Below are 141,733 nucleotides of genomic sequence, written 5' to 3'. Positions count from 1 at the left end.
CTCTTAAGCATTTTGGTGAAGGCTTATGCATGTAGCTGACCCAGCCTAGTGGGAAAAGGCTAGATTTGTAATGATAATGATTTTGTTAATGGGCTGAATAAATTACATAGTTAAGAGGGAACTAATAGAGATAGTTGTGGAGTAAAATGAATTGCAAATATTTGAAATTTTAACCATCTTACTTTTTCAAGCTAGGTTATGGAAGGACTACAAATTTTTAATGGTCTAGAGTGTGAGATAGCTTGCAGTTCTTCAAAGGTATTAAATGTCAATTGTTACTTCTACATATTTTGTCAATATATGTCTTTATTCAGTTTAACTGAGTAATTCTTCTTGTTAAGAGCCAAAGTTATCAGTTAGATATAGATTATTTAGAATGTATGGGTTTGACCTCTAGCAGGGCATCCCATTTTAGTATCTCAATCTCTCTCTCATATCTCTATGTCCTTTACTTTTTTTTTCCATCTTTGTTGTTATTTTGCAGATCTTGCTGATTATGCATTTCATTAAAGTAATTATGTTGGATTGTGTTCTTGAACTGCCAGTTCTTACATGTACTTAACAGCACCTTTTGCATGTTGTTAGGTGTCATATGTTTTAGATACCGACGATGTCTTATATCGAACGAGAAGTAAAAGAAAGGTAGCAAAGTCTTCGAATATTAGTCCAAGCAGAGCTCCACGGTTCCATGGTTCATAATAATATGTAAATAGACGTAATTAGTGGGGTAGAGAACATTTTTTCTATTCATTTTTGTAACTAGTGTATTATTTTTCATTTCCTTTAACTGCTACATTGTTGAGGTTACTTTTTATGAAATTTGGTGGCTGCAATTAGTCTCAGTTAGTTACTTTTTATGAAATTTGTTTGCTGCAATATGTGACATCTATTGCCACGGTTACGTAACCGTGGGAATATGTGGCATCTATTGCCACGGTTAAGTACGTAACCATGGCAATATGGGGCATCTATGGCCACGGTTAAGTACGTAATCGTGGCAATATGTGGCCCCTATTGCCACGGTTAAGTACATAACCGTGGCAATATCTGGCCTCTATTGCCACGGTTACCAGTTACGTCCCGTGGTTACAGCGAAGCAATTGCCACGGGTCACCCTTGAACCGTGGCAATTGAGCAATTGCCACGCTAGCTATCGCCACGGTTAAACCGTGGCAAAAGGGCGTGCGGAACCGTGGCAAAAAGCCTTTTCTGTAGTATCAAACTTTACATGGATGTGATAAAGATTTTAGTAAAGAGTTGGCCCTCGTGCGTATGACATTGAGCTTCGTTGGCTTATTGTAGTCCCTGTGCGCACGATATATATGGGCCTTAATTACTAGTTTGTAGAGACATATATATGCTTAAAATGAACAACCTGATTCTCTGAATGCTACTAATTAACGAACGACAATGATGAAAGTCAGAGACAACAATAGTACCCACTACCCTCTCTTTATAGTCTGTATAGAATATGTAAAAACATTTGTCGAAAACCAACATCCTAAGACACAAGCAAACCATACCGAATAGCCAACAAATCAGCGCGGAGGATTTTAGAAACACCAATATTGTCACTGAAGCCCTTCACCCACCTAAGACCTCTAAATAATCGGTAATGTTTCATCCACACCTCTTTTTTGAGGTGGAGAGGTGGAATGATAAGAGAGATAGGAAGAAAAGAAAAAGTAAGAGAGAGAAAATATGAGATGTGATAGATGATAAGATAAGAGAGATAGAAATAAAAAGAGGTGGAAATTGAGTGTTTAAAAAATGAGGTGTGTATATATCATTACTCATTTTTAATTATTAATTACACATGTAAAAAAAAGATTACATATGTATCATTTAAATTTAAATTTAAAATGAAGTACGTGCATAATGTCACATAAGGTTTTACCAGACACGTAGGCTCATCCACCTCTGATAAGGACTATAATTAAGCAATTAAGATTGAGGGTCCCAAATGCAACTTTACCCTGATGAGGAGCTAAATTTGGCTTACGATATAGTTTGAGGAGTAAAAAATATTTAACCCAAAAATAACTTAACTGATTGCCTCTTTTACTAACTTAAAATGCATTTCTATTTAATTACTGAGAATTAATTTAATCCTTAAGATATATATGATACAAATTTAAACACATCTTTTATGCTTTGCTTGATTTAAGAGAGAAAAAGAAAACATAGAAGATGAGTAGAGATCGAAAAAGATGTGAGAAACATATCAGTAGATTTGATAGACTATTTGTATAATAAAAAGAGAAAGAAAAAGAAAAGAAAGAATGATATGGATAAAAAAAAAATAGCACAGCTTAGCATAAGGGCACAAAGGAATAAAAAATATAGACCAACAGCATCAAATTGAAGACATGAGAAAAAGTTGATGAACCCACATCTATAGGATCGCTCTTCTTTTCAGATGGTTGAACCAAATAAGATTGGTTCTTACTCTTCCCAATCTGCATCTTCACTTTCTCTCTGTTTGCAAAGTTCCTCCTACGAAACGAAGTCTTAAATCAGTAAGATCTCTGAGAGTCTACAATATGGATGATTTAGGAAAATAATTAATCATGTGCATGTGAGGTGACATACACTATTAAAATTTAACAGAAATATTAATGAAATGACAATTTTACACGCTTTAAACACTACTAATGAGTTAAATACATCTTAAAGGCTAGAGACCAAGTTACTCATAAATTAAACTTTGGTACTTGCATTTTTCCCTCTAAAATACTCCCTCCGTTCCTGATCTTTTGTTGTTTTAACTTTTGGCCTAAATTCCAAAACTTTTGTTGTTTTACAAATCCAATGCATTTTTTAACAATTTATTCCATGTATACCCTTATTAATATTATATCTCTCACCTACCACCTCTTATTTTCACCAATCAAAATAATAACAAGTTTTTTAACCAATCACAATCACTCTCTTTCTTCACTTTATCTCAACATTAAATAGGGGTGTTTATGTCAACAAATATATCAATGATTGCACTCTTAAACAATATGCATAACCTTAAACAACAAAAGATTAGGAACGGAGGGAGTAATGTGAACGCAATCAGGGCTGTTGCTGTTCACTTGGTACCATTTAAAATGGAAAATGAATTCTCTTTAAAATGCCACAAGCTCTTAAAGTACCATTACTTTGCTGCACTTTTTATTAATTCAAGATAATTATTATGTTTGTTGTGCATGTTACCCCTAATTAATCTTGAGTTGATTGGCTTCATTAAGAATCATCATGAGCTTATGCTGTCCGAATTCTAAAAACAATCATCAAAATTCAAAATTCAACGCTCATATCAATTATCAGGGATAAATTTCAGTAGTACTTCATTCATCTACCCATCTCTCCCTTATTATAAATCACTTTTACTTACTCCTTCCGTTCCTTATTAACTGTCCACTTTGAAGAATTTTTTTTGTTCCTATATTATCCATTTAGAGTTTCGAGAGAGCATTAATTGATGTTTTTCCAAGAAATACCCTTACAAAAACAATAAACGAAGAAAGATAAAATACATTTTAAAGGGTGATATAGTAAAACAAATACTCCATCCGTTCCAAAATATAGGTTGTTTTAGGTTGTGCACATTGTTTAAGAGTTCATTAACTGATAAATATTTTGATTGAAATACCCCTATTTAAAGTTGTTTATATTAAGGAGAGACAAATGTTATTATTGGTTAAGTGAATAGTGAGAGTTGCGATAGGTGAAAATTGAAGGTGATAGTTAAGAGATATAATATAAAATGAGGGTATGTAAGGAAGAAAGAGAGAAAAAATGCATTGGTTTTGCAAAACAACTTATATTTTGGAATATAGTACAAATTCTAAAACAACTTACATTTTGGAACATACGGAGTAATACTTTTATGAAAATTAACATAATTAATTACTTTCCTTAATTTGTGTGAACCTTCTCTTCCTGGACAGATAAATAGGAACGGAAGAAGTCATCTTTTAGAATTAAGAAAAGTAGTTAAAATTAGATTGAAGCAATAAATTTGTAGCTCTTTTATATATTTTTCTCAAATTACCCTCATTTAAAGTTATCTCTCCTTATTAATATTCCACTATATGAAAATAAAACAAAATTTTAGAAAGTGAAAATATTTAAGTATTAACATAAGGGTAGGCATGAAAAAAATAATCAATGCTTCATAGATATTGTAAAGTGACTAATATTTTGGGATAAAAAAAACTAATAAAAAGTGACTTATAATAGGGAAGAGAAAACAGAAGGAGTAATATCTACAGAATTGGAGTGTACTCCCTCCCTCCCTCCTTAATATATAAAAACCATGTCACTACGTCACACTTCTTTATAAAAAAATTAGTTAATTTAATTAATTGGATGAAATTTGTTCTCAATTTATCTCATCTCATATCTCATACTATATACTATTTCCGAAACTAAAAAGTGGCAACTCCGACAAGTGTCACCCCCTCATTCTATGTCTTTCTTCATACTTTTTCTCTTTCATTTTTTTGATAGGCAAATGTTAGTTGTTAGAATTGTTAGTAAATTAATCCTTCCTCCGGATTCGAACCCGGGACCCTTCACCCTCTCACCCAACCCTTATGTCCCTAGCTCTTACCACTTGAGCTATCCTTCGGGGACTCTATTTTCTCTCTCTCATACTTAGAAATGATAGGAAAACCCACACCGGCAGGGCCCCGACCCAAACCCAACCCGAAATTTCGGGTGAAACCTGATTTCTTTGGGTTTAGGTTTCACCTGAATTTTATAACCTGTTTGGGTTCGGGTGTGAGATTGATTAAACCCGCACCCAAACCCAAACCCAGAGCCTTATGCATGTAATTACCAACCCTTATATATATTATTAAAGTTACTAAGTTGGGTTTTCTTTAACGTAAAAAAAAACTTTGTTCTCAGAAGTATATGCATAATTGGAAGAATATTGAAGAATAAAATTTAATTAAACATTTATAATTGGGATGTTTATAAATCCATGAATTATGTTGTTTATCAGTTTATGTTCATGAACTATATTTTTTTTCGTATTGGAAAGATGATGAGGTTTAATCAGCTTATGTTCATGTTGTTTCCGGGTAGGGTTTTGAGGTTTTTTACGGTTCAGTGCTCACATCGGATTTTGAGTTTGGGTAACCCGAATCTCAGGGGTTTGAGTTTAACTTTTGCACCCATATTGAGTTTGAGTTTGAGTTTGAGTTTAAGTTTGGGTGTTAAGTTCGGGTTTGGGTGTGGGAATGACCAAACCCGGAGCCACGGGGCCCGTTGCCAACCCTACTCGTACTACAATTAGTAGGTAGATGATATCATATTTATATTTTCTGATTTTTTTAGTAATTTAAATATTAAATAATTTCATATTTTAGAAAATAATTAATATATTAATATTGTATTTAATATTTATTAAAGACATTAGAATAACTAACAAAAGTCAATTGTGACTTTTTTTGAAAATAAAACTGTATTAATTTGACATTTAATGATTTTTAATGACATTAAAATAATTAATAAAAATCAATTGTGACTTTTATACCATTAAGATGTATGCTCACAAAGTTTTTTTTAATACTTATGTTCATTTTTTATATTAAAAAAATGGATGTAATATTTTATGTTTAAAATGATATCAAATATGACATAAAAATTGATATCAAATAGTTTTAAATGATTGATTTGAAAATTAACTCAAACAAAATTGTATTTTGTGTTTTCGTATATACATATGGAAAAATTAAAATAGTTTTGGTATGTTAATTTAAAGCATAATAAATCAGAAGAAAAGAAAAGGAATTAGAAGGTAACTAGGATTAGAAAAAAAAACATAAATAGGTGATATACGTATTTAAAAATACATAAGTAGAAGTTTTCTGTGATATTAGAAGTCTCATGGAATAGGAATGGACTATTCGTCTAGCTTGGATTCCAAGGGATGCTAACTGCCGAGCATATTTTCTTGCAAAGATTAGGGGGCTCTACTTTGGAGAATGGTTTGCAGACAGTGGAGAACCCCTCACCTGATCTTGGGCTCCTTCTGTTGAAGGATAGGCTTCAGTGCCGTAGTTTTCTTTTATTTGTTGTTTGATTTTCTATGTACAAAAAAAAAACGAGAGAAGAAATCTGAAAAATGTATGATGTATGCCGACATAGTACTCTTATTTCATCTGTGCATGACGTGAGATCAAACTAGTATCAACTGAAACTACTCATACCCTACTTTTGTTCATTTATATGCATCATTAATGCTTTGCAGAGTAAAAAGAGAGAAAAACTCACAAAAATATCCTTCTCCATTCTCTTTCTACCTCTTTTTCTTCCTTCTCCCCATCTTCAGTCTCCCAGGTTCAATGGGGGTTTTCAGTGCAATGGGGAACAACAACAATGGAGGCTTGCCGAACGACCTAGCTTCTTCTCACTGTGCAACCTCCATAACCACCAAAGCTCCAGCGTCACTTTATAATATTCGACCCAGAAACACCACAACAATAGGAAGAGAAACAACTTTTCTACGAGGAGCAGCTACTTCCACCTCACCTTGATCATTGTCGGTGGAGAAGACGTACACCAAAGGCATTAGGAGGAGATCTGGATCCGATTAGAAAAATGATCGGGGGGGCGACCAAGTTGCACAAGAAGTCGGGGGTAGGAAGTTGAGGAGGGGCACGATGACGTCGAGTTGTAGAAGAAGGTCCCGGGAGGGGCTCCTGCAAGGGACTCCGATGCCAAAATAAGAAGTTGAATAAGAGTGAGTGAGTAAAGAGATGAAGAGATGAGCTACCTTCTCAAGGGGGGAACCCCCCCCCTTATATACCCGTCTTGGTGCTAGGGTTGAGCCAGGCGACATCATGCATGGCCTGCGTCTTGACTCTTCCCAGCCGTAGGATCCTCTGCTATTCCTACGGCGCCAGAAGGATCTTACGGTCCAGGCTTCTCGTGACATGTGTCTAATCCCTAGTTCCCTAATGTGGTTGAGGGAAGTCAACCCTAGGCTGTGGGGCTCGCTATTGTCCTTTGGGTAAATGTGGGACCAATCCTAGCCACTTCACAAGTTCCTAGAACAGTAATCCCCCAACTCTGGTCCACAAGAATTGTCGAGCTTGAGCTAATAAAGTTGGAGTTCTGAGTCGGAAGTAATTACATGGTTGGTCGGTCGAGGTTGGTCGTCGGGTGAGGAGACAACATGATCGACCCGGGGAGTGACCGACTGGAGCGTTTCCCAAAACATGTACCTTAAGTTCTCCATGCCTTGGCTTTTATAGAGTTTGGTGTTGCGCGATTCGAGGTGGTCATGAGTGCCTAGTACATCTTCGAGCTCCGTGTCTTTGCCTTGGTTACTGGTCCATAATTACTCCGTTGGCCGGTCGGGGTTGATTGTCCCTATAATTGGTCGGGTGGGGAGTGAGCGATCTTACCGACTCCCAGAACAAAAAGCATTCACCAACATATATTCAAAAGAGAGAACAAAAAATTAGCGGCGGTTTCAACATCTAAACCCACTTGAACAACACAACCTACTTGAACAACCAAATCCAGCCACTCCAATCGCTCCCCTTCTATCTGCATTATGGTATTTTTATATCTCTCACTGTGTTTTGGTCCTAGATTTGGTGCTGGTTGTGTTTTTGTTGACCTTGCTTTAGAAATCTTCTTGGTGATGGGGCTCTTGTTGCGTGTTTTAATCCCAGATCTAGTGTGGTGGTGTTGTTGACCCTATTTCAAAAATCTTGCTGCTGAGGGTTCGGTGTGCTGATACGGAAAGAGAAAGGAGACAACGAGATGATGCTCTTGTTAATCGACTTTGCAGCCCCTCCCGATGACATTCTCTCCTACCGCCGATTGATTTTATCAGTGTTCCTCCGGCAACGACAAACGATAGCCATCCCACCCTCGAGCTCCTGCTATGATATGTCTTTGCTTATAAAACTAGAAAAATGGGGAAATGAATAGGGTTGTTGTGGGTGGTAGGGTTCCAACACAAAGGAGATGGGTTCCGGCATGAGTGCACGACAGTGGCATCGTCTCCTCTCTTTCCTCCCCACTGTCTAGGAGAGGTGATATATGGATCTCTCCTCCCACTATCGTCTTCCATGCCCCGGTTTGCGCGCCCATAAACTTGAGGGGATGGTCTTTTGTGTCATAACCAAAATAACATTAAAAAAAATTAAAAACCATTAAACAAGATGAGCTGATTTTATCTTCATCATCTCACCACCTTAATGTGATCCAACGGCCCTAACATGTCTAGCACGGGTGCATGACCTATCCGGCTAGTGCACCTTAGATATCACCCTAGTGATTGATGGTGTTAATGACAACATTAGATGCAAGAATATCATTATCGTCGAAGTGATTTAAGATTTTGTGCATTTCCTTTGTTGTGGTATTGTACTACTGCTAGTACTAGTAGACACAATAGTATTAAAATAGTAGTATTTGTTAGCCGACGAAATTATAAAGGTACGCAAAAAAGATGGGGGCATGATCAATTTCATCGTGTAAACACATTAATTAAAACATAGAAACGTATGATTATCATATCATGAGCGAGCACTTGTTCATGACCTTTTGTCAAAAATATTAAACAAGAGATAGAAAGTGGAAGAGTTAGAGAACTTATTAGAAGATCAATAGATCACTTATAATGATGGAATGGCGCATATGGTAAAGGCACACCTTGCTTGCTACAAATGATTTTCAAAGTTGCAGTTTTTGCTTGGACCAATGCCTGTCAAACTTGAATCTCTTAGCAGGCAAATCGCTTTTGATGCAAGAAAGTGACCAACTTTGCCCCATAAAAGAGCCATTTTTTGGTCAGCTTAAAACTAGTGCATAGTGACATATTAGCCCTATTTACAAAGAAAAGAAATAGACCATCCCTGTTTATTGCACTTTGCAACATTTATGAAGCCTTACCTGGCAACTCTTCCTTGATCCAAGACTCCAATTAGTTTAGTTTAATTTACTGGGGGTTTCTATTTCATAACTTCCATTCTGAGCAAAATATACTGGCATGCATCACTTATCATTCTAGATAGCTGCGTAATATAATACCTGTAATGCAAGCAAGATCTCAGTGGTGCTAGCTGTTTAATTTTGCGATTTTTTTTTTATAACACAAGTCTCGAATGTAAAATCTTACTTAAAAAAGTTAAATATGTACCATTTAAATAAGCTCACACTCTGATGGTATGAAATTTCTCTTGTATATGTACCTCCAAAATATAATATTATCAGTATAATATGACAATCCATTTAATTTGCTGCAAATTTAGAAAATACGCATTCTAGGTTTTAGATGTAAAATAAACTCTGTTTCAGATCTCTTCATTTTCTTTGTATAACTTCTTTATTACGTTTTTCAGCTCTCTCTCTCACACACATTTATATATACACACAAATGATATTATATATTTAAAATTCTTTCCTTATTGATAATTTATCTAGATCACATTTTTAACAAATTAAATCCGAATCTCTGAATCAAATAAACTTCAGCGGGTGATACGTAAACCATAGAAGGTGTCTGAACATCCACTTTTGTGGCGGTTTAAAACTGTCACAAAGTGGAAAACGTGAAGAAAGCGATTTGTGACAATTAGAAACCACCACAAAAATACGTGTTTGGGGTGTTTGCCACTGGAGAGTTGTCCACCAATCATAAAGTGGAGATTTGAAAGTCATATTACTTTTATTATTGGGACTTTGTTAAGTGTCTTTATAACATATGTTAAAGGAGAAAAAAATGAGAATATGAGTAAGTAAGCTAGATTCTCATAAGGGTGATGGCACAAGTTTAAACTCTAAGAAAATCATTTGTTCGAGGAAACAGTCACAGTTTCTCGAAAGAGTTTATACTAGTGAAAAAAGATAAAAGGAAAATAGTAGAAGAACATTTATTACTTCCTTAGTTTCAAAATAACTGTCAATTTTGAGAGAAAATATTTGTTTCATAATAACTGTCCATTTAGAATTTCAATGAAGCATTAATTAATGTTTTTATATATAATGCCCCACTATAAGAAGAATAAATAATGAGAGATAATAATATACTTTAAAAGGTAAAATAGGAAAACATATATACTAGTATGTTTTAAATAGTGAACAAAATTAATTATATTTCTTAATATGTGTGCATTTTCTCTAAGTGAATTCTTATATTGAAACGGATGTAGTATTTTAAAAATGTAGATACATTTAAAAATTAATTGTAAAATATTGTGTACTTATTATAAGGTTGACTAATGTGTTCCCTGAGGTATATAAAGATATAAAGATTAGTCTGGATAATATTAAAATAGAATAAATAATTTATGGCATTGAAAAAACATTTAACACTTTCATTAACATTGAATACTCTTTCCCATGTTTACATACTTTTTTGGAATACTTCCATAAAACCATTAATATTACATATTTACATCTTTCAGACCTTATTGACTTTGTAGCTACACATGCAAAGGATCTGCATTAACTCAGATGCACTGAATTCACATAGTGGAGTTTCACACACCAGAAATTAAGAGTGTTTTTTTTCCCTTATTTGGCACATGTAGAAGCATCCAAGTGCTGGAAAATTTCACCCTTCTGTGCTACACATGTATAAAATTGATGGATAAGAGTTTCACATCCCTGTGGGGCTCTCTCACAAAACAGGGTCCAAGCCTATATATATATTAGTAGGCACTTCTCATTTCTCAAGCTTTGAAATACAATTCAAACCACCACTTAGAGTTCTGTAGTACTAGCTAGTGTAGTGTGGTTATTATATAGTGAGGCTTTCACTTTGTTTTCTTTTGCTATTCCCTTCACTCCTAGAAAGTTGATTGTTTAGGAGGGAAGGAAGGGGCAATGGAGGGTGAGAAAGATAGACACCACTTTGGAGCTTCCAAAAGCTTCAAACTTATGCAGCATTGGTGTCTTTGCCTCTTCATCTTCACCTTGATCACTACTTCTACAAGCCAAATTGATTATGGTGATGCACTTTCAAAAAGCCTCCTTTACTTTGAAGCACAACGCTCTGGGAGGATCCCTTACAACCAGCGTGTGACATGGCGTCACCATTCTGGCCTCACTGATGGCCTAGAACAAGGGGTTAGTTCACAAATTCTGACTACCCACACGCCCAAACACATAAAAATCTTGTCTTTTGATTTCTGGGCATGAGAATTCTCATTCAAAATTGAAGCTTTTTGTGTGTGTGTGTGTTTTGTTTGCAGGTGGACCTGGTTGGAGGGTATTATGATGCAGGTGATCATGTGAAGTTTGGTTTGCCAATGGCATTCACTGTGACAATGCTCTCATGGGGTGCCATAGAGTATTGGAATGAAATTGCAGATACAGGTGAACTAGAACACACCATGGAGGCAATCAAATGGGGCACTGATTACTTCATCAAAGCCCACACTAGCCCCAATGTGCTTTGGGCAGAGGTACTTCAATCCATTTCACATATTCCACAACTTTATATTTGCTTTCACAGTTTGTACTTTGTACAGAATTCAAAGCATGTTTAGGTAGAAGCTAATAATGTGCTCGGATTAGCTTCTCTTTCATCAGAATCATTTTTGAAACACAGAAGTTTGTTTCTTCTCAGAATTGATTTGGCATAAGCTCGCTAAACATGCGTCTAGGTTAGGAAATTATTCCACAATCGATTCTGAAACCAGAATCAATTCTCGGGAGAAGCATCTTTGAGTAGTTTTTAGGTTCTAGAATTGATTGTGAATTTATGATGAAACACATGCTGATGCTTGCTGATGCTGATGCTGATGCAAACATGCACTAAGACTTGTAACTTCTAAGCAGAAGTGATTTTAGAGCACTTCAGTGTGGAACCAGACAGTTATTACTTGGAGACATTGATTTAATAGGTAAAATCCAAGAGAGTTTCTGGAATTAATTGAGTTTGTTTTCAGGTGGGGGATGGTGACACTGATCATTACTGCTGGCAACGCCCAGAAGACATGACTACTTCAAGGAGAGCATTTAAGATAGATGAGAACAACCCTGGTTCAGATCTGGCCGGAGAAACTGCAGCAGCTATGGCAGCTGCCTCCATTGTGTTCAGGAAGACAAACCCACACTACTCTCACTTACTTTTACACCATGCTCAGCAGGTAAAGTTAATGATATTGATGTTGATTGTGTTGTGTGCTTTTCTTATTAGTCTTGAGTCTTTGACTATGTACTACTATTAATCATTGCTATAGCAACTTTTGTTTGAAAATCTCAATTTAAAAGACTAATGATAAGATTGAGATATTTGCATGTGGAGAATGTAACAACATATTTCTCAATTGCCTTCTTTTTCACCAGAATTAATTCTGAAACTCAGAAATTATTCACTGTTCCAAAATTGGTTCTAACTTCCGAATCAATTGTATAATGATTTTAAGACATGTACTAAAAGTTGATTATATAATGATTGAGGTTCATTATTTGTGGTGTTTGTGTAGCTATTTGAGTTTGGGGACAAATATAGAGGAAAGTATGATGCTAGTGTGGGAGTGGTGAAGAACTACTATACGTCAGTGAGTGGATACATGGATGAGTTGTTGTGGGCCGCTACATGGCTGTACAAGGCCACCGACAAGGAAGAGTATTTGGAGTACATAATTTCCAAGGCTCATGCCTTTGGTGGTGCTGATTGGTCCATTTCAGAGTTCAGCTGGGATGTTAAATATGCTGGTCTTCAAGTCATTGCCTCTAAGGTAAAGTTAACTTTAGTTACTCTATTGTTCAAGGCCTTGAAAGAGCTTAGGCATATAATGGATAAACTTATTTTTTCTCGGAATTAATTCTAGCATTTAAAAGCTATATACATAAGATTTTCTCTATAAATGATTGATTATAGAATTAATGCATGTTTGGCTTTTGGTTGGGGAACCTCAGAATTAATTCTAATAGAGTATAATCAATTTTAGATGATAAAATAGATGATTGGAGGATTCATTTAAGTCCTAGAATCAATTCGGCTAGAAGCTAGGGAAAGACTTCTCGTTGAACATAATCAATTCTGAGATTTAAAACCTGTATTTCACAGCATTACACTTGTAAAAACCAATTTATTTTTGTCTAACATAAACAACTTCACTTTCAACTCACGTTTACTATATTCAATTTTGCCAAAGTTAATTTTATCTCAAATCATTTGTGACAATGTTGATCGAAATAAGTGTAAAAAGATTTCCAAACATACACATAGTAGATTTGTAATTGTTGTGCTCAGTTTATTCAAATTTCAGAACTTCTTTTTGCCATGTGGGTGGCTTATTTGTCTCCAACTTTATCTAGATTCTGCTTTTCTAACCTGAAAATGATTGGTTAAATCTCATAACTTTATCTTTAAAGGTCATCCATGGAGTATGCGAGAATTAAGGTATATTAATTAGCATATAATATGAGGTTATATTAAGAAATAAAATCTATGAAGTGCATCTAAGCACAAGGCCATGTGCTGGTGCTTTAGCTTTGCATCACAATGTAATTAAAATGGTATTCACCCACTTTCTCTTCCATCACATTATTAATGTTTGTAGGAATCAAGAAGTACAAACAAAAAGGCCAGATTCTTCACATGTCTTGCTAGTAATTGCAATCTAACTACAACTTTCATCTATTTGCAGTTGTTAAACAAAGCAAAACACAAGAGACATGGTGATATACTTGAACAATACAGAGCAAAAGCAGAGTACTACATATGCTCATGTCTCAACAAAAACATCAATGGCAGCAATTTGGAAAGAACCCCAGCTGGATTACTCTATGTGAGACAGTGGAACAACATGCAATATGTTTCAACAGCATCATTTTTACTCACAGTGTACTCTGATTTTCTTCAAGACACAAATCAAAAGCTCACATGCCATGGGGGCACAGTGGATCACAAAGAAATTCTCACTTTGGCTAAAGCCCAGGTTGATTACATTTTGGGCTCCAACCCAATGAACATGAGCTACTTGGTGGGCTATGGGCCTAGATACCCTGAAAATGTGCATCATAGAGGGGCATCCATTGTGTCATACAAGGAGAATAAAGGGTTCATTGGGTGTACACAAGGGTATGATATTTGGTACAATAACCAGGAATCTAATCCTAATGTTCTGGTTGGGGCTTTGGTTGGAGGGCCAGATTGGCAAGACAATTTCGAGGATAAAAGGAGCAATTATATGCAGACTGAGGCTTGCACATATAATACTGCCCCCTTGGTTGGTGTTTTTGCAAAGTTCTTGCATATAGAGAATCAAAAGTTGGTTCATGATTGTAATACAAATTTGGTTGCTTCCTTTAAATGATATAGTAAATTATAATATATGTTTCTCATAATATATAAGCTAAATTTACCATTTTTAGTTCTCAGTTTTTTTCCCTCTCATTAATGAGTGATTTGTGGTTTTACTTTCATCATAAAAGAATCTTTTCATCCATTACAGACTCATTTAATACATTTTCTCAAATGAGAGCTGCATTATTTGAGTGTTTGTAATTCTTTTGAGCTTGAGTGGGAGAAGGGGTTTCACCATTGCATGGCATTCAACAAATAAATGTGTCCAAGGTCTCCTCATAAAATTAAGACTGTTGAGTCAAACGCTTTCTTTTCTCTAAAGGGATAAATAAATATAGGAAAATATAAGAAGTGGATTGAAATGTGTTTATTTTAAAACTCTTTGAAATAGAAGCTTTGTAAAGCATACTGTATGAAAACTGAAGATACAAACAATGTCAAAAATATGAGTTATGACTTATGATTCATGAATATCAAAATAATACATACACACACATACATCACATTTTTCATCTATGTTTTGTTGACATCTCTCTTAAATTTTGAATATGAGTTGTCTCGGCAATTTCTCAAGAAGTGCTGTCTCTTGCCCGGAGTGAGGGACACGTCACTATGGTGAAGGATGGAGTTGAAGTCCATAAGGCAACGCCGGTGGTTCTAACTTCTCCTATTTCAAGTGGTACACTTGCCGGGGGTCGCTTTACAAGAGTAAAGAAGGCTTGGCTTCTCAGTAAAATGCTGGAGTTGAAATTTGAGGGCAGGGACTTTGAGGCGATTTGTGATCTTGATGAGGTATTGAGGGAGGTACATACTTCTTGAGCTTTGCAGTTGGGTATTGGTTTTGGTTTAGTTTGTGTTTATGCTTTGGAATATATGATTATGCAGTTCTATGAAATGGAAAGCTATAGCTAGGTGAAATTCTTAAAGTGTGCATCAGAACAAACTGATTTCAAGGATGTAATGGCTATTGGATCAAGAGAATGACAGGGAACAAGGCTTTTGGTTTTGGTGGTGCATGCGTTCCTCTCAAATATGCACAATGGGGCTCCAAGTTTTTTGGATTCAGTAGTGTGGGTGTATATTGAGGTCTATTGTGCTTCTACTAAACTGCTGCATATTGCATAATATGTGTTTTAGGTTGCACAACCTTTTTTCTTGCCCATGGCTCTTGTTTTTATCTAGGCTTTGTTTGCTTGTAGGTGTGGGGTGGATTTTGTGCTTGAATGTTTCTCTTTGAATTTGGGTGGGTGTTTTATTTTCACCTATATCTTGAGAAGGATGTTCTCATGTTAATTTCTTGATAATTTCATTCAATAAATTGTTTTGGTTTTATAAAATAAAGTGTGTATAAGCTTTTGATTGTGTGTGTATTCGTTGTTTGATAGTAATTTGGTTCAACTAATGTTTCTGCCCGCATTTTGATTCATAAATGTTAACAAGTAACTTACTATTCTTTCATGAAGCTTTTGTGGCGGTTAGTATAGGATTTAAGACTACCAGTAGTTGCTAGATAACAAAAAATGAAGTTTGCATTTTTTCGGCAGAAAACGCCGCAAGTTGTTTAGAAACCCCCGAAACTTGTTAAAAAAGACGCCGTAAATTTCTGTTTCTGTCGCAGCTAAATCACAGCCAAATTGGCAGCTAATTCGCCTATTCCACAGCGCAGTTTCGTAGCTAATTCTCGTAGTTAATCTCCCTGCAGTAATTTCATAGCTAACTTCGTAGCCAAATTGATAGCCAGCTCCACAGCTAACTCATAGCTAATTCCGCGCTAACTTAAGAGCTAATCCGCAGCCAGTTGACAGCTAAATTCACAGCAAATCTACGACAAATTTGGCAGCAAATTTACAACAAATTGCCAGCACGTTTGCAGCAAATTCAGAGGAAAGTCTCAGCAAATTGACAGTAATTCCGACATTTCCAAAAGCATACACTAGGAGTGTAAGGCACGCAACCCCTAAGCTATTCACTCCTCCGCCTCGGTGAATGTCACCGTGGAGAAAAATCTTGGAGCTGGTTTTGAAGAATGAGAGAAACCAAACCTCTGGTGGAGGTGGAAGTGAAACTGTTCCAGTCATTCCTATTGTTGGTTTAGGAGGGATTGGGAAAACCACTCTTGCTCAATTAGCTTACAATGATGAGAGGGTGACCATAGGTTTTGATTTGAAAATATGAGTTTCTGTAATGAGGATTTTTAATTATGTGAGGGACATCATAAGATCAATCATAGAATCTATGACCAAAAGGGGATGTGGAATTGTTGGAATGGATGTGCATCAGTGTCAACTCAGAGATTTGTTGCAGCTGAGAAGATATCTTCTTGTGCTGGATGATGTGCGGAGTGAAGATCATGATGAGTGGGATAAACTGAGAGTGCTGCTGAGTGGTTGTGCAGAAGGAAGCAAAATCATAGTAACCACCTGCAGTGAAAAGGTTGCTTCAATAATGAGTACAGTTTCTCCTTATCATTTAAAGAGCCTATCTGATGAGGATTGCTGGGAACTGTTCAAGCAAAGGGCTTTTATCTATGAGAAGTGTGGAGGTTTACCTCTGGCTGCAAAAACATTGGGGAGCCTTATGCGCTTGAAAAGAGATGAAAGGGAATGGTTGAGTGTTCAAGAGAGTGAACTGTGGAATGTGCTTAAAGGTGAGAATGGAATTTTGCCATCCTTAAGGTTAAGTTACGGTCATTTGCCATCTCATCTGCAAGGATGCCTCATGTACTGCTCAATATTTCCTAAAAATTATGTTATTGTGAAGAACAAGTTAATTCTATTGTGGATTGCACAAGGCTTGATTCAATCACCTGAAGGAGGAAAATCACTTGAAGACACTGAAGATGAATGTTTCAAGGAGTTAATGTGGATTTCTTTTCTTTGATGTTGTCAAAAGAAGGGCTGGTGATGTAGCAGAATGCAGACTGCACCATCTAGTTCATGACCTTCTGCAGCTGGTTGCTGGGTATGAATTCATGATAATAGAATCTTGTAGCCTGCCAAGATATCTTGCTCAAACCCTTGTGGTTTCTGACTTTGGGGAACATGCCATTCCAGAAAACTTGTATGAATCTAAGAAATTGAGGAGCCTTCATTTGCATTTTCCTAAGGTATCTAGATCTGTCATGCACACTCATTGGGACATTTCCAGAAACTCTTTGTTACCCTGACAGTAAGTTTCAAGTTTTAGACCTATCTGACTGCCGCGAGCTCATTGAACTTCTGACAGGGTTACATAAATTATGAGATTTAAGGTATTTGATGATAAATGGTTGTGATAGACTGTCTCACTACCAGTGTTTATTGCAGGAGCGAGAGACAGGTAAAAGCCTCACTCAGTTGCAGAGCCTACACCTGAAGGGTGAGTTACACATTAAACAAATGGAGCATATGAAACAGGCAAGTGAAGCCAAGATTTCAAACTTAAGAGTGAAACCACAGCTCCATTCATTAAGTTTGTCATGGAAAGATCACTGCGAGGATTTGACAATGAGAGATGAGTTTTGCGAGCTGAATCGCAAAGTTCTCCACAGCATTGAACCACATCAAAGCTTGAAAACTTTGCATATTCAAGGATATCCAGGCATTTGCTTTCCAAGATGGATTGGTCATTGGTAACGTTCAACTCCTGAATCAGACCAAAATGGCATTGGTTAATTGCAGAAGATGTGAATATCTCCCTGTCACGACCCAAAATCCTAAGCCGTGACCGGCGCACAGACTATCACCTTAGCCTGGCAAGCCTGTTTAACCAAAACCCACTTTCCAAAATGATTTCCCAAAGTTATACATGTTTACCAAAATTTGTAAAAAAGATACAAAAGAATCTTTCCTGTTATATCAATATCTCCAAAATAATAAAACCTATCAATTGATATTTATCATAACTCGAATTCCAAGAATACATAAATTCCAAATTCAGCACTAAAGTGCAAATTCTTAAATTTAAACAATAAATAACAACTCAAACTGATATCCCCCAAGACTCCCCTATAGCTGCAGAATAACAAAGACCAACAAAGATACCAATATGACCACCTGCTAAATGAGGCCTATAAACGAAATGAGCAGAATGATCTGAACCTGACAACAAACTGCTACTCAATTGCCCGAAAATCTGTGGAGGGAAAATAATGAATGGGGTAAGTCACAAAGACTTAGTGAGCAGTCAACAACCCCCATGAACAGGAAGGGGAAACAACTAGGCACGGGTTTTTCGCTCTCAGCTCAGTATAAACAATTTATATCATCAATAATACCAGTTTAAATCATTTCAACAATGAACTTGACAAAAATCATAAAGTTCATAAATAACCATTTCAAATAAATACAGTTAAATCATGTCCAGATATGAAAAACATAAAACCAGATATATAATTAATAGGGTCACACATGTAGAACCATGAGGCGGCTCCATCTCGCTGATAGCCCTCTCCTCCTATGGGATGGCCTCTCCGATAGGGGTGGCTCCATCTAGCGGATAGCCCTTTCCTTTCTCAAGTCACATCGTGTCATCGGGGGAAGCTACATCTCGTTGATAGCCCTTTCCTCTTAAGGATTATCTTACCCAAGAGGCGGCTCCATCTAACGGATAGCCCTCTCCACCCGGAATCATGTCATGTCTCATCAATCTCATCGGGGGAAGCTTCATCTCGTTGATAGCCCTTTCCGTGCACTGGCGGCTCCATCTAACGGATAGCCCTCTCCTCCCGGAATCAAACTAGCTAGGTGCACCTAGGCCGTTACCTCCGTTAACGGCTACGGGGTTCTATCAAGGATCCCCAAAACCGTTTTCTCAAACCAGTTCAAGTCTCGTCAAAAGTCTCATAATCAACTTTCCAAGTTCACAATCTCAGTTTCACATAATTTCCAAAATCAAAGCAATATAAATTACTTTCTCATGTCAGTTCATAATCAGAATCAAATAAACTTCATAAAATCAGCTTTCAGAGTTCAAGAATGATAGTCAAACATATAAAAACATGTTTCCCCAATTTAGATAAATAGACAATATAATAAAGTAATTAAATCAGTTATAAGACTGTTAAAAATATGTCATAGCAGTTGAAAACCGCTCACTGTTACGAAGAATCAACACGATTGCTCCCAACAACTTCAGGACTCACGAACGAACCACTAGCCGCGAATCTGAACTACCAAATAATAAATTTCAAACCTTCAGATGCTATTATCTGACGTTATACAACTCATGAGCAACTATGAAAACATCAATTTCGTGCTCAAAGTCCTAAAAATATATTTCTTCTTAATTCTAACATATGCTATAATACTATTTGTAAGCAGTGGGTAATCGGGTATACCTCAACGAAATAGGAAGAACAATTATGTAGGATTGGGTACTCTTCTCCTTCCTTAGAGCACAAACCCTAAGCCCCCAAAATTATCCCAAAAGCCTTTTCACTTGAATGCCATAATTTTCCTTTATGAGTGGGTATGTTAAATGGGGCTTGATGTGGATTTTCATTGGAAGTGGAAGATGAAATTGGTTAGAAGGGAAGGAATCAGAAGCTGCTGCGTGAAGGGAGAAGAAATTCTCATGGAAGAGAAAAGACAGAGCACGGTTTTTTTTTTCTGAAACAATTGGGAATGGGTATTGTGCAACGTGGGTTTGAGAGTGAGTAGGTCTAGTAAATCTGAATCTGTTTTTATTTTTATTTTTGTTATATATATATATATATATATTTTAAAACTGCAGAGGTGGGTAACGTGGTTCCTGTTTCTCTCCATTTTACTTTCTTTCCTTGCCTTATCATTTATATATAATAATGATGATAATAATCATAGTAACTATAATAATTAATACCATAACTCAGTTAAACGAGTCGTTTCACTCCCCACATTAGTGAAATTTCCATTTTTAGAGGCTATCCACCTGCAAGGAATGCATAGTGTGCGAGAAATTGGCAGAGTTCTATGGTGGGGGCTCAGGAAAAACATTCCATTTGTTGGAAGAGCTATCCATTGTAGACTTTCCCAACTTGGAATTTTGGTGGAGCATGAATGGTGAAGAAGAATATCCTTCCCTTGTTAAATTAACAGTTAAGAGATGTCCTAAGTTGAAAACATGCCATCTATTCCATCTCTCCAACATTTGGAATTGCACAACTGTGACGAGATGATACTCTTATCAGAAAGTAACATTTCCTCTCCCTGCACCCTTGTCATAGATCAATTTCCAGGGCAATTGGTTCCTTTAGAAAACTTGCTTCAAAACAATGCTTCTCTCACTTCTCTAACCATTAACTCCTGCAGAAACATTCTTTCCATTCCCTCAACCTGAGGATGTCTTACATCACATAGATCATTAATAATTTGCTGGTGCAAAGAGTTCCTTACCCTACCAGATGATTTGGAAGAGTTATCCTCATTGGAGTTCTTGGAGCTAAGCAAGTGCCATAGCCTTGTTGCTTGGCCTGAAGGTATTTAAGGTCTATACAAACTCAGGTCCTTATCTGTTGAAAATTGCAACGGCATAACATCTTTACCATCTGGGCTGCAACATCTCACTGCTCTTGAGCACTTGGCTGTGATGTATTGCCCAGTTTTGGATCATTTTCCTGATGAACTGAGCAACCTTTCCATCCTGAGGAGTTTGTACATCTTGAGCTGCCCAAAGCTGTCATTTCTTCCTGAAAGTATGAAGCATGTGACCTCACTACAAGTCTGCAAACTCTTGAAATACACAGTTGTCCAGGCTTGAAAGTTCTTCCGGGGTGGATCGATGATCTTGCGTTGTTCGATCTTTGATCGGATCAGATTGTCATAGGATAGAATCACTTCTAGAAGGGTTGAAGCACTTGAGCAACCTTCAGCATCTATCAATACGTGGATGTTCACCCTTGAGGATGGATGCAAAAAAGGTGTTGGTAGAGAATGGCCTAAGATAGCTCATATTCCACATGTCTATGTTGGGAATTTGGAGCTTGGGCGATGGTCCGCAGGGAGCAGCTCCTCCACTCATTAGAATACATGCTAGCTAACTCGTTTTAGCATTTCCGTTATCATGCAGAGACTTCAAGTTACATTGATATACGGTGGAAGATAAATTGACATTATTGTTTGAGTTTCTGGATGTTGTTTCAGGGTTATGATCTTGTCACTGGTTACCTCAAGAACACACTAAGATTGACTAGTTCTCTAAAGCAATTGAAATGAATTAGTGCTGGAATATCAGGTTGAAATTTTTTGACATCTTTCAGGGTCTTTGTCATATCAGATTCTCAGGGCATTGAAAGCATTAATTCTCCTCAATCTAACTATTCACACTCTAATCAAACTGGTATTAGTGCTGGAATTGATGGTGACAAAAAGGAACTTAGTAGTAGCAAGTTATGTTTTCTGAAGGATGCCTTTTCAACATGCGATGAATACTCTATCCATCTCTTTCAAATGGAAAGAGTTTGCTTCTTGATCAAAGGAAGCTGAATGGAAGTCACTTGTGATGTTATAGAATGGTAAATCTGCTTAGATGCCACTGCTTCCCCTTCTCAAGAAAACTGCAAAAGTACTAGCGTAAACACACGGTACTTTAATTGCATCCAAACCTCCCTGAAAGGAATTTTAACTAAGATCAGCAAGAAAACTTGCACCCTCAGACCTAAAGAGTTACAGTTCCTTATTATACATGCATGAGAAAGTCAAGAGTTCATATGACACGTAACGATATTTCTTTGAATTAATATGCAGATTGGCTACTTCACTACTCAACCCAAGCTAAACCATTCTCTGACCTTCATCTTAACTTTTGAGAATTTGCAACCATTTCTGGCTCAGAATGAATTTGAAACCCTTTTTGAAATAAGTCATACATAAACTTAGCCCAAAATCTTTGGACAAACATCCATTTTTTCTGCTAACCTGTATCTTAAAAATTAAAGAGGTTCCAACTCTTCCCAACAATTGTACTAGCAAGTGGAAATTGTACATCCACTTTTTCATGGATTTGCAAATTAGATTCCTATCTATTGGCAATTAAAATAAAATGATATGCTATGGAAGAAAATATGAACACTTACAGAACAAAATTAAATATCACAAAATATTTGTATTGAAGAAAAAAAGATACACTCAAAACAATTTAGCTTTTGTTAGTAGTTAGTTTAGAGTTTAGACACTCAAAATAACACTAAACTCTCTTTAACACTTACAAGCTCGCTGGTGCTTTTCTTAAGTTTTTCTCACTCTTTTCTTTTTAACTGAAAGTGCTTAACAATTGTTTAGAAGCTCCCCTAAATTAGATGCAGAAACTCTCATGAATTTCATTGATGCAGATGTACTAATGGACAGCCACTCTTTTTGACTTTTCAAAGTAATCACAATAGACTTGTACTACAACACGTTGCTAACTTTTGAACATTCATTGCAAGCTGGGTGACTTTGGTCTTTTCAGCCTTCATGATTGGAATCCAATGGCACTCGTTGCTTCCTTGAAGTTTCCTTGGATAAAGACTGCATTTAACTAGCTATTTGCAGAGTGCAGACTTTTGCTACCACTATCCACACTTTGCTTCAGATCTCATCCAAGCAAAACCAGTCCCCGATATTGTTTCCTTTTCAACTATTGCATTTCTGAAAATGGCTGAGGCTTTACTTGGAGCTGTGTTTGAGAAATTGCTCTCCCTAGCTCAGAATGAATTTGCAACCATGTCTGGAATCAAGGGAAAGGCTAAGAAGCTCTCAAACACTCTTGAACTGATCAAGGCTGTTGTTGAAGATGCTGAGGAGAAACAGACAACAAACAAACCTGTAAAGGTTTGGCTGCACCAGCTCAAAGATGCTGTGTACGTCCTAGATGATATCCTTGATGAATGTTCCATAAAATCACTTCGACTTAAGGGATTGTCCTCTTTAAAACTGAAGAGCATCAAGTTTCGCTATGAGATTGGCAACAAGCTGAAAGAGATTTCTAAGAGATTTGATGAGATTGCTGACCAGAAGAACAAGTATGTTCTGCAAGAGGGTGTCAGGGAAAGGTCAACTGATGTAGCTGAATGGCGCCAAACCAGCTCGATAATTCCCCAAGCTAAACTATATGGAAGAGAAGATGATAAGAGGAAGATTATGGAGTTTCTTCTCAGCCAAGCACGCGAGTCTGACTTCCTTTCCATCTATCCCATTGTCGGCTTAGGTGGCATGGGAAAAACAACACTTGCTCAAATGGTCTACAATGATGATCAGGTAACAAGCAATTTCAACATCAAAGTTTGGATTTGTGTTTCTGAAAATTTCTCTGTCCAGAGGATTTTGTGCTCCATCATAGAATCTATTACAGAAGAAAAATATGATTGCTTGAATTCAGATGTAACAGAAAGAAAGGTGCAAAAACTGTTGCAAAGTAAAAGGTATTTTCTGGTTTTGGATGACGTGTGGAGTAAAACTGAAGAAATGGAATTTGGTTTAACCCAAGACAAATGGAATAAGCTGAAATGCGTGTTGTCATGTGCATCCAAAGGAGCTTCTATTTTAGTATCCACTCGTGATATGAAGGTTGCAGCAATTATGGGAACGTGCCAAGCTCATCATTTGTGCGGTCTCTCAGAGGATGAATGTTGGATGCTCTTCAAACAATATGCATTTGGAACTGAAAAAGAAGAGCGTGCAGAGCTGGTACCTATTGGAAAAGAGATAGTAAAGAAGTGCAGAGGATCACCTCTTGCAGCACAAGCATTAGGAGGTCTCTTGTTCTCAAGGTCTGAGAAAAAGGAATGGCTTGAAGTTATGGAAAGTGGGCTTTGGAATTTAGAAGGTGAAAATTCTATTTTGGCTGCCTTGAAATTAAGCTACTTTCATTTAACACCAACATTAAAGCAGTGTTTTGCATTTTGTGCCATATTTCCCAAAGATACAGAAATCATGAAGGAAGATTTGATACATCTTTGGATGGCTAATGGGTTTATTTCATCTAGGGCAAACTTGGAGGTTGAAGATGTTGGCAATATGATTTGGAATGAATTGTATCAAAAATCATTCTTTCAAGATATGAGGTTGGTTGATTATTCAAGTCATATTTATTTCAAGATGCATGATCTTGTCCATGATCTTGCTCAATCAATAATGGAAAAAGAGTGCATGGTTTTGGGCAACGCGAACATCACAGATTTGCCAACAAGCACCCACCATGTCGGTTGTGGCTCTGGTTGGGATGTATTGTCGCTCCACAAGCGCGCCTTCGAGAAAGTTGAATCCTTGCGAACATTTTATGAGTTAAAAAACAACTCCAAACAAGAAGTTTCAGCCACTAGTCATTTCCCAACCCACCGCAGTCTTCGGGTATTACGCACAAGTTCTTTCGATTTATCATCACCCAAGAGTTTGATTCATTTGAGGTATTTGGAACTTTTCGACCTTGAGATGGAAACCTTGCCCGACTCAATTTATAGCTTGCGGAAATTGGAAATCTTGAAGTTGAATAATTTGAATAAACTTGTTTGTCTACCTAAAGGCTTGACTTGCTTACAGGATCTTAGACATCTTGTCATTGAAGGTTGTGATTCATTGTCTTGTATGTTCCCTAACATTGGAAAATTATCCCGTCTGAGAACGTTAAGTAAGTACATTGTCAGTTCAGAGATTGGGCATAGCCTGTCAGAATTACATGACTTAAAACTCAGAGGAAATTTGTGCATTGAAGGACTAGAAAATGTTGACAGTTTATCAGAAGCTCAAGAGGCCAACTTGATGGGTAAAAGAGACCTCTACAAATTAGAGTTGGTATGGAACCGGGAGACCCACTCAAAGCCATATGCTACTAATCCGGAGCTAGTACTTAATGCGCTTCAACCTCACTCAAATCTCAAGAATTTGAAAATTGTATACTATGCAGGATTACAATTCCCAACCTGGATGGAAATGCTCACCAATTTAGTTTCTCTTGATCTTTATGGATGCAAGATGTGTGTGCGGCTTCCCTCACTTGGTAAACTACCATATCTAAGAAGAATTTATATAAGGGAAATGGGTGATGTGCAGTACATGGATGATGACGAATCTGATGATGGTGTGGAGGTGAAAGCTTTCCCGTCTTTAGAAACACTCTCACTATCAGGATGCTCAAAGTTAGAGCGGTTGTTGAAAGTGGAAAGAGGAGAGAATTTCCCCTGTCTTTCTTATTTGATAATTAATAAATGCCCTAAACTTGAGTTGCCAAGCTGCTGCATTCCGTCACTCAAAAGCCTCAATCTATTTGATTATACGAATGAGTTACTGAGGTCCCTCTCAGGTTTCAATGGCCTTACCTCCCTTTGGCTTTCCCGTGGCGATGTAGACCTGACATCCTTCCCGGTGGGAACATTGACTTCTCTTCAGACTCTGGGGATATCTGGTTTCGAGGTATTGAAGGAATTACCAAATGAATTCTTCAAAAACCTCAACAAAATGGAGTATCTGAGCATCGGTAATTGTAGGAAGCTGGAGTCTTTACCAGAGCAAGGGTGGGAAGGTCTCCGCTCCCTTCGAACTCTGGATATTTGGGGATGTGGTGAATTGAAATCCTTGCCGGATGGTGTTCGACACCTCACTTCACTCCAGGTTTTGAGTATTGGTAACTGCCCAGCATTAGCCGAGAGGTGTAAAGAGGGAACAGGGGAGGATTGGGACAAGATAGCGCACGTTCCCAAAGTACAAATTTATTGATTCAGAATTAGTTTTTGGGATGTTTTAAATTGAAATCCTTGCCGGATGGTGTTCGACACCTCACTTCACTAGAGGTTTTGAAAATTTACGACTGCCCAGCATTAGCCGAGAGGTGTAAGGAGGGAACAGGGGAGGATTGGGACAAGATAGCGCACGTTCCCGAAGTAGAAATTTTCGAAGAGGACTCAGACTCAGACTGATTCTGAATTCGGTGAGCTCTCTTTTCCCGAACAACTCCCGCTTTTTCTGTTATTACTTTTCTCGTTGGGTAGTAATGTAATGTAAGTAATACATATATCTTTTTATGTTTTTGCAGGCTTGTAATTCTAATTCAACACCAATTTGGTTACTCTGCTATTTCTGATTCAATTTTTGGTTAATACCCAATCGAGGTGTGTGATTGTTAATGTATATTTGAACTTTTTTGAATATTATACTGCTTCTGCATGCACTTCTACTGGTTCAAATGTGTGGAAAATTTACTAAATTATTACCTTTCTACTGGTTCTTCTTAGGAATTTATTTGTGTATCACTTTCTAAGGATGATTTAGTGGATTAGTGGTTAACTACCTTGTGTATATTGTGAAATTTAACTCAGGAGCAAAGAAGGGAAATAAGAATTGATTAGTCATGATGAAAAGGAGGTGGAAAAGGCCTGCAATAACAAAGAAAACCAGCAATGACAGCAAGCTAAAATTGCAGAATATGAAGAACATGATGAAAAGGAACTTTTTGTTAACAATTATAATGCTGCAGAGAGTGTGACATGGATTTCTCATGTATAATCTTTCCTGAAACTGGAAAAGGTCATTTCCAAGGTGACCAACAGACAGAAAAATTGTAGTTGGCACTTCAAGTCTTCAACAGATGTGAAAGTAATCATGGATGATTTTTCAGTTCCTGGAATTAGCCGAATGGTGTCCAACACCTCACTTCACTCCAGCTTTTGAGAATTCAGGACTGCCCAACATTAGCTGAGAGGTGTAAGGAGGGAACAGAGGTGGATTCGGACAAGATAGCGCACGTTCCCAAAGTTGAATTCTGCAACGCGTAATTTTGCCTAATGGGGGAGAACTTGAACAACAATTTGGGTACTCTGCTATTTCTGATTCTATTTTTGGTTAATACATATCAGATGTCTTTGATCTTCCTTTTGGAGACTGGATTCCCTGACCAACTCTCAATCGAGGTGTGTGATAAATATTACAATCCTCTATTATAATTATTTGTTTTTTATTGTTTTCAATTTTTGACTTTGTGTGTGGGTTTGATGAATATGGTATGGCCTGTTACAATCTTTTTGCAGTATTTATGTGAACTTGAATTATTTTGATTGATGATGTTTGTTGGACCTGCAAATTTTTGAGGTATTGTAGGTTAAGTAGTGTAGGAAACTTTGATGATTTGTGTGAGTGTGTTCTTTATTCATGCTTTATGTGTCTTGTCATGTTAATTCATGATGCTTAAAACATTTATCTGAAGAGCAAAATTACAATTTGAATTGCTTTGCTTGATATATGGTAGTGAATGTTGTTTGTGAAGTTGGTAAGATTAGATTGAAAATTGATGATGTATATTGATCTGTCATAACTCATTGACTTGTTGGTGTATATTTGAACTTATTCTACTGGTTCAAATGTGTGGCAAATTTTCTATATGAATACATTTTTGCACAAGTTTAGGAATTTATTCGTGTATCACTTACTAAGGATGATGTTAGTGATTAACTACCTTGTGTATATTGTGAGTTTGTGACCTATATCTCCTGCTTTGCTTCAGTGCTCAAAAGAACCCTTCATATGGAGAGGCAGCCAACCCAGGGAGAGAAGCTTTCGGCCATAAAAGCAAACTGTCAAATTGAGCTTTCTCTAGATGAATGTGTGATGATTCTCAGTCATATGAGAGAATTCCACAGGCTCCCTTGAAGACCTTATAGATATTGCTTCTAAGTATGAAGATGATGAATCCACAGTTCCTCGCTGAAACACCAGATTCTAATTCCATGCACCACCATTCAGGCACAGATGATAGTTTAAAAGATAAATTATTTACCATGTTCCTTTTAATATTTTGGTTGTATTGATTTCACCATTTGGTTCCTCACTGAATGTGATTAGTGGATGTTTGGAAATACAATATATTTTTCACATTGGGGTGAGATTGTGAGAACTTAATAGTTGACTGACTCTAACATAAATCTGTCTCTGATCTCTCTGCTCATGCTGTCTCTTTTGGGAAAATACCACATGCACATGAATGACTAGATAACTGCAAAGTTTATAGTCATATGAATGATAAAGATTACTCCAAAGTTTATATTCAACCTCTTAGCAGTAAACATACAGCCACAATTAAAACCTCGATTCTATTATCCTTAAAGAAAAATACTTCCACGGCGGTGACACCTGCAGATAGATCATAGCTAGGCTCCAGGTTTGTCATTGTTACCAGATTACTGACACTAAACTAAGTTAAAGGAAGATCTAAGGATGGAGATCATGTAGTAAAAAATTAAGGAAACAGTTATAGTCCTTCAACAACATCCTGATTAAGCCACAGCCTGCTTCTTTTACTATGTTCTAATGGAGACAAACAATATCCCAACCCATATCTTGCATTAAGTTATTTATTTTCTTCTACAAGGTGGGATGCTTAGGATATATATCAACCACCAAAGTAAAATAATGGTGATTTAGAACCAGAAGTTTAGGAGTAACTTTTGTTGTCAGTTAAATTGAAGTGGTGTTTTGGAGCATAAATATACTCTCTAGAAGGCTCTGATTGCTTCTCTCAGCCTAGTTTTAGAGGTAATTAATACTGTACAAGCTCAGGAGCAAAGAAGGGAAATAAGGATTGATTAGTCATGATGAAAAGGAGGTGGAAAAGGACTGCAGAAACAAAGAAAACCAGCAATGACAGCAAGCTTAAGTTGCTGAAAATGAAGAACATGATGATGGAAAGGAACTTTTGGTTAACAAGCATAATATTGCTGCAGAGAGTGACACGGATTTCTCATGTATAAACTTTCCTGAAACTGGAAAAGGTCATTTCCAAGGTGACCAATAGACAGAAAAATTGTAGTTGGCACTTCAAGTCTTCAACAGATGTGAAACTAATTGTGTATTGTTTTCTATTTAAACTCAAGTGACTTTTTTCGACAACAAAAAAAATATTTATGGAAAAAATTGACATGGCCAATTGCTATCCCCCTAATCCATGAACCCGTTTCTTCCCAAGTAACTTTTTCTGCAAATTAAAGTCGTAAACCTAAAGCAACTTGCATCATAATTCAAGTCATGAACTAGCTGAATAGTGGCTTTGCAATCAACAAAAAAGCAGCATAGTGAATTTTAAACAAAATGTAGAAAAATACCTTGGTGCAACCCAAAAAAAAATGTAGAAAATATGCCTCAATCATGAAGGCTTATGTCACATTTAAACTATGCTTTTGGTCACAACAATAGAGAATTATGTCCCATGTTTTGTCAATGGTCAACTACAGCCGCTAGCGGCTAGTTATACTACAAACGCCTAATTATCAACTAGTGGGGCTCAAATTGGTTCAATACGGATCATAATTGTACTCAAATTGAACTTTAACTATTTACTTATATATTACTAGTATATTTTACCCGTGCGATGCACGGGGATTTATATTTTGTTTTTTGTATTATTTTTTTAAATAAATTCTATGGATTGAAAGAAAAAAATATAAGAAATCATAAATTTGTAAGTGTTTTTTGCATTTTTTTTACAATGGAAAGATAAATTGCGTCCCCTAGGGATTGATCATGGTCCTCCCCACCCAACTCACATGTCCCTACCTTTTACCACTTGAATTTTTATTTTTATTTTTTTAGTTGCTATTTTTTAATCTATATTTTGCTTTTTATGACTTTTTAAATATATTTTACGAATTAAAAGAAGAAAAAGAAAAAGTTTAATGGTTGTGTACTGTCATTGTAAAATATTTTTACACTGACGTCCAATAGTTCGATGTCACATGTATTCAAAAGCATTTATGTTTCATTTTATTATAATTAAATTTAAAGCTTATTTTCTGATTTGGCAACCCATTATTTGATGCATGTGTAAAAAATATTTACATTGACAATGCATTTCCATTAAACTAAAATAAATAGATATAAGAAATCATGTAAGTTTTTTTATTGAATGTTTGTTTTTATTTTTTTGAATTGCTATTTTTTTAATCTATTGTCCTTGTTTTCCTAAATTGATAGTTATTAACATGTATGTGTTAAAAACAAACACTGAATAAATTTTTCTTGCAATTAGAATAAATATATTGATAATAACATGAGAATGGATCATTTCACATTTCATGTAAATCTTTGTCATATGACATTGTAAAAGACTTATTTGTAAACTACATTTGTAGTATTATGAGAATTGTTGTCATCACTATCGCAAATGAGGATTTTTAATCCTTTACAATGCGTGACTCTAGAGAATGCTACATATAGTTGGCCATGTGAAAAACATTGGTTTTGACAAATATAACCAAAATATATGTCCTCATTCGAGTAATAATCAGACGTGTACCATTACACAATCCAGCTGATTGGTCGATGTTTCTTAGAAGCATTACTGAAGATCCAATTTCGAGCCTAATCTTTTTTTCAAACTAAATGAAAATTTGTTCAGAAACCGTAGACTTGTGTTTAAGACTATTTTTGGAACCAATTAGCATGTATAATACACAATTTAATGGAATAGATACATAACTAATGGTAAAAGACATGACATATGCTAATACTGTTGTTCTCTATTCTCAAACCAAGTAATTGCTCATATCCATCACATTAATAAAATTGAGATAAAATGATGGCTGTGCTAATTTATCTTTTAAAATGATGAAAAATATTTAGGAAAATTTTCAGTAGCTTGTGACTAACCAACATCGGTATATCATTTTGAAATTGTTTATCAACATAAATGGCTTTACAGTACATGTAAGAGAAATAAATAAAGTCTTCTATTAGGGTAAGGGATATGCTCCTTCCACTCCTTCGCCACAGGTCCTACAGGTACTTACACAACCCCAAAGTCTGAAATGTGAAATTCTAAAAGCTTCTCATCCACTACGTTCGCCATTTGAATCAATTCACATAGGGATGAGATATAGCACAGGAAGTAGCAACTCTATCACTGGACTCAAAGCTTATAAATTCATAAAAAAAGCAGAATTTTAAATGCAAACCATGTTAAAATTATCATACTGTCTGTTCCCCAAGACTAAAAAGAGCATATGAAGATTCCTAAACCTTCTTCTTTCTCATTTCTCTCTCTTGCATTGTGGGCATAGATGTATGTCATTGATTGTCTCTCCAGATCACTTGACATTCAATTGAACCTGCAATTTGACATCCAATTCAACATGAATTGAGCTGAAATTGAATCATGATCAAGAAAATGATTTGATCAAGTTAAATTGACCCACTGAAATGCTCATGTGTCCCAAGCCATTAATATTAAATGATTTACATTAATTATAAGTAGTAGTACTCAATTCAAGTTTGCAGTTAGCCACTCAAAAATCAAGCTGTGAAAGACTTTCGAGATGCAAAAATCAGTCCATAATTCAGCAGCAATAGAGTTCTTACTTTCAGCAATACCAATTACCTCAAATCCTCAATATAGTTCATGAGAGGGACTTGTAGCTGCTTTTTCATGGTTATCTGAGAATCACCAGTGGATTTTGCAGCGGTAACCTCACCTTCAGAAATATTCACCTGAACCACAGTTCACGCATTCTTTCGTATAAAATTGGAAGGACCTGGGCATTCACAAACCCGACAGGATTTGTTGTGTCCATGACCTCAAAGGAGAAGAGAAGAGAAACTAAATATTGAAAAGAATCAAGCTTTTTGAGCCAACAATAAATAACTAAAGTTTATGGTTAGTGGGTAATGATTGAATGATTTATCAATTCTAGTTTCAAAATTTTCAATTCTTACCATATGAACAAAACATTGAGCATTGTCATCGGGAAGGGGCATAAAATTGAAGAAAAAGAAAAGTGATGCCAAACAAAGTCTATGAAGAGAAGGACCACATAACGAAAAGAATCAATCTTTTAGAGCTTGGTTTAAATAACTGACTTTTCTGTTTACTGGGTAATGATTGCATGATCTAAAAATAACTTACCCATTATCATGTACAAAGTATTTGGTAAGAAGGAGCGGCGCCGCACAATACCATTCCCTTCCATCCCCTTGTATAAAATGTATAAAGATAGCATTTTTGACATTTTCACTACCAAAAATTCCCAATAACTCAGCAGTTGCATTGTGTTTCTTAATCTCAAACACATAATTCTCAATAACATGATACTCAAGAAGCTCAAATACCAATAAAAATTCTACAAATTTTGAAATAGAATGAAAATGAAATTATGTCTACCTGCCTCATAAAATATATCTTTAAAACAAAACGAACAGAGACATGCAAGATTACAAACTTTAACGGAAAGAACACATCGTGTTTAAAACCATACCAAAGCCAACATTTTGAAATAAAAATAGATATTTCCAAACAGCAAATAGACCTGCAAAATTAAGATATATATGCTAAAAAATAACACATCTTCTAGAACCAACCCAAAAAAATTAAATTGAAAATAGATATTTAAAAAAATGCTTGCAGGGTTTAAAATAGATTCAAATTCAACCCCTGAATCTTAAAGAAAAATGATGGGAAAAGGGAAGAGAATCATGAATAACAATACCTTGTTCTTCTCGACGACTACGTTTCATATTTGAGCGGCTATCAAATCTGTACTTAGCGGAGCCAACGAAGCCTCCACCACCGATCCCAATGCCACCGCCACCTGCTGCCACGTGCTCAGCCGGATTCTACAACCTTCTACTACCATTGCAACCGATTGAATACCCACCTTTGTCGAATCTGAAGATAAAGAAAACACCGAACTGGTTATTGGAGGAACCACAAAGATGGTGAAGCCCTCTCTGAAGCAGAATTTATACCCTTAAAAACAGAGTGAATCGTCAAAATAGGCAGAAAACAGATCGAGAACTCAGAACGACATTGCAAAGTGAAAGCTAAACAACTGACGGTTAGGATTAACTGAAATAGACGGTCAAGATTTAATTATTTCTTCAATATTCACAAAATTACTGAATTAACCATGAATTTTTTTCACTTTCTGTTCAACTATTTATTGAAGTACCAATTTACCTTCAAGGTTGCAGAAACTCTGCTTTTATATATATTATAGATATGAATATGAATTATTTTTGATAATAGCCTGCATATTATTATTAAGGGTTAAGGGTCATATTAGTCCTTGTGTTTGTAAAAGTGTTTGATTTTGGTTCCTTAGCCAAAAAATGACGATTAGTGGCGGTTTTTTTTACAGTTACTAACGATTTTTTTTACTGAGGGACCAAAATCAAACGTTTTTACAAACACAGGGACTAATATGACCCTTAACCCTATTATTAAATAGGAAGTGACAAAGATGCCAATACATCATTGTGAACCAAATTATTCGCAACATTAGGAACCTCCTCTACCCAAACAGTGGTAGGAAAATCAGAGGCATTCCTAGCTAGATAATCAACAACTAAATTTCCTGAACGTCTCACAAAACTAAATTGAAATACATATGATTAAAATATATTTTTCATATTTTAGAATATATCCTCATTTAACGAGAGGTAGTTGATTCAAGTGATGCTTAATTTTTCTCAACAATGTCTTATATTCGAGTTTTGTTTATAGATAATTCATTGTGAGATTAACTCCGTTAGAACTCCATCGACAAATTTTGGATAATACATAATACATGTTAGACTAAAAAGAAAATATTTTTTGATATTTAATGATCCATATTTGAGACTAAAGCGGCAAAAGTGTGTAAATGTGAGGGACTAATTTTGCTAATTTTTTTCTAGAGGGACCAAAAACACAAAATCGTGATAAGTGAGGGACTAAAAGAGCTATTAAGCCAATATTTTTTGATATTATTTAAGTACATCATAAAATTATAACAAAACTTAAATTAAAATTGATGTATGTTTATTTAAAAACACTTACTCAATATTAACAAATAATATTTTTAACGTTAAAAAAACAAATAATATTTTTAGATAACAATTAAACAAAGGAAAAATCTTTGAAAAAAAAGTAAAAACCACCTCTTGTACACTTTAATGTTTTTTTATTAACTTAGCCTATGCATTATAATCAAAATGGTCCCGACATAGAAGCCACAACATCAGCGAGTAAAAAGCTAGACAATCCCGGGAGACCCTCCTCTTAGCCAAACAACATCCGAAAGGGTAGAGGTGTTCCGAGCGAGATAGTCAGCACAAGAATTTCTCTCTCAACGAACAAAAGAAAGATAAACATGATCAAATAAATTATTATGTTTTTAAGATCTCATGCAGCAAAACAGAAGCATAAAAAGAAGCATGTGTCTTCAATAATTAAAAAACATGAAAGCCAATCAATGTTGTAGAAATTTCATATATCTATATTAATATGATAAACTTCAAAAAAATTTACATATTAAATTTTCTCCTTTTCTGGGAAATGATTTTTTATTTTTTTATTTACATAAATCAATCACCGATAGTTCCCTTTTGTGTCTACCATTGGTCTCAAATTCTGAGAAAGTCACTTTTTTTCTGATACCCAAAAAGAATTGGGTTCAAAGTTGTGATCTTTGGCCAAATGGGTACCGACAGGCGTCGCCGGCGGTGGTGCGCCGTCGTATTGATCGGAATAGTTGCCGTTGCGATGACCGTTAGCGCTTCCGACAGTCACAATAAGCAGAAACAACCGGTGTCTCGAATTGCCTTCGGTTCATGCAACAACCAGAGCGCTCCTCAGGTTTCAATCATGCTATTGTTTTTTGAAGATGTTTTGCTAATGATTCTCTTTCTTTTTTTTAACCATGATGTCCCAGTTTTTGTACTAGGATGCTTTTGTAATTTCAATGTGTTATGTCAGCTTTAGGCAAATTGCAGTTCTGTACTCCACCAACAACAACACTGTATAGAAATCAGCTTTTTTTCTAGATAAATAGTCTTCTTTTTAGAAGAAAAATAATTTGATTAGTTTTGTGTAGCAAGTAACAGCTCAACCATTGTTTATGTTCATAGTTTTGCTTAAATTCTAGAACCTGTTCTTAGTTCCTTTCTAACAATTATATGTTGGGATGGGGATCTGTAATATGATGTAATTCTTTTCAGAAAGAGCCAGATGAACTTGAAACTATTTTTTCTCAGAAAAAAAAAAACCAAAATTATGTAGTAAACAACTTCAATGCAGTGTGTTTCACTCTTTTACCAGATTTATCATTCATGTTGAAGTGAAACGAAACAGCTATTTGTTTTACATTTTGGTACTTTACCTTAAATTAGTATGTGGTCTAGGGCATTTCTTTGCAGTACTGCCTTTTATGCTATTTCTTATAGTATGTTTGGATTAGCTTCTCTTTCCTCAGAATCAATTCTGAAATACAAAAGTTAAGCTTCTCTCCAGAATTGATTCTGGCATTAGAATCAATTGTAGAAGGACTTTCTAATATGCACTTAATCAAATCATCCTAATTGTATTCCATCTGCAACAATGAGAGGAACTATGCTTTGATTTGATTTTTTGTTTCATTTTATGGTTGTGATCTTATATTGGTCTTTTGTTTTTCTGCTTTACACTAAACAACCTCCTGTTCAACACAAGGTGGTTATTGTTTAGGCTTTTAATTGCTATAATTGCATGATATTTTAAACCTTTTCATGTCAGGTCATTGATATATGTGTATGCCGTGCCTTGTGTTTCTTTGCCAGCCCATCTGGGATGCAATACTAGACTTTCATCCTCAAGTCTTCATATGGCTGGGTGATAACATTTATGGAGACATCAAGCGCCCTTTTAAAATATTTGGACGGGAAAGGACTATTGGGCCTTGGAAGAATGCTCAAAGGTTTGTTCCTTCCTCTGAGGAGGAAATGGAGGCTAAGTACAGAAAGGCTAAGTCTAATCCTGACTATGTCCGACTACGAGAGGATGCTGAGGTGCATCACTCTAACTCCTTGGTCTTGTTTTTTTTTTTGGGTAGTTGTGATTCTTTCTAAAATGGTGCCTTTATTTACTAAACTTCTTTATCCTAAATTTTATGTTTGAAATGTTATAGGTTATTGGAACATGGGATGATCATGATTACGGATTAAATGATGCAGGAAAAGAATTCCAAGGAAAAATTACCAACCAAAAGTTACTTCTTGACTTCTTGGAGGAACCTCAAGATAGCCCAAGGTGCGAGGATAATCTCCTTTGCTGCATCATGTTGGACTTATCTATATTCTAGATTTTGGGTTTATTTTATTTACATTCTGTCCAAGAGATTTAACGATTACTTATCGAATCTTTCTTGATCCCCGGGAGAGTTTGGTGCATGTCATATATTGGCTGTTGCACCTCAATTGTCTTATACATGTGAATATTCACACTAACAGATTTTAACAGGCTGCAGATATAGATTTAAATACTTACTCTAGATTCTTATTTCAGGCGGAAACAGGCTGGTGTATATGCCTCATATACATATGGTCCTGCGGGTAGAGATGTGAAGGTATTGACTCAGTAAAAACCATCTGTATTTAATTCATAAAGTCCTTTCATGGTTATTTGGTTTTGACTTTTGATAGGCTTGTACCCACTACATGATCATCTTAATTCTTAAATGGCTCGTAACTTTAAAAATCTCAATCGTATGAATTGCTACTAAATTGTGTTTAAACTTTTAAGCATGCATTTTGTACTAATAGTGCTTTTATTTTGGTTTGGGGAAAACTATTCAGATTGTCCTCTTAGATACCAGATACCACAGAGACCCTATAGGAAGTGATGGAACAATTTTGGGGAATTCACAATGGTTATGGCTGGAGAGAGAGCTGAAGGGTCCACCAACAGCCATTACCATAATTGGATCTTCTATTCAGGTACAGGGTTTAGTTATCAAAATATCAAATATCAATTTTTGTAACGGCTGAGTGTAATCAGTATGTTAAGCTCGTATGATAAGTTCCACTTGCGGTATTCGCCTTGTATGCTCGGGTTAAATTTTTTGTAGACAATACCAGTATATTCTGAGATCTGCATCTTTACAAGTTTTGGCTACATTATCAACTGTTGCACTAGTATTCTTGATGTTATATATGTCTAAACAACAAAATTTTATAAGTTTTTGCTACATTATCAACTATTACACTTGTATTCTTGATGCTATATATGTCTAAACAACAAAATCCTTTTCTTCCACTAGGTGGGGTTTGGCCATATAGATAAAAAAATGCTATAATGTCCTGTCATGAATTAAGTTCAATGATAGACTATTTAAATCTAAATCTTTCTTAATGGGTTGACCTATAATTTTTCTAACACGTGGGCTATCCTCGACCTGGTCCACCCTCCTTTATAAATGCTTTACAACTCATCTCCACACATGCTTAAACCACCATAGATGAGGCGCTAGCTTTGTGTGTATATGTGTGTAAATTTGACTGAAAATGTAAAAAAAAAAAATGGTAGTTATAATGCACCATCTAGTGGTTTTTAGCATTTTAATAGCTTTTGAGGTTTTTCCCTTATGAAAGTCTTGCCAAAATTCAGTTTTCTGCTCGAATTGCTGTACTTCAGAAAATTGAGACATGATCCTCTTTTTTAATGGACATAACATGAAACTGTTTCTATATTCTTGTTTTAGTTTTATTCATCATGTGAATAGTTTCAGTACCTTAGGCATTAGGCAGTTACGTGATTCACACCCGAGAATTCCAATTATTCAATGTTTGAAATAGTGATGGATCTGGGGATTTTAGTCTATCAGAGGAATCAATAATATAATGGAATAGTAGTACAATGACTTGTGTTATGACTGAGTTATGATCACTAATTCTTGAAGACTTGTCGGGGCAAATTCTCTATATGTTGCTACTCTGATTTGATTGTGTTGGTCTGTTTTGCATACACGTTTATAAGTTTGATCAATCTACATATCATCAGGTTATATCAAATCTTTCAGCAACCATTCGCCCTTTGTTTGCTATGGAATCTTGGGCTCGATTTCCTAAAGAAAGAGATCACCTTTTCAAATTAATAGCAGATAGCAAGGTAAAAATGACTTTTAGTGTATTTATATTCTAGTTTTGTTTTCTTCAATTTACATCTATGTTGTTAGAGGGAAATCATTATTATTTGTGTAATGTGGTGAGTCAGTACTTATTTCACATCTTATTAGTCCTTTCTATGCAGAGGGACGGAGTATTTTTTATAAGTGGAGATGTTCACTTTGGGGAAATCACAAGATATGACTGTGCTGTGGACTACCCTCTTTACGATGTAACCTCGAGCGGGGTTACTCAATCGGTCGAAGGGGTTGTTCCATCTTCCTTGCATTTTTTAGTGAGGTTTGTTGCCTGGTTGACTCCGTCTACATTGAGAGTTAAGGGCCAAAACTGCAGACACAGATCTTGCGTATATGGTAATGTTTTACTTCTTATATTTTTGGATAAGAATATTTACCTTGGTTTCATTGTTTTGATGTTTCAAGTTTTGGCTTTTGTTTGCTAGGCCAGCCAAACTTTGGAACTATTGAAATAGATTGGGACTCTCACCCAGTGACTCTGGAACTCAAAGTCAGGGACAAGAATGGCATTGCTGTTACAGGTGCTAATATTTCATTAATTGAACTACAACCAACAAATTCAAGGACTGGGGACAAAGAAAAAACAGAACGTAATAAGAGGCATTGCACTCTTGAAGTTAGTCTACCGTGGATTAAAAGATATCGCCTTGCAATCGTATTTTTTTCCACTTTGATTGGTAAGCTACTTTCTATGTTCTAATTGCCAGACATTTTTGAAATAAAGTTGCCATGGTAGCTTATAAAGATTTCACAAAATTCAAGTTGAAGTCTAACTATAGGAGAATCTTCATATAAGCGAAACTATAGATTAGAAAATATATCTGATATGTAATTAGGATTTATATTCCTAATTTGATAATATAATCCTGTTTGCAGAAATATATTCTCCTAATTACATATCAGATATATTTTCTAATCGCTGAAGAAATATAGTTTCTCTTATTCTCATTCTCGTGTAATATATGTTTCTATCTAGTATGATTAAACTGTTAACTGTTTCTGTTGATTCACTAATCTGGGTTACTATACTTGATCTCAAGGTATATGTTCATTTTTTGCTGCAGTGTTTCTGCTTATACTCCTAGGGCTTGTTTTAACCTGTGTCTCAGTTTTCCGACAAGGCTGCAAAAGGAAACACGATTGACACATGTAGATACTTACAGAATCAGCAAAAGGAGCATGTGTTAGCTCCTCTCCTCTATAGATTTAACCTCAGAAATTATAGGCCAATAAGATTGTATAGAGTATTCTTATACTGTTTCATCTTGGTACACTTGCAGTGTGTTTGGTTTTTCATTTGAAGTTTCTAAGCAATTAATAGGACAAAAGTTAAAAGACACACTTCTGTCCAAACTATGGTTTGGGATTACCCAAATGCAAAACCAAACACGCTTTAAGAAGTTGATTTTTCATTTTGCTTGGTGAGTTTATTTAAAGCTTGAGCCGTTTGGTATGATGCGCATAGAATGTCAGTGGCATATCAGCCCTTAAACTGTTTATGTTATGGAATTCAGTAGCTTCTGGTGCAGCTTCATTTGATTAATTTATGATTTTAAGAGTCACAAGTTGGTGTTGATTATTTTATAAACATTGGTTTAGAAAATTGGTAGGCTCTTTGACACATCAAAGATAGACAAAAAAAGAGAATCTGCACTTTGGTAGTTGATACTTGCACACCGTTTGGTTAAAATCCATAGAAGCATGTTTGGACCATTTTATGTTCACCCAGAATTAATTCTGGCACGAGAAGCTACTCTTCGCACAATTGATTTTGATTTTAAAATTAATCATGGAAGAATTTTCAAATATGTACTGAATTTGTCAATTGAAAGTGATTTTTGTAGCAACAAATTCATCAAATTGAAATTGTTACTTGACTAATAATTTTGCTCTTTTAGAAACCAAATTATAGATACAATCTTTGGCCAAAAACAAATATTAGGTATTTGCTATCTACTCTTAAGTTGTGCAAACCCAAAAATTATAATGGGAAGTCAACTTAAAGTCAACATAGACTATGATTAGTATGATGTACAACTTCATCTCTCCTTTCAGAAGGTCCATTATCTTCTGCAACAATAAAGCTTTTGACCTTTTTGTCGTCTAAAGTGGGGTGTCTTTCCATTTGAGATATTCTACCATTTTGCATATTAAATAATTGTGATATGAATATTTAAGTGGACAATATAATTTTTTGTTAGCGTTTAGCTTCTGTCCTGTTACTGCGAGGTTTTAATATGATTTTGTTAAGTATGGACAGAGGAAAGATATTCTATGTAAATCAGTCCAAAATCAAGAACTGTCATATCTAAAGGCTATGCCTTTCCTTTGTTCATCACTTCCATTTTTTATACAACTAAGTTAGAAAATTAGTTTTGATGCAGACGTTCTATACACAATCGCATCAGCAACATCATATGTATATAGCTTGTGTAAGACTTCCACTCAATTTTTTCCCCACTAAAGTCAAACTACAGCAACAGATAAAAAATCTAGTTCAGTATTTAAATCTTTTGATAATTATCATAAAGAATAATGCTTTATGATGCAAGCAAAAATAAACCACCACTCTTTTTAGGGTAATGATATGTATCAACTTATAGTGTTGATCATGCATTCAATTGAGATACATATTTCTAATAGCTTTTAACCCCTGTAAATATTAGTGGCGGTTAAAAATTACCGCTAAACTGTGTGTCGAAATGATAGTCGTAAAAAATATATGTATGAGCATAATTTCCGCTCTTCTTAACTACTACCTAGGTGAAAAAAGAATAATGAGTGTCACACTCATTTGCTTTCATTAGAGGTTTAAAATTGAGGCAAGTGTCTCACAAAATATTAATGAATAATTAAGGATAGTATTGAGATTTCACATATTTAAAAAGTTATGTAAAGTTCAAGCAAGCTCTTGGACAACCCTACTTTTGTGGTGGTTTTACTACCAATACACTTTTTGGCGGTTATAAACCGCCACAAAAGTGGGTGTCTGATAGGGGTTTGCATTGTTTCAATGTTCACCTATCTTTTTTGTTCCATTGAACTCTCCAAGTCAGCATTGCGCTCACCACCGTAGCTTCGCCACATACCTTTGCGCCATAACCCCAACAGGAACCAGAGGCCACCGCATCACTTTTTCCATATTGAGGCCCCATCGAGCCAAGCACCCTACGATTCAAGCATGTCGTCGTTGCCGCCAATGACAAATCCTTCATCACAACCTCCTCCTCGATGAATGCCGAGAGCGTTGGTGTCGAGGTGGTGGTACTGGCAGAGATGGAGTGGTTGCATGTGATTCCGGTGAGAACAAATTACGAAAATACTTCACAAGTGAAGCACTTTTTTAAAATTTTAAAAATCTTTAAATGTTGGAGAAACACTCTATTACCCTCAATTATTTTCTGATACGTGACACTTTTCCAGAATGACACACCGTAGGATGCGGCTTACTTTTCATGCCATAATATTTATTTACACCCAAATGAGTATAATGAAAAAAATAAGAGAAACATATATTATGATGAGAGAATGGGAGATACACTAACCGTGTAAACTTGTTTTACACATGCACCCAATTGATTTCCATCACATCAACAATTTATTAATTTACTAATTAAAATTAAAAAAATTGTAACTACTTAAACCTATGTGACATAATGTGATTGAACGTCAGTATAAAGCTTCTTTACACCGATGGTGCATACCATCAATCTCTATTACGATACATTAAAAAAATTGAATTGCTTTTAAAAAAAAATGAATTGGATGAAATAAAAATATGTAAAATGACCAAGACTTTTAAAATAATCCCAAAACAAAACGTGTTGACTGGCTGACTTCACTGGTTTGCCACCCCATTCCATACGATACAATGCAATAATGTTGGTGGTCAGGACCAGAAAAAATTCCAACCCTTCTTAGACGCTTTCATTGAATTTCATTGACACAAACACACCCAACCAGAAAGTGTTGAATTATAAATTAAGCACTTCATCCAATTCAAACCTCTAGTGTAGCAAGCACTTTCCACCCACAAAACCAACCTCCTTCATTTCCTTCATCACAAGATGCTGTTGTTTACCTCATCTAGTTCCAATAGCATTACCACCATCACTATGTTATTGTTGGTGATGATAATTTCATTTTCACACATGATCCCATCAACACAAGCACAACAAGAGTATGTGAACAACAAGCAACTAGATTGTGATACTCAATACAACACCACATATGGCAACGTTTGCAATAGTGTCACTTCATGCCAATCCTACCTCACCTTCAAATCATCATCCCCTGAATACAACACACCTTCTTCAATCTCCTACCTCCTCAACTCCACACCCTCCCTCGTCGCTAAATCCAACAACATCACCGACGTCACCCCCATCATCACCGACACCATGGTCACCGTCCCCGTCACCTGCTCCTGCTCCGGCGGCCGCTACCAACACAACGCCACCTACAACTTGAAGAAAACAGGGGAGACTTACTTCTCCATCGCCAACAACACCTACCAGTCCCTCACTACTTGTCAAGCCCTCATGGCTCAGAACCCCTACGATGCTAAGAACCTCTTCGCCGGTGATGACCTCCATGTGCCTCTCCGGTGCGCTTGCCCCACCAAGAAACAGAGTGATGCAGGGTTCAAGTACCTGCTCACCTACCTGGTTTCTCAAGGGGAGTCGCCAGATTCCATTGCTGAGATCTTTGGTGTTGATACACAGAGTGTTTTGGATGCCAACGAGCTTGATTCTAAATCCGTCGTTTTCTACTTCACACCGCTGTTGGTTCCTCTTAAAACAGAGCCACCGGCGAGGTTACAGATAGCAGCGTCGCCGCCGGAGTCTCCACCGCCAGCTCCGGCGGGTAATGATAGTTCCAGCTCTTCCAAGAAATGGGTCATCGTCGGTGTCACGGTTGGGGTTGCTGTGTGCCTCGTTGTGGCTCTTCTCGTGTTTTTCCTCTGTTTCTACAATCGTCGCCGCCGTCAGCCGGCGCCGCCACCGGTATCGGTTAAGGATTTCCCGGACTCTGCCGTCAAGATGGTGTCGGAAACCACCCCCACAACCGAATCCTGGTCACTTTCTTCAGAAGGGGTTCGCTATGCGATTGAGTCGTTGACCGCGTACAAGTTCGGGGACATACAAACCGCTACAAAGTTCTTCAGCGAAGAGAACAAGATCAAAGGGTCTGTTTACAGAGCTTCTTTCAAAGGTGATGATGCTGCTGTGAAGATTCTCAATGGTGATGTCTCTGCTGAGATCAACCTTCTCAAGAGGATCAACCATGCCAACATTATAAGGCTATCTGGTTTTTGTGTGCACAAAGGTAACACCTATCTTGTTTATGAGTTTGCTGAGAATGATTCTCTTGATGATTGGCTTCATAGTGACAAGAAGTATCAGAATTCAGTGTCTTTAAGTTGGATGCAGAGGGTTCAGATTGCTTATGATGTAGCTGATGCTCTCAATTACCTTCATAACTATACCAACCCTATTCACATTCACAAGAATTTGAAAAGTGGTAATGTTCTTTTGGATGGGAAATTCAGAGCTAAAGTTTCAAATTTCGGGTTAGCTAGGGTCATGGAGGATCAAGGAGAGGATGGGGGGTTCCAAATGACAAGGCATGTGGTGGGGACTCAAGGTTACATGCCACCTGAGTACATTGAGAGTGGTTTGATTACTCCAAAGATGGATGTTTTTGCATTTGGAGTTGTGATGTTGGAGCTTCTTTCAGGAAGAGAAGCCACAAGTAGTGGGGAAAAGAATGGATTAGGGGAGAACAAGATGCTGTCAGAAACTGTGAATCATGTGCTTGAAGGAGACAATGTTAGGGACAAGCTTCGAGGTTTCATGGATCCAACTTTGAGGGATGAGTACCCTTTGGATTTGGCTTACTCCATGGCTGAGATTGCCAAACGATGTGTTGCCCATGACCTCAATTCAAGACCAAACATTTCTGAGGTTCTCATGACTCTGTCTAAGGTTCAATCCACTACACTGGATTGGGATCCATCTGATGAACTCGAACGGTCCAGATCTGTTAGCCAAATTTCTGAAAGCTGATAGTTGATGCATATAATATGATGTTTGGAAATCATCTTACAATTGATTCTGAAGCCATAATAAATTCTGTGAATAAGCTTCTGTAGAGAAGATTCTGTAATTCATAATTGATTCTGATGAAAAATACGTTGATCCTTTCATGCTATATTCCTCTCAAGAATTTTAGCATTATGGTATTGGCCAATTGCTTCATCCCCAGGTCTCATTTGGAGGATTTTGTTGGCCTCTTTTGTGTCATTACATAACTTGCATTGCTGGTTCATGGACTAGAACTATTGGATCCACTGCTGCTGAATTCTTGTGGTTACAGCAACTTCTTAAGGAGCTACAATTTTCATTACCTAAAGTTCCATGTATTTTTTCAAATAACATCAATGCTACTTATGTGTGCTTAAATCTTGTCTTTCATTCTCATATGAAACATGTTGCAATTGACTGTCATTTTGTACATGATCTTGTTGCTCAAACAGAATTTCAAATTGCTCATGTTCCATCTAGTCATCAATTGGCGGATTTGCTCACAGAAACCACTTTCTGGACCAAGCCACAATTTTCTAAAGAACAAGAAAATTGGTGTTCTCTCTGCCTCCACCATCTTGAGTGGGCATATTGGAGTACTGACTTAGTCTAAGATGTTGATGTCTCCTTTAATTTTCTATTGTTTATCTGTCATAACAAATAGCAAGATTCTTAGATACTCTTATAGGATATAGTTTAGTTATATTTGAATTTGATTGTGCAACAAACTGGTATGTTGTTGCTGTCATGTGTGTATATATGTTACCTCTGCTCTATTGTTAATTAATGAAAGATATACCAGATTCATTTAACTCTTTTTATGGTTTGTGTTTGATTATGTTATAAGCATTGGTTTGCAAAGTTAATATACCAGATTCATTTAACTCTTTTGAAGGGCTGAGAGATCCCTGCAGTTTTGTTTCAAAATGAAGAGAACCATAATCCATAAATTAGTTAACATATTCATCGAATTGAAATTGTTACTTCACTAATAATTTTGTTCTTTTAGAGACGAGTTTGTAGACAAAACTTTCAATGGCCAAAAACAAATAATATTACATATTTGCAATCTAGTTTTCATTTGTGCAAACCCAATAGACAATAGTTATGGTAGGAAGTCAACCTTAACTACATGTACAGCTTCATCTCTCATTCTCTCCTATCAGAAGGTCCATCCATGGTCTGCTGCATCAATAAGGCTTGGAGTTATTCTTCTTGTCAATAATTGATTGGCACACCACTAGTCCATTATATATAAAATAATTGTCATATGAATATTAGAATCAATCATTAGTTAAATCAGAATTGGATGAAGTACGCTGTATCACAACTAGCGTTTTGCTGATTCCCTGTTATTAGAGCCCGTGTATATTCTATAGTTTAAAGCAGCCATGTCTTGTATTTTTTTAGTTTTCGTATGTAACCATGAGATTAATCTCTTTGAAGATCGAAGACCGCATTATTTGGGTAGAGCTCTTCCAATAAATCTTTCTCCATAGTCCATATACGAGTTCTCTACATGATATGTGTTAGATTTTATTGGTAGCCAAAGTGGAAGAATGATATTCTATTTCTATATAAATCAATCCAAAGTGAAGAACTGTAATATCATATGAAACATTAGCTGTGATACAGCGTACTTCATACAATCACATTAGCAGCATCGTATAGCTTGAGTGAGACTTCCTCTCAAATACTTTATTTTTTATTTTTCTCACTAAAGTCAAACTACATTAACATTCCACTTTAGATAACGCTCATTTTAACCACTACCTAGGTGGAAAATGGATAATGATTGTCACCCTCATCATTTTTCATGCCATATTTATACCAAAATGAGTACAAAGGAAATCATTTTAGAAGCAAGGTACATTTTAACACCCTTTAGACATATATAAGTTGTGTGGTAGTTTGGTCGTCGCAAAATTATAACCGTCATAAAACAATATTTTCGAAGAGTGTTGCAGCCACTTGGTTCAAATAGTGAGATTGCAAAATATGAAGAAAAAAAATATTGGGCAGACATACTTGGTGAGAAATAAAGAGAAAAGATAAAAAAAATAATGAATGTAATATATAATGCAATGTAAAAGAGAGATAGTGCTATGATCCAAAATACTAAAGTCGCAACCGACGCACAAACTATGACCCTAACGCTATTTCTCATAAAACTATTTTCCAAACAATTTCTAAAGGTTAAACATGTTCAAATAATCTTCTTAAAAAAAAAAATTGGTTTTTTTTAATAATGTGAAAAAATTCTCAAAAAGAGGCACACAAAAAAACCATATTTACCATAATGGAGTGTTTTGGACAATTTAAGGCTAGCGTGGCTGCTAGGGGTGAATTTACGTCACCTCACACGAATTTAGTGTGGAATTCGCGTCACCCAAACGCCAAAGCGAATCCAATGAGGTGGTAGTGAAATCTTGTAACATGTGACATGATGAGCGACAATGGCTGATTGATTGGCCGAGGTGAATTAAATGTGAAAGGAATTCGCTTCATGTGAGGAGAATTTATGTCATATGTCTGCCGCAAGGAATTCAAGTAAAGTGAGGCGAATTCAATGTCTTGTATGACGCAATCATTAAAGCGTTGATTGGTCACACACACAAATTTTCACTCAATTCACGTCACTCCACGCAAATCCTCCCCATGCAGTCACATCAGTGTCAAACTGTTCGAAAACATCCCATTATTGTAAATATAATTTTTTCCCATTTTGGTAATTTTTTTTTTTATTATTATTAAAAAGCTCCAAATATTGTCAATGATTACGAAACAACAAAACCTGTCAAATGAATACACAATTATCAAAAATCCATTAAAAGAAAAATTTCAATTATAAACTCAAGTGCAATTTTCACAATAAAATTATGAAATACCAAGTCATAATAAATCAAGACTTCCCTATAACAGGAGAACAACCAAAATTAGATAAAAGTTACTATTATGACATTCGGTTAAAGGAGACATATAACGAAACAAGTCGAATGATCTTACTCTAAAAATAATTTTAATCATGAGTGTAAGAATTTGTAGATGAAAAGTAATGAATGAGGTAAGTTACAAAGACTTAGTAAGAATTTAACAACCACCATAAACTGGAAGGAGAAACACATCAAACACGTATTTTTCACTCTCAACTCAGTAAAAACAATTTCTATCATCATTTATACCGGTTCAAATCATTTTAATGATGACCATGTCCAAAATCGTAAAGTTTATAAATATTCACTTTAAATAAATAATATCAAAATCATGTCAATATATGAAAACATGAAGATCAGAAAGTTAATATTAGGGTCACACATAGGGGTGGAAATAAGCCAGGCCGCCCAACAGGGGCCTGTGGCTTGGCTCGTCAGAGGCTTGCCTTAGCTTGACTCATTTATTAAAAAAGATGAGCTTAAGCTTTTTAAAAGGCTTAAATAACTAAAAAGCCCAAGCCCAAGCTATCATAAAAGTCTATTTAGCTTGATAGGTCTGCTTGTTATGGATTTATTTGGAATAGAGACTTATTATTATTGGTTTTATTTATATGTTTAAGACTTGAGACATATTATTATTAAATGATTTGTTTATGTTTAATTTTTGTTGTGTTTGTTTTAAATAACCGAGATTTTGTTTTTTTTGTACATCGGAAAATAGAGATTTTGTTCTTTAAAATGCAATGATATATATTTTTTTTATTTATTTGAAAAGAAATTGTAATGATATATAAAAAAAGCGTATTAGCTCGTCGTCCTATTAGCCCGTTAGTCTATCGACATTCTTTAGATGAAATTGTCTGACGTCTGTTAAATAGGCTTTTAAATATGCTAGTAGGTCAAGCCAGACTTTATAATAAGCCAAGCCAAGCCTTAAAATTTGGCTTGTTGACAGGGCACAAGCCAGGCTTGGGCCATGAAAACACAATGCAGACCAAGCTTGGGCCACACAAAGCTTGGCTTGGCTTAGCTTATTTACCCTTTTCACCCCCTAGTCACTCACACATGAGGCGGCTTCATCTCGGTATCTTGCTGATAACTCTCTCCTTCTAAGGGATGATCTCTCCTATAGGTAGGGGTGTTTGCGGTTCGGTTTGTACCGGTTTTAGGTGAAACAAAAAACCGATCCAATCAAAATTCATTGGTTCGGTTTTGATTGATTGTTAGTAAAAAAAAAAATTCTAAAACCAAACCGATCCGATGATGAACGGTTTGGATCGGTTCGGTTCATCGGTTTCACAATTTTTTTTTGGTAAATATCAATTTCACAACTTTAAATATATAGCAAACACATATGATTCACAACTTAACAATGCATAAAAATGACAAATCAGTAACTCAATCATAGCTTTATCACAAATCCATAATTAATATTCAACAACTTAAGTACTTAAGAATGTATAAATGCTAAAAGTAATGTTTAATATTAGTACCATTACAAATTAATAATTGAAAACAAAAACATATTATGTATAATAAACATAAGAAGTCTAACATTAACAATATTTCTTCAAAACATTTCTTTAATAAATATATATATATATTTAAATATTTTATAAATAAATATATATCATTGGTTTGGTTCATCGGTTCATTGGTTTTTAATTTTTCAAATCTCGAACCGAACCAATTTTTATCGGTTTGGATCGGTTTTTAACCGAATAACAAAAAAAACTAATCCAATTGCTTTGGTTCGGTTCGGTTCGTCGGTTTCGTCGGATCGATCCGATCCGATGAACACCCCTACCTATAGGGGCGGCTCCATCTAACCAAAATCGCTTTCCTCTCTTATATCATATGTCGTATCGTATTGTATCATCGCTGGAAGCTACATCTCATTGATAGTCTTTTTCGTGTAGTGAGGGTGAAAATGATCCATAAGAAAAATGGAAGCGAAAATGAATATTACTCTTCCACAAATGAAAAGACCAAGCCTCTGAAAATTGATTCTAAATGCATAATCAAATTATAGAATGGTTTTCAAACATGCATCATGTACAACATCAACTATCTGCTTTCAGAGATTTGGCTAACAGATCTGGAGCGTTCAACCTCACTAGATGGATCCCAATCCAACGTAGAGGATTGAACCTTAGACAGAGTCATGAAAACCTCAGAAATGTTTGGTCTTGAATTGAGGTCATGGGCAACACATCGTTTGGCAATCTCAGCCATGGAGTAAGCTAAATCCAAAGGGTACTCATCCCTCAAAGTTTGATCCATGAAACCTCGAAGTTTGTCCCTAACATTGTCATTGTCTCCTTCAAGCACATGATTCACAGTTTCTGACAGCACCATCTTCTCCCCTAATCCATTCTTGTCCCCATTACCGGTGGCTTCTTTTCCTGAAAGAAGCTCCAACATCACAACCCCAAATGCATAAACATCCATCTTTGGAGTAATCAAACCATTCTCAGTGTACTCAGGTGGCATGTAACCTTGAGTCCCAACCACATGCCTTGTCATTTGGAACCCCCCACCATCTTCTCCTTGATCCTCCATGGCCCTTGCTAACCCGAAATTTGAAACTTTAGCTCTAAATTTCCCATTCAAAAGAACATTGCCACTCTTCAAATTCTTATGAATAAGAACAGGATTGGTATAGTTATGAAGGTAATTGAGAGCATCAGCAACATCATAAGCAATCTGAACCCTCTGCATCCAACTCAAAGACACTGAATTCTGATACTTCTTCTCACTATGAAGCCAATCATCAAGTGAATCCTTCTCAGCAAACTCATAAACAAGATAGGTGTTACCTTTGTGCACACAAAAACCAGATAGCCTTATAATGTTGGCATGGTTGATCCTCTTGAGAAGGTTGATCTCAGCAGAGACATCACCATTGAGAATCTTCACAGCAGCATCATCACCTTTGAAAGAAGCTCTGTAAACAGACCCTTTGATCTTGTTCTCTTCGCTGAAGAACTTTGTAGCGGTTTGTATGTCCCCGAACTTGTACGCGGTCAACGACTCAATCGCATAGCGAACCCCTTCTGAAGAAAGTGACCAGGATTCGGTTGTGGGGGTGGTTTCCGACACCATCTTGACGGCAGAGTCCGGGAAATCCTTAACCGATACCGGTGGCGGCGCCGGCTGACGGCGGCGACGATTGTAGAAACAGAGGAAAAACACGAGAAGAGCCACAACGAGGCACACAGCAACCCCAACCGTGACACCGACGATGACCCATTTCTTGGAAGAGCTGGAACTATCATTACCCGCCGGAGCTGGCGGTGGAGACTCCGGCGGCGACGCTGCTATCTGTAACCTCGCCGGTGGCTCTGTTTTAAGAGGAACCAACAGCGGTGTGAAGTAGAAAACGACGGATTTAGAATCAAGCTCGTTGGCATCCAAAACACTCTGTGTATCAACACCAAAGATCTCAGCAATGGAATCTGGCGACTCCCCTTGAGAAACCAGGTAGGTGAGCAGGTACTTGAACCCTGCATCACTCTGTTTCTTGGTGGGGCAAGCGCACCGGAGAGGCACATGGAGGTCATCACCGGCGAAGAGGTTCTTAGCATCGTAGGGGTTCTGAGCCATGAGGGCTTGACAAGTAGTGAGGGACTGGTAGGTGTTGTTGGCGATGGAGAAGTAAGTCTCCCCTGTTTTCTTCAAGTTGTAGGTGGCGTTGTGTTGGTAGCGGCCGCCGGAGCAGGAGCAGGTGACGGGGACGGTGACCATGGTGTCGGTGATGATGGGGGTGACGTCGGTGATGTTGTTGGATTTAGCGACGAGGGAGGGTGTGGAGTTGAGGAGGTAGGAGATTGAAGAAGGTGTGTTGTATTCAGGGGAAGATGATTTGAAGGTGAGATAGGATTGGCATGAAGTGACACTGTTGCAAACGTTGCCATATGTGGAGTTGTGTGTGTTATCACAATCTAGTTGATTGTTGTTCAAGTACTCTTGTTGGGCTTGTGTTTCTGAAATCATGTGGAAGCTCATCGCCACCAACAACAACAACAACACGGTCATGGTAATGCTTGTAGAAGAGGAGCATAGCAACATCTTGAGATGAAGCTTGGTTTTCTAGGTGGAAAGTGCTTGCTTCACCAGAGGTTTGAATTGGATCAATTGCTTAATGTGTTCTTCAACTCTTTCTTCTGTTTGATTGAGGAATGGGTTGTGTTTGTGAAATTCAAAGAAAGCGTCTAACATGTGTTGTAGTTTTTTCTGGTACAAAACGTGTTTGACTTTGACTGGTTTGCCCGTTGTCACCCCACCCTATCCCATAGAATAATTTATAATTGTATTTGTTAGACATTTATTTCACGTTCACCTTTAGAGTAAGATAAGAGGGAGAAGTAAATATATGATAAAGGTAAATACTACCATACCATAATTGTATCATACCTTAGTGATGTAGATCAATAGGAGTTGCTTTGACCGTAAACTTTGACTTCTTTAATTTTCTTTTTAAAAAATAATGAAAAACAGAAAAAAAATATTTGTATTAATTATGTTATGGTCCTAACATTTTTGTAATTTCGTTAAGTGGTAATCCAATTTCATGAAATTTCTTTTTTGTGCGTTTTAGGGTTTTCACATTCTGAAAAAGAGATTAAACTTTATCTTAACCCAGAAATTCATCCTTCATCATCATCTTCTTCATCAACATCTCCCTTACCAAAGTCAAACCCCCATTGAACCGGGAAAGATGAACCAGAGTGCTTCAGAGTGGGCTTTTCAGCAGTTTCTGAAGGAAGCTTCTTCTTCTGTGGCGGCTGAACAACCTTGTTCTTCTACTTCTCCTGCTTCCTCTTCTTCATCTTCAATGGTTGATGTCAAAAATAAAAATGATCCAACCGTTCCAGTTCCTATTGATTCTGAGGATTACCATGCTATTCTCAAGACCAAGCTCAATCTTGCTTGTGCTGTCGTGCCTATGACTCGGGTATGTATGCCTTGGCTTGATGATTTTTCTGTTCTTTCATTTTTGCCAATTCTTCTAGCCCACATGTTGTTTGTTATTATGCTTAGTCCAAAATCAATAAGAATGATGATTTTTCTGTTAAATGCGATCGAGTTGTTTCATTAGAATCTAAAGGCGACTCTTAGCACTTCAGAGCTTGGATTCAGTGGCCATCAAAGCTCTAAACAATGATTTGACCTTGGATTCAGGAAGAGGAGATCAAGAGCTTCGAGAAATTGGCCTCCTTTCTCAGAACAAAGCTCGCCGGAGAAGACGCCGGTGGCGGCGGCGGCGGCGGTCGTCGGAGTGACGGTGGCCGATCATCGAATCGATTGAGGGATTTTGTTGCGGACGGTGAGGGGAGTTCAATGGTGGTGTTGGTTTTTCCAAAAACTGAATGGTTCGCCGGAGATCGGGTGAAAGGTGGCGGTTTTAGGGTTTTGTTTTTCTCCCTTGCGACAGCAGTGGTGGTGCGTTCGCGACAGTGGAAGCAAGAGGGACAATGGTGGCGGCTGGTGAGGTGGGCATGGTGGTAGCAATTGCCATGGAAGGAGAAGAAGATGAGGTTGATGTGTTTTTGTTGCAGAGGAAGTAAAATGAAGAAGAAGATGGTAGTGAGGGATGAGAGGAAAGGTCGAGTGGAAAGGAGAGAGTGAGGGTCATTCTTAATTGATACATTAACTGAGGACTATTCAGTAAATAATGAAATTAAAAATAATATTTATTTCATTAAAAAAATAAAAGGAGAAAATGATTAATTAATGTCACCTAGTTGATTCTAATTGGTCCCTATCATTTCATGTATCATACCCAAATTAAATGTTGTGGTATGATAGCAAGCACCTATGATAAATGATGTGATATAAATAAGAAAAGAGTAATTAAAAGAAAAAGTATGTGAAAGTGAGATGGAAGAGAATGGTGGTAGGAGTATGAGTAAATCAAAGTTCTGCTAATATTTCCTATACCAGTTTAGCATTATGGTATTGGCCAATTGCTTCAGCCCCTTGCCTCCATTTGAATATTTTATTGGCCTCTTCTGTATCATTACATCACATGCATTGCTGGTTGCTACCATAAATTGAGCTCCACACTTCTGTAAAATCTTGCATTGCTGAATTTGGCTACTTCAATATGTTATGCTCTACATGGATTTGTGATTTAATAACTAGGGGTTTCATTTGCAAATACTGATGTATAATTGTATATAATATTTCCAGTGATTCAACATGCCTTTTACGTAAATATTCTATTTCTTTTTATGTAAATTCTTTTTTTGTGTTCAGATTTGTCGACCACTAGCTCATCCGAGTATTTTGAAGTTTTTGTAAGTCGTCGAATTTATCCTTCATAGTAGAGAGTGATTTATGATCATTGTGGCGTATTTTTAATTATTCTATAATCATTATTTTAATTATTTATTACAACTTAAAGTTGTATATATATATATATCTTTCCGATGTACCAAAAGAAGTTGTATATATATTTATTTAAATTTAAGGAAAACATGCTTTTATCCATATATCTTTCTCGAGCGGCGGGGTTGAATTCTCGGATCGAGTCAGAGTTCACGCCGCTCGCGCATACCAGTTTTCCAAGGTATGTCGTTCGTACCATTATGGAAGTCGGACACAAATTTGATAGCAGCGCTCAAAATTACTGTTTTGGTAAACTTTCCCAAGATGTGGTCTCATTCTTCAAAGTTGATTTAATAGGAGCCATGACGTTACATCTTTTGAATATTGAATAATGTGAAATTGAGAATGCTATCTTGAAGAGTTTTGATAAGTATTGAAAACAATCATGTTTGAGATTTTTTATATGAATTTGATTATGATTTTTAAAAGATTATTTTGGGGGATCCCTTCATTAGGTGTTTATGGAATTATTACAGCAGGTTGACCTAGTAATTAGGGGCGGTCGTTCGGTTGCCTATGATACTAGGACCAATAGGTCAAAATGGGTTTGTGTCGCAGGTGTTAAACGATCTACTCTACACAGGTGTGGGCTTACAGGGCTAGGGCTCATAAAGCCTTTCTTTCATTCAAAAAAAGGGCCATGGTGTGACACCCGGGGCTGACGAGGGCGGGGAGTGATCGCCGATGCAGTGAGGCACGGACAAGGAGCGGCTCCTGGCAGGCTTCTAGGCGGAGGGTCACAGGAATGAGCCGATCTCACACCCGTACAAGAGATATTCCAATACTGTGTAGGGATGGACTATACAGTTGAGGAGGGCATAAAAGATTTGATTGGTACTACTCATGACAACAAGTTGCAACTTCTTTTCGGGAGCCCAACTGATAAGAACTCCATGGTTAAGTGTGCTAGCCTTGGAGCAATATTATGATGGGTGGCCTCCTAGGAAGTTTTCCCGGGAAGCGCGCGAGTGAGGACAAAGTGCGCTGAAAAGACTCGTGTTGTTACCGTGAGGCCAGTCGTCAAGTCAGGATGTTACACATGGTCGGTCACTTTTCGGAGTCGGGATCATGTTAGAAAGTTGTAGCTGTTAAAGGGAGTAACGACCTAGGTGCATCTTGTTATTTGATTCAAGAGGAGAGAGAACTATTTGTTAGATGGACTTGTTAGTGCATAAAAAAGGTTATCAACGAGGTGAAGTCGTCCCCCAATGAGATGATGTTATATGATACGATTCTGAGTGTAGATCGAGGGCTACCAATTAGATGAAGTCTCTCCTAAGTAAAATGTGATCCTTAGGGGGAGAGAACTAGCAGCGAGATGTAGCATCCCCTTGGGTAAGATGACCTTTAAGAGGAAAGATATAATAGTGAGATGTAACCCCCCTAATGACACGAAAAATATATGAGAGATGAAAGAGTTTTTTTTATAGGCAAATTTTAGTTGTTAGTAATGTTAGTAAATTAATCATTCTTTAGTGTTCGACCCCTGGACCTTTCACCTTTCATCCCACCCAACCTTATGTCTCTAGGTCTTACCACTTGAACTAACCCTCGGGGACGAGAGAGGAAAGAGTTATTTGTTAGATGAAGTCTCCCTGATGGAGAGGCCACCCCCAAATTAATGAGGCTTCCAAATTAAGTGATCAAAATATTCCATTATTTGATGTTTTTTACAAGATGTGACAAAAAAACCATATATTAATGCCTCTAATGAATTGGTATAGTGGTTCAGTACTTCATCTTCTAAACAAGTGAATGATGGATCAATTTACAATTTTTGCGAATGGAATTTTTTTTTGGACAATCCTTTATTGTTTAGTGCATTATAGATAAAATCATGAATTAGTCTCACTGCTATCAACTTCAAAATACTTTGATTAAGAAAAAGAGACCATATATAATTATATATATTGACCACTGATGGGAAGTCTGAGCCAGCTCTTTCAAATGCATTTTTTATTTTGAATACAAATTTAGAAAAAAGAAACAAGATTTCGTTAATAAAACACATATATAAATGTTCAAGAGATAATAACTTAAGTGAGTCATCAGAAAAATCTTAAAGATTATTCATTATTCTGAAAATATGGCAAACCGAGATAGGGTGGCGTTTCACCCTCAAGCTTTTTTTCAGAACCCACTTCCATCTCTGTCAATAGGTAGAGGAACCAAATCCAAAATAGATCATGTCTTTTCAGCTGCTCCATTATTTTATAGTATTATTTTATTTATAATACATATTTATTCTTTAATTTTTTTTACATTAAAAAGATAAATTACACCATTAAAAAGATAAATTCTTACTACTTAAGTTATCAAGTCTTTTTAACTAGAATAATACATAAAGTATACATTTTGATGTAACCAAAAATATATATACATTAATAATTTTAAAAATAAAGAGCCAAATTATATTATATTGATATAAATAATATGTCTGTACCAAAAAAATATAAATAATATGTAGGATTTAGGGGTATTTATATTTCTAAACTGAACTTACCCATATCATCTTCATTTTGGGATTTTTTTTTGATATTATCTTCTTTTTGGGATTTGTTATAGTTAAAATCAGCTAGCCTCAAATATAATCAAATCGAATTATCCCATTAAAATTAGGATTATGAAATATTTTTATTTACACCACATGTACATGTATGTTTCACACTAAGCAATCATTCTTAAGACCATTATAGACTTTAATCTTATAGGAGTAATAAATTGAACAATTCACTACCAACTGATCTCAAGACCATTATATTACGTAGCAAAGGATGATATGACCACATGGCCACAGATATGATTTTTCTTTTCGTATATTATTGGCAACTTCTAGATTGCTTGCATTTGATTTTGAATTACACTATTGACTATTCTTACTTGTAAACTCTTAATTTATGAGCTGTACCCAAAAAAACTCTCAATTTATGGTTGTGGCGACGAGATAAATTAAAAGGGATCATATTGATGAGTGATGACTCCTTTAATTAAAACTTGCATTTAACTTTTTTTCTTGATTCATTGAATCTCAGCTTGTTATTATATTATTTTATTTATAATTATCATGTCAAAAATAACTTCATATGACTTTATCAAATCCTAAAATGGCTTACGGAACTTTATAAAAAAAATAAGAAAAAACTCACGGAACTATAATTATTTTAAATAAAATTTGAAAAATGTAGATTTTTTTTTGTTTTTTTATTCTTAATCACGCAAAGCATAATGTATACGGAAAAACTAGCAACAAAGTACCCTCTATGACTTGCTCAAATCATTGCACTCAAACAAATGTTCAAATTCTCTTGGAGTTTCATTTAAAAAGAAAAACTTAGACATGAGAGTATATATATTAAGGCACATTTTCAATTTTACATACACTTTATTTAAGAGTATTTATAATTTTTCTCATCAAGGTATCTACACAGACAAGACAGCAGGAATGAAACTAATTTTCTCAAGCTTTTAATAACACATTAACTGGTAGACTTCTCCTAACAATTTTCTTCATACATATGATCTAAATATTGAACTTTACACAAACTGTTCAAGGGTTTAAACATTGAATTTAATGGTAATGTACCGTCGGTGTAAACTTTTTTACACATGCATCCAATGATATGTTGTCAAATCGGCAAATGAGTTTTTAATTTAATTAAAATAAAAAGTAACATAAATGCATTTGAACACGTGACATTCACTTATTAGACGTCTGTGTAAAAATGTTTTACACTGACAGTACACAATTATTAAACTCTTAAATATTTACTTATAAAAAAGCTATATAGCAATTGTGATGTGACCTATCAATTGTATTATACGTTGTTTATAAAAAGTATTTACTTTGAACTGTTTTTACACATACATCCAATTAATTTACACATTTTATAAATTGATTTGAACTGTTTTATTTCGTCTTCCACTTCATACTTTTCCTTTGATTTTTCCTCAAGAGTAAAGGTGACGTGATGTATTTCTTCACTTTGTAGTTGTAGCAGATTTGTAAGCTGGAAATTAAGAGCATGTTTTTAGCAGTGTTTAACACGATTCTTGTTAGTTGTACTATTGTGGACATTTCCTAAACGCTTCAATGTCTTGCTTCCTACCTTGGATAAGTTTTTTTTTTCTTGACAAAAAAAAGGATATATTATTGATAACAACCATTATATATCTGAACAACAACCTCATGAATCCAAAAAATTCTGAAAAAACACCTTGGATAAGTTTGAAATGTAGGGTTGGAGAATTTTAAAGAGTAGATAGATTATTTGAGCAGAGTTCAAGCTAGTTTTTATTTGTTACAAATGGAAGATAAACAACTAACAAACTAATCTAACACGTCCTGACAAAGTAAGGACACTACAAGCCGCTGAAGACAATCTCCACACCCGCCAGTTGCAGCTAACTCGAGTCGCATACTTGGCTAAAGCGTCTGCTACGATGTTTCGCTCCCTAGGAATACCACGTACTGAGTCATTCCAGCTACGACGGAGAAGCTCACAGATTTGATGAATCATGTCCTGATGCCAAAACTGATTCACATCCCCTGACCCTGTAACCACATCAACCAACTCTGCACAATCTGAAAAGCAAACCACACTTCGATAACCCAGGTCCCCCACACATGCTGCAGCCCCTCAAGGAGAGCTCGAGCTTCTGCTAGGAACGCATCGCCAACTTCAAAAGATCCTGCAAACCCAGACAACCACCCTCCCGATCACGGACCACCCCGCCCCCGTCGATAGCATTCGAGCCCGGAATCATACTTCCATCTGTGCATAACTCCACCGCCCCTACCTCAATGTTGTCTTGTCCCATCTTTGCTTCCCCGCCAGTCTTAACCATCTTCAAGCGCCCCCATCTTTGGAACTCAACCACTGCAATCTGCACTTTACGAAGCACCAATGCCATGGTCCACGGTTGGGGTTCAAAAATCGCATTATTTCTCCAAGTCCATAAAGTCCACATCACTGCACACGCCAAAGCATGATCTGCATGTTGCAAGTGAGAAACTAGCCATGGACGCAGCGTTGTGGCTGCTGAAACCGATGGCAACAGGGCTCTAAAATGACTCCACACCTGCTGAGCAACTGGACATGAACGCAGGATGTGGTCTACATCCTCAACCTGAGCACCGCAGCGGCCACAAGCAACAGAAGGGGCCAAATTACACCGGTGTCTTCGTTGATTCGTTGGTAGCGCTTCCCGCACCGCCAACCATAAGAAGAATCGGACCTTCTCAGGAGCTCGACACTTCCAAATCAGCTTCCAGACGCGCGATGATGAAGTATCATTCCCGGTGAGGAGCGCATACGCTGATGAAGTCGAATACCTTCCATTGTTCTCTCCCTTCCATAAAATCTGATCAACACCTGTAGGTTGAGCCGACACCGCCACCCTTCCTATCTCCTCCTTAATCTATGTCGGGAGCTGCGTATAGAGCACTCGAAAATCCCACCTTCCTTGCCGCCATAAGTCTGCCACTCTTAACTCTGTATCTGATATATGCACAAACTGGACTCGCGATGCCAAAATACCTATGCCAAGCCAGTTGCTATACCACAAAGAAGAGCTTCCATCCCCTAGTCGCGCACCATACCCATGTGCCACTGCCATCTTTGCCTTCACGATCCCCCTCCACATATACGACTCTATGTGCTTGTGCTGTGCTGTTAAAATTGAGGCATCCTTAAGATATTTATCAGACAACACTCTTACCCATAGCTTATCTTTCTCATGCAACAATCTGTCCACCATCTTCCCCAAAAGAGCCTCGTTATTTGGCCTTGCACTTCTGATTCCCAAACCTCCCTTGTCTTTTGGCTGTGTAATATCCTTCCATGCAACCAAATTCCAGCTCCTACTACTGTCACATTTGGACCAAATACAGTTCCTCACCATCTTGTCAACATGATCACATACCGCTTCCGGAAGCCACAAATACAATGCTTGCATTGTATACACCGGCAGCGAGGACAACACGGATAATAAATAAGTATTGTTTTGATTAATTGGTAGCGTATAATCAATGTTTTTTTAGATAAGCACGTAGAGTCAATGATTGTTTTCATTAAAGTAGGAATACGCTCCTTGTTTAATTACACAATTTTAAGGGAAAAAACACTAATTCAAACGCGTCCAACTGAGATTCTTCTTAAATAAGGTATTAAGTTTAAGTATTGTATATGAAAATTTCTTCTCTCACTGAAAGAGTTAATCCACATCATGATAAGAATGTTTTCGGCGGGAAAAAAACACCCTACCAATATGGATTCTTCTAAACTCAAAAGCGAAAGCACCCAAACTTTTCACTAAGAACTTAGGCGTTTGGCTACTAAGAGCATCTACATCCATTATACTCACTAAAATATCGAAACTTTATTTTGAGCCGTATCTTCATTCAATTGCTAATCATGATCATTACTTCATCAAGCATGAAGGGTTAGATATAACCACATGGTCGTATAGATGCTTTTCTTTTTGTAGTTGTACATTCTGAATGTGACTACATGAATGAGGCAAGTTAGGAGCTCAATTAGGAATTCAAGTCCCTATCACTTTCAGTGTTGTTTTCATTAGGCCCTGAGCCACACAACGCTGCTCTATATAACTCCAAAACATTCAGACATATACCTGCATATTCAGCACTTTGAACCACTCATTGCAAACGAGTGGACCAATTTCAAGATAGCCATGCTTAACATGTTATCAAACTCTTTTGCATAACATATCTGACCCTGCATTCCTCACCACTGGTATTGGCATTTGTCACCCTTGGAGCTTCGACACATACACATATCCAACTCTTCAAAGTAATCCCTCCAACAAAACAAAAAACATGGTATTGCCTTCATCTGCAAGAACTTTTGCTGTTGTTCAAAGCTTAAACTTTGTTAATGTCTCGGCACATGTTTGAAAATCCTTCTAGAATTGATTCTAAAGCCAAAACTAATTCTAGGGAAAAGCTTCAGTGAGTCTGGAATCTGGAGTTCAAACATGCTACTAATGGTTTTGTTTTTCTGCACCACCAATTTTATAGGTTATGGTTGCAAGTAATGGCGAGAAAAAGGAAGCAGAAGATGCTGTGAATTTCCGAGGTCACCCGGCTGACAAGTCCAAAACTGGAGGGTGGCTAGCAGCAGGGCTCATCTTAGGTTCTTATTAATCCATTGAAATTGGGTCACAATTTCAAGGTTGAACTTTATTTGGCTCCAACACATGTATATACTTCTTTTATGCAGGTACTGAACTAGCAGAAAGAATATGTGTTATGGGCATATCCATGAACTTGGTGACCTATTTAGTTGGAGATTTGCATCTCCATTCAGCTAACTCTGCCACCATAGTTACCAATTTTATGGGAACTCTGAACCTTCTTGGTCTCCTTGGTGGCTTCCTAGCTGATGCTAAACTTGGCAGATACCTCACTGTTGTTATATCAGCAACCATAGCTGCAGTGGTAAGTTTAGTTTTTCCAATTTTTTGTTTATAAGAACACTATGGTAACCAACTTTCTACCTTCACCAAACATCTTTCTCTATGGTATTCACAAATTTGTTTGATTCCCTTGTCAGTATCCTAAATTTAAAAATGGTTTTAAGAATCAATTTTTAAAACATGTTATTCAGAAGTAAAGAAAATAAAAACGGTTTGAGCAACATGTTTTTCAAAGCTAAAAGACCTACAACTTGAAAACTAAAAACTAAAATACAAAACATCTCTCAGCTGTTTCCAGATTTCGGTTCTAAGGACTGAAAATAATAATCATTTTTAAGTTGTTCATAACAAATGAGTTATTTTCTTTTTCTATTTTTAAAAAGTGAAAATTTGTTTTGCCAAACAGTAATCAAACAGATCATAATTCTCATGTCACTTTTCTTGCAACAGGGAGTGTTTTTGTTAACTCTGGCCACAACCCTTCCTTCCATGATTCCCCCTCCATGCAGTGCAGTCAGAAGACAACACCATGAGTGCATTGAGGCCAGTGGCAAACAGTTATCTTTGCTATTTGCAGCCCTTTACACCATAGCAGTGGGTGGTGGAGGGATAAAATCCAATGTCTCAGGCTTTGGATCTGATCAGTTTGACATAACAGATCCCAAGGAGGAAAGGAATATGATCTTTTTCTTCAACAGATTCTACTTCTTTATCAGTATTGGGTCCTTATTCTCTGTGATAGTGCTGGTATATGTGCAAGACAACATAGGAAGAGGGTGGGGATATGGAATTTCAGGTGGAACAATGTTGGTTGGTGTTGCTGTTTTGCTTTGTGGTACCCCAATCTACAGATTCAAGAAGCCTAGAGGGAGTCCTTTAACAGTTATTTGGAGGGTATTGATTTTGGCTTGGAAGAAGAGGACCCACCCTATCCCTTCACAACCTACCTTGCTCAATGGTTACCTTGAATCCAAAGTCCCACATACAGAGAGGCTCAGGTAAAATATCTTCCTCTTAAAGCCTTCAATAAGTTAGATTCTAGCATGATTATATTTATCTTCAATTATTTCATAGCAATAATTGCAAACTCATAACTTTATTAGGATTATTATAATTACTATTGGTGGGTGGAAAAGTGTTTTATAGTAGGTTATATTATCTTTTGATGTTGTCTGTCCAGAAAAGGACAAATGTTACAGTTGCTTAGTAAGCATTCTATCAAAAAACAAAAAAACACAAATTTACTTGCACTCCTACAAAATACCACAAATCTTGAATCATCATATAGTTTCATTGAATTGATTCTGCGTGAAAAAGTTGGAAACAACTTATGTAGTTATAGTGTCATTCATATTCTATGAAAATTAGGAAATTTCTGAAAGCTCATAATCAATTCTCATTGACTAAAACCAGTTTTAAATAACGATGTAGATGTTTGAGTGTCATCTTGTAGAATTGATTTCAGACTAAACAATTTTACGTAGAAGCTAGAAAGAGTAACTTTTACGTTAAACATATCAATTGTAGTTTTTATAATTGAATTTCACAACATTACCCTTGCAAAAGTCAAATTTTTTTATAAATGTATCCGAACGTAAATCATATTACTTTCAACTCACTTCAAAACACTTTTATAATAATCAATTTTGACACACCAATTTTATAAAAAAAATTATTGTGACAATACTGATCCAAACAATAGCTGAAATTATATTTATTCAAACCCAACCAGAAAGACTTGAGATTTTGTCTGACAGGTATTTTCATTGCATGGAATTTTTTCTAACAGGTTCCTTGACAAAGCTGCAATCCTAGATGAGAACAGCTCAAAAAATGGAAGCAAGGAAAACATATGGATGGTTTCCACTGTAACTCAGGTTGAGGAGGTTAAAATGGTAATCAAGCTCCTTCCAATTTGGTCTACATGCATCCTCTTTTGGACAGTCTATTCTCAAATGAACACCTTCACCATTGAGCAAGCTACATTCATGAACAGAAAGGTTGGATCTGCAGAGATCCCAGCAGGATCCCTATCAGCTTTTCTCATTATAACCATTCTCCTCTTCACTTCCCTGAATGAGAAACTCATTGTGCCATTAGCTAGGAAACTTACCGACAATGTCCAAGGACTCACAAGTCTTCAAAGGGTTGGAATTGGACTTGTTTTCTCTTTTGTTGCCATGATGGTTTCTGCAATTGTTGAGAAAGAAAGGAGGGAAAATGCTGTTAAGAAACACACTAACATAAGTGCTTTTTGGCTGGTTCCTCAGTTTTTTCTGGTGGGAGCAGGGGAAGCATTTGCTTATGTTGGACAGCTAGAATTTTTCATCAGGGAGGCACCAGAGAGGATGAAATCTATGAGCACTGGACTTTTCCTAGCTACACTTTCAATGGGGTATTTTGTCAGTAGCTTATTGGTGTCAATTGTGGACAAAGTGAGTAAGAAAAAGTGGCTCAAGAGCAATCTAAACAAGGGAAGGTTAGATTACTTCTATTGGCTGCTAGCAGCACTGGGAATTCTGAATTTTATACTCTTTATTGTCTTGGCAAGGAGGCATCAGTACAAAGTCCAGCACAACATTGAGCCTGAAGACAGTGTAGATAAAGAGCTTGTGATGGCAAATGAGGTCAAAATTGGAGTTGATGGAAAGGAAGAAGCATAGTCTATATAGTTTTCATCAAAAACTCATTTTGTTTGGCATCATATATGGTGTGCAAGAAGTAAAAGTCATATCATACCTCATGTCTGTTAATTTTGGGTGATTAGGGGATTTTTTTTTTGGCCAAGCCAATTGTTATGCTGTATTAAGAGTGCGTTTAAAAGGGCTCACTGGAGCTTACTCTACATTATAAATACTAATGCGAGTGTTTGGGTAAAAGTATGAAAATATCTTATAACCAGTGTCTGAAATTGTTGTCCACAACCACAATTACGGTTGTAACTTGTAATGTAAACGGTTTTAGAGTCCCACAACGGCAACACGACCGAAATTATGGTCATGTCAACCCACATTTGTCTACAACGCAATTGCAACCGCAATTTAATTTGAATTTCTTTCATATACTTTTCAAATAAGCTTATAAACAAACATTTATGTGATAAGTATTTACAATATATAAAAGCAATTTTAGGTTGAAAGTTGTTTTCAAACAAAACAAGAATTTTTAGAACAAACTATCCCATGACAGGAAACATAAAATTTACTTGTGTTTATCAGCTAAGAACATAATTCCACAAGTATCACGATTCAGTTTAGGTATCTTGGATCGATTATACAAGATAACGGGAGAAATAGACAAAGATGTTAAACATAGAATTCAAACTAGGTGGTTAATGTTGAGAAAAACATTAAGGGTCATCTGTAACCGCAAAGTACCTATCAAGTTCAAGGGGAAGTTTTACCGGACTGCTATAAGACCAATTATACTATATTGTAGAGAATGTTGGGCTTTAACGGGACAACGTGATAGACAAGTTGGAGTAGCAGAAATGTTAATGTTAAGATGGATGAGTGAACACACTAGAAATGATAAGATATGCAATACGCAGATTAGAGACGATATTATTGTGACGTCTATCATGGAGAAGCTAATTGAAAATCGGTTAAGGTGGTATGAACATGTACAAAGTAGACCTATGGAGGCACCGATGAGGAGGATTGATAACATGATATTTAGTCATGTGAAGAGAGGTAGTGGGAGGTTAAAAAGAACATAAGAAAATTTTGTTAAAGATGATATTATTATCAATAATCTCTCTCTTAATCTAATTTTTAATAGAACTCAATGTTGTAATATGATCCATATAATCGACCTCGTTTAGGGCCTACCACACTATGGGAGCTGGCCATGCCCGAAGTCGTTACATTAACCGCAAGGAGGGAGGTGCTGAAGGCAGGGCTAGTGACTGGAGTGAAGTCGTAACTAGGTAGTCGTACTGGAAGGTGGGGATACGACTTTTTTTTGTTGTTATCGTTTATCAGCTGAGAACATCATAATATTATAGATTCAAACTAAAGCATGATCTTGAAAGAAATAATTTACCCATTTGTGGCCAGTAAAATTAAAATTTGCCTGTAGTATAGCTGTATAGGTCATTATTCGTTGCTACAACTAAGCATCAGGTAAAGAAAAACAAATGACGCTTGGTGTCATGAATTAATATAACACGAAGAGGAATGAAAGGGTGTGGCCATTCATTTCTTAAAATAACTCTTCCACAAATCGTACATCATAGAATCTTGATCGGTTCTTTTAAAATTAGCAGCAGCGCTCAATTATTGTAGAAAATTATTTTAAACACTTTTTGAAATTTATTTTTGAAATTCTTTTGTATTTTACATAGTGCATGTGCATTCGGATACTTGCTAGTGTTAATTAATATTTTATACTCCAAAAGCCATAGATGCTTTGGAGTTTTACAACAAACTTGCTGCCTGTAATTTATTAGTATCCTAAATTGTTAATAAAAGCTTATGGAGGATTCAAGAAGTTATAAATAAGAGTTGTATCCATCAATCTCTCTATTTTCTTAGATGCTGATTTAGTTTTATTCCTCTGTGTAATTCATCTAGCTTAGAGTCTTGAGTGAATTTTAAATGCAAGATCTTAAAAAGGAAAAAAAAAACAAAAACAAAAAATGGTTGCATGTTTCATGGAATAAAATTTTAAACATTTCATAGAGTTTTGGAATAATTATATATAAAAAAAATCAATATTAATAAATTATAAGGTCATTACTATTCAACAAAAAAGACAGAAAATACATTTTACATCTTTATTATTCATTATTACAAGTCGATGCTTACACTTAAGAAAGAGCAAGGGGTTTGTAAAAAAAGCTTAATATAAGGTGTTTTGGGCAATGGTACAAGTCATTTTGAACTTTTAAGTTAATCCATTTCCGGCTGCAACACAGAAAACATGGTATAAACTTCATTCATCTTCATGAACTTTTGAAGTTGTTCAAAGATTAAAAACATTGTTAATGTTTCAATGGTTTTGTTGTTGTTTTTCTGTAACCTCAATTTTACAGGTTCAAGTTGCAAGCCATGGTGAGAAAAAAGGTGCTGAAGACATTGCTGCCGCCGTGGATTATCTAGGTCGCCCGCCTGACAAATCAAAAACTGGGGGATGGACTGCAGCATGGCTCATCTTAGGTTTTTTCTTAGGCCATGTTTTATAGTTGCATCAAAAGTAAATGTGATTTAAGTTAATGAAGCTATTAGGTTGCTTTCAAGTTTCCGTATCAATTTTTTTTGTTTTTTTCGTTAATTTAACATTGGAATGCACGATAACAGGATCTAATGGTTATCCAAAGAGACTCTTAAGACCATGTTTGGATATCAGTTGGTTGAACTCATAAAACACATTTCAATCCTTCCAATGCACTAAGGAAAATGAAACTCTCTTTATGGATTGACAAAAAAAAAGTACTCTCACTATGAGTTTAACTTGTATCCAGACATTAATCCTTAGAAATGATTGTCACGTTCTCAAGGTTGAACTTAGGACATCCATATACACTTTGGCATATGGTAGCAAGTAGAAGCTAAATGAATTAAGATATAAAAAGTCCTTATTGAAATCTATAGCATTTATGCTACACGCCCCTTTAACAAAACCCATATTTTTTCATGCAGGTGTTGAGCTGGCTCAAAAAATAATGGTTTTGGGCATATCCATGAACATAGTGACCTACTTGGTTGGAGTTTTAAACCTCCCAACAGCTTATTCTGCCACCATAGTTACCAATTGCTTGGGAACTATGAACCTGGTTAGCCTTCTTGGTGGCTTCCTAGCTGATGTCAAACTAGGCAGATACCTCACTATTGCTATATCAGCAACCATTTCAGCAGTGGTAAGTTCAAGTTTTTAGGTGAGTGATCTACTTATATTTTTTAGTGAATGTGTGGGATCTAGTTATACTTTTGTTTTTGTTTGTTGTGTTCGTTATGGATTTGTGAGTAAGCATGTCTTGTACAATAGTGCTTAATATCTGAACCATTGTAGCATGGCTCTTACATGGGATTTATCTTCCCGTTTGTTTGATGTAAGTGTCGTTTGACCACTCATGGGTTTAATCTGATCACCGTTGACGAACAAAAATTACACACCACCGCTTAATTAAAAGTCTTAAGGCAATAAATATATAAGATATTTATATTTATGATACTTATTTAACCTATTCTTACGCTATGCAAAATTTATCATCTACACTTAGAAATACCAAGTACTAACACTTTTGCACCAGGGAATGTGTTTGTTAACTGGGGCTACGACCATTCCAAGCATGAAGGCCCCTCCATGCAGTAGTGTCCAAAGACAACACCATGAATGCATTGAGGCCAGTGGCAAACAAGTGGCTCTACTATTGGTAGCCCTGTATACCATAGCTGTGGGTGCTGGAGGAATAAAATCCAGTGTCTCTGGTTTTGGATCAGATCAGTTTGATACAACAGACCCCCGGGAAGAGAAGAAGATGGTCTTTTTCTTCAATAGGTTCTATTTCTTTGTCAGTACTGGTTCCTTATTTTCTGTGCTAGTGTTGGTGTATGTGCAAGACAACATAGGAAGAGGGTGGGGATTTGGAATTCCAGCAGGAATAATGTTGGTTTCACTTGCTTTTTTACTCTATGGTAAACCGTTGTATCGATATAAGAGACCACAAGGGAGCCCTTTAACACTTATATGGAAGGTATTAATCTTGGCTTGGAAGAAGAGGAATCTTCCTATTCCTTCACAACCTTCCTTTCTCAATGGTTACTTTGAAGCTAGAATCCGACATACAGAGAAGTTAAGGTAAACTATATTCCTCTTAATGCATTGAATAGGATTAAGTAAGCACAATTATGACTATGTTTGGATACCCGTTGGTACCAGTGCAAACGGAGGTTAGCACTCCCTTCAAGACCAAAAGTGAACGTAACTCTCCTTATGGATTGGGATGAAAGTCTGTTCACGTTACACTCAGCTGGTATCCAAACACTCACTATATAACTCTTCAATTATTGCACACAATTATAAAACATTATGTTTTATTGTTCTAACAGTGATTTCATTGTCGAAATCTCGATGATTTCATGTTAGTTCGTAATTGTTTTCACTGCACTGCATTTTGTCAGATAGGTTCCTTGATAAAGCTGCATTCCTTAATGAGAACAGTTCAAAGGATGGAAACAAGGAAAACACATGCATGGTTTCCACTGTAACTCAGGTTGAGGAGGTTAAAATGGTTATCATGCTCTTTCCCATTTGGTCTACATGTATCTTCTTTTGGACAGTTTATTCTCAAGTGAGTACCTTCATCATTCAGCAAGCTAAACTCATGAACAGAAAAGTTGGATCTCTAGATGTCCCAGCAGGATCACTACCAGCTTTTGTCATCATTACCATTCTCCTCCTTACTTCCCTAAATGAGAAACTCACAGTGCCATTGGCTCGGAAATTCACTCACAATATACACGGGCTCACAAGTCTTCAGAGGATTGGAATTGGACTTGTTTGCGCTACTGTTGCAATGGTGGTTGCAGCAATTGCTGAGAAAGAAAGAAGGGATAATGCAGTCAAAAATCACACTACAATAAGTGCTTTTTGGCTGGTACCTCAGCTTTTTCTAGTGGGTACCGGGCAAGCATTTGCCTATGTTGGACAGCTAGAATTTTTCATCAGGGAGGCACCAGAGGGAATGAAATCTATGAGCACTGGACTTTTCCTAACTGCAATTTCAATGGGGTATTTTGTCAGTAGCTTATTGGTGTCAATTGTGGACAAATTGAGTAAGAAAAAGTGGCTCAAGAGCAATCTGAACAAGGGAAGGTTAGATTACTTCTATTGGCTGCTAGCTGTGCTGGGAGTACTGAATTTTATACTCTTTATTGTCTTGGCAATGAGGCATCATTACAAAGTTCAGCACAACATAGAGCCTGAAGACAATGTAGATAAAGTGCTTGTGATTGCAAATGAGGTCAAAATTGGTGTTGATGGAAAGGAAGAAGCATAGAGTATAGTCTTCAAATAAAAATCTAATTCTATTTGGCCCTACATTGGTGTGCAAGAAGCAAATATCATGCCCCGGGGATGTTAACTTTGGGTGACTAGCAGAACCTTCTTTTATTATTAAAAGCATGTATTATGTATTATTAAGTAATGACAGATATATAAATGCAAACTAGATTGTAAGTTGTTTCCAAAAGAAATAAGCATTTGGAGAACATCGATTCCCCAACTCTAAATATAAATAAAGAAACTCCTAAATAGCCTGTTTTCATAAACAAAGGCCAAAATTTGACTAACGAATATAAGTTGAAAAGACTACAAAATTATAAATTCAAACTAAAGCATGATCTTCAAAGCAAGAATTTATCCATTTGAGGCCAAAGTCGCTAACTTCAGCCCTTGATAGGTTCAGTAGCAAGAAGACATAATCTTTAAGACAACAGCAGGCTATTATAAGGTACCAGTAGCCAAAGACGGTTGATGATTTATGACCAATGGAGGACGCAGAGCTCGGTGGGCTTCCTCCTTCTGTTTGCGGGCCTTGTACATCTCCTCTGTCTCAATGACAACTAGCCTCTTGACCTGCACAAATTACCAAGTTTTGCAATGTTACTGTACAGAAAGACCATTAATTTCCAGCAGAAAAGGGACATGTGTAGTAGAGCTTGTATTAGAACCTGTTGGAGCATTCCCCTAACAGTAGGCGTGTTCCATCGCATGACAGTTCGATTGCATTTTCCCAGGCGTAGTGCTTCCAAAGTGCGTCTGTGGAGCCTCCTGGTCCCTGGAATGCCCCTCACCAGAGTTATATAGAGATTTGGGCTCCAAGCAATTGGGACACATGCTTGGTATGCCTTGAATGCATTCATACCTTCAACTTGATCAGACAAAGAGTCACTTCCATTTTGCTGTTTTTGGTGTAAATTTGAAATACAATCAGTTTAAGATTAATAACCAAAATCATTGCAAGTTCCAAACACCCAAATGAAGAAAGATTCAAAATTTATTGGCCAAACCAATCCCCAGCATCTACAAACCCTGATTCCCATTTCCCAAATCACCTAAAACAATGTGTGAGAAAAGAGGATGAAGAAGAAGTGGTCATTGAAAATTGAACCTTTGATTGTGAAGAAACTCACCTGAATTTGGGAAGAACAAGGTGAAGGGTCACAGTGGCAGCGCGGAAGAGCACAATTGAGATTGAGACTCTGGAAGAAACAGTGTGAGAATTAAAGAGATGAGAAGAACGAAAGAGTCTTCAAAACGCACCGTTTTGGTTTTTTTTTGTCAATCACAGTTTTGGGCTTCAAGGAAATGATAATCATTTGGGCCGGGTTTGTGGTTTTGGACTCTCATAAAATGTTTGACCCGATTCTAAAAATGGAGGTTTCTTTTGCTATCACTGGATTTTAACCTGGATAAATAGAATTTTCAACATTTAAAAAAAAAAAAATTCAATTTCAGATTGGATTGGGCATTTGGATTTGACAAAGTTAGGTTGATTAATCTAAACTCATGGCCACAAATTAAAAATATTGTTATAGTGAGTTCACATGGGATATGTGGGTATTTTGGCTTTGATTAAATGTTTGTGGGTTGTGGCGGCTAAGAATATGTTTGTGAACTCTCTTTGTGTGGGTTCGTCTCCTATTATTACCATCTTTCAGGGCAAATTTTTAGGATCATATGTCGCTTATAGAGGTATTTACAAATGAGATTAATTTCTATGCACCGACGGTGTAAATAAGTTTTACACCATCATTCAATCATATCCCTCCATTTTGTTAGCTCACAATTAATTTTGAATTTAATAATATCTAAAATAGAAAAATGGAAGGTTGTGATTGAATGATGGTGTAAAACTTTTTACACCGTCGGTGCATAGAAATTAATCTCTTTACAACTCACCTACCAACATAGCCCTCTCACATCAGTAACGGAAATCGAACACACAACCTTATGAGAGAAAGTGTTTTGTCCTTACCAACTGAGTCAACTTGTCTTAGTGAATTCTCTAACTTTTAATAACTAAAACCTTGTAAGCTTTTAACAAATGAAACTGAACTTTTTAATTATTTCTTAAATTTTAAGGGTGTAAATAATTTTACACAAAACATATTTAAAGTTATAACTTATAATTGATCCCGAAGAAATCAAGTGGATTGAAGTTAGCTAATGATCAACATGTGAAGAGTCATAACCTATGTCACCAACTTTACTAGAAACAATGAATCCAACACAATCCTCAACAAAGACGACAAATAAATCTTCTTAGTTCCAAGAAGCAACATACAAGTGCTCTGAAAACAGTCTTCATTGATGGCAATAGTTGACTCATACCTTACTTGGCCAAGCAAGCTATATGGTCCATAACAGAAACCAACACATTACTGTTCATATATATATATAGACATCACCCCAAGTATGCAGGCAAATTTTCAAAAGAAGACCACGTGCTAAATTGGTTACTGAGTGATTTGAAACAATTTGAAAACGTTTCAAACTTTTTTCTCAGTTCATAATAAGAACTCACTTCACTTGTTGTTTTCAAGTGCATACTAACATTCATATATATATTAGAGATATCCACATATAGTCTAATTCATCAAAGATGCAAGTTAATTATATATATGACAATTTATGGAACCATATGATAAAAACCAGTTAGCTCACGATATCTACATCTACTTTATTATTCATTATATTAATTAATAATTGTTAAATCTTTCAATTTCCAAATTAAAAAAAAATTCAATTTCACATATTGTAAAATGATTTTTAATAATTATTAAATTTTAACTATTAATTTTAACTTGAGGACAAATTTTGAATAATAATAATTTAAATTGACTACCTTTACATTAATAAAAATATATAGTAAAATAAATTTTACATGTATAACTAATTGTAAAAAAATTTAAACTCTAATATATTAAAATTATAGTTATTGTCACGACCCAAAATCCTAAGCCGTGACCGGCGCACAGACTAACACCCTAGTCTGGCAAGCCTCAATCTCACAAAATCATATTCCAAACTATTTTCCAAAATTATACATGTTTCTTTATATTTTATAATATTTCAACAGAACCTCCTTTACAAAATCAACATTTCCAAAACAATAAACCTGTCATTCAGTTTTCATCATAACCATAATCCATAAAAACACAAATTCCAATTTCATCACTACGGTACAATTTCTGAAGTAAAATAATAAATAATGATTCAGAATCAATCCACCTAAGACTCCCTATAGCTGCAGATAACTAGAATCTAATAGAAGACACCAATTGAGCCACCAGCCAAAGGAGGCATACCAATAAAATAATCGATCGACTTGATTCTGACATGAGCCTGCTACTTAGTGGCCTGAGAATCTGTGGGGGGAAAAGAATGAATGGGGTAAGTCACAAAGACTTAGTGAGCAGTCAACAACCACCATAAACAGGAAGGGGAAACAAACTAGGCACGAGTTTTTCGCTCTCTGCTCAATATAAACAATTTATATCATCAATAATACCAGTTTAAATCATTTCCACAAAGAACTTGACAAAAAATCATAAATTCATAAATAACCATTTCAAATAAATACAGTTAAAATCATGTCCAGATATGAAAAGCATAAAACCAGAAATAACTTTAATAGGGTCACACATGTAGAACCATGAGGCGGCTCCATCTCGCTGATAGCCCTCTCCTCCTAAGGGATGGCCTCTCCGATAGGAGCGGCTCCATCTAGCGGATAGCCCTTTCCTTTCTCAAGTCACATCGTGTCATCGGGGGAAGCTACATCTCGTTGATAGCCCTTTCCTCTTAAGGATCATCTTACCCAAGAGGCGGCTCCATCTAACGGATAGCCCTCTTCACCCGGAATCATGTCATATCTCATCAATCTCATCGGGGGAAGCTTCATCTCGTTGATAGCCCTTTCCGTGCACTGGCGGCTCCATCTAACGGATAGCCCTCTCCTCCCGGAATCAAACTAGCTAGGTGCACCTAGGCCGTTACCTCCGTTAACGGCTACGGGGTTCTATCAAGGATCCCCAAAATCGTTTTCTCAAACCAGTTCAAGTCTCGTCAAAAGTCTCATAATCAACTTTCCAAGTTCACAATCTCAGTTTCACATAATTTCCAAAATCAAAGCAATATAAATTACTTTCTCATGTCAGTTCATAATCAGAATCAAATAAACTTCATAAAATCAGCTTTCAGAGTTCAAGAATGATAGTCAAACATATAAAAACATGTTTCCCCAATTTAGATAAATAGACAATATAATAAAGTAATTAAATCAGTTATAAGACTGTTAAAAATATGGCATAGCAGTTGAAAACCACTCACAACTACGACGAATCAACGCAATTGATTTCAACAGTCCCACGACCACCGAACGACCTACTCGTCGTTGAATCTGAACACAAAAATTAACTTCAAACCTTTAGCATACTAGAGGTGTATAATTCTGCTTAATTCTAACATGCTATAATACTACTATTTAAATTGTAAGTTGTAGGTATACCTCAAAGAAGCCAAAATAAGCAATCCTAAAAGGGTGGGTACTCTTTTCCTCTTTCAGAGCACAAACCCTAACTCTCAAAATGTTTTCTCCAAATCCCTTCTACTTGAATACTGAAATTCTCCTTATGAGTGTGTATTTTTATTGTTGGATTTTTGTGCAAATTATGTTTTGTGAAGAAGAAAAGAAGACGGAGGGAGATAAGTGAGGAACTACGGCGTTGGTTCTTTTTGCACAGGGAAGAATTAGAACGAGAGAGAGAGAAGGGTATACAGTTCTGAATTGGATAAAAATATAATGGGTGGATGGTGGGTTTTATTTGAAATAGGAATTGGGTGGTGGGATTTTACGTGGTCTCTTTTTTTTTAAGTTTGTTAATTAATTTTTTTTCCTTTTTCTTTTCTTTTTTTTTTCTTTCGTTGATGAACCTTTTTTTTTTAATAAAGCGGATCATTTCAATCTTTCCCCCTTAAGAAAATTCGTCCTCGAATTTTAAGTCTTGTGCATCACACTACCTTGGTTTCAAAGTCATCTCTTCACCAATTGTTCATTGCCAGGGTTCTACCATTAAACCAAGGTCCTTAGAATGTAGGCATCTCACCCTTTCTATCCACTATTCCTACCATAAACTCCATATAAGATAAAGGTTCATCTAACAATACATTCTCATTACAAACAACGAGGGAAGGATCATAGAGATATTTCTAAAGCATATAAACATGAAACTTGGTGAGCTGTATAAAATTCGGTAGCGGTGTCAATCGACAATTCATAGGGCCAACTACTCCCATATATCAAATGACCCAATCAATCATGGACTCATTTTCCCTCTTTACCAAACTGCACCACTGCTTTTATCAGAAAAACACTTAAAACATATGAACACCAACTGCAAACTCAAAAGGGTGTTGCCTCCAATCAACATAATACTTTTGTTTACCTTGACCTGTACCCAAATGACCTAAACTAGTCTAACTTTCTCTATTGCATCTTGGATAGGGTATGGACATACAAGTTTAGTTTCTCCATATTCAACCAATCTATCGATTGCTACATCCCTTACTATACAAAGCCTCAAATTGTACAATATTAATGCTAGGCTAATAGTTGCTATTATAAGCCAACTTCGTTAAAGACAAATTATGCTCTCAACTCCTTCTAAAGTCTAAAAACACGAGCACAAAACATATCTTCCGAGATCTAAATAATCCTCTTAAATCAGCCATCAATTTAAGGATAGAAAGTTGTACCCAAATTCAAATGGGACCCCACAACAACTTTGAAAGTCTTCTAAAACAATGCATTCAATTAAGCTCCTTGATCTCAAATTATAAACAAGCTTACACCATGCAAACAAACAATCTCAACTAAGGTAAACCATACAATGTTGTAGTGTAAGTACTTTTATAGGCGAAAGTGTTCATGCTCAACCAATTAATCCATAATCACCGATACAAAATCATAACTCATTATTTTCCAAAGCAAACCTCTCACCAAGTTCGTAACAACACCTTCTCACTTTCCATATGGTATCTTAATAGACTAAAGCAACATAACTCGCTTTAAAGGCTCAACCTTCACTTGCTAACATGCTAAACATTCAGAAATCAATTTTCTATGTCTTTCGTCATTCTTTCCCATAAATAAAATTTCTTCATATCCTAATGCATTTTATTAAAACCCGGATGTATGATTTAAAAATAATGAAAAACATCCTCTATTATTTTCCTCCTCATACTAGTATTAGGCTCACACAACACAACCAACATCAAAGTCATAAAATGTCATCGAGAGTCTACCTTTAAACGTGGAACCTTTTCACCTTAGAAATCCTCTACCACCTTCATCACCTACTAATCTTGACCTTGATCATATTCAACATCATCAACCAAAATAGAATGAATTTTTAGATGAGCCAACAATGAGTTGAAACAAGCAACCCAAACCAAACTCTATTATCAACAAGCTTCTAGTGTTATTCCTTATCCTTAGGAATATACAAGAATAATCAATAAGTACAATCACTAAATATTTCAATAATGATTTAAAGATGTAGCTCATTAAATCCATATAACAACAGTGGCATCACTAAATCCAAAAACATGACTAATATCTCGTTATGGTCACAACATATTCTGAAAGTTTTCTATTAAATTCTATCCTTCTTGATATTCCTTTAATGGTACCTAGATCACAAGTCCTATTTTCTTTTCTAACTATTGAGCTCATGCAATCTATTCGCCTATTGTCTATTGATGAGTACATCAAGAAATTCATCACAAAGTCGCACACTACAAGAATTTCTTCTATTTTTTCTTTCCAGCTGTTTGAGTATCCTTTTACCCAAAGTCAAGTATCCATGACAACCTTTCCTTAATAACCTTCTAACTTCGCCGCTGAAATTAGATTGCATTGTTCCTAACTTCACTCTCTCTAAATGAGAAAGATGACCCTCTAGGTAATTCAAACTTCACTACTTTGTCCTTGACCTTAACCACCAAATACTTTACTGCTCTTCTAAGATACTTCATGATCTTCTCATCACATTTCCTTCAAAGCATCTAAGGGTATAATAACAAGATTAATAATAAGTATTAAGTAATATTAAAACTTTAAAACAATAATACCAATGTGTTTTTTTTTTGTGTGTATATTAAACAACACATGTCTTTCTCAATATTCCCCAAAACAACGCGATAGAAATATTAAGCCAAGAGTCAATTTCACTAACATGCTGAAACTAATCCAAGGTAATTACGTTTTCTATAAGAGACAAGGCAACTTTATGCCAACTGATCCAACAAAAATTGTAACAATGATCTTACACCACACATCCAAACTCCCATTTTTTATAAACTCACCATCTTCCTTCATTTGAAGTTTCAAAGCCAATTCAAATTAGACTAACCTGGTTACAGAACTTATCTTGATTCTATTCCCGAAGATTATGAATGCCCAAAGCATCATTCGTGTCACAACCAATTCCTAAGGCCAACTGCCACCAAGTGTTGTAAGGGTCAGAGAAAATGCTAAAGACGCTCCTACTAAGGCTTATCCACGACTAGAGGAAGTTGCACCACAATCACAAGACAATCCTCCATAATATTACTTGTCTGACTGCGCTAATATCACACCCTACTATCTCCAAAGAAAGCTACATGATGATCTTTTGACAAGCAAAACAAGGTGTAGATCTCATGCAAAATTGAATTTGAGGAAAAATGGATTGTAAGGACCCCTTAAATCTAGTCTATGACTCCACATAAAGTTTTAAGATTATCTACTATAATCAATTTTCTCCAGCAGTTCAAACTTATAAGCCAAGTCATATCAAACAATTTAGAAGAAAAAGATTTATGAGTTCTAGGAAAATTCGTTCACGTTATCAGAGGCGATCCAATCGCTCACGTACCATAAAGTCATTAGATCAATCATGTGCTACAATCCTCCAACTGGATGACATTAACTCTACCGCCCTTCAGTGTGAGCATCTTAATGCTCTCTATAGCTTCTCCAGAGCATTAATAAACCTTTGTGGATTCTGCTCTGCACTAGTACTAGAAAATTAGGAGATTTAAGATGTATGTGACTAGTTAATATGACATCAATCTGTCTAGTGGCACCTACTTGTTGGTACTTTCCTCTATCTAACCTCTAGTTGACGCTCATAAATTTTCTTATGTGGGTTCCCTTGTTGCTGCCCAACAACCAGTCCAACACGTTATTTCAACTAATGTTAAAATTCCTTCGTACCGAATGTAAGCTCTGACATCCTTGTATTTCATTACCTCAATATAAGCACGTTAATATTGGCTACAACAACGAGCAACCAGCGCCTACCGGCAATGGTCCTTGGCCTAAACCAAAACGCCGACCACAACCTCCTAAAAGAGGGTCCTAATAAGTTAACTCATCATATGATGAAAATTCTAATTTAGGGGGCATCCCCACTGAACAAAGAATATTCATGAAATATATGACATGACTCAGAATACAGTGAATGAGGAACGAACTCAAATCACACATTGGAAACAACTTTAGGACGCTCATGAGACGTTAATAGCATCTTGAAAGTAAGTTGTGCCGCGGTTCACAATTTACTAGCAAGATTCCATTATCATCTCATGTCTGCAGCTATTAGGACCTACAGCCAAAGCTCTGATACCAACTTTGTCACGACCCAAAATCCTAAGCCGTGACCGGCGCACAGACTAACACCCTAGTCTGGCAAGCCTCAGGTAGCGTTTGGTGACGGAACGGAACATGTCAGAACAGAACGGAACGGGACAGAACAAGATGGAACATGACAATAATGTTCTATGTGTTGTGTTTGGTAACTCCAAGTCAATAGAACAGAATCATGATTTTAATTACATATATAACCCTGCATATTTAATATTTGATTAAGGAAAACAAATTGAACTCAATTGAACATTTAGCATAGAAACCGTTTGTTATTGCTTACTTCATGAAATAATCACTTATTTCTTTAAAATAATCACTTATATATTGTTTAAGTTGTTTCAGTATGCTATTGAAAAAAGCAGAAATCTAATTATCTATTTAAGCTATTTTAAGTGCGTTTATTTAGATTAAAAATATTGATTTTTAACTATAATTTTTTTAAGAGATTTTGAGAAAAGCATAAGTTGATTCGTGTTCGACTACTCTAATTAAAATCACTTTTTTTTTACTCCCCTCATCTATCATCATAGATTTTCATTATAAGCTAAAGTAACTGTTTCAAATAATTTGTTTTCAGCTTCAGCTGAAACAAACACAAAAAGTGATTTTTCCAAAATAAGTTGAATTAAACGCATTCTAATTGACTCGTTTATCAGTGCTTACAAAAACTGATTTTACTTTTGAAAAAATAATTGATTTTATTTTAATTAAGTTGATTCGTGTTTGATTACTCTAATTAAAATCACTTTTTTTTTATCTCCTCTCATCTATCATCATAGGTTTTCATGATAAGCTAAAGTAACTGTTTCAAATAATTTGTTTTTAGCTTCAACTGAAACAAACACAAAAAGTGATGTTTGATTAAAAATTGATTTTTTGATTTTAAAAGTGATTTTTTGATTAAAAAAGTGATTTTTTTATTTTAAAAGTGATTTTTTGATTAAAAAGTGATTTTTCCAAAATAAGTTGAATCAAACGCACTCTAATTGCCTCGTTTATCATTGCTTACAAAAAGTGATTTTACTTTTGAAAAAAATAATTGATTTTATTTTAAGTGATTTTTTTGAAAAAGTAGATTTTTATTTAACTTTGTCTACAAATATAATAAGTGCTTTCAATTTTATAAGTGATTTTAAACTGTTTAGATACATAAAATTTCAAATATAAATTAGGGGTATTTTTGAACTTGCAAAAGTTTTAAGAGAGTGTTCCGTTCCGTTCTCTTCCGTTCCACCCTTTTTCAGGGAACCAAAGTGTCCCGTTCCTGGAGCCTTTTGTCCCGTTCCGTTCCATCTTAAAAACACGACAAACACAGAACGGAACCCATGTGTTCTGTTCCGTTCCCTTCCCACCTGTCTACCAAACGCTACCTCAATCTCACAAAATCATATTCCAAACTATTTTCCAAAATTATACATGTTTCTTTATATTTTATAATATTTCAACAGAACCTCCTTTACAAAATCAACATTTCCAAAACAATAAACCTGTCATTCGGTTTTCATCATAACCATAATTCCATAAAAACACAAATTCCAATTTCATCACTACGGTACAATTTCTGAAGTAAAATAATAAATAATGATTCAGAATCAATCCACCTAAGACTCCCTATAGCTGCAGATAACTAGAATCTAATAGAAGACACCAATTGAGCCACCAGCCAAAGGAGGCATACCAATAAAATAATCGATCGACTTGATTCTGACATGAGCCTGCTACTTAGTGGCCTGAGAATCTGTGGGGGAAAAAGAATGAATGGGGTAAGTCACAAAGACTTAGTGAGCAGTCAACAACCACCATAAACAGGAAGGGGAAACAAACTAGGCACGAGTTTTTCGCTCTCAGCTCAATATAAACAATTTATATCATCAATAATACCAGTTTAAATCATTTCCACAATGAACTTGACAAAAAATCATAAATTCATAAATAACCATTTCAAATAAATACAGTTAAAATCATGTCCAGATATGAAAAGCATAAAACCAGAAATAACTTTAATAGGGTCACACATGTAGAACCATGAGGCGGCTCCATCTCGCTGATAGCCCTCTCCTCCTAAGGGATGGCCTCTCCGATAGGGGCGGCTCCATCTAGCGGATAACCCTTTCCTTTCTCAAGTCACATCGTGTCATCGGAGGAAGCTACATCTCGTTGATAGCCCTTTCCTCTTAAGGATCATCTTACCCAAGAGGCGGCTCCATCTAACGGATAGCCCTCTCCACCCGGAATCATGTCATATCTCATCAATCTCATCGGGGGAAGCTTCATCTCGTTGATAGCCCTTTCCGTGCACTGACGGCTCCATCTAACGGATAGCCCTCTCCTCCCGGAATCAAACTAGCTAGGTGCACCTAGGCCGTTACCTCCGTTAACGGCTACGGGGTTCTATCAAGGATCCCCAAAATCGTTTTCTCAAACCAGTTCAAGTCTCGTCAAAAGTCTCATAATCAACTTTCCAAGTTCACAATCTCAGTTTCACATAATTTCCAAAATCAAAGCAATATAAATTACTTTCTCATGTCAGTTCATAATCAGAATCAAATAAACTTCATAAAATCAGCTTTCAGAGTTCAAGAATGATAGTCAAACATATAAAAACATGTTTCCCCAATTTAGATAAATAGACAATATAATAAAGTAATTAAATCAGTTATATGACTGTTAAAAATATGGCATAGCAGTTGAAAACCACTCACAACTACGACGAATCAACGCAATTGATTTCAACAGTCCCACGACCACCGAACGACCTACTCGTCGTTGAATCTGAACACAAAAATTAACTTCAAACCTTTAGCATACTAGAGGTGTATAATTCTGCTTAATTCTAACATGCTATAATACTACTATTTAAATTGTAAGTTGTAGGTATACCTCAAAGAAGCCAAAATAAGCAATCCTAAAAGGGTGGGTACTCTTTTCCTCTTTCAGAGCACAAACCCTAACTCTCAAAATGTTTTCTCCAAATCCCTTCTACTTGAATACTGAAATTCTCCTTATGAGTGTGTATTTTTATTGTTGGATTTTTGTGCAAATTATGTTTTGTGAAGAAGAAAAGAAGACGGAGGGAGATAAGTGAGGAACTACGGCGTTGGTTCTTTTTGCACAGGGAAGAATTAGAACGAGAGAGAGAGAAGGGTATACAGTTCTGAATTGGATAAAAATATAATGGGTGGATGGTGGGTTTTATTTGAAATAGGAATTGGGTGGTGGGATTTTACGTGGTCTCTTTTTTTTTAAGTTTGTTAATTAATTTTTTTTCCTTTTTCTTTTCTTTTTTTTTCTTTCGTTGATGAACCTTTTTTTTTTTAATAAAGCGGATCATTTCAGTTATAATTTTAATTATAATTATTAATCATAAGTTGATGAATTTTAAAAATTAACCAATAAAACTTATTACTACATTTTACGTATAAATAAAAAATTAAGTACTAAAAATAGATATCATCTTAATAAATTATATATATATATATATATATATATATATATATAAGACTTGAGAAAGATTACATAAATTTTCATTTTCATATCAATTAATTATTGGCATAAGTTGAAAAAATGAAAAGATACAAAAATAGCACAAATAAATATATTTTAAATAAAATAAACATGTTAAATACTGAAATTAGTTAATGGTTGAATGATTTTTGTAAATATATATTTTGGAATTTACTTTTAAAATGTGAAATGATTATGCATGTTGTTTAAATTAACTATAATGTAGTTTTGTGTTATTTTAAAAAATAATTTTAAATTAACTTGTGATTTTTCTTAATAATGATAGTAATAAATTATTGATGAATATTTTATGTTATTAACATTATTATTAACTATTAATTGTCAACTTTTTATTTTCTTATACGAAAGAATAACTTATTACGTAGTACTTAAAATAGTTAGAATATTAACTATCAATCATAAATTGAAAGAAAAAACCAAGAAATATATTTATATGCAGACAATTTTAATAATTTAAATTAAATTAAATAGTAGTAAAGATAAAACTTATTAATGAACAATTTAGAAAAATAGTTTCAAAATTAAATGAATGTCTCTATAAGATATTTACTATTAAATATACTGCATGTGTGTATTATTTAAAAAATAATTTCAAATATTTATTTTGATCTATTATATAGTACTAAAAATATTTTCTCAAGCTTTCTTATATTATTAATAATATTTTACTTTTAATTTTTTTTATTAAATTTCAGTAATATCCTTTATTTACATAAAGAGAACTCTAACTAAGTAATTTAATGCATCAAAAAAACTAAAATACTATATATTTCGATGTCTAAACACAATAATTTTTTCTGTTATATTTATATTTAAGAAATATTTTAATATTTATTATTTATATAATTACACTATAATAATTTTCATATAATATTAAAAAATATCGTAAATAAACCCGTGCAACGCACGGGTATAATATCTAGTGAATAGTAATTGGAAGACACAAAATCAACATTAAATGATGTTGCAGCTTATTTGAATAAAACAGTTGGTATTCAACAGTCGAGGCCACCGTTTCAGTTTCTGATGCACCTCGTTTAAATTAAAGTCTCAATAAATGATGAGTATTTGAAAGAAAATATGAACAAGCGGGGACTAATAAATTCTTACAGGAAGAAATTTGCTATAAGTATCCATTGAGAAGAAGTGCAAAAGTATCCAAGAGGACAATGGATGATAGAATTAGCACATTGCCACATGAAATACTTCATCACATTCTCTCTTTTCTGTCAATAGAGGAAGTTGTTGCTACAAGTGTTCTTTCAAAGAGATGGAGACCTCTCTAGCTTTCACTCACCAGTATCACCATGAAACAGCGTCGGTTTATTGATCCTGCACCAACACAACACGACAATGTTGAGGAAGATGAGGACTTTGATTTCTACATGTTGATGGAAATGGTTAACTTTCATGAGGTTCCTCGCTCCATTTTTAGATGCAGAGCCCTTGTTGTTCTCAAATTGCAAGGGAGAAATTTGAGAAACTTTTTCAATTTTGACTTTCCCTTGCTCAAGACCTTGCATTTGAATCAAGTTACCTTTTCTGAAAATCGGCTTCTCGTGGCGCTTTTTAAGGGTTGTCCAATTCTTGAGCATTTGGAAGCACATGATATATGTTTTGAGTGTGGTGGTTTATCTGAGGCTGAGTATACAAGCTTACCTAAGTTGGTGAGCGCAAGTATCTCTGCAACGTGTAATCCTAATATTCCCCTCATAGTTTTAGCCAATGTGGAGTTTCTTCGAGTAGAGAAGGTTTGAATGTTTGAAAATTATTAAGGATCCGTATGATTATGTACAGTTTTATAAAACTGTTTTCAATTTTCTAATAATTTGTCTTGTAACCATTGCAGCGCGGTAATGAGAAAGTTCCAGCATTTCCCAATTTAACTCACTTGGAGCTTATCTTGCCAACGAGAACTATTTCTTGGCCTTTGGTATTCGACTTCCTCAAGAAAAGCCCCAAGCTTCAAGATCTTGTAGTTGATAAGCTCGGACAAAAGAACAGATTACTTGATGATGTTCTGTTGTTTGGAATTTCTTTTGGTGATGAGGTTTTCAATTTTCCAGATGCTGTTCCTCATTGCCTTTCTTCACAATTTAGAAAGTGCACCCTCACACATTATACTGGACAGGAAAATGAGAAGCGGTTTGCAGAATACATTATGCAGAATTCATCATCTTTACAAACCATGACAATCTGCGGTATTTCTTCTTTGCGTCCAATGGAGAAGCATTATATATTTGATCAACGGTCCTTGTGCCCAAAGAAGTCTGCAAACTGTGTGGTTCATTTTAAATGACTTTGTAGTAGCAGAAAATTATTGTTAAATGACTGCTTTGTAGCCTATATATCTTGTAGTCTTTTTGCGATTTGAAGAACATGATGGATCTTAATGTCAGATTTTGTAGTCTTTACGCTACATATGATTTATTTTTTCTTTTTAAAATAAGCACACGCTTTGATAGTGGATGAACTGAATTCTATTGAAATTGAATCATCGATTGTAGCAGTACATGATCTATCATTGACACAACGGAACGCACAAGGGTTTGCAAACACAAAACCCTAAGTAACAGAAAACCGGAATCCACCAGGATTTGAGAAAATTTTCGTTTTTTGATTGTCAATAATAATTTGAAATGGGCTATGCCTTACAAGTGCTTAAATAGGAAAAGAAAATATCCTAACAGAAAAATAAATAATATCCTAAAAGATCCTAATTAAAAATAAAAGATCCTAATTGAAAATAAATAAGTTCCTAACAAAAAATAAGTAAGATCATAAATATTCTAACTTAATTAAAAAACATAAATCCTAAATTTATTTCGAAATACTAAAAATAATAACTTCCTAATTAATTGCTCCTGCATCAGACGGAAACACGCGCAACATCTTCATCAAAACGCGCAGCAAGCCTGTCTGCGTCAGTCTCCTCCACCTGTAAAGAACTCGACCCCGAGTTATCTTCTTGATAAAGAGCCTTGTCTGCCTGGTACTCGTGAATATCAGCCACATTGAAAGTTTTAGAGATATTCATATGATCCGGGAGATCCACCACATAAGCATTATCATTGATCTTCCAAGTCACCTTGAATGGCCCGCACTTGCGCGCCTGCAGCTTGTTGTAAGTACCTACTGGGAACCGCTCCTTGCGCAAAAACACCATAACATCATCTCCCTCATTGAAGACCTCAGCCCTCCGGTGTTTATCAGCAGCAACCTTGTTCCTCTTCCCAGCAGCCTCTATGCTAGCCTTCACAGATTCCTTAACAGCAACAACCTCCTTGGCCATGGTCTCGGCTGATGCACTAACGCCTAGTGCCTTAGGAAGCTTTAGTAAATCCGCCACATGCCTTGGAACAGCAGTATAAATTACAGAAAAAGGGGACCTTCCGATAGCTGAGTGTACATCATTGTTATAAGCGAACTCCACCTGAGAAAGTGCCACATCCCACTGTTTTGGCTTATCACCACATATGCTCCGAATCATATTCCCCAAGGTCCTGTTGGTGACTTCAGTTTGGCCATCAGTCCGCGGATGAGCAGTAGAACTGCGATTTAACTTCTCCTTGATTCGAATAAAACTCTGCTCTTACTCATAACCCCAATGAAACTTTCCTTTCTTCAAATATTCAGTGATAGGGGCAGTGATGGTGCTGAAATCTCTGATGAACCTCCTGTAGAAGGTAGCCAATCCATGAAAGTTGCGGACTTCAGTCACTGACTTGGGTGTGGGCCAATCTCTGATTGCACAAATTTTCTCTTCATCAACATGGATCCCCTCAGCTCCAACAATGAAGCCTAGAAAAAGCAATTTGTCGCTGCTGAACATACATTTTTTTAGATTAATGTACAGCTGGTTCTCCTGTAAGACTTGCAAAACCTGCTTCACATGCTCTAAATGCTCTTTCTTTGTTTTACTGTAAATCAGAATATTATCAAAATAAACTACAACGAAAGAACCAATCAAGGGACGAAGAACCTGGTTCATCAGCCGCATAAAAGTGCTAGGGGCGTTTGACAACCCGAAAGGCATCACCAGCCATTCATAAAGACCATCTTTGCTCTTGAAAGCTGTCTTCCACTCATCTCCAGGTCTGATTCTGATATGATGGTAACCACTGCGCAGATCTATTTTGGTAAACACCTTAGAACCAGCCAGCTCATCAAGCATGTCTTCCAAGCGGGGGATTGGGAAGCGATACTTGATGGTGATCTTGTTGATGGCTCTACTATCCACACACATTCGCCACTGGCCTCCTTTCTTAGGGACAAGGAGCACAGGTACAACACATGGGCTCATGCTGGCACGAATAAAGCCTTTCTTCAACAAATCTTCAATCTGCTCCCTCAAGATCTCATTCTCCTTGGGACTCATCGGTAATGGGGAAGGTTTGGCAGGACAGCACCTGGAATCAGGTCTATTTGGTGCTGGATATCGCGCATGGGAGGCAGCTCATTAGGCAGCTCCTCTGCAGTTAGCTCCTTCATCATTCAGCAAGCTAAACTCATGAACAGAAAAGTTGGATCTCTAGATGTCCCATCAGGATCACTACCAGCTTTTGTCATCATTACCATTCTCCTCCTTACTTCCCTAAATGAGAAACTCACAGTGCCATTGGCTTGGAAATTCACTCACAATATACACGGGCTCACAAGTCTTCAGAGGATTGGAATTGGACTTGTTTGCGCTACTGTTGCAATGGTGGTTGCAGCAATTGCTGAGAAAGAAAGAAGGGATAATGCAGTAAAAAATCACACTATAATAAGTGCTTTTTGGCTGGTACCTCAGCATTTTCTAGTGGGTACCGGGCAAGCATTTGCCTATGTTGGACAGCTAGAATTTTTCATCAGGGAGGCACCAGAGGGAATGAAATCTATGAGCACTGGACTTTTCCTAACTGCAATTTCAATGGGGTATTTTGTCAGTAGCTTATTGGTGTCAATTGTGGACAAATTGAGTAAGAAAAAGTGGCTCAAGAGCAATCTGAACAAGGGAAGGTTAGATTACTTCTATTGGCTGCTAGCTGTGCTGGGAGTACTGAATTTTATACTCTTTATTGTCTTGGCAATGAGACATCATTACAAAGTTCAGCACAACATAGAGCCTGAAGACAATGTAGATAAAGAGCTTGTGATTGCAAATGAGGTCAAAATTGGTGTTGATGGAAAGGAAGAAGCATAGAGTATAGTCTTCAAATAAAAATCTAATTCTATTTGGCCCTACATTGGTGTGCAAGAAGCAAATATCATGCCCCGGGGATGTTAACTTTGGGTGACTAGCAGAACCTTCTTTTATTATTAAAAGCAATTATTATGTATTATTAAGTAATGACAGATATATAAATGCAAACTAGATTGTAAGTTGTTTCCAAAAGAAATAAGCATTTGGAGAACATCGATTCCCCAACTTTAAATATAAATAAAGAAACTCCTAAATAGCCTGCTTTCATAAACAAAGGCCTAAATTTGACTAACGAATATAAGTTGAAAAGACTACAAAATTATAAATTCAAACTAAAGCATGATCTTCAAAGCAAGAATTTATCCATTTGAGGCCAAAGTCGCTAACTTCAGCCCTTGATAGTTTCAGTATCAAGAAGACATAATCTTTAAGACAACAGCAGGCTATTATAAGGTACCAGTAGCCGAAGACGGTTGATGATTTATGACCAATGGAGGACGCAGAGCTCGGTGGGCTTCCTCCTTCTGTTTGCGGGCCTTGTACATCTCCTCTGTCTCAATGACAACTAGCCTCTTGACCTGCACAAATTACCAAGTTTTGCAATGTTACTGTACAGAAAGACCATTAATTTCCAGCAGAAAAGGGACATGTGTAGTAGAGCTTGTATTAGAACCTGTTGGAGCATTCCCCTAACAGTAGGCGTGTTCCATCGCATGACAGTTCGATTGCATTTTCCCAGGCGTAGTGCTTCCAAAGTGCGTCTGTGGAGCCTCCTGGTCCCTGGAATGCCCCTCACCAGAGTTATATAGAGATTTGGGCTCCAAGCAATTGGGACACATGCTTGGTATGCCTTGAATGCATTCATACCTTCAACTTGAAAACAGAACAGCATTAAGAATAAATCCGATAGTATAGTTTTTTACTCCCTCACCAGATAGCCATATTTTGCAATTATATGTATCAACTAAAATTTGAAGGCAATCAGTTTAGATGGGAAAAGAATCAATATTATAATATTCCATCTAACTTCAGTTTTTTACTAGATGCAAACAGAATAAAAATTTTAAGGAACACATTTGGATTTTGGAAAAAATACTAGCTTATATACCAGAACTCACATTGAAGCGACTGCTTAAACCGTTACTAAGATATATGAAAATAAAATTGTGAATGAAAAATTAGCATCCATAACCATAACCACCTTGCTTATGATGCAAAAACCCGAACAGATAAATAATTTGGTAATCAAGGATTTTTAAGGTCAAGAAACTTCATTCATCAAACATGATACACTAAATAATATACAATGCTAATGATTATAGAGGCCTTCCCATAATCTTCACACAAAACAAATACTAAAACAAAGAAGAAAGGTCATCACACAACTATCAAAAGAGTGGGAAAACAATCAGCAAGATGTAAACAAAATCCCCAAATTCTGATATCAACTCAAACTAGCTCATAATGATACACTAAATTAACTACTGATCAGACAAAGAGTCACTTCCATTTTGCTGTTTTTGGTGTAAATTTGAAATACAATCAGTTTAAGATTAATAACCAAAATCATTGCAAGTTCCAAACACCCAAATGAAAAAAGATTCAAAATTTATTGGCCAAACCAATCCCCAGCATCTACAAACCCTGATTCCCATTTCCCAAATCACCTAAAACAATGTGTGAGAAAAGAGGATGAAGAAGAAGTGGTCATTGAAAATTGAACCTTTGATTGTGAAGAAACTCACCTGAATTTGGGAAGAACAAGGTGAAGGGTCACAGTGGCAGCGCGGAAGAGCACAATTGAGATTGAGACTCTGGAAGAAACAGTGTGAGAATTAAAGAGATGAGAAGAACGAAAGAGTCTTCAAAACGCACCGTTTTGGTTTTTTTTTGTCAATCACAGTTTTGGGCTTCAAGGAAATGATAATCATTTGGGCCGGGTTTGTGGTTTTGGACTCTCATAAAATGTTTGACCCGATTCTAAAAATGGAGGTTTCTTTTGCTATCACTGGATTTTAACGGGTAAATAGCCAACTTGGTCCCTGAATGTATCCACCGACTTCAACTTCGTCCCTAAACTTTAAAAATGACGCTCGTGGTCCCTGGATGTGCTAAGTCTCCCTCATCAATAGTCCCTGGATTAAAAAAAGCTCACGGTCGTTAACGGAAGTGTGTCATGGCTTTTTTTTTTAAGGCAGAGCTGACGTGGAAATTAATAAGTTTTCCCCCAAAAATGAAATTATCAAATTGGTCCCTGCTCAATCTTCTTCTTCTTCCTCTCAACCGTACCTTCAAAATCAGAAATTAAACACCATTGAAGCCCCACCAAGCACCACCACCACCGAAACCCTCTTCCACCACCACCACCTCAAAACTACTTTTTCTCTGGAAAATTACATAAAAAATTACATTACTCACAAAGATCTCCGAGCTCACATTGCTCGCAACCTGTTCACAGCAGACAATTGAGGTCAAAGCACAACATCTAAAAATGCAAATTCCACAGGACAAAGTGGAACCATCCACCCTCAATTATTAAGGAGAATTTAAGGTAACCACCGAAGCTGCATGGAAACGGAGAATAAATTGCTCCAAAATGGCGCCTTTTCCCTGATATATGTTATGGGTAATTGATAAAAAAGCTAAAAAACAATTTTTTTTGGTAATTTTTCAGAGACAAAGTGGTTTTGAGGTGGTGGTGGTGGTGTTGGGTGAGATGGGGGATTTGGTGGATTACTGCATAAGAGAATAAACACATCAGAATATTAGGTTATGGAACTGCAATTGCAAATGGAGAATACACATTTCACGGAAATTAATTTGCATTGAGAAAGAAAGGGAGGGAATCAAGAACAACAAAAATCAATGGTGGTTTTAAGGTGGTGGTGGAAGAGGGTTTCGGTGGTGGTAGTGGTGTTGGGTGAGGGGGGGATTTGGTGGTGGTGGTGGTGGTGCTTGGTGGGGCTTCAATGGTGTTTAATTTCTGATTTTGAAGGTAGGGTTGAGAGGAAGAAGAAGAAGATTGAGAAGGGACCAATTTGACAATTTCATTTTTGGGGGAAAACTTATTAATTTCCACGTCAGCTCTAAAAAAAAGCCATGTCACACTTTCGTTATCGGCCGTGAGCTTTTTCTAACCCAGGGACTACTGATGAGGAAGATTTGGCACATTCAGGGACCACGAGCGTCATTTTTAAAGTTTAGGGACGAAGTTGAAGTCGGTGAACACATTCAAGGACCAAGTTGGCTATTTACCCGGATTTTAACCTGGATAAATAGAATTTTCAACATTTCAAAAAAAAAAAAAAATTCAATTTCAGATTGGATTGAGCATTTGGATTTGACAAAGTTAGGTTGATTAATCTAAACTCATGGCCACAAATTAAAAATAGTGCTATAGTGAGTTCACATGGGATATGTGGGTATTTTGGCTTTGATTAAATGTGTGTGGGTTGTGGCGGTTAAGAATATGTTTGTGAACTCTCTTTGTGTGGGTTCGTCTCCTATTATTACCATCTTTCAGGGCAAATTTTTAGGATCATATGTCGCTTATAGAGGTATTTACAAATCACCTACCAACATAGCCCTCTCACATCAGTAACGGAAATCGAACACACAACCTTATGAGAGAAAGTGTTTTGTCCTTACCAACTGAGTCAACTTGTCTTAATGAATTCTCTAACTTTTAATAACTAAAACCTTGTAAACTTTTAACAAATGAAACTGAACTTTTTAATTATTTCTTAAATTTTAAGGGTGTAAATAATTTTACACAAAACATATTTAAAGTTATAACTTATAATTGATCCCGAAGAAATCAAGTGGATTGAAGTTAGCTAATGATCAACATGTGAAGAGTCACAACCTATGTCACCAACTTTACTAGAAACAATGAATCCAACACAATCCTCAACAAAGACGACAAATAAATCTTCTTAGTTCCAAGAAGCAACATACAAGTGCTCTGAAAACAGTCTTCATTGATGGCAATAGTTGACTCATACCTTACTTGGCCAAGCAAGCTAAGTGGTCCATAACAGAAACCAACACATTACTGTTCATATATATATATAGACATCACCCCAAGTATGCAGGCAAATTTTCAAAAGAAGACCACGTGCTAAATTGGTTACTGAGTGTTTTGAAACAATTTGAAAACGTTTCAAACTTTTTTCTCAGTTCATAATAAGAACTCACTTCACTTGTTGTATTCAAGTGCATACTAACATCTATAATCTATAATCTATAATCTATCTATCTATCTATCTATCTATCTATATATCTATCTATAAAAGCAAAGTTTTGCAGCCTTAGGGGCGAAAAAGTCATTCAACAATTTATTACACATCAAATTGATTTTTAACATGGGTATTTTAGTAAAGATGCACATTATTCTCCTACGATTGAATCTTGGCCGTTCATATCTTTGTTGCAACGCTTCTTCAGATTTGCTGCTCATTTTTCTTCCACTATTTTGCTCTTATGGGTTTCTCATTCTTCAACGCTTCAGGTTTCTCAGTCCGTTCATATCTTCCGCTACCTTTTACTTCCCCCTTAACCTAGCAGCGCCGTTGCTCACATGAGAGAGATTTGAACTCTACGATCTGGGGTGGTTCCCCGTGGTGACCTGAGGCCAAGCTCCTTCACAACCTGAGATGGATCCTTCTGCAAAGCGATTCAAACCACGGAGGTTGCAGGGTATGGTGAGAGGAACACACAGAGGCTGGGAGCTCTGATCTTCAATCCTGTAAGAACAATCTTCTCATCCCTTCTCCTTTCAACCCATTTTCTTCTATGCCTTCCTTTCGAAGTTCTGAAATTTTCATCAAGACTTCATTCACGTTTTTCTTTATTAGAACATAAAGATAAAGGGATTGACGAAAAGGGCTTTCATTACTGTCCATCCAATTTCTATTCATTGTATACTTCCTCCCTGTGCCTCTTTCTTTTATTGTTTCTAATCTTCTTTGGTATGAAACTGTTTCAGGTCCATTTTGTTCGTGCTTTGAGTAGAAGGTAATGGTTTTAATCTTCATTAATCGTTATTCGTTTCTTCCCTGAGTATTTTCTGCTTCCAAATTTTACATCGTTTCTTATTTCATGAAAAACTATGCCTTAATTGATTGTCTTAGAATGAATTCAGTATTTCTACTGATTGTCTTGATTGCCCAAGTTAGCATCTCAATCCTTAACCATTCTTCGCTGATTTTAGTTTATACCTAGACAAGATATGTTCTTAAGAAGACATAAATTTTTCGTCTTCTTTCTTCTTTGTTTGTGTGTGATTCATTATGGGCACTGAATTTTGGTCATGTCTCCTAGGTTTCATTCCGTTTCTCTTCCTCTTCGTCTCCTTTCTCTTCTCTCTGTCTATTTATGCCTCTATTCTCCATTTCTTTCATTCAATTTAGATTGAATCATGGTTTTTAAATTATAATTATTTGTTGCTGAATTTGCTGCTTTGAATTATTATTATCTCAACTGAAAGACTCACTCTTTAGATTTCAATTTTGCAGGGGATGCTGCCTTCAAATATCAAAGAAACATCCAAAGAATCAAGGCGCAGAGATGTGAGCATTTCCTATATACATGTGTGTGTTCCCCCTTTGCTATTGTAGAATTCTGGGCGTATGGGATCCAGGTAAGCACTACTCCTAACAGAATTATTAATTTCATGTAAATGTTCCATATAAATTTGATAAATGATAACAAGGTGTTATTTACATATGCATACCCCTGTGTCATGTGGTTAGCAATCAGGCCAACACTCTTGGAATGATTTTGTGTTTTTACAGTTGAGTTTTTTATTTGAGTTTTTAGTTTTTTTCTTTTTTTTTTATAATTTTGGACATGAGAAAGTTAGGGTCTGTGGCTAAGTTGTGTTACATTGCATCTTGATGTTCATTCGAGAGAACTGGTGAAGGGGCAGGGGCTTAGTGAGCGTGGGGAAATTATTCTCTTCTATAAGGTAACCTCCCAATCTGCATTATTGTGTCTTTTAAGATTTTTATTTCCATCTTGGTTTCATTGGTGTAGAATTATTTTAGTTCATTCTCATTATATGCTTCACTTTGATGCTTATTCAAGAAAATTGTCTATATAAAATGACAATCACTATATAATTAAGTAATTGTTATTTCATGAATTATTACTCTACAGTTTCATTTCTTCCATAACGGCTGATTTCAATCTTGCCAAATTACAAGTTATTTTCATTGAATTGTTTTTATGATAGTTAATATAGCAAAGAAGCCTTTGATAGCTTAGGCGGTTTCAAACGACATTACTTTTTATAATAATTGCCAATAAGTGGCATTCCTTTTAAGTATCTTACATTAATAGGTATTTGCATCAACATTTTTATTGCTATTTTGGCATTTTATTTATTTATTAAGTTGTTACTTTGTGGGTATTTTGGCATCTTAGTGTTTATTAGAAAATTTTGTGTGACCTACACCAGTATTTTGGCATCTTAGTGTTTATAATCATTCAAGTTAGCGAAACTAATGCACGGCCTAATACCTATTTTCTGTGCACAGTTTAATTACCTATGTTATTGGTTGTGTAGGCTGAACCTAAAACAGATGAAGTATATGATCAGACAACTTTGCTTCCTGAAGCAGATGTGAGTGTGCTCTGACTTCTGCCATTGGATTGATTGGCACATCGATTGAGGAACTACACCCGAGAGCTAAGAATCAGAGTAAAAGAGTCCTACTGCTAACCTTATTTTAAAATCTTTTATAATCTTATTTCAGTTTGAAGCATCATTTACTAATTATAGAACTTGATCCACATTGTCAATTTCCCTCCCAGACAGAGATTGTGGTATCGCATCATAAAGTTTGTTCTTTTCTCACTAGCTTTTCTTCTTTGCAAATATTGTTTCTGCAACCACAACTTTTCTTTTTGCAGATATTATGTCTGCAATTGATCTCATCCCTTTGTTGCTTCAATATTCTATAAATGCTTCTCCTGGATGTTCCCGGTTGCATTGTTTTGGATTCTCTTTGATTCTACATGCTTGGATGATCAAGTAGCCAATTAAGGTTTGAATCTTATCTTGGTGTCTTCAATCCATACCATATTTTTCAACAGTGATGTAATTAGAGTAAATGAAACTCCTATACTTTATCCCCTTTTTCCTCATTATGCTTGCACATGCTCTTGACTTGCTTTTTGCTATGATTCCTAAATTCGTTAATTTGCTTTCAGAAAATGTTACTATACAGCATACAATAAGGTCTTAGTAGAGAGTGGAATGGAGGAATATGCTACCTTGAATTTATGAGTTGTATCACTATCAAGAATGGTTATTTATTTTCAAGTTAGAGGGAAGAAAATAGGAATCACATAGCCATGCTGTTGGATTTTTATTTTGGTTTTGACATTCATATTAAGCATATGCATGATGCATCTAAATTTTAACATAGTGATAAAGCTAATGAATGAAAGATTAAAAAAGCACATGATAGTAGCTCCTTGGTTTTGATTGAATATGTTTCTGTTTATTTTTATTTTCGCAATTCCAAGAATCAAGTCTCAAATCTAAATGCTAACTGTTGCAAGGTTTTGGATTCTCTAATTCTGCATGCTTGGTAGAATGAGTAGGAAATTAAGGTGGTGAATCTTATCTTGGAGTCTTAAATTGATATCACAACCAGCTATATTTTTCAACAGTGTGATTCAAGTGTATCATCTTATCCGAACTAAAGGCAGATGTTCTCAGGAACGAAAAAAGTAGGAGTAACGAAGAAGATAAATGAGAATGTATATGAGAATTCTTCCTGAATGTACAAGTTGTTGCATTGTTGTCTCCCACCAAGGTATGAATCATCCGTCTTTTTACTTTTTTCACCTTTGTTATTTCTTTCCTCTTTCACTCCCATTCCATGTTATGTTTTTTTTTTGCCTTCTTTGAAGTTTTATTTTTCATCCTATGCATTCCCAAGACTATTCACAAGTACAATGCTTATAAGGATGTTGGTCTTTCTACTTACTGATTATATGAATTAGAATTATGTGAGCAGAGAGAGAAGGCTGGGACAGAAAAATGCTAAAATGAGTTATTTTAGATTGCAAGAACGTCAATCTTTCCAGAACAAGAAAGTAAAGTTCTCAGCCAGCAGAGGCAGCATCAAAGTGAAGGACAAGAAAGTAGTGGACAGAAAGATTCATATGCTAATCAACCTCTGATCAATTGTATCAAGTGAAATTCATTTAGAAACTGTACAGGTTATTGTTGTTGATTCTCAAGAGGATGATAGTACGGATAATTGAAGCGCATAAGCTTTGTTGAGTTCAACACTACAGGTTTTGGTTAAAATCTGATGGCTAGAATGGTATATGTGGAGGGAGAAGGGTTATGGAAAAATTGTCAAGGCATGGCACTGCCCATTAAGGTTATCCAAAGGCCTAAGTCACTTGATTTAGGAGTGCAATTCTCTTGCAGCCCTGATGAGCCAGCCACTGAGGGAGCTGTGATCAAGTCTTCAAGAATTGGTGCTTTGGAAAACATACCAAAGAATTTGGATCAAAGATGATGGCTAAGACAGTAGGTAGAGAATCATAATGTAATTACACCATTGAGTGTTGTTAGGCTACCGAAGTCATGACTCATGAGGACTAGGCTCCAAAAGTTAATTTAGATTTCTTTGTTTTTGCTCCTTTCTAATTGTATATTGGCCTAAGATTATGATTCACCTTTGTAGTTTAGCTTTAGCACGCATTTTCTAACAATGGAATTCACTATGTTAAAATGTTATATTTTCTTGCGTCTATAAACATCTCTTTAAAAAAGGGAATGTTATTTGAGAAGTATCTTTCTAGGGATTTTACTTAAATATGTTGTTTAAATTGGCATTGAAGATGTTCCTTTGCTAATGGAAATAGCAAAGGAACACTGAGGATGAAAAAGTTATAATGAATTGTAAGAGAACAACAATGGAATGATACTTGGGGAGCGGTTGATAATTCGGCCAGTTGCTGAATTTAGGAGAGAGAGATAGCATTGGCTTTTGCTCTAAGGGTGACGCATTGAACTTTATGTGATAGTGACTAGGTCTCATCCGGTTAGTGTTAGAAACATTCTTTTTGTGCCTTTTAAAATTCTAAATTAAAACTATAAAAAATTAACCCACTATACTAATTATTATGACAATAATAGTTCTTAAGTTTATTCTTAATGTAAATGTTTCACTTGAAAAAAAATTAAAAATATGAAAACTTACTCAGTGTCTTTTTTTCTCAATCGGAAAACTATATTTAATGTCTTTTATTAGCTCATATATATTAATCTCATATTAATTTGTTTGATAAAAAATCAAATTAAATAATGGAAGTGCAAAAGTTTTAAAGAGCAATTTATATACACACCACATGTAAGGTAAATAGTTGTAGAAGAAAGGGTTAGTGCAAAGTTGTTTTTGGCATTGATATAAAATTTAATGGTAAAACCTGTAACGTTAATTTTAAAGATTAATATTAATATATTCAATAATTGTAACTAATAAATCATGCCTTATGAAATTCTCAAACTGATATGAATTAAAAACTATTATTATGTAACCAATAATTTTTTAATAAAACACTACAAAACATTTTGAAATTGTTATAAACTATAATGATAAATTAACATGAGGAAATTGATAAATTAGATCTATTAAGTATTAACTTAAATTTGTAAAACAGTAAAATAAATGTCAATCATATACCCACTTAATAAACAATTATGTGCACACTTCAATTGAGGTGGTTACAAAACATCTTTTATGTTTTAAAAAGAAATTGAGTAGTTACAAACATAAGTTAGACTTTATCTCAACTTAAATTTCAAAAATGCAAAATAATTTTCAATCATGTCCCCACTTTGATCGAGGTGGTTACTGAGGGGTTTTATTCATTGACATTGTGAGGATGAATATGAATGTGATATTGTTTTTATCATCAATTTGCTAATTATTTGAAGGAAGGAGAAAAGACCACAGAAGAATAAAGAGAAAACATTGAGAGTGATTTCTCATTAGCGGTGGGTTGGGTAAATTGTTAATCTAATCGGCCTATTAAGCTTCTAGCTGAGCTAAGGATGATTGATCTGTTTTTAAGAGAGGTTTCGTGCTTAGGTGTCTCTCATATTTTTAGAGAAGCTAATGATCTAACTGAGCTGATCACTTAGAAAAGGAGGGGTGTGGTAGGACTTACCCTTTGTGGAGTCTCTTACCTTAGCTTGGTAGCTCTTAGCATAAAGAGTGTTGGTATTTCCTACTTGAGAAGGACGGTCTCACGCTTTTTCATTAATAAACTATTTCGTTTCCAAAAAAGAATTAAGAGAAAACAGACAATATCATTGTGAAATTATGAAGCTTATATTAAATGCAACTAAATATTGCTAATGGTTGAAATTTGAATTAAGAATGAAACAGTAAGATTAAAATTGAAAGCCAGTTAGTAAATACTAATTTGCATATTCAACTTTTGTTTGGGTAGCTGAAATAATGATTAAGATTCTAAAATATTTTATATGAATGCAATTAAATAATGATTTAGATTATAAAAGATTTTGAGTTCAAAAAAAGATTATAAAATATTCCATTAATAATGATTTTATATGAAAACATTAAATATAAAAAAAAAAGAGATTCAAAAACATGACTGCAACAAACACGCTGCTATTTCAATAAAAAAACACGTTGCCCATTTTTAAAATTTCAAAATTGGATTTAAAGCATTTAATTAGTAATCAGTTTCAAAAAAAAATTAGTAACCGCATTATTTTCAACTGATTGAGAATTTAAAGGAAGACCTATTAATTGCATTAAAAATTAGTAACCGCATTATTTTCAACTGGTTGAGATTTAACAAAAAAAAACATACACAAAACTCAAAAATGAATATCCCCCGTGCATCGCACGGGTAAAAAGTACTAGTTCATATATATTAGAGATATCCACATATAGTCTAATTCATCAAAGATGCAAGTTAATTATATATATGACAATTTATGGAACCATATGATAAAAACCAGTTAGCTCACGTTATCTACATCTACTTTATTATTCACTAGTATCTTTTACCCGTGCATCATTCATTTTTGTTTTTTTGTAAGATTCTGTTTTAAAATTTGTTTTTTTAAAGATATTTTATGGATTAAAAGAATAAATTTATTTTAAATATAAAAATTTATAAAATTTTAAGTTTTTTTTTGTACTAATTGTTTGTTTTTGTTTTTTTTAGTTGCTCTTCTTTTTAATCATTTGTCTTTGTTTTCCTAAATGCTCGATTTATGATTTCTTATATTTATTAAATAGTTTTAAGGGAGTTGAAGTAACATATGTGCTAAAAATATACATGAATTCTTCTTTTTTTGTAATTAGAATAATTACATTAAAATAAAACTAAGAATGTATTGATCCACATTTCCTGACATTGCGAAAGAATTCTTAGTGAACTATATTTGAAGTACTATGAGAATTGTGTCATCACTATCACAAATTAGGTTTTTTAATCCTCTACGACGCATGACTCTAGAGGATGCTACATATAGTTGGGCATGTTGAAACACTGATTTTTGCTAATATAACTCCACCTTTTTTAATGATTGTCTTGACTTTTGTTTATTGTCGTGACAAAAGAGAGTGTTATAGGAAATTGTCTCCTTTGAAATTTAAAAGGACTTCTCCTATCCGGTGGAGTTATTGTTAATCTTGGTATGAACACTATTTGTCTGACATTTGTTCTAGATATAACATTTGCTTCCAAAACATGTTCTCATTTGAGTAATAATCAAACGTGTGTCATTACACGTTCCAACTGATTGGTCAATGTTTCTTAGAAGCATTACGGAAGCACTAATTTTGAGCCTTAATTGATGATTAGACAAACCTGAAGAATTAATTGTGTTTAAAACTTTGATGTGTTGATATCATCTAGGCTGTCATAATTGTTGTATGATGACCAATTTAGATCACAATTTACTTTTAAAATTTAAATTAAAATTTAAAATAATCTATATATTTACTTTCAAAAAAATTCCTTAATAATCAATTTAATTCACAATTTAAATCAAAGTAATCTATAAATTCATTATTAAATAGAAATAATCTAAAATAAAAGAGAAATAATCTATATATTAAAAATAATTAATTCTAATTGGTTTAAAATTTAAATCATAAATTATCTATATATTTAATTTTAAAATAGATATATTTTCAAATTCAAATTAAATTAGATGAGAATTTACTTTTAAAATCAATGTAAATTAGTGTTTTGAGCTAAGCGAAATAATAATGTACACAGGGTGATTATGGACACTTTAAAGTGAAATAATCATGCATTTCTTAACATACCCATTATCATAGAGGGTGTTTCATATGCCATAAAAAATGGTGTTTCATATAACTCATATTAAATAAGGGTGTTTCAGTCAAATTATAACAATAATTAATGAACTCTTAAACTTCGTGCATACAATTAAACTACAATAGTTTTAGAACGGAGGGAGTAATTAAAAGTTATTGTTTCTGTGTGAGGTTTAAATTGTATTTAAAGGAAAATCAGTTGAAAAAATAAATAATTTCAACCGTTACACTTTTTGAAAACGAATAGCTTGGCTATCATATACTCCCTCCGTTTTCTAATAATTGTCAACTTATGAAGAAAAAGTTTGTTTCACAATAACTGTCCACTTATAATTTCAATAGAACATTAATTGATATTTTTACATATAATGCTCATATAAGAAGAATAAATGAAGAGTTAACGATATTAAAAAGTAGAGAAACTAATTATATGTTTTAAAAAATTAACGACATTAATTGCATTTCTTAATATTTTGAAACGGAGGGAGTATTATGCATGACTCTTCCATTCTTTATTCTTATGATTCCTCATTAACCTTCAATTAATTTACAACATTATCTCAATAATTTTTTCAATTACTCAATTTTTTATGAGTTTAAAGATGTGAGAAAATCTCTCTTTTTATTTAATTTCATTAATTGACAAGACACATCCTTGAAATCTGATTGGTTGACGGTGTAAAAAAACTTTACACCGTCGGTGTATCAAACTTTTTCTCATTTTTTATTTATGAAAATGATAGAATGAAGAGAAAACACATCATAGTGGCATGCATGTTGGGGTGGCCGACAAAGGCCCACTCATAGGTAGGAGCACTGATGGATCTCTCCGAGGAGGGTTGCCCACCAACTGAAATTTGCCAACCCGAGGGGAATTCGAACCCTCAATTTATGGGGATGTGAGATTTAAATCTGGAACCTAAAGTCAGTTCAATTGTGTGAACCCATATTTACATTACTCAAATTAAAATATAAATTGGGATGCCAATATCTTATTTTAGTTTCAATATGTTTAAATTTTCCCAAAAACAATTTCCATAATTTTTTTTAAAAGTTCCATAACATTTAAATTTTCATTTATTATGCTTAAATTGAAAAAAAAATATTTAGAACCCCAAAAGGACAACGAAAGCACAAAGAGTACAACTTGAACCAAAAATTTGATGTCTATAGTACTAACCAATTCAATATCTAAAATCCAAAATCAAAATTACAATCACTCCAAAAAATATAACAAAATAAAAATAAAGCATGAAAGATTCAAACACTAACTCATGTGTTCTTAGTGGCCCTTACATGAAGTTCATGAGCATTACACCTAGATCAAAAGCATAAGAAATAAATAACAGCCCTTCATCCAATGCGATGAGAGGAGCGAAGGGGAGGGGCGAGCCATTTGCCTGGCTTTTTGGGAACGTCTTCCATAGAATTGTACTCTCTATTTCCAGTAGAAGGTACATCGTTGGCGTTAGAATAAATTCATAAAAGACAAATAATTCACTCATAAAAGTAGTAGAATACTGATGAAACTTAAAATTTCAAAAAATGGCATGCCATAATATAGCTCCACAAAAGTAAGATGTTAACATGACATGCTCCCCATAAAAAATTCAGCCAAGAAAAACATAAAAAGAAGAGAAAATAGTGTTTTGGTTCCACAAAGGAATGACATGAATGAAGGTTCAAAGGGAGGTTAACAACATAAGCTCTACCTGGCATTATTTGCGGCGTGAAAGAAGCAACCAAAGTCCAAATGGTTTGTAACGGACAAAATCAGAATAATGATTATCCACCTGAAATTAAGGGTGAAAGTGGAAATGGGCATAGAAAGAGAAGAAACACTTGCAGAATTGTAAAGCGGCAAAGGGTTTCAATTTCAGACACAATAGTTGCGAAGGAACACAGCGAAGAACAACAAACACAGTGAGGGAAGAAAGACAAAATATGTACTGCACATAAAAACAGAGGAAGATAAGTTTTACTCACTTCAATTTTGGTTGGAAATTTCGGAAAATTCCCAGAGAAGCACAAACAGAACAATGAAGCATCGAATAAGGGAAAAACAAAAGAAAGTGATCCAATATATATGTGCTACAAATGGAAACAAAGGAAAATAAAGAGAAGGAAATCCTATAAATAATAAAAAGCACTTGGAATAGCAGACCTTATACTTTAGATTCAGTACTTCACATTTGCTAGCCAAGAATGATGCTTTAGCGATGAAAGCTTCAACACTGACTGCGCCATCACCCTCAAGGTTAATCGACAAAAGGTATAATATCAATCAAAACCAAAGAAATAGATAAGATTGTAGGCTACCTTCATCAACAAATATGCATAAAATCAGTTGTGTAGAAACAGGAAACAAAACAAAAAAAAAAAACAGAAAGGAGAGGACAATAGATAATGCAGAAGGCAGGCACCAAAGAAGGTAATAGAGAGAACATTAGCAGAGTTACAACTACGACTTCATCATGTTCATCATCGAATCAGTGAAGAAGGGCGTGGAAATAGGCTCAAGTTTTCCACTATCTGTCAGAATAAAATTATCAAAAAAATTAGGGAAAATTATCAAAAGAAATTATTAGATACAGACCTGAGGCAAAAAATGAAGAGGTTTTAGAAACTGAATATGATTATTATGGATATTGGGTAAACCTTGAAAGACTCATTAATGATAGTTTTATTTTCTCTTAATTATTTGACATCAATATTTCTCATACTCTCTCTAGTGCATATAAAGCCATCTAGCTGTCATATAAATGATGTTGAGAATATTTGACAGTATCCTTGCAAAGCCGAAGGCATATGTCAGAAAATTGTTCAAAGCCTTGGCGGGGGAGCTAAGTGATGCCAAAAATGCAGCATGTTGACCACACAGCTCTTCTGCATTACTTATAAATAAATTTGGAAACCCATCAGCAAAAGACCTGGATAAGCATAAAATTTTGCAGGGGATCATAGTTCCAAATACTCTACCATATGAGTTCATCTCTGATATCATAGTTCCAAATACTGTACCAAAATCTACCCTTTCAAAGTGTCATCACTAAAGACTAAATATTAGCATTATGTAAATATCACCAAGAAAATTATTAAGTATTAACCTTGTTTAGTAGAGTTTGGTGTACATGCAGATATGTTCATCTCTTGAGAACCTGAGACATGAAACAACACAACATATGTACTTTGAGATAAGATAAGAAAAACTGACCAATGTGTGAGTATCAAATAGGAGACCTTAATCGAACACAACAAACTTGGGTTGGAAGCAACTTTGGACATTTTCTTTACTTGTGTAGCATCAGGCTTCACATTGCGATTATGATTTGATTAAACAAACAATGAAAGCTGAAATTAAATTTATGAACAAATAAACAATGCCGCAAAAAGGGAAACCAAAGAATAGTTCAGTATGCCAACACGGTTCAAAAAACAAAAATAATGATAAGCCTGCTGAAACACGAATGTATCAGAAGTCATTGTAAGCAACTGTATATGAATCAAGAGAAATCGCATAAGGTGAAACGGATGCAAAGAAAACGTTGAACCATGGCATTAATAGAATTTGAAAATTACATACCTGTTGTGCTGCGTTATCAGCCTGATCTGAATCTACATGGATATAAAATAGACATAAATCTTGCTGTAGAGTGCAAAGGGGTATCATCCTTTTTCCAATCAATTGTTTGTTCATTTTTTTTTTCCTAGGAGGGTTCTTACTGGTGCAGCCATATTGAATTCACCTCCCTGAAAATTTCCTCTTTTTATGCTAATTCACATATCAGTAGAACCACTTTTTTCACAAACCTGATGCTTCCCAAATAGAGAGCAAGGAAATTGTTTTTGCAGGTAAAGGAAAATTCAATGAACAAAAGAGGCAGAATAAACGTGAAAAGGGCAAGGTCTGCTTCATCTCCTCTACCGTGTTGGTGGTACCTTCGAGCGAATCAAGCAGAAAGCGAGGCAACTTCAACACAGTGCATATGAAAGACCTGCTCCTCCATGTCCAACTCCTCGCCGATTTAATTAAGCTGAAATTTCAACAGCGAAAGATCAGGGTTTAGGAGTCACATAATAACGAAAAAAATACAGAGCGGTTGGAAATTCACACTGCAGATTGATGTTACAGGGATAGCAACTCAAGCGACCATTAATTGCAAACGAAACATGGCGAACATGAAGGGCGACATTTTGTCACAGCTTGAAACTCTGAAAGTGGGACAATCCAACAAAAGGGGGAATGCCTACAAAGATCTAACCTGGGTACGACGAAGGAGACATCTCAACGGGGTGGAGTGGACAGCGATTTGGTGATCAAAGCGGCGGAGGTGTATATGGGAGAATTGAGTTCTCTGCCGGAACCTATCTCTCTGATGCAGCGGACATATAAGGGTTTTCATCGTTCCCTTATTATTGAAACAGAATGAATGAGGGTAGAAGAAGTGGTGGAATGGAAACTGAAGCCTTGCAGAATCAAAACGTAAGCATCTGAAGAGGTGGTAGAAAGAAAACGGAAATCCTAATTCTAGAGCGAATGCGAGAGGGCTAAGACCGGAAGATGACAACCGTAAAGATTAAGGCAATGGACGGCTGAGATTGAGTTCCATTTTAATTATTTCAAGATTGACTGAAATATCCATGGTAAAATTGTAGTTCATGTGCATTAATATATTGAATTACTGATTTACCCTCAAGGCTGCAAAAACTCTTCTTTTATAGAGTTTACTAGTACTTTTTACCCGTGCGTTGCACGGGGACATTCTTTTTTATTTTGTATTGTGTTTTTTTATGTTTTTTTAAAATTATTTATTCATATGAAAAAGAGAAAAAACAATATTTTTTGTGATAGTTAGATTTTTTTTCGAAGTGTTAATATATGTTTTTAAAATTGTGTTTTTTTGTCGTAGGTTTTTTTATGAGTGTACTTGTCTTTTTTATTTTTGTTGTTTGTCCTTGTTTATCTAATTGATGTTTTGGATTTATTCTTTTGATATAACAATTTTATTGTACTTTACAGATAGAAGTAATATTTTTTTTAAGATCTTATTTAATATTAAGTTTGTCTTTTCGAGGTTTATAACCCTTGAAATAAATAATAATAAATTTATTTATAATAATTTGAAGTTAATATTTTTTTTTTGTGAGCAATTTGAAGTTAATAGTATAAGTTCATAGAATGACATTGATAAATGAAGATCAAGAGGAAGGGTTAGGGGAGTTTTTTATTGAATGACCTTAACTTTTAAGATTTTTTATTTATATTAATTATTAGTTGATTAATATTTCAACAAATCTAAACTTGTCTTATGAAATTCCCTATATATATTTTTTTAGTGATATCATATTTAATATTAATTTTGTCCTATGACCTTCCATAACTCAAATGAATTAAATAATAATAAAACCATTTAAAACAATTTTGAGGTTAATAGTAGAAATTTATAAGACTAACATCGATGAAGGAAGTAAAGAGATAGAGATGATTTTCCTTTTCTTTTTGCATCACATGTTTGTGATATTTATTTTGGTAGTTTTGTATATTTTTTTAGTGATATCATATTTAATATTAAGTATACGCTATGGTATTCCATAAATCATATACACTAAATAATAATAAATTAGTTGAAAGTTAAAAACTAACATTGAGGGAGGACATTCAAGGGGAAAGAGATAGAATTGGGGTTTTTATTGACATTAGTCGATTTTTTCTTTTGCATCACATGTTTGTGATATTGTGATATTATTTTGGTATTTATGTATAATATTTTTGGGTTATATCATATTTAATATTACGTGTACTCTATGACATTCCATAAATCATACAAAATAAATAATAATAAATTTATTTAAAATAATTTTGAGGTTAGTAGTAGAAAGCTAGTATAGGATAACATTAATGGAGGAAGTTCAAGGGGAGGATTTTTTTGGCATCACAGGTTTGCTATTTTTTTTGTTATTTATTATGTATATTTTTTTAGTGATATCATATTTAATATTAAGTTCACCCCTATGACATTCCATAACTCATATGAATTAAATAACAATAAAATAATTTAAAATAATTTTGAGATTAATAGTAGAAAACTATAGACTAATTAACATTAATGAATAAAGTCCAAAATGAAATGAATATGGTTATTTTATTGAATGATCTTTAACTTTTAAAGTTTATTGTTAATATTAATTATTACTTGATTAATGACTCAACAAATTTAAACTATTAATGTGTGTCTTATGAAATTCCCTAAGTTTTAATGTAAATTTTTTCCTATGAAATTTCATAACTCATACGAATTCAACAATATATGTGCTTAAATAAAAAATTGTAATTTGTTAATATTAAGTTTTGCTATTCGTTATTTTAAAATTAAGTATCGGTAAAAATTATAATTATATTAATGTTGATATATAAACTTGAAAGTAATAAATATGTAAAAAATAAATAATTCATTGTCTTTTATCTGGTTACAAATAATTCATAGTTTGTTCATATTAAACCAAATATAAAGTAGGATGAAATCAAGTTAAATCCGTCTAGATAAAATTTCCACAATCTAAGTAAATTTGGACCTTCTCATTTTTTCAAGAAAAAAATAAGAGAAGTAGTAAGCAACGAATACTTATTTGTGAACATGGACATTTGAAAGTTATATCCTAAGAAGTTTTGTATATATGCAATATGCATTTTGGGGAAATTGAGTATTAATTAGTGGCTATTGAGGAGAACGATGCAATGCAGAGTAAAGTAATGCATAATGAAAAAAGAAAGGTAAGAAACAACATAGTATTAGGGTCATTCATTTAAGGAAGCAATGTTAGAGATTAAGCCATATGGATTATTGTAGTTTAGAAGATGCAATTATTTTCCATGTGGTATTATATGTCCTTTCTTTTATAAAACAAATTAGCCCTATAAACCTTGGCTTCTTCAGAGATGACCGATTACATGAAAATGATGTCAACTATATTAAATTGTACAAAATTATATTTTGCTTCAGAAGTAGTGTCACTTGTAGCCTCTTCAGTTCTTGAGATGCTCATTCAAGTAATCATGTATTTGCGCTTTGTGACTCTATATTTTCTAGCAGGTGCTTGAACCATAAAATTCTAAATCGCATAAACTTGTCCTGCACATCGTGTGTCAATAAACTGTGGCATTTGAAAAACTACAATTTTAAGAATTCACTTTGCTATGGTAACAATAAATAGTTTGAATTAGGTACCATGAAAGTGAGGATAACAAAGAAATTGTATACATTTTCAACGATTAAGAGCACTTCAATACTATTAACAATTTGAGGTGTTTTGAAATCTCTTGTTTCATACACATGGAACATACAAACTGTTTGAGTCATCATACATAACAAAAGTTGAGCAAATTAATGAGAAAATAATTCTTTAGGTGTTTCAATTTTAGATGATGAAATCAAGTTGAAGATCATAATGAAATAAAAAGAATGTTAGAATACGTGTTAACATTCTAGGCTAGTACATCAATAGTTAACTGTTGGGTAAATGTACCTGGAAAAATGTCTTGAAGCTTGAGCCTTTGAAAAAACAAAAGCAAATGCTTCAACAAAACTTATGTAAAGTGCACATGTTGAATGAGTATTAACACTTATTAATTTATATAGTTGTAGGGAAAATGGTTGGTAATAGTATTTTTTTCTTTTTGGTAAGATCTTATTTAGTATTAAGCATACTTTTTTGAATTTCATAACTCATATGAAATAAATAATAATAAATTGTTTTAAAGTAATTTTCAATTAATAGTAGATGTCTAGAATGACATTGATGAAGGAAGTTTAAGAGGAAGGGATAGTGGAGTTTTTTTATTAAGTGACCTTTAACTTTTAAGGTTTATTATTAATATTAATTATTAGTTGATTAATACTTCAACAAACCTAAACTAATAATATGTGTCTTATAGAATTCATAACTAATATAATATTTAATATTAATTTTGACATATGACATTGCATAACTCATAAATTAAATAATAATAAATTTATTTAAAATAATTTTGAGCTTAATAGTAGAAAGTTATAAACTAACATTGATGGAGGAAATTGAAGGGGAATATCGAACGGCTGAAATTAAAAGTCTGTTGTATATCGAACAGTTCTAAAAAATCACATATGAAATAATACGTATAATTACTTAAAAGCTCATAGATAAAAATAAATATATGAAACATTGTTTATTGATAGACTATTTTACCCTCGAGGTTACTAAACTTCTCAATATATAAATAAATATAAATTTGTTTTTAAATTTCATAAATCATATGAAATAAATAATAATAAATTTATTTATTTCAATTAATAGCAGAAGTCTATAGAATGACATTGATGAAGGAAGTTCAAGAGGAAGAGGTAGGGTTTTATTTATTTATTTAGTGACCTTTAACTTTTAAGATTTATTATTAATATTAAATATTAATTGATTAATACTTCAACAAACATAAACTAATGATATGCGTCTTATGAAATTCATAACTAATATCATATTTAATATTAATGTTGACCTAAGACATTTCATAACTCATATAAATTAAATAATAATAATTTCATTTAAAATAATTTTGACCTTAATAGTTGAAAGTTATGTACTAACATTGATGGAAGAAGTTCAAGGAGAATATCAAACGACTGAAATTTAAAGTCTGCTGAATATCGAGCGGGTTCTGAAAAATCACATATGAAATAATATGTATGATTAATTACATAAAATCTCATAGGTAAAAACAAATATATGAAACCTTTTTTTAAATCAAGGATTTACTTTCAATAGAAAAATAAACAAAAATGAAACAAAACTCACCAAATAGAGTTGATAGAAAAAATAAATAAGAAGGAAAAACAAAACTGAAAACTGAAAAAATAATGTAAAATTAGTGACCACATTCATTGTAAGACCCAGGATTTTAGAATTAAATAAATAACTAATTTCCAACTCACGCATAGGATTTTGTGTTAGCGCGAGGGGAACATGACTTGTGTTTAATGTTTGGATTAGCGTTATGAAGAAGAAATTTCAGGAAATGGTTAAGAATAGTTATATAGTCGCTATAGGTTATAGCACGAGCTTTATTCACTTTCGCCTTAGGGCAAAAACGTTAGAAAATGACTAATCTGCTCTTAAAGCACTGTAGAAACGATATTCAAAAATATTCAGAGGAATATAAGAATTTCTCTTATTCCTTTCCTTGACAAGAGTTTCGATACGAAACCCTGGAATGTACGAACGTCCGATTCTTGTTCTCGGAGGTTTGCCGAAACTGAATCCCTGACAGCTCCAGAACCTTAAAATAAACTGTCGATGAAGACTTTTTCTATTCGGAGCTTCAAACGAAGATTCCACACGCGAGAACCGATTTCTTTCGATGTTTCTAACCTTTCTTCAGAAGGAAGTTTTCTCATCCGACATCAATTGCAAAAAGTAGTTTTGCAGTATATTTTGAAGCATTCTGCGTTCAAGCCATTTTCTCACTTAAATGAACCCGATGCAAGTATCGTCCTTTCTTGGATCGATACTTAGCTTAATTGCATAATATGACACGTCATATTTGTTCTAATTGTCTAACAATTATTCTTTAGCTTAATTCTTACACATTTTCTCGTCCATGGATCATTTTATTTTGCTCAAAGTGATCCTAATTTATATTTTATAATTTCATTAAGTTCCTCATAATTTTTGATAGGCTAATATATCATTTCTACATTTTTCTCTTAACTTTGTGAGCTAAATCTTTTAGTGTCTAAATCAATTAGTACTGGTTTTAAAAATATTTAGACTATCCATCCTTATCCTCCATCTCACTGTCGACATCTCTCTCCCTCATTACACTTTTTCATTTTCTTTCTTCTTCTTCTACAGACCACGTTCTCTGATCTTTCTTTTCTAATTCTCCTTTCTTTTCATTTTCTTTCTTTTGCTGCAGCAGACCCATTTTTCTATTCTTCTTCTTATGTCTCAAATTTTCTTTCTTGTTGCAGCAACAACCTGCCACCGTTCCTTCTCATCATCCCCACCATTTCTACTTCTTCCTTATTTCTTCTCATCACCACCATGAAACAACCAAGGAGCCAACACCACCTCACCATATATCATGTTCTTCTTCCTCCTTCAATCAAAGACAAACCACCACCGTCCATTCTTCTCCTTCTCCTCCCTATGGCCTCAAAAGGAGCAGCACCCACAGACACCACATGAGCCACCACCTTCACGTTTTCTTCTCCTCCATGGCTGGCCAAACGCACCACAACCCTCTGTCCTTCTTCCTCACGTAGCTCCTTTGGACAGCCACGATGACCACCAATCTGCCCCTTTGAGAACCACCATCACCTTCATCTTCCAATTTTATGGTAAAACTTCTTCTCTTTTGCTTGATCATGCTCTTGGTCAATTAAAATTATTCCTTTGATTTCCATACATAGTTCTATCTTTAAAGTTATGGTCATGCCAAGAATTTAGTGAACCATAATTCTTGTTTACAGAAGGTTGAGTTTTTATATTTGTAAAATTTTTAATTGGAGCTTTTTCCAAAGTGCTTTTATAAATGTTATTCCCCATCACCGGATCTATGGATTTCACCGATTAGTTTTCTAAAAAGTTGTTTTTTGAGTTAAGTGATTTTCAGATTTTAATGATTTTAATTTAAGCCTTGATTATTTATTTTTTTAAATGTAAAAAAAAAATGGCTTTGGAAGTGATTTTAGGAAAAAGGAAAATTTATACATATTTATGTAGATGTGGCCGAGCCTATGGCATGTGTTTTGAGTTTGGAAAATCAATTCTGAAACTTGTTTTTGTTTAGTGAAAATTCATAAGTTAAGTTTGAGGACTAAAAGTTTATTGTGGGAAAACTTTAGGATTAAAGCACAAGAGGCTGAGAAGTTTTGGGTTAAATCGGAGTTTTAAAAGTCTTGGGGTTTGTTTGATAAATTTATTAAAGATTGAGGGTTGAAAAAGAACTTACTTTTATGTGAGGACCTTTTCGTGATTATGTGCTTATCAAGGGACTAGGGTTGAATTATTTAAAAGTTGAGGAGTTGTTTGCGAAATGTGTTTTTTTAAGGACATTTCTTTAAAACTCACAAATATTTTTCTCTTTGGACTTTAGTCCTTGAAACATAAAGCATTTGCATTAGCTAAGTTTGTTTTGGAGCTTTAGATGTGACCTTAGAGGCTAAGGTTTAGTATATGAACTTGTGAAGGGTACGAAGGACGAAAGCGCCTCGCGGCGAAGCTAAAGAATAAAAGGAAGTGAGCCGACGTGGAAAACAAAGATGTGATTGGATTGGAGTTGCAGTTTTGGATGGAGAAATTGGCTAAGGTAAGGGTAACTCGGTTTTAGCGCGTCTTTGAGTCTTGCATGCTTTTATCGCACTGCCTGCGTTTGAGATGAAGATGTTTATATTGATTGACATTGGATTATGATTATTATGCTTGCAATGTTGTATGCTCGCTTATATTGACTGTTTCTGAGGTTTGTGCCAAACGTTTTCTGAAGGCTTCGGCCGAGTAAACTTATTGAGACGTGTGTCTCCGATTTCTGAGAGGCTTCGGCCGTTTACTGGTTTCTGTCATTGAACTGCGTTGGTATGCAATTGAATTGAATTATGTTTATTGATAATATGAATAACATGTGATTATGTTAATTTGATTATTGGATTTGAGATTGTTGTTTGAGTGACCACTGAGTTGGATGAGATGTTTTGGTTTGATTGAAGTGGTGATGAGGTGGGTTTGTCCCACGGGATTGTCCCGTCTTTCGAGGCGTTATAAAGTGACATTCAGGGGAGTCCGTTCTCCGTCTGTCCCGTCTTTCATGGGCGTTATTAAGTGGCAGTGGAGTGGATATTTTCACATGATTGTCCCGTCTTTCATGGGCGTTATTAAGTGGCATTCAGGGGGGTCCGTTCTCCGTCTGTCTCGTCTTTCATGGGCGTTATTTGGTGATAGTTCAGGGGAGTCCGTTCCTCGCTCTATCCCGTCTTGCGAGACATTATTGATCGATCCATTTTGGTTGCAGCATATAGTTGCATTATAGGGCAATAATATTTGCTTCTGATGTTTTGGTTGATATCTGATTTGATGTTATATTGTTGAGGATTGTGATATCTGATTTGAGGTTATATTTTTAAGATTGTTGATATCTGATTTGAGGTTATTGTCATATGAGTTGATTCTATGTTGTTGAGGTTGTTTATATCTGGTTTAATTCTATGTTGCTGCTTCTATTGATATCTATCTTTGATTATATTGTTAGCTTATCTGTTTGTGGCATCTATGTTGCTAAGTTGTTGATATCTGAGTTAAATTCATATCGTTGATTTTGCTGATATATGATTTGATTTCATGTTGTTGGATATATGTTGTCATTTATTTTGAAATAAGTTGCTGGTTTATGTGCCATGATATGCACTTAAATTTGAATAACATGTTTTTCTCTTTTATACGTGGTAGTTGTATGGAGTTAACCCTTTCTACTTGCTACTTGTTGTTTGGGCGCTTAACGCTATTAGGCGATGGAAGACTGTCGATGAAACTTGACCTTTGCACGAGTCGGAGCTGAAGACTTGAAGATTAGTGGAAGACATGAAGAGTAGAGTCAGGTTTAAGGTTAGAGCCTTGGGTTAGAGAGCTTACCGTTATTGGTTTAAGCTTGCCTAATAATTTTTAGGAATTTGCATTTGAGATTCGGGTAGGTTCCGATGCATTGCTTTCTTGCGATTCCCCGGTGTGGAGATCGTAGGGAGTAGGTCGGATTAGGGTGTCGTGACATAACAGATTCCTTGTTGGATCTGATCTCATTCGTTAGATTTGTAGTTGTGTTCTTTCGTTCATACATTCGGGAACTTGCCTGGGTCAAGGCTTGATGTAGATTTTATTTACTGTTGGGTGTAGGCATTACATGTTTTGAAAACAATTCAAAAGAAAAAAAAATTACTCGCTTTATAAATTCATTTGGAAAATATTGCATATTTAATTTAATAGGTTACTAAAGTGACACCCGAAAATCGGGGCGTTACATTCATAGTGTAAATATCACCTAAAAATGACATAAATTGAATAAAGCTTAAGGTAGACGATGAAGATGACAACACCAAGTTATGAAATAAAATAAAGGTGACTCTCATTTAGTCGGCTAAGTTCATAATGAAACAATAAAAATTACGGAAAATTCAAGAAACTTACATGTTTTCAAGATGTAACATTGGAAGAATGGAAAACAACAATGAGAAAATCTGAAAAAAGAAACAAATTGAAACTAAATCAATGAAATGTAAAAGATAAAAATAGGCTCCATTGTACCGGATTAGAAGAAACTATTATCATTTGGTCAACTAAGTTGATAATAAATTAATCAAAATTAAAAGAAAGCAAAAAACTTACATTGGTTGAAGATTAAACTGTCAAAGAAATGGAAGTAAACATCATAAAATTGTGCAAGAAAAATAATGAAACACAATTAGAGAAATAATCAAGGAGATGACTTTCATAGTTTATGAAGATAAAATATTTCTGAAATTAAATAGAAGTTACAAATAGATCATAATAATATTGATAATCAACAGCAAAGAACAAAACATGCATAAATTACAAAAGTAAAATAAAATTTGTAACTTTCATATATTTAATAAGCGATAATAACGTGCATATTGCGAATAAAGACTGAATCTTACAGGAGTGGAAGATGAAGAATGAGAAGAACGAATGAGAAAAAATAAGACCGTTTGGGAACAACGTAGCATGAGAAGAAAATCTGAAGAAAAAGAAATGGCAAAATCATAACAGATAAATAAAAAAGGATAAATAAGGCGAAAAAAGAAAAGCTCTTACCGGATGGATGATGATGATGGAGAAAAACTTCAATGCCCGAGAATGAAAATTGATGAAGAAGAAGTGACTGATGGAGAAGAAAAGACGCAAAATAAAATTTTCTAACCTGATAGAAGATCTTCTTGTGCTGGAATGATGCTGTTGGAGAATCCAAATCGAAGAGATATGACCTGTACATGAATGAAGAGGCTGAAGGTTAAAATGAGAGAGATGAAAATAAGTTGAAAGGGGAATGGAAAAATGTTTTATATATGGGAGATGAAGGAAGAAACTCTTGGTGATTTTGTAACCATAATCCATAATCAGGAGTTACAAAAGCAACAAATAAAACGGCCAAGAATATGAAAAGATTGTACAAAGAGTTTCATAAGAAAATGATCAACGGTTAGGATTAGAAGCAATGAATGGCCAAGATTGATTTCATATTGAATTACTCATAAATTTACGTATATGACCATGGAAAAATTTCAACCCATGTGTATTAAAGTATTAAATTACAATTTTACCCCCAAGGTTGCAAAAACTTTGCTTTTATATATATTATAGATAGATTATATTAATTAATAATTGTTAAATCTTTCAATTTCCAAATTAAAAAAAAACTTTTCAATTTCACATATTGTAAAATGATTTTTAATAATTATTAAATTTTAACTATTAATTATAACTTGAGGACAAATTTTGAATAATAATAATTTAAATTGACTACCTTTACATTAATAAAAATATATAATAAAATAAATTTTACATGTATAACTAATTGTAAAAAAATTTAAACTCTAATATATTAAAATTATAGTTATAATTATAATTATAATTATTAATCATAAGTTGATGAATTTTAAAAATTAACCAATAAAACTTATTACTACATTTTACGTATAAATAAAAAATTAAGTACTAAAGATAGATATCATCTTAATAAATTATATATATATATATATATATATATATATATATATATATAACTTGAGTTCTACATTACTGGCAAGATTACATAAATTTTCATTTTCATATCAATTAATTATTGGCATAAGTTGAAAAAATGAAAAGATATAAAAATAGCACAAATAAATATATTTTAAATAAAATAAACGTGTTAAATACTGAAATTAGTTAATGGTTGAATGCTTTTTGTAAATATATATTTTGGAATTTACTTTTAAAATGTGAAATGATTATGCATGTTGTTTAAATAAACTATAATGTAGTTTTGTGTTATTTTAAAAAATAATTTTAAATTAACTTGTGATTTTTCTTAATAATGATAGTAATAAATTATTGATGAATATTTTATGTTATTAACATTATTATTAACTATTAATTGTCAACTTTTCATTTTCTTATACGAAAGAATAACTTATTACGTAGTACTTAAAATAGTTAGAATATTAACTATCGATCATAAATTGAAAGAAAAAATAAGAAATATATTTATATGCAGACAATTTTAATAATTTAAATTAAATTAAATAGTAGTAAAGATAAAACTTATTAATGAACATTTTAGAAAAATAGTTTCAAAATTAAATGAACGTCTCTATAAGATATTTACTATTAAATATACTGCATGTGTGTATTATTTGAAAAATAATTTCAAATATTTATTTTGATCTATTATATAGTACTAAAAATATTTTCTCAAGCTTTCTTATATTATTAATAATATTTTACTTTTAATTTTTTTTATTAAATTTCAGTAATATCCTTTATTTACATAAAGAGAACTCTAACTAAGTAATTTAATGCATAAAAAAACTCTAATACTATCTATTTCGATGTCTAAACACAATAATTTTTTCTGTTATATTTATATTTAAGAAATATTTTAATATTTATTATTTATATAATTACACTATAATAATTTTCATATAATATTAAAAAATATCGTAAATAAACCCATGCAACGCACGGGTATAATATCTAGTGAACAGTAATTGGAAGACACAAAATCAACATTAAATGATGTTGCAGCTCATTTGAATAAAACAGTTGGTATTCAACAGTCGAGGCCACCGTTTCAGTTTCTGATGCACCTCGTTTAAATTAAAGTCTCAATAAATGATGAGTATTTGAAAGAAAATATGAACAAGCAGGGACTAATAAATTCTTACAAATTCTTACAGTAAGAAATTTGCTATAAGTATCCATTGAGAAGAAGTGCAAAAGTATCCAAGAGGACAATGGATGATAGAATTAGCACATTGCCACATGAAATACTTCATCACATTCTCTCTTTTCTGTCAATAGAGGAAGTTGTTGCTACAAGTGTTCTTTCAAAGAGATGGAGACCTCTCTGGCTTTCACTCACCAGTATCACCCTGAAACAGCTTCGGTTTATTGATCCTGCACCAACACAACACGGCAATGTTGAGGAAGATGAGGACTTTGATTTCTACATGTTGATGGAAATGGTTAACTTTCATGAGGTTCCTCGCTCCATTTTTAGATGCAGAGCCCTTGTTGTTCTCAAATTGCAAGGGAGAAATTTGAGAAACTTTTTCAATTTTGACTTTCCCTTGCTCAAGACCTTGCATTTGAATCAAGTTACCTTTTCTGAAAATCGGCTTCTCGTGGCGCTTTTTAAGGGTTGTCCCATTCTTGAGCATTTGGAAGCACATGATATATGTTTTGAGTGTGGTGGTTTATCTGAGGCTGAGTATACAAGCTTACCTAAGTTGGTGAGCGCAAGTATCTCTGCAACGTGTAATCCTAATATTCCCCTCATAGTTTTAGCCAATGTGGAGTTTCTTCGAGTAGAGAAGGTTTGAATGTTTGAAAATTATTAAGGATCCGTATGATTATGTACAGTTTTATAAAACTGTTTTCAATTTTCTAATAATTTGTCTTGTAACCATTGCAGCGCGGTAATGAGAAAGTTCCAGCATTTCCCAATTTAACTCACTTGGAGCTTATCTTGCCATTGAGAACTATTTCTTGGCCTTTGGTATTCGACTTCCTCAAGAAAAGCCCCAAGCTTCAAGATCTTGTAGTTGATAAGCTCGGACAAAAGAACAGATTACTTGATGATGTTCTGTTGTTTGGAATTTCTTTTGGTGATGAGGTTTTCAATTTTCCAGATGCTGTTCCTCATTGCCTTTCTTCACAATTTAGAAAGTGCACCCTCACACATTATAGTGGACATGAAAATGAGAAGCGGTTTGCAGAATACATTATGCAGAATTCATCATCTTTACAAACCATGACAATCTGCGGTATTTCTTCTTTGCGTCCCATGGAGAAGCATTATATATTTGATCAACTGTCCTTGTGCCCAAAGAAGTCTGCAAACTGTGTGGTTCATTTTAAATGACTTTGTAGTAGCAGAAAATTATTGTTAAATGACTGCTTTGTAGCCTATATATCTTGTAGTCTTTTTGCGATTTGAAGAACATGATGGATCTTAATGTCAGATTTTGTAGTCTTTACGCTACATTTGATTTATTTTTTCTTTTTAAAATAAGCACACGCTTTGATAGTGAATGAACTGAATTCTATTGAAATTGAATCATCGATTGTAGCAGTACATGATCTATCATTGACACAACGGAACGCACAAGGGTTTGCAAACACAAAACCCTAAGTAACAGAAAATCGGAATCCACCAGGATTTGAGAAAATTCTCGTTTTTTGATTGTCAATAATAATCTGAAATAGGCTATGCCTTACAAGTTCTTAAATAGGAAAAGAAAATATCCTAACAGAAAAATACATAATATCCTAAAAGATCCTAATTAAAAATAAAAGATCGTAATTGAAAATAAATAAGTTCCTAACAAAAAAATAAGTAAGATCATAAAGATTCTAACTTAATTAAAAAACATAAACCACCCTAAATTTATTTAGAAATACTAAAAATAATAACTTCCTAATTAATTGCTCCTGCATCAGACGGAAACACGCGCAACATCTTCATCAAAACGCGCAGCAAGCTTGTCTGCGTCCGTCTCCTCCACCTGTAAAGAACTCGACCCTGAGTTATCTTCTTGATAAAGAGCCTTGTCTGCCTGGTACTCGTGAATATCAACCACATTGAAAGTTTTAGAGATATTCATATGATCCGGGAGATCCACCACATAAGCATTATCATTGATCTTCCGAGTCACCTTGAATGGCCCGTACTTGCGCGCCTGCAGCTTGTTGTAAGTACCTACTGGGAACCGCTCCTTGCGCAAAAACACCATAACATCATCTCCCTCATTGAAGACCTTAGCCCTCCGGTGTTTATCAGCAGCAACCTTGTTCCTCTTCCCAGCAGCCTCTATGCTACCCTTCACAGATTCCTTAACAGCAACAACCTCCTTGGCCATGGTCTCGGCTGATGCACTAACGCCTGGTGCCTTAGGAAGCTTTAGTAAATCCGCCACATGCTTTGGAACAGCAGTATAAATTACAGAAAAAGGGGACCTTTCGATAGCTGAGTGTACAGCACTGTTATAAGCGAACTCCACCTGAGAAAGTGCCACATCCCACTGTTTTGGCTTATCACCACATATGCTCCGAATCATATTCCCCAAGGTCCTGTTGGTGACTTCAGTTTGGCCATCAGTCCGCGGATGAGCAGTAGAACTGCGATTTAACTTCTCCTTGATTCGAATAAAACTCTGCTCTTGCTCATAACCCCAATGAAACTTTCCTTTCTTTAAACATTCAGTGATAGGGGCAGTTATGGTGCTGAAATCTCTGATGAACCTCCTGTAGAAGGTAGCCAATCCATGAAAGCTGCGGACTTCAGTCACTGACTTGGGTGTGGGCCAATCTCTGATTGCACGAATTTTCTCTTCATCAACATGAATCCCCTCAGCTCCAACAATGAAGCCTAGAAAAAGCAATTTGTCGCTGCTGAACATACATTTTTTTAGATTAATGTACAGCTGGTTCTCCTGTAAGACTTGCAAAACCTGCTTCACATGCTCTAAATGCTCTTTCTTTGTTTTACTGTAAATCAGAATATTATCAAAATAAACTACAACGAAAGAACCAATCAAGGGACGAAGAACCTGGTTCATCAGCCGCATAAAAGTGCTAGGGGCGTTTGACAACCCGAAAGGCATCACCAGCCATTCATAAAGACCATCTTTGCTCTTGAAAGCTGTCTTCCACTCATCTCCAGGTCTGATTCTGATCTGATGGTAGCCACTGCGCAGATCTATTTTGGCAAACACCTTAGAACCAACCAGCTCATCAAGCATGTCTTCCAAGCGGGGGATTGGGAAGCGATACTTGATGGTGATCTTGTTGATGGCTCTACTATCCACACACATTCGCCACTGACCTCCTTTCTTAGGGACAAGGAGCACAGGTACAACACATGGGCTCATGCTGGCACGAATAAAGCCTTTCTTCAACAAATCTTCAATCTGCTCCCTCAAGATCTCATTCTCCTTGGGACTCATGCGGTAATGGGGAAGGTTTGGCAGGACAGCACCTGGAATCAGGTCTATTTGGTGCTGGATATCGCGCATGGGAGGTAGCTCATTAGGCAGCTCCTCTGCAGTTAGCTCCTTCATCATTCAGCAAGCTAAACTCATGAACAGAAAAGTTGGATCTCTAGATATCCCAGCAGGATCACTACCAGCTTTTGTCATCATTACCATTCTCCTCCTTACTTCCCTAAATGAGAAACTCACAGTGCCATTGGCTCGGAAATTCACTCACAATATACACGGGCTCACAAGTCTTCAGAGGATTGGAATTGGACTTGTTTGCGCTACTGTTGCAATGGTGGTTGCAGCAATTGCTGAGAAAGAAAGAAGGGATAATGCAGTAAAAAATCACACTATAATTAGTGCTTTTTGGCTGGTACCTCAGCTTTTTCTAGTGGCTACCGGGCAAGCATTTGCCTATGTTGGACAGCTAGAATTTTTCATCAGGGAGGCACCAGAGGGAATGAAATCTATGAGCACTGGACTTTTCCTAACTGCAATTTCAATGGGGTATTTTGTCAGTAGCTTATTGGTGTCAATTGTGGACAAATTGAGTAAGAAAAAGTGGTTCAAGAGCAATCTGAACAAGGGAAGGTTAGATTACTTCTATTGGCTGCTAGTTGTGCTGGGAGTACTGAATTTTATACTCTTTATTGTCTTGGCAATGAGGCATCATTACAAAGTTCAGCACAACATAGAGCCTGAAGACAATGTAGATAAAGAGCTTGTGATTGCAAATGAGGTCAAAATTGGTGTTGATGGAAAGGAAGAAGCATAGAGTATAGTCTTCAAATAAAAATCTAATTCTATTTGACCCTACATTGGTGTGCAAGAAGCAAATATCATGCCCCGTGGATGTTAACTTTGGGTGACTAGCAGAACCTTCTTTTATTATTAAAAGCAATTATTATGTATTATTAAGTAATGACAGATATATAAATGCAAACTAGATTGTAAGTTGTTTCCAAAAGAAATAAGCATTTGGAGAACATCGATTCCCCAACTCTAAATATAAATAAAGAAACTCCTAAATAGCCTGTTTTCATAAACAAAGGCCTAAATTTGACTAACGAATATAAGTTGAAAAGACTACAAAATTATAAATTCAAACTAAAGCATGATCTTCAAAGCAAGAATTTATCCATTTGAGGCCAAAGTCGCTAACTTCAGCCCTTGATAGTTTCAGTAGCAAGAAGACATAATCTTTAAGACAACAGCAGGCTATTATAAGGTACCAGTAGCCGAAGACGGTTGATGATTTATGACCAATGGAGGACGCAGAGCTCGGTGGGCTTCCTCCTTCTGTTTGCGGGCCTTGTACATCTCCTCTGTCTCAATGACAACTAGCCTCTTGACCTGCACAAATTACCAAGTTTTGCAATGTTACTGTACAGAAAGACCATTAATTTCCAGCAGAAAAGGGACATGTGTAGTAGAGCTTGTATTAGAACCTGTTGGAGCATTCCCCTAACAGTAGGCGTGTTCCATCGCATGACAGTTCGATTGCATTTTCCCAGGCGTAGTGCTTCCAAAGTGCGTCTGTGGAGCCTCCTGGTCCCTGGAATGCCCCTCACCAGAGTTATATAGAGATTTGGGCTCCAAGCAATTGGGACACATGCTTTGTATGCCTTAAATGCATTCATACCTTCAACTTGAAAACAGAACAGCATAAAGAATAAATCCGATAGTATAGTTTTTTACTCCCTCACCAGATAGCCATATTTTGCAATTATATGTATCAACTAAAATTTGAAGGCAATCAGTTTAGATGGGAAAAGAATCAATATTAATATACTCCATCTAACTTCATGTTTTTACTAGATGCAAACAGAATAAAAAATTTAAGGAACACATTTGGATTTTGGAAAAAATACTAGCTTATATACCAGAACTCACATTGAAGCGACTGCTTAAACCGTTACTAAGATATATGAAAATAAAATTGTGAATGAAAAATTAGCATCCATAACCATAACCACCTTGCTTATGATGCAAAAACCCGAACAGATAAATAATTTGGTAATCAAGGATTTTTAAGGTCAAGAAACTTCATTCATCAAACATGATACACTAAATAATATACAATGCTAATGATTATAGAGGCCTTCCCATAATCTTCACACAAAACAAATACTAAAACAAAGAAGAAAGGTCATCACACAACTATCAAAAGAGTGGGAAAACAATCAGCAAGATGTAAACAAAATCCCCAAATTCTGATATCAACTCAAACTAGCTCATAATGATACACTAAATTAACTGCTGATCAGACAAAGAGGCACTTCCATTTTGCTATTTTTGGAGTAAATTTGTAATACAATCAGTTTAAGATTAATAACCAAAATCATTGCAAGTTCCAAACACCCAAATGAAAAAAGATTCAAAATTTATTGGCCAAACCAATCCCCAGCATCTACAAACCCTGATTCCCATTTCCCAAATCACCTAAAACAATGTGTGAGAAAAGAGGATGAAGAAGAAGTGGTCATTGAAAATTGAACCTTTGATTGTGAAGAAACTCACCTGAATTTGGGAAGAACACGGTGAAGGGTCACAGTGGCAGCGCGGAAGAGCACAATTGAGATTGAGACTCTGGAAGAAACAGTGTGAGAATTGCAGAGATGAGAAGAACGAACAAGTCTTCAAAACGCACCGTTTTGGTCTTTTTTAATTTTTGGTCAATCACAGTTTTGGGCTTCAATGAAATGATGATAATCATTTGGGTTGGGTTTGTGTTTTTGGACTCTCATAAAATATTTGACCCAATTCTAAAATTGAAAATGGAGGTTTCTTTTGCTTTCACTGGATTTTCCATTTCAGAATGGATTGGGCATTTGGACTTGACAAAGTTGGCTGATTAATCTAAACTCATGGGCATGGCCACAAAAAATAGTGGTATAGTGAGTTCATATGGGATATGTAGGTATTTTGGCTATGATTCAATGTTTGTGGGTTGTGCCGTTGTGGTGGTTAAGAATATGTTTCGTGAACTCTCTTTGTGTGGGTTCGTCTCCTATTATCACCATGTGTCAGGGCAAATTTTTAGGATCATATGTTACTTATAGAGATACTTACAAATCACCTACCAACATAACTCTCACATCAGCAGTGAGAATCAAACACGCAACCTTATGAAAGAAAGTGTTTTGTCCTTACCTACTGAGTGAACTTGTATTAGTGAATTCTCTAATTTTATATAACTAAAACCTTGTAAGCTTTTAACAAATGAAACTGAATTTTTTAATTATTTCTTAATTTTAAGGGTGTAAATAATTTTACACAAAACAAATTTAAAGTTATAACTTATAATTGATCCCGAAGAAATCAAGTCGATTGAAATTAGCTAATGATCAACATGTGAAGAGTCACAACCTATGTCATCAACTTTACCAGAAGCAATGAATCCAACACAATCCTCAACAAGGACGACAAATAAATCTTCTTAGTTCCAAGAAGCAACATACAAGTGCTCTAAAAACAGTCTTCATATTGATGGCAATAGTTTGACTCATACCTTACTTGGCCAAGCAAGCTATGTGGTCCATAACAGAAACCAACACATTACTGTTCATATATATATAGACATCACCCCAAGTATGCAGGCAAATTTTCAAAAGAAGACCACGTGCTAAATTGGTTACTGAGTGTTTTGAAACAATTTGAAAACGTTTCAAACTTTTTTCTCAGTTCATAATAAGAACTCACTTCACTTGTTGTTTTCAAGTGCATACTAACATTCATATATATTAGAGATATCCACATATAGTCTAATTCATCAAAGATGCAAGTTAATTATATATATGACAATTTATGGAACCATATGATAAAAACCAGTTACCTCACGTTATATACTCCTTATGTGTACTAAAATTAATTAACGTAGTAAAAATATAAGTTCGTCATTACCCAATAAATAAACCTGGTATTTTTTAATACATGAAAATTATAAAAAATATATAACACAACATCCGCAATAATCAAAAAAAGTGTACGTAGATAATACATAGCATGATTAGCTATTTAGCTTCATACTCACTCCTCCGAAGCAGTTCAGAGATAAGCATGGATTTTGACCCTGCCTTAAACTAAAACATGCATTATAACCATGCATGCTAGGCTACAACTTGAAAATAGATAGGGTTTTGACAGAGCTCTATATAATACAAAACAAGGTTCAGATAAGAGTATTTTAGCTTGGGAGAGGATATGTAAAATGGAATTAAAGAAGCATTGGCATGGCATCCATAGGAAATGGCTTGCACATAACATTTTCCATATAGTAGTTAGTTGCATCCATCACAGCAAATTGCATATCCTCAGAAGGCTTCCAATGACGTTTTCTCTGATTGATGAACCAGTTGTTTATCTGCTTCAGATCCAATCCAGTGGATTCTGCAAGTGCTTGCTTTTGAGATTCCTACAAACATGTTCACCCCAATCCCAAGTTAACATGAGAAAATATTAGCATCTAAAACCAACATATGAAATTAAATTAAAGTTCCATTATTCAGATGACCAGGATTATTCTACAATACCATCAATTATAGAATTATAAGTGAATGCATTTTCTAATTAGAACCATGCTCAAATGTCTATAGTTTGGAAAATGTTTGGTCTACCGTGGTTTAAGAAAAATCTAGTTTACAAGTTGACAGAACTTCCGTGCAAATTAATTGTAGCATATAAGGAGCATCTTGGAAATAATATGTAGTGATGAATGTTAGTAGTAAAAACATGGCTCATGGGTGGACCGAACATATTTTAACATGGTCGATCATAGTCTTGGCCGCAAATTAAATATGGACATTATAACATGTCAAAGATATATACTATGATAAATTGCAGAAACATGGTATATATGAACTTTTGGTTGGTTCTAAAGTTGGGAGCCTCACAATCACTATTGTAAATTAAAGAATCAATTCCGGTTTGAAGCTCCAATAAGTAGCTTCTGGTTTCAAAGTTGATATTGATGAAAGAAAATCTGATCCAAACATGTTTTATAAAGCGTAACTAATGAAGTTATTATGCTTTGGATTGTGTGTGCACTGTCAATATAGCATACATTATATGCATATGATTTATGATGGATGTAATAAAACTTAGTTACCGATGGGTAAGGCCATTTGTAATGCCTGTTCCACCAATCTAGTAGCTGCTGCCTAGCTTCCTTTGGCAACTTTCCATTCTTTTTCTTCTTCAGAAACTCCTTCTTGAGGCTGCCGAGGTAACCGCTATACTTGCGCAGAAGTTGAACTTTTAGTTCCCTATCATCAGCTTGTGTGTCTAGGTTGTTTTCATGCACATCAACCTCATTCTGAGAAGATGATTCACTTTGACCTTCAAATCACCACAACAACATGAAACTATCAATAAAAGTAATTTATGCACACAAGCTAAAGTAGCATGATTTACAATATCACATATGCAGCCAAGATTACTTAACATTTAACACATCACTAGTAACTAGAACAACATGAAACTCATTAAGTACATGTTTGCATATTAGTTTTAAAACCATGCTGAAGACAAAAGCATGTTTTACTTCTGTCAAGCATGATTTTGACGTTACCGTTTCCAAACATGCACCAATTTTAGCTTCAGAATCAATTATAAAAAGAATCAATGGTGAATTTTTTTTCCGAAATACCAAATGAGTAAATACATGGTTTGATACCAAATGTATCTAGCCATGTAGAAAATTTCATATATCATCATCAACTATCATGACAAAAGTACTTTTTAATTTGAAAATACAGTTACCAAATGAATTAGCTAATACATGTACTTAATATGTGACCCCTTCCTCACCCAGTAGAAAACCTATAAAAAGAGGTTTGAGAGGGAACAAACTGGCAGGGAAATTAAAATTGACAAAAGAAAACAAGACAAGCAGTTTCCTTTTGCTACCAAGTTCTTGAAACAGTGACAAAGAGCCATGCACCTAAAAAGGTGAAGAAATTATATGTACAGAAGAAAGAAGGACTATTGCCTTGCAAGTGATGACAACACATGGATATGTGTGAAACAATGGTGCAAGCAGAACCAAGGCCACATGAAAATAAAAATAAGAATCCATTCAAAATATCTGGAAAGCCATTAGATTATTGATGGTCAGTAAATTAGGATGCATTAGGCTCGAATAAACTTTTCATCATTCAAATGATATTGCAAAAATCTCACTTTCTTGAATTCCCATCAAGCACTATAATATCATTATCAAACTTTTTGACCTAGTTCAAACACGTTGGGCCCATCTATTATACAATCTTACAAATAATTACTGTTTAAGTTTTTCAATCAATATCCTTTAAACTCTAATCACACCTTTTATAGATAAGAAGGGCCATCTGAGTGGGCTCTGAACTTATTCTGAAGATATTCATATAACTAAACATATACTGTAATCAAATCATCTTTATCATCAAAGATATATATCACACTTGTCCAGGAGATGAATGTGCAATCATCTTTTATAATATTAATTGGGCCCTCAGTCGTGTACTCTACCAATTAATATTGAATACCAATATTAAGCTTGTGAAGGACATTATCTACTAAAGATCTATTAATAGTAACTACAAAGTGACCCTTTCAAGGTTTGCAGTTAATTTCCAAAAGGGTTATAAAAGACATTGAGACACAGGAGAACTACTACTAGTCTAAAGACATATATAAACTTGACCATGATCTCATTTGCTTATTTATAACATGTTTGGATGACCTTCTCTTTACTCAAAATCAATTTTAGAACTAGAAGCTAGTTCATAAGAGTTTCCAAACATACACTTATACCGTGTTTGGATCAACTTCTCTTTTCTCAAAATCAATTCTAGAATCAAGAACCTTCGTCCAATAATTAAGTGCATGTTTGGAAACTCATTTTAAAACCACAGAGAATGTAAAATCATGGTGGAGCAATAGCCGAGGTAAGTTGTTTCTATCTACCATGATTTCAGCTTAATCATGATTTTTAAACGAGTTTCCAAACATATATATTATGACTTCAGTTTCAATTATGTAAGAGTTTCTAAACATGCAGGTAGCCTCTAGCCAAAAGATTTCAACAAAAGGGTTAAATTCTAGGTCTTTTGACAGTGGTAAAACAACCATCCATGACTGTCATGCAGCTAGTTTGTAGTTACTGATTTTTCTCTCCCATTGGTCACACAATGAATTACTAAGTTCTCACACACACACTGACACACTTGGTATCTCACCCGCACCCACTTCCCCAAACAAGAAAACCTTCCATGACTGCTCCACAGTCAGAGAAGTTCAGGAACAAGTAATGAATGTTTTAAGTGTATTAATAATCACCAAACTCTGTTGAAACTGCTAGAGCTTTGAGCTGACACTCAATCCTTGAAAAGAAAAGCATGGCTTCCTTGAAGGGTTTTGTGAGCTCATGCTCATACTTGATGAGCATCTCACAATAAGCCTCCATGAACTGATCCAGAGCTGGATCTTCACCTAAGGAACCACCTCCTGTCCTTCCAGATGCATTCAAGGACTCACATTTGGCACATGATTCCTCTAAACTAGCCACCACTTCAGGAGGTGCTCCAACCTGTAAATACCCAAGTCTCACCATTGAAACAAGCAAAAAAAAAAAAAACATGAAAGTAAACAAGATCTATACAGCATAAAAAAATTCACATTTCTAGGATCTTAACTCAAAAGCTTCTATTCCCATGGAAAAACCAATGAAAGAGAAATAAGCATGGTTTTTCCATCGTATATACTCAGACATGACAACCAAACAGCGCAGAGACACCCAACAACCACACAGATACTCTATTTTTCTCCTTGTCTCTCTTCTTATCACACTCATCCAGCTTATATCACATTTATTATTTCCCTTTTATATTTCTTTCGTGCTTGAGTGATTGTTTGGTGTCTCCACTGCACTGCACTATGCAAATGTCTACCAATCATTTAGTAAGTGTTTAAGCTTCCATGTTAAAAGAGTGCATGGATCACATGGACAACATCTCTTGGGAAGAAAGGGAAAGCTGATATGTGTAAAAGTTTATATCACCTTGAGGCAATTAAGGTAAGAGGACAAGAGACGAGGAAAGAGAGGATGAGCCATGATCTTGTCCCTCACACTACTGCTAGTGTTGTGGTCCTGCTGTTGCTGGCTGCTGTAGTTATGATCTTGAGCATTGCTCATGACAACAGGTACCCTTCTCATCTGGGGACCAGAATTGTTGTTGCTGTTGTTGCTCAGAGGCAGAGAAAGGAACTTCCTATTAGTTTCCATGTTCATCATGTCCATAGAGGAAGAAACACCACTGCAACTGTTACCTCCAAACCCTATCATAGTTTCAAACTGAAGTCAAGAAAAACACACATACTCTCTCTCTCTCTTTCTATATAAAAATAAAACTTTATAAAATATAAAATATATAAAATAAAATGCTAGTACCTATCTCACTCAGTGACTGTTTGTGAAAAAGAAGACTGCATAAGATATAATTGTCCTCCAGAGAGTACTCACTCCCGGAATTGAAGGTGAAAAAATGTGAGAAGAAAACTCCAAAGAGATTGTAAACAGTCAGAACAATAGGGATTTTTGGGTTGTTGGTCTCTTCTCTATAGACTGAAAAAGGTGGGAATCAGATGCAGCAGGTTTCAGATGCAGTGTCCTCCTCTTTCTCCCTTGAAAATGTGTACATGAACAGTGGCTGGCTTGTTCTCTCTCTCTCTCAAACATCAACAACACAACACAAGCAGTGAAGCTGAGTATTAATGGCAGGTGGAGACAGAGAGGGTTAACGTGTGTGTCTGCAACTTAACTGAGAGTTTTCCTTCCCAAGGAAAGATGGATGCTACGGAAACTCAATACCTAGGTCTATGCACTATACCACTCACTGCTCATGTCTACTGTTCATGTGTACCATGTATTGTTGCCTAGCTTAGCTTTCTCACTCTCTCATCATCAGGGAGGAGTGATAAAAACTACTTAAGTGCTTCACTCATTGTAAGATTAGTGTTACAAATGATAGACCCATAGAAATAATAGGACCATTCAACAGATACTCAGATACTATATTTCTCCATTTTTCTACATATTTTCTGATTATGTGTGTCTATTGAATGATTATGTGTGTCTATTAAATGTCTACCTTTTTATTACAGTTAATTATTTTATTTTTTCAAAATATACTTCAATTTTAAATCTATAACCAATTGGCTATCACTTTATATGTTGTATGTCACTTAATTATATGTTGACTATGGAGCAAGCGATTTTATCTCTCAACTGCTAAGTGTGTGGGTGCCTTAGTTAAGAGCAAAATCTATTACCTATTTTTTGAGCCAATGGGTTTGAGTGGTCGCAATAGTTAGAATAGTTATTTGAACCTTTGGGTTAAAACTTAACTCTTTAAACTACATACATTAGTTGGAGACATTCGGTTTTGTCTTTGATTACACTCTTTGCCAGAATTGCAAGAATAATTCAATATACAAAAAAGTTATGATTTTATGGTTTGAGATAAAAGTTTGTTCATGTTACGTTTAATATTCAAACATCAATGAGTTGTGAGAAATATAATTATGTAATGCATTTTGATTTATTCACATTCACATTGCGTATTCTGTTCAAAAAATGTGAGGAGTGAAATGTGAACCAATCATCACTAAAATTAATTTGGGAAAGCATTGTGACGACTTGGATGGGGGAGCATTGCGAGTGGTTTAGAATAACGCAAAGTGGAAAACCATGTTGGTGTTGGCAAATAATACTTTTTCATTTCATTGCTTTGGGTTTGTAGTGGTAGATGTGTTGGACCTGATTGAAGGGAATCAAACATCACCGTCCATCAACACCATGTGATATTCCCTCACTAATATATATTGGATCTTAATTAGTTTCTCTCTCTCTATCTCACTCACATATACACTTTAATTTGCTTTTATATGATGATATTGCTCTATATGTATCATAATTAAAAGCACTAGTATAAGTAGGGTGGGTTAATGAGAGAAACACGACACCGTTTTGCAAGCAAAACTGGAATCCATGCAAAGACATACATTTGTCAGAGGGGTCATATCAATCTAATCAAATAGTAGTGTATAGAGAAGAAAAGCAGGTTGGAAGAGAGAGAGGGAGCAAAAGAAGCCCATATTACTTAGATCTTGCCCTCTTTGTGGGTCACTCATCCTAACGTCTCTTCCTTTCATTTTTAAACTATAGCATTTGGAGAAACTTATCTTCACATTTCATTCTCACTTTCATCTATGAGATAAAAGAAGAAATAATAAAAAAAAAAAAAAGTATAGCTGCTTATGTGATAAGAAAAAAAAGTCAGAAAAAAAAAGAAAATTATAAAAATAAGATGAAAGAGAAAAATAAATGTGAACAAATCAAAACTCATTGTGTTTAATTTAGGCTTAATTGCATTTTTTGTTCCCCACGAATGATAAATGTGCATTTTTTGTCCTAAACATTTGAAAATAACAGAATCAGTCCCACACGTTTGTCTCCGCTAGCGTTTTTTGTCCCTTCCGTTAAAATTCTAACAGAAGTTACTTATTGCACCCCATTTTACTATTCTCACCCCTCAGTGGTGTTAGAAAATTTGGGTATGATAATCCTCGATAACTTCGAAGAATCGTGTTCGTACACTTTCCGAACAAAGTATTTCGACCCTATTCTTGCCTGTGTTCACGAAATCCTTGTTGGGATAATTCTGAAGAACAATCTGCTTCAGACAAATGAAAACAGATCAGGAATGTAGAGAGAAATATCGGTTTTTGTTTTCTGTATATAAAACCGAGGCCAAATGACTCCTTATAAAGGAGTTTGTTTAAGAAACCGAAAAACGGTTAATAAAACCCTGCCCGCTGACCTGGCAGTGGGACCCCAGCCAGGGGCTCCGCCCCTTGGAACCCCGCAATCTAATCGCGGTCAATTATGCGTTGGCTCAACAAGCGTGCACTCCGCACTACCCTAACTCGTTTCCGAGCTTAACGCATAATCGCATCGGCCTACAATAAATCACATTACTACTAAAATCCATTGATGATACTAAAATCACCAACAAGTGGGACTATAAATGCACATTTATCATTCGTGGGGGACCAAAAATGCAATTAAGCCTAAAAAATAAAAAAACCAAGAAACCCACCAACCACTTCTTCTTCTCCATCAAGTTCTTAAATGATTAGAGAAATATTTCCTTTTAATGATCCACAATGGCTTCCACTTCTTGTTGGCATCACTGTATTAAATTAAAATTATTGTACATGTTTACAGTATTTGCATGGGAATCACCATGAAAAGGGGCTAGCTCCTAGCAAAAATATTTCATTTTCCACATCTTTTATCCATTCACACACATGGTTGCAAGTCTTTATTGTCAGGGCATGCAAGTACTCATCATGCACAAACATGTGAGATACGCAGTGTTAGTTTTCAAACTTATTCTTATTTTTTCTTACAGGTTCTCATCGGAAGTTAATGATGAACCTACACGGCTACACCTGGGTATGGACAGATAACATAGCATAAGGAGAGATGAGAATTGGGAGAAGAATAATAAGAATAAGTGGTTGATGGGTTTCTTGGTTTATTTTTTTATTTTTTAAACTTAATTGCACTTTTGGTCCCCCACGAATGATAAATGTGCATTTCTGGTCTAGTGAGGGGTGAGAATAGTAAAATGGGTATGCAATAAGTAACTTCTGTTAGAATTTTAACGGAGGGACCAAAAACGCTAACGGAGACAAACGTGTGGGACTGATTCTGCTATTTTCAAACGTTTAGAACCAAAAATGCACATTTGTTATTCGTGGGGGACCAAAAGTGCAATTAAGCCTTTAATTTATAACCTCATACCCTACACAAATCATTGACAATTTGACCTAAGAAATATTTTGGTAGACACTAAGGAGTCATTTTGCTTGATTAAAAATATATAATACTACTCATGTACAAGGTTGTCGGTAAACTCCGTCAATAATTTAGCGACAATTTTAACTATAGGTAATATAGCGATGGTCAAAGTCATCAGTTAAAAACCGCTAAAGATAACGATGACACTACTACAGAAAAAGTTTTTCGGCTTTTCGCCATGGTTAAACCCGTCCATTCGTCACGGTTAAACCCGCCCATGAGTTTTTAGTTGTCGATATATAACAACGAGTTTTTAATCATCGATAAATGGGCATTACCGTTGACTTTTAGTGGTTATTAATGGCCTAGGGTCGTTGGTTGTAAGTGTTTTACTTGAGTGTGACCCTTGACCATTGTTTTTTTAAGTTACATTAAATTCTTTAGTGGTAAAATAATTGTTTTAGAAAAAATGTAATACATGAAATAGAAAAATTATATTTGTAACATGTTAAGATTCAAAAATATATTATACTAATAAGTAATAAAAAAATACATTTTGAATTATGCATTCCCATGTCATTTGAGTGTCATTGTATTACTCAATTTAATGTTAAGTTCTCTAAAGAGATAATGTAGTATAAGGGTGTATGAAAAACCTATTTACAATCATTAACACTTGATTGATTAGGACAAACTTGTTGATTACTTGATAAATATGTGGTGGTGAATTATCTTGGAATTCTTTTTAGTTATATGAACAATATAGAACTTTGAGTTTTTTTTTAGCCTCCATATAATTTACACTTCCTTTATATACAAACTCCACTTATGATTTTACTTAAAAATTTGACATATTTATATCATTTTTATTGTCTATTTTAGGCTTTATTTTTTTCAATAAATTACTATTTTAGTTCATCTGGTAACATATTACTATCCTAAAAAATGATTGGACTAATACCAAAAAGTCGTCAAACGACACTTACATAAGCATGAATAAATTTTAAAAGAGCGATATCGCAATGCAACCAGATAAGACACTTAAGTATAAAACATGCACACTCAAGTTGATGCAGATATCTAACAAACAACTAAAACATAAAATAAAAACCCTAAGAAACCATAGAACCCGTAAAACTCGTGTACTTCATAGTTCAGCCAATTGACTTCTGAGTGAAAACATTGATTTCCAATTTTTAAACAACACCCCATCCTTTGCACCTCATTCAGCTAAACCTTTCTCTATCTTCTTTTAAGATCAATACAAGCTTTTAAGTGGATAACCCTACCAAGAAGGAATTTTGTTTTTGGTCAATGGTGCTTTGTATTAATCAATAGGGCCCAGGGAAATACCGCCCGAGATTCAACACGTCCCTAGTCTGGGCTTGATACAAGCTACCGGGAGTTCGGGCTTTTACCCACATTTTGCTTGAGGGTAAGCAAATCTCTTAAGTTTGGGTGGAGACTGGAGATAGCAAGAGTTTTCTTCTATTTATTTGTTTATCTTCCTTGCTCATGTTAAAAGTATATGATTAAAATTGTCCAAAAAAAAAAAGAATATGATTAAAAAGAATGAAAAAGAAACATGAAAGGAGAAGAAAATAAAGAAGAAAAAATAGAATAAGAGAAAAAAAATAAGATGAAAGAAGAAGGACAAGGAATATTATTTTTTTAACTTAGTCAACATATATTAAAAGCCAACCGACAAAGAAGCCAATATATTCGAGTCCATAAAAGGAACCGCAGCTAAAAGAGCCTCCTCCACCCAAACTTAATCAGCGTAGGTGACAACGTTCCGAACAAAATAATCTGCCACGAAATTACCATAACATCTAACAAAAGTAAAAATAACCAAAGCAAAATCTGAAACAAAATTACGACAATCTTTAATAATGGAATATTATTAGGAAACTATCATGGTAGAGTTGAGTTGGGCTTTTTTATCCTCATGTTTAATCACTCAACTCATCATCATTTCATATGCGAATGGCGAAGGCTAGGGTGGACGTTTTCAAAATTGGTCCAACGGTAGACCATGGTTAAAACCATTGGATCTTGGAATCTAGAATTATTCTTTAGATGAGTTATTGGAATTAAATTAATGATAAACGAGTACACATGTAATATCATCTCTTTCCTAAGCTAAGATATTTTTTTTTTAATTCATCAACATCATCGACGCTTCGACACTCATTGTCGCTGTTCTGTACTAGGGAGATCTGACGTCGGAAACTGACAGAAAGTAAACCCTAGCAGAGTACTAAAAATATCACAAAAGGAATATTCTCATTAAATGTTCAAAATGTACTTTTTACAAGGGGTTGACCTCTCCTTTTATAGAGGGAATGATCATAACGTGGACTTTCACTGTACTTGGGCCTGACAACCGGGGCCCAAGCCTCTATTCATATAAGACAAAACTAAAGGAATCTTCCAGCTGGCGCGTGGACCCATCCAAAAGAAGGGCGGGCTTCGACGTTGTTCCACAAACCCCGCCATGGCTGCTTTCGTTCATCTAAATGCTCGATTTGGGCGGGAATAAGGGATACTTATATCCCGCCCAGTCCACATGCCCCCAAGACATGAGGCTTAAGTAAGTTGAGTCGAAATGTCTTTATACGTTGCTTCATCGCCTGCCTTTATCATTTACTTCGTCCTTCTGATAATTGTGTCGCCGTTCTTTCATTTGTGTAGGTGTCCCGCCCAGTCCACATTCCCCCAAGACATGAGACTTAGGTTCCTTGAGTCGAGACGTCTTTACAGTATATCGCCATTCTTTGTAGTCACGGGCCTGTCGTCGCATTCTTGCTTATGAATTCTCGCCATTTTCATGTTCTTTTATACGTCGCCATTTTTATCTTTGTCGATACATCGCCGTTATCACACCTGTCAATCACGTCTTTTCAATTGACGCACGTATCCTTCTTTTCCGGGATTTTGTTATCATTTGCCATAAATGCAGTTGTGCGTCTCGAGGAGTTATGTCTTTTCGTTTCATACCTTTTCAAATTTCAAATCCCACGATCCCACGATCCCACGACCCTTCAGTTTTTCCCACTCATTCTCTCTCTTCCTTTTTCTTCTATAAATACCCTTTTCACCTTTCACTTTTCACTTTTCTGAAAACCTTTGCTCTGAAAACTTTTTCATCGCAGCTTTCACTCTCTTCTTTGTTCTCCGGTGAACCTTGCTCACTCCGGCCGTCGTCATTGCGCGGTGCTCCCCCATCGCCGACGTTCTCTTTACTCAATCTTCCACTTCTTCCGCCGGTGAGTCCTTCCCCTTTCTCTTTGACGCTGTTTGTCTTCTTCCTTTTTTGTGTTTGAACCTGTTCATCTTCTTTTTTATTTTTATGAAATTACCCAGTATGTCGACGCAAAATTTTAGCATTTCCTCTTTAGAACTCACTTCTCCTTCTACGGAGGGGGAAGTTTCTGCCCCCACCGTTATCGAAATACAATCCTCGCCCTCCACTCACGAGGATTCCGGTCCCGCCGGCTCCGTTGATTCTATTCTCTCCTCTAATGGAGATTTGTCCTCGCCCGAATGGCGTTCCAATGCGCATTTAGTTGAAGATAAGTGTCTTTAGCGCTCCATCTGGGGTAGCCTTGGAAGCATCAGTTCGCTTCGAATATCTTCTCAAGGGTTTACTAAGATAAATCCCGCCACCTCTAATAACGAAGATCACCTGTTAAATGTTCTTCCATGTGGCGAGGACGATTGTGTTCTTTTTCGCAAGGAACCCTCTGATGAATCGCCCGACTTCTTTTTTGTTTATGGCTATTTTTTCTTGGATTTGAATATCAAACTCCCTTTCTCGCCTTTTATATGTCACGTTCTTACCTTTTTAAACGTGGCGCCTTGTCAACTCCAGCCCAACGCCTGGGGTTTTATTCGCTGCTTTGAAATTCTCTGTGAGAATTTGAGTTGCACTCCCACCTATCTCTTGTTTTTCCTTTTCTATAAGACAGTCACCACAAAACCTACATCTGTCAAGTGGGTTCCCCTTTTGGCCCGCAAGAACATGAGTCGCTTCACCGCCCTTAAAAGCCATTACAAAGTGTGGCAGAAAAAATACTTCAAAGTTATGGAGTCACCTGAAATGAATAACTTATTTCGAGATTCCGATAATAACCCTCTCTTCCCTTTTTACTGGACAAAAAACCCTCGCCGAAAAATATCTGTTTCATACGACGCCTTGGATGAATCCGAGCAGGCCATCGCCGATTACCTCCGCACATTACCAGTAATCTCTGGTCATGACTTGATTGAAGCGTCGAAATCCGGCACTTTAAATCACTTTTTTAGTAAGTTTATAATTTTTGCACAACTTGTTTTTCTTTTTGCTCATCTACCTCGCCTAATTGATGCTTTCCATGCAGCCACGATGGGAAAAAGCAAGGTTGATGCCAACCCCATCAAGATGAAGGAATACCTCGCCCAGTCGGCTGCGGCGGCGAAGAAAAGGGCCGCCGAGACTGAGCAGAAGAAAAAGAATGATGGAACTTCGGGCTCTGATAACGTCAGGGACCCTAAGCGCCAAAAAACTTCGAGCGCTGCTGGTGGTAGACCTCTTCACCAATCAACTCAATCAACTCTCGATCCAAAAGGTCGTCTGGCTGAGAAAAAGAAGGGTCATGAGAATGTCCCGCCAACTCAACCGGATTCGAGTGCACTAATCAACCGTCCGCCAACTCCATTTATCCAAGCTGGCCCTAGCTCAGCTATTGATGGCGAGACTCCTCCTCCTTTGCTGAGCTTATCTGATCCTCATTTCAACGGATTGGATTTTATGACCCGCACCTTTGATAACCGGCTCCACAAGGATGTTTCCGGTCAAGGTCCCCCCAACATTGCTTCTGTGGCGATTCATCACGCACTTTCTGCTGCCAGTACCGTGGCGGGAATGGCTCAGTGTGTGAAGGAATTGATATCGGCCAAGAATCGTCTTGAGAAGAAGGCAGCCGATTATAAAACTGCCTATGAACGAGCTAAGGCTGACGCTGAAGCCGCCAACAAGAAGCTGAAATCTGCTGAAGAAAAATGCACTAAGTTAACTGCTGAATTGGCGGCTTCTGACCTGCTTCTTCAGAAGACCACGTCTCTAAAAGAAGCCATCAATGATAAACACACTGCCATTCAAGCCAAGTGCCAAAAACTGGAAAAGAAGTACGAACGCCTGAATGCTTCTATCTTAGGGCGTGCTTCTATCCAGTTTGCTCAAGGCTTTCTGGCGGCCAAAGAGCAGATTAGTGTGGTTGAGCCGGGCTTTGATCTTTCCCGCATTGGATGGCTGAAGAAGATCAAGGATGGTCAAGTGGTTGGCGATGATGACATAAGCCTCGATCTCCTTCCTCAATTCAATGATGAAAGTGAGTCTGAAGAAGAAGAAGATGATGGCGGAGATAAAAATGATCAGGACAAAGGTGAGGATCAAGGAAAGGAAGACCCTCAAGTTGTTGCAGGTCAAGGGGACAGCGCCAACAACGAGAATCTGCCTTGAATTTGTTTTTATTTTATGAAGTCAACATTGTGCCCTGGGCGTTGCCCTTTTGTTTTTTATCGTTCTAAATCATGTACGGGCATCGCCCCTTTTTCTTACTTTTAATGAAGACAGTTTTAAGTTCATTCGTTGTGACCTTGCGTTGTTACCAACTTTTGTTGTTATTTAGGTCTATATACCTTAATCGATTTTTCGACGAGGCTTGGTTTCTAGTGGCCACTAGAATTGCAAAGGCTTTTAACATTTGATGGTGATACTCTCTTATTCCGAAAGGTTTACTCGCGGTATTGCATACCTTGATACGATTTGCATTGCATGAACTCGTAATATGAATTAAAAAATATATGCGATTCTGTTGAAATGATCTTTTCATTAATTATCTTTCGTATGGGAACAATTGTTCCTTCATTACATATGTCGCCTCATTAAAAACCTTTCCAAAGAAAGGGAAAAAGAGTGCGACTTTATTCACCTTTGTTGTTTTTTGTCTTTCTAAGTAAAATATTGCTTCAGATGTGAGGCGTTCCATGTCCGTGGGACCCTCTGACCATTAAGTTGTTCCAACTTATAAGCTCCTCCTCCAACATCGCCTATAATCCTATAAGGCCCGCCCCAATTGGGTGAAAGTTTGTTGTGTTTGTCGGGTATTGTATTTTTTCGGAGCACCAAGTCTCCTACCCTCATCTTTCTTGGCACTACTTTTGTTGTGAATTTTCTTGCAATCTTCACTTTTCCCGCCTCATTTCTTATGTGTGCCTCCCGTTGTTCTTCTGGCAACATAATTAGATTTGCTATCAGATTTTCCCCGTTGTCATTCTCATTGAACCGAGCCACTCGCCAACTCTGGTTTTCTATTTCCACTGGGAGCATGGCGTCAGTCCCATAAGTTAGACGATACGGGGTTTCCTTTGTGCTTGATTGTTCAGTAGTGTTATACGCCCAAAGAACGCCTGGTAACTCCTCCGCCCAAAGTCCTTTTGCTTCATCCAGCTTCTTTTTTAATCCTTTCAAAATGACTTTATTAGCTGACTCGGCCTGTCCATTGGTTTGTGGATGTTCTACCGAGGCAAATCTCATTTCAATTCTCATTCCTGCACAAAATTCCCGGGTGACGTTACTTGTAAATTGGGTCCCATTGTCCATTATCAAAGCCATGGGGACCCCAAATCTGCACACAATCCTCCGCCACAGGAAGTTCCTGACCTTGACCGCCGTGATAGTCGCCACTGCTTCGGCTTCTATCCACTTAGTGAAGTAATCAACCGCCACGATGATATACTTCATTTGTGCCTTTGCTACCGGGAATGGTCCTAAGATATCAGTTCCCCACATGGCAAATGGCCAAGGCGCCATCATGGTTGTTAATTCTTCTGGTGGAGCCTTGTGTAAGTCAGAAAAGACTTGACATTTTTCACATTTCTTAACATATTCCAAACAGTCTCTCTTCATTGTTGGCCAATAAAATCCTGCTCTCAAAACTTTTACTGCCAAGGATCGCCCGCCGATATGACTGGAACACACGCCTTCATGGACTTCCGCCATTATTCCGGGGGCGTCCTTGGTATCGACACATTTGAGCATAGGGGACATAATTCCTCGCCGATACAACTCACCATCCACCATTGTGTAAAAACTGGCTTCCCTGCGTTTTGCTCTAATGTTCAGATCATCATCCTTTGGAGGATTTTCTAGGAAGATCTTGATTGGCTCCATCCAAGAAAGCTCGCCCTCACTTACTGACTTGACTGCTTTCAACTTTATTTCTACCAAATCAATGTTCGGGCGAGACAGGGTTTCCTGAATGACTGTTTGGTAATTGCCCAATCTCCATGTGCTCGCCAATTTTGCTAACACATCTGCCCTCTCATTTTGTCCCCTCGGGACATGTTCTATCTTAATTTCTTTGACCTCCATCATCAATCTGCGCACCACTTCCAAGTATTTGGAAAGTTGCGGATCCTTTACTTGATACTCGCCTTTCACCTGTTTAACCACTAACTGCGAATCTCCCTTGATAAATAACTTTTGGACCCCCAACTCAATGGCTAGCCTTAAGCCGGCGATCAAAGCCTCATACTCAGATTGATTGTTGCTCGCCTTGAACTCGAACTTTAGAGACTGTTCAATGATCATTTTGTCTGGACTTTCAATTGTTATCCCAGCCCCACTTCCAGTGTTATTAGAGGATCCATCCACAGATAGGACCCATTCTCCTTGAGTCTTCTCGCCTTCCGTGGGTGTTAATTCCGCCACGAAGTCGATCAAACTTTGAACTGTGACTTGGCCCCTTGGCTCATATTGTATATCATATTCTGACAATTCCACTGACCAGCTAACCAATCGCCCTAATAAATCAGGCTTCTGAAGTACTTGTTTAAGGGGACATCAGTTTTAACTTTGACTTGGAAACTTTGGAAATAAGGCCTGAGGCGCCTCGCAGTTTTCAGAATCGCCAATGCAGCCTTTTCAATTTTTTGGTACCGCAACTCTGCCCCCTGTAAAGTATGGCTCACGAAATATATAACTTTATGCTTTTTTCCCTCTTCCTGGAGCAACACTGTACTCACCGCCTTGTCAGTAACTGCTAGATAGAGCACTAATGGAATGCCTGGTGTTGGCTTGGAAAGTACTGGTAATGTGGCCAATGATTCTTTTAATTTGGTAAAAGCTTGTTCGCATTCCTCTGTCCACTGAAACTTTGAATTCTTTTTTAAGCATGTGAAGAATGGGGCCGCTTTGTCACCCGCCATTGGCAAGAAACGTGACAAGGCGGCCATTCGTCCTGTCAAACGTTGAACTTCTTTGACACTTGTTGGGCTTTTCATCTCCAATATCGCCCTTCCCTTATCAGGATTCACTTCTATTCCTCTCGATGTCAACATAAATCCCAAGAACTTTCCTCCCTGGATCCCAAAAGAACACTTCTCGGGATTCAACTTCATTTGATATGTTCTTAATTGAGTAAACGCTTCCTTAAGATCGCCGCCATGATCACTAGCCCTGGCGGACTTTACAATCATGTCGTCCACATACACCTTCATATTCCTGCCCACTTGTTTCGAAAAGATTTTATCCATGAGCCGTTGGTACGTAGCTCCTGCATTCTTCAAACCAAAAGGCATTGTCTTGTAACAATAATTCGTCTGATTGGTCATAAATGCTGTACTTTCCTCGTCCGAGGGATGCATCATGATTTGATTGTAGCCCGAGTAAGCATCCATGAGACTTAAAAGTTCATTCCCGGAAGCTCCATCCACAAGCTTATCAACATTGGGAAGTGGATACGAATCTTTGGGGCACACTTTGTTCAAGCTTGTGTAATCCGTGCACATCCGCCATTTCCCATTGGCTTTTTTGACCATCACAACATTGACGAGCCATATTGGATACTGCACCTCACGGATGAAGCTAGCCTTGATCAGTTTCTCAGTTTCTAATTGTACAGCCTTGTTCTTTTCTTCACTCATTCTTCGCCTTGGTTGGATGATTGGGGTCGCCCCTGGTCGTATGGCCAGTTTGTGAGTGATCACGTTGGGGTCAATCCCTGGTACGTCATTGATGGTCCATGCAAAGAGATCCAAATTGTCACCTAGCAGGGTGATCAATCTTTCTTCTTGCTCCTTTGTTAAACTGCTGCTAATTTTTAAAAATTTATCCTTAATTTGTACTTGCTTGGTTTCCTCCAAAGGTTGTGGGCGGAAATCATCAGCATCGTCTCTTGGATCCAAACTAAATCCTTCTTGTGGAAAGATTTCCGTGATTCTGTGACTTTCTTTGGCGGCCTTACGCCCATAGAGCGCCACACTTCTTAAATAACATTCTCTTGCTGCGTTTTGGTCCACATGTAATACCCCAACCTTTCCATTGCAGGCTGGATATTTAACAGTCAAATGAGCAGTTGAAATGATCGCACATAGCTTGTTGAGGGTGTCTCGCCCTAGGAGCACATTGTAATTGGCTCTGCACGCCAATACCAAATACTTCACTTGAAATTTCTTTACAAACTCTCCTTCGCCAAAGGCAGTTGGTATTTCCACATATCCCCGCACAGTGACACGGTCCCCTGTAAATCCTACCAAGGTTCCTTTATACGGCCTTAAGTCTGATTCTTTTAGCCCCAGGCGATCAAAGGCATCTCCATAAATGATATCCGCCGAAGACCCTTGGTCTAAAAACACTTTCTTCGTCACATAATTGTTAACCCTGATTGTTACCACAATTGGATCGTTGTCATGGGGAATCACATGCGCAAAGTCCTGAGGGGTAAATATGATAGGGGAGTGATTCACCCCACACTCGCTTTCGCTCGCCTCATGTACTGAGTGTACTGCCGCCACATAGCGTTTTCTAGCCTTACTTGAAATTGCACCCCCGCCAAATCCTCCTGCAATAGATGAACATTCCCCAACAGGATCACCCAACTCTTCAACTATCTCCTTGCCTTTGCCTTTGTCCCCTTGGGTGATCCTAGCGACCTCTGGCGTTGCTGTGTCTTTAACGAAGTTTTTCCAAATGACCAGCCTTAATCAAACGATCAATTTCCCGCCTTAAGTTCCAACAATTATCTGTCGTATGTCCCAACGCTTTATGGTACTCGCACCACCTATTGGTATCCACATTAGCTGGCGGCCGCCGTGGTGGTGGCGGATACTGTACAACGTTTGTCTGCCCAACTGCCCTTAAAATGGTACTCAAGGGCGCATTCAACTTAGTGAGTGGCGCTGGAGTTGGCGGAGCACCATGCTGACCGGTTGTGGCTGCCGTGGGACCTTGAGAATTTCTGTGCCATGTATTCTGAAATCCGGGTTTGGAGTTTTGATATGGTCCCGGTTTTGGTACACGGGGGGTTTGCGCTACCCTGGTTTCCTTCCCCGCCTTGGGTTTCTCTTGTGAAACACCGCCAGATTGAGACTGCTTGCGTCCTTCCTCTCTTTCTTGTTTCTTCTGATCATCTTGTTCAATCAATATGAATTCCTGAACGCGAGCACGAAGATCCATCATATCCTTCGCCGGTCGCCTAGTTAGGTCTCGATTCAGATCTCCTGCCCGAAGGCCATTTTTGAAAGACGCTAGGCAAACATCCGGATTGTCTTCCTCCAATTGAACCGCCATTTTACTAAATCGCGCCATGTAGTTCTTGAGCTTCTCCCCTGGCTGTTGATGTATGCTGATAAGATCAAACATGGTTGCCTTGGTAGTTTTATTGGCGGAGAATTGAGTTAAGAACTTTGTGGACAAATCAGTAAAATTGTTGATAGAGAAGGGCGGTTGACGGATGAACCATTGCATCGCCATCCCCTTGAATGTTGATGGTAACAACCTACACTTCACCTCATCTGTCGCTCCTCCAATAACCATTTTCGTATTAAAGTAACGCAAGTGTTCCATGGGGTCTGAGTCGCCTGAAAAGGCGTCCAAAGCCATCGTTTGCAGATGCTTTGGTATGCCCACCCTTGTGATGGCGGGAACAAAAGGCTGGAACTCAACAACGTCTTCAGCCTCGAGCTGTTGTTCTTGCTTATAGTCTTGTCGCTGGGTTAAATACTCCACCTGGGCTTGCAATTGTTCATTCTGACTTTGCACTTTTTGCAAAGTATTCAACATTTGTTGCAAGGCCGCCGGAGTGATTCCCGTCACTACTTCTGGTGCTTTTCTCGGAACGCTGCTTTTGTAGTCGTCCAGATTCACGTATTCAGGCGGTGCTGATCGTCGCCTGACTCCTGGATCTGATCTAGCGATCAGATCTGAAGGTTTTCCCGGAGCAGCCTTCACCAACGACACCGGTGATTGTGCCACCGAGTGAACTCCTTCCGACGAAGCCTCCTGCTCCGGCTCTTGTGGTACTTCGTGATTGTTGTGTCGTCCGCCGCCGCGGCCACCGTAACGACCACCCCCCCTCCGGCGATGATCTCGGCGGCCCATGCCACACGAACGGGTTTCCATGGATCTTTAAGCTCACCGTCTACGTCAAGTTGTAGATCGAGGTAAGACCCACAGACGGCGCCAATGTTCTGTACTAGGGAGATCTGACGTCGGAAACTGACAGAAAGTAAATCCTAGCAGAGTACTAAAAATATCACAAATGGAATATTCTCATTAAATGTTCAAAAGGTACTTTTTACAAGGGGTTGACCTCTCCTTTTATAGAGGGAATGATCATAACGTGGACTTTCACTGTACTTGGGCCTGACAACCGGGGCCCAAGCCTCTATTCATATAAGACAAAACTAAAGGAATCTTCCAGCTGGCGCGTGGACCCATCCAAAAGAAGGGCGGGCTTCGACGTTGTTCCACAAACCCCGCCATGGCTGCTTTCGTTCATCTAAATGCTCGATTTGGGCGGGAATAAGAGATACTTATAT

At 35.8% G+C, this 141,733-nt stretch overlaps 15 protein-coding genes and 6 long non-coding RNA genes across 30 annotated transcripts; 13 read left to right on the top strand and 8 right to left on the bottom strand.

Annotated features, from left to right (window-relative positions):
* Window positions 1–10,441: 10,441 nt before the first annotated feature.
* Window positions 10,442–14,311, top strand: LOC130733488 (endoglucanase 11-like). The gene is made up of 5 exons (XM_057585704.1): window positions 10,442–11,091; window positions 11,217–11,429; window positions 11,916–12,116; window positions 12,456–12,710; window positions 13,626–14,311. Exons 1-5 carry the CDS (start codon window positions 10,849–10,851, stop codon window positions 14,292–14,294), a joined length of 1,581 nt encoding a protein of 526 aa, XP_057441687.1. The 5' UTR covers window positions 10,442–10,848; the 3' UTR covers window positions 14,295–14,311.
* A 1,783-nt stretch (window positions 14,312–16,094) lies between these two features.
* Window positions 16,095–20,132, bottom strand: LOC130733489 (uncharacterized). Its single transcript, XR_009017486.1, has 3 exons — window positions 19,602–20,132; window positions 16,833–18,397; window positions 16,095–16,704 (listed from the first exon to the last, which is right to left on the bottom strand). It is a non-coding gene; the product is annotated as an uncharacterized LOC130733489 (long non-coding RNA).
* A 2,551-nt stretch (window positions 20,133–22,683) lies between these two features.
* LOC130733486 (putative disease resistance protein RGA1) lies at window positions 22,684–26,089 on the top strand. The gene is made up of 2 exons (XM_057585702.1): window positions 22,684–24,046; window positions 24,143–26,089. Exons 1-2 carry the CDS (start codon window positions 22,876–22,878, stop codon window positions 25,930–25,932), a joined length of 2,961 nt encoding a protein of 986 aa, XP_057441685.1. The 5' UTR covers window positions 22,684–22,875; the 3' UTR covers window positions 25,933–26,089.
* A 154-nt stretch (window positions 26,090–26,243) lies between these two features.
* On the top strand, window positions 26,244–28,153 carry LOC130733487 (uncharacterized). Its single transcript, XR_009017485.1, has 3 exons — window positions 26,244–26,324; window positions 26,532–27,122; window positions 27,713–28,153. It is a non-coding gene; the product is annotated as an uncharacterized LOC130733487 (long non-coding RNA).
* A 2,662-nt stretch (window positions 28,154–30,815) lies between these two features.
* LOC130733485 (uncharacterized) lies at window positions 30,816–33,024 on the bottom strand. Of its 2 annotated transcripts, XR_009017484.1 has the most exons (4): window positions 32,941–33,024; window positions 32,682–32,860; window positions 31,577–32,501; window positions 30,816–31,307 (listed from the first exon to the last, which is right to left on the bottom strand). It is a non-coding gene; the product is annotated as an uncharacterized LOC130733485 (long non-coding RNA). The 2 variants fall into 2 exon arrangements; XR_009017483.1 differs by having other exon boundaries at window positions 32,682–33,008.
* Window positions 33,025–34,488: 1,464 nt separating this feature from the next.
* LOC130733483 (uncharacterized) lies at window positions 34,489–39,694 on the top strand. Its single transcript, XM_057585701.1, has 9 exons — window positions 34,489–34,810; window positions 35,770–35,997; window positions 36,117–36,238; window positions 36,494–36,554; window positions 36,784–36,924; window positions 37,988–38,095; window positions 38,237–38,465; window positions 38,555–38,806; window positions 39,194–39,694. The coding sequence occupies exons 1-9, from the start codon at window positions 34,652–34,654 to the stop codon at window positions 39,271–39,273; spliced, it is 1,380 nt and encodes a 459-aa protein (XP_057441684.1). The 5' UTR covers window positions 34,489–34,651; the 3' UTR covers window positions 39,274–39,694.
* A 2,337-nt stretch (window positions 39,695–42,031) lies between these two features.
* Window positions 42,032–45,027, top strand: LOC130733482 (protein LYK5-like). Its single transcript, XM_057585700.1, has one exon. It carries the CDS (start codon window positions 42,197–42,199, stop codon window positions 44,195–44,197), a length of 2,001 nt encoding a protein of 666 aa, XP_057441683.1. The 5' UTR covers window positions 42,032–42,196; the 3' UTR covers window positions 44,198–45,027.
* Window positions 45,028–49,145: 4,118 nt separating this feature from the next.
* On the bottom strand, window positions 49,146–51,415 carry LOC130733480 (protein LYK5-like). The gene has a single exon (XM_057585698.1). It carries the CDS (start codon window positions 51,217–51,219, stop codon window positions 49,216–49,218), a length of 2,004 nt encoding a protein of 667 aa, XP_057441681.1. The 5' UTR covers window positions 51,220–51,415; the 3' UTR covers window positions 49,146–49,215.
* Window positions 51,416–60,170: 8,755 nt separating this feature from the next.
* On the top strand, window positions 60,171–63,876 carry LOC130733481 (protein NRT1/ PTR FAMILY 6.4-like). The gene is made up of 5 exons (XM_057585699.1): window positions 60,171–60,382; window positions 60,581–60,695; window positions 60,783–61,000; window positions 61,429–61,976; window positions 62,768–63,876. The coding sequence occupies exons 1-5, from the start codon at window positions 60,380–60,382 to the stop codon at window positions 63,639–63,641; spliced, it is 1,758 nt and encodes a 585-aa protein (XP_057441682.1). The 5' UTR covers window positions 60,171–60,379; the 3' UTR covers window positions 63,642–63,876.
* A 1,909-nt stretch (window positions 63,877–65,785) lies between these two features.
* Window positions 65,786–69,172, top strand: LOC130733470 (protein NRT1/ PTR FAMILY 6.4-like). The gene is made up of 5 exons (XM_057585686.1): window positions 65,786–65,904; window positions 66,014–66,137; window positions 66,621–66,838; window positions 67,232–67,779; window positions 68,107–69,172. Exons 1-5 carry the CDS (start codon window positions 65,902–65,904, stop codon window positions 68,978–68,980), a joined length of 1,767 nt encoding a protein of 588 aa, XP_057441669.1. The 5' UTR covers window positions 65,786–65,901; the 3' UTR covers window positions 68,981–69,172.
* LOC130733473 (uncharacterized) lies at window positions 69,140–73,787 on the bottom strand. Its single transcript, XM_057585690.1, has 6 exons — window positions 73,496–73,787; window positions 73,318–73,387; window positions 72,294–72,353; window positions 70,116–70,184; window positions 69,654–69,884; window positions 69,140–69,558 (listed from the first exon to the last, which is right to left on the bottom strand). Exons 3-6 carry the CDS (start codon window positions 72,324–72,326, stop codon window positions 69,427–69,429), a joined length of 465 nt encoding a protein of 154 aa, XP_057441673.1. The 5' UTR covers window positions 72,327–72,353; window positions 73,318–73,387; window positions 73,496–73,787; the 3' UTR covers window positions 69,140–69,426.
* Window positions 73,788–79,074: 5,287 nt separating this feature from the next.
* Window positions 79,075–80,860, bottom strand: LOC130733478 (uncharacterized). The gene is made up of 3 exons (XR_009017481.1): window positions 80,558–80,860; window positions 80,380–80,449; window positions 79,075–79,415 (listed from the first exon to the last, which is right to left on the bottom strand). It is a non-coding gene; the product is annotated as an uncharacterized LOC130733478 (long non-coding RNA).
* Window positions 80,861–82,509: 1,649 nt separating this feature from the next.
* Window positions 82,510–83,501, top strand: LOC130717795 (FBD-associated F-box protein At5g56370-like). The gene is made up of 2 exons (XM_057568197.1): window positions 82,510–82,953; window positions 83,052–83,501. Exons 1-2 carry the CDS (start codon window positions 82,510–82,512, stop codon window positions 83,499–83,501), a joined length of 894 nt encoding a protein of 297 aa, XP_057424180.1.
* Window positions 83,502–85,712: 2,211 nt separating this feature from the next.
* Window positions 85,713–86,387, top strand: LOC130717629 (protein NRT1/ PTR FAMILY 6.4-like). The gene has a single exon (XM_057567980.1). It carries the CDS (start codon window positions 85,713–85,715, stop codon window positions 86,385–86,387), a length of 675 nt encoding a protein of 224 aa, XP_057423963.1.
* A 154-nt stretch (window positions 86,388–86,541) lies between these two features.
* Window positions 86,542–88,280, bottom strand: LOC130733476 (uncharacterized). Of its 3 annotated transcripts, none has more exons than XM_057585695.1 (3): window positions 88,133–88,280; window positions 87,061–87,260; window positions 86,542–86,965 (listed from the first exon to the last, which is right to left on the bottom strand). In XM_057585695.1, the coding sequence occupies exons 2-3, from the start codon at window positions 87,250–87,252 to the stop codon at window positions 86,834–86,836; spliced, it is 324 nt and encodes a 107-aa protein (XP_057441678.1). In that variant the 5' UTR covers window positions 87,253–87,260; window positions 88,133–88,280; the 3' UTR covers window positions 86,542–86,833. The 3 variants fall into 3 exon arrangements, with proteins under 3 accessions (XP_057441678.1, XP_057441679.1, XP_057441677.1); XM_057585696.1 differs by having other exon boundaries at window positions 87,061–87,254; window positions 88,133–88,243; XM_057585694.1 differs by lacking the exon at window positions 88,133–88,280 and having other exon boundaries at window positions 87,061–87,279.
* A 2,556-nt stretch (window positions 88,281–90,836) lies between these two features.
* Window positions 90,837–95,151, top strand: LOC130733477 (uncharacterized). Of its 4 annotated transcripts, XR_009017479.1 has the most exons (7): window positions 90,839–91,134; window positions 91,375–91,403; window positions 91,904–92,355; window positions 92,956–93,090; window positions 93,303–93,436; window positions 94,068–94,213; window positions 94,404–95,151. It is a non-coding gene; the product is annotated as an uncharacterized LOC130733477 (long non-coding RNA). The 4 variants fall into 4 exon arrangements; XR_009017480.1 differs by having other exon boundaries at window positions 90,837–90,996; window positions 92,956–93,436; XR_009017478.1 differs by having other exon boundaries at window positions 90,837–91,134; window positions 92,956–93,436; window positions 94,418–95,151.
* Window positions 95,152–108,557: 13,406 nt separating this feature from the next.
* Window positions 108,558–111,711, top strand: LOC130733479 (uncharacterized). The gene is made up of 3 exons (XR_009017482.1): window positions 108,558–109,113; window positions 109,966–110,084; window positions 111,277–111,711. It is a non-coding gene; the product is annotated as an uncharacterized LOC130733479 (long non-coding RNA).
* Window positions 111,712–114,777: 3,066 nt separating this feature from the next.
* LOC130717566 (FBD-associated F-box protein At4g10400-like) lies at window positions 114,778–115,907 on the top strand. Its single transcript, XM_057567865.1, has 2 exons — window positions 114,778–115,359; window positions 115,458–115,907. Exons 1-2 carry the CDS (start codon window positions 114,778–114,780, stop codon window positions 115,905–115,907), a joined length of 1,032 nt encoding a protein of 343 aa, XP_057423848.1.
* A 2,216-nt stretch (window positions 115,908–118,123) lies between these two features.
* Window positions 118,124–118,798, top strand: LOC130717489 (protein NRT1/ PTR FAMILY 6.4-like). The gene has a single exon (XM_057567756.1). It carries the CDS (start codon window positions 118,124–118,126, stop codon window positions 118,796–118,798), a length of 675 nt encoding a protein of 224 aa, XP_057423739.1.
* Window positions 118,799–118,954: 156 nt separating this feature from the next.
* Window positions 118,955–120,666, bottom strand: LOC130733474 (uncharacterized). 3 transcript variants are annotated; one of them, XM_057585692.1, is made up of 3 exons: window positions 120,544–120,666; window positions 119,472–119,671; window positions 118,955–119,376 (listed from the first exon to the last, which is right to left on the bottom strand). In XM_057585692.1, exons 2-3 carry the CDS (start codon window positions 119,661–119,663, stop codon window positions 119,245–119,247), a joined length of 324 nt encoding a protein of 107 aa, XP_057441675.1. In that variant the 5' UTR covers window positions 119,664–119,671; window positions 120,544–120,666; the 3' UTR covers window positions 118,955–119,244. The 3 variants fall into 3 exon arrangements, with proteins under 3 accessions (XP_057441675.1, XP_057441676.1, XP_057441674.1); XM_057585693.1 differs by having other exon boundaries at window positions 119,472–119,665; XM_057585691.1 differs by lacking the exon at window positions 120,544–120,666 and having other exon boundaries at window positions 119,472–119,705.
* A 1,307-nt stretch (window positions 120,667–121,973) lies between these two features.
* Window positions 121,974–127,041, bottom strand: LOC130733471 (homeobox protein knotted-1-like LET6). 2 transcript variants are annotated; one of them, XM_057585689.1, is made up of 5 exons: window positions 126,452–127,041; window positions 126,062–126,339; window positions 125,341–125,590; window positions 123,131–123,360; window positions 121,974–122,437 (listed from the first exon to the last, which is right to left on the bottom strand). In XM_057585689.1, the coding sequence occupies exons 2-5, from the start codon at window positions 126,299–126,301 to the stop codon at window positions 122,240–122,242; spliced, it is 918 nt and encodes a 305-aa protein (XP_057441672.1). In that variant the 5' UTR covers window positions 126,302–126,339; window positions 126,452–127,041; the 3' UTR covers window positions 121,974–122,239. The 2 variants fall into 2 exon arrangements, with proteins under 2 accessions (XP_057441672.1, XP_057441671.1); XM_057585688.1 differs by lacking the exon at window positions 126,452–127,041 and having other exon boundaries at window positions 126,062–126,346.
* Between the last annotated feature and the right edge of the window lie 14,692 nt (window positions 127,042–141,733).

Source organism: Lotus japonicus, chromosome 1, assembly GCF_012489685.1.
Source record: "Lotus japonicus ecotype B-129 chromosome 1, LjGifu_v1.2".
Taxonomy (NCBI): domain Eukaryota; kingdom Viridiplantae; phylum Streptophyta; class Magnoliopsida; order Fabales; family Fabaceae; genus Lotus; species Lotus japonicus.
The sequence above is the reverse complement of the archived record's forward strand: the minus strand, read 5'-3'. Positions and strand labels throughout refer to the sequence as shown.

Excerpts from the sequence above, each read along its gene's own strand:
- LOC130733488 (XM_057585704.1), top strand. The coding sequence starts at position 10,849 with ATGGAGGGTGAGAAAGATAGACACCACTTTGGAGCTTCCAAAAGCTTC. Across the intron at positions 12,117-12,455 it reads TTTTACACCATGCTCAGCAG|CTATTTGAGTTTGGGGACAA; the intron begins GTAAAGTTAATG and ends GTGTTTGTGTAG. Across the intron at positions 12,711-13,625 it reads TTCAAGTCATTGCCTCTAAG|TTGTTAAACAAAGCAAAACA; the intron begins GTAAAGTTAACT and ends ATCTATTTGCAG.
- LOC130717629 (XM_057567980.1), top strand. The coding sequence starts at position 85,713 with ATGAACAGAAAAGTTGGATCTCTAGATGTCCCATCAGGATCACTACCA.
- LOC130733482 (XM_057585700.1), top strand. The coding sequence starts at position 42,197 with ATGCTGTTGTTTACCTCATCTAGTTCCAATAGCATTACCACCATCACT.
- LOC130733486 (XM_057585702.1), top strand. The coding sequence starts at position 22,876 with ATGGCTGAGGCTTTACTTGGAGCTGTGTTTGAGAAATTGCTCTCCCTA. Across the intron at positions 24,047-24,142 it reads TGGGCTTTGGAATTTAGAAG|ATACAGAAATCATGAAGGAA; the intron begins GTGAAAATTCTA and ends TATTTCCCAAAG.
- LOC130733481 (XM_057585699.1), top strand. Across the intron at positions 61,001-61,428 it reads CAGCAACCATAGCTGCAGTG|GGAGTGTTTTTGTTAACTCT; the intron begins GTAAGTTTAGTT and ends TTCTTGCAACAG. Across the intron at positions 61,977-62,767 it reads CCACATACAGAGAGGCTCAG|GTTCCTTGACAAAGCTGCAA; the intron begins GTAAAATATCTT and ends TTTTTCTAACAG.
- LOC130717489 (XM_057567756.1), top strand. The coding sequence starts at position 118,124 with ATGAACAGAAAAGTTGGATCTCTAGATATCCCAGCAGGATCACTACCA.
- LOC130733474 (XM_057585691.1), bottom strand. The coding sequence starts at position 119,690 with ATGCTGTTCTGTTTTCAAGTTGAAGGTATGAATGCATTTAAGGCATAC. Across the intron at positions 119,377-119,471 it reads TTAGGGGAATGCTCCAACAG|GTCAAGAGGCTAGTTGTCAT; the intron begins GTTCTAATACAA and ends TAATTTGTGCAG.
- LOC130717566 (XM_057567865.1), top strand. The coding sequence starts at position 114,778 with ATGGATGATAGAATTAGCACATTGCCACATGAAATACTTCATCACATT. Across the intron at positions 115,360-115,457 it reads AGTTTCTTCGAGTAGAGAAG|CGCGGTAATGAGAAAGTTCC; the intron begins GTTTGAATGTTT and ends TAACCATTGCAG.
- LOC130733483 (XM_057585701.1), top strand. The coding sequence starts at position 34,652 with ATGGGTACCGACAGGCGTCGCCGGCGGTGGTGCGCCGTCGTATTGATC. Across the intron at positions 36,925-37,987 it reads TAATTGGATCTTCTATTCAG|GTTATATCAAATCTTTCAGC; the intron begins GTACAGGGTTTA and ends ACATATCATCAG. Across the intron at positions 38,466-38,554 it reads ACACAGATCTTGCGTATATG|GCCAGCCAAACTTTGGAACT; the intron begins GTAATGTTTTAC and ends TTTGTTTGCTAG.
- LOC130733480 (XM_057585698.1), bottom strand. The coding sequence starts at position 51,219 with ATGTTGCTATGCTCCTCTTCTACAAGCATTACCATGACCGTGTTGTTG.
- LOC130733473 (XM_057585690.1), bottom strand. The coding sequence starts at position 72,326 with ATGTCAGAATCAAGTCGATCGATTATTTTATTG. Across the intron at positions 70,185-72,293 it reads GTCGATCGATTATTTTATTG|AGTCTCAATCTCAATTGTGC; the intron begins GTATGCCTCCTT and ends TGTTTCTTCCAG. Across the intron at positions 69,885-70,115 it reads CTTGTTCTTCCCAAATTCAG|CAAAATGGAAGTGACTCTTT; the intron begins GTGAGTTTCTTC and ends CACCAAAAACAG.
- LOC130717795 (XM_057568197.1), top strand. The coding sequence starts at position 82,510 with ATGAAACAGCGTCGGTTTATTGATCCTGCACCAACACAACACGACAAT. Across the intron at positions 82,954-83,051 it reads AGTTTCTTCGAGTAGAGAAG|CGCGGTAATGAGAAAGTTCC; the intron begins GTTTGAATGTTT and ends TAACCATTGCAG.
- LOC130733476 (XM_057585694.1), bottom strand. The coding sequence starts at position 87,279 with ATGCTGTTCTGTTTTCAAGTTGAAGGTATGAATGCATTCAAGGCATAC. Across the intron at positions 86,966-87,060 it reads TTAGGGGAATGCTCCAACAG|GTCAAGAGGCTAGTTGTCAT; the intron begins GTTCTAATACAA and ends TAATTTGTGCAG.
- LOC130733471 (XM_057585688.1), bottom strand. The coding sequence starts at position 126,346 with ATGATAGGGTTTGGAGGTAACAGTTGCAGTGGTGTTTCTTCCTCTATG. Across the intron at positions 125,591-126,061 it reads CTTACCTTAATTGCCTCAAG|GTTGGAGCACCTCCTGAAGT; the intron begins GTGATATAAACT and ends GGGTATTTACAG. Across the intron at positions 122,438-123,130 it reads ACAAATGGCCTTACCCATCG|GAATCTCAAAAGCAAGCACT; the intron begins GTAACTAAGTTT and ends ACATGTTTGTAG.
- LOC130733470 (XM_057585686.1), top strand. Across the intron at positions 66,839-67,231 it reads CAGCAACCATTTCAGCAGTG|GGAATGTGTTTGTTAACTGG; the intron begins GTAAGTTCAAGT and ends CTTTTGCACCAG. Across the intron at positions 67,780-68,106 it reads CGACATACAGAGAAGTTAAG|GTTCCTTGATAAAGCTGCAT; the intron begins GTAAACTATATT and ends TTTGTCAGATAG.